Source organism: Neolamprologus multifasciatus, chromosome 13 (genome assembly GCF_963576455.1).
Source record: "Neolamprologus multifasciatus chromosome 13, fNeoMul1.2, whole genome shotgun sequence".
Classification (NCBI taxonomy): Eukaryota; Metazoa; Chordata; class Actinopteri; order Cichliformes; family Cichlidae; genus Neolamprologus; species Neolamprologus multifasciatus.
Window position 1 is genome coordinate 3,916,918 of NC_140451.1, and position 144,179 is coordinate 4,061,096.

Sequence of the window (144,179 nt, forward strand, 5' to 3'; positions counted from 1 at the left end):
ACTTTAGAATGGAAAATGTGCATCATTTAAGCAAAGTGTTGAAAGTTGGAGAACATCTCAGAAGCAAATGCCTTTTTAAAAAAGTGCAATGCAGAAAAAAAAATAATATCGGTGTCAGTGAGAATGGATAGAGCTGAATTTGTCAAATTAATAGGGATGACATAACATATGTGTTGGATCTCACTTCTGCTTTGTGTGTCACATTTTGCTTGATAGGCTGAGATACTGGCTGGGTGGATCTGGGTGTGCTTTGGAGTGCTTTGCATCACATCTATCTGAATGGTCATTTTCTGTTACCGTTTCTAAGCACAAATCCTCTTCCACTTCTGTTACCCATGATGTGCTACAAGATTCTGTTTTAGGGGCCTTATTATTTCTGTTATATGTGGCATTTGTTATTGCTGCTATGCATATGACTTTCATTAATATATCTCTTTTAAGCCCCCCGATGTTTCTAAGTTGCTGATCCTTAATTGGTGCTTAAACTATTAAAAATTGGACGGTGGACAACTTGTTCAATGTAATTTAGAAAAAACTCAAATTCTCGTTTTTGCTCCTTTCAGATTTTTCAGAGGCAATGGAAACTCTTGGTCCCCTGGCTAGATGTGCAAAATCATGTATTAAATCTCTAGTTCACTCTTGTTTTTGTTTTTTTTTATCCATTAAGAAATATTGCCCCATTATAAGTCCTATTGTTTAAGGCTGTGAAATTATAAATTGTTATTCATGTATTCATTTAATCTCATTTAGACTACTGTAATTCAATATTTGCTTGTCCAATAAAAACTACTTGGAACGCCTGCAGTTTTTTCAAAACACTGCTGCTAGTATTCTGACAAAGTCTTCCAAATACTCTGATATTACACTGTTGCTGACCCAGCTGCACTGGATCCCCACTGAATTCAGAATCAATTTTAAGATTCTGGTTTTGACCTTTAGAACTCTGCATGGACAAGCAACATCTTACATCAGTAAACTTTTACATCCATACGTCTCCAGCATGTCCCTGAAGTCATGTGATCAGAGCCTATTGGCTGTGCATCACATGAGGCTAAAAACTGAAGGAGACAGAGCTCTTGCAGCAGTTGAACTTTGGAAATCTCTCCCTCTGAGCTTGAGATCTGCAGACTTGATGGCCTCTTTTAAAAAAACATATAAAAACAAGTCCTCTTTTTTTTTCCACTTTTTAGACAGTTTTTTATGCCCTGATGAAGCACTTTGTGATGTTTATCTTGACAAGTGTGATTACTATATTTTCATTGCTATGCTATATTTTCATTTTAATACTGTATCTAAAAACTTTATAGATATAATATTTCATCATAGATGATGTTTTTTGAACTGTGCAGTGATTTTAAGCACCCTCTCCTGCTTAGCTTTAAGCACATTTATCCGTGATTTAAAATTTAAAAAAAAACAAAAAACGTTAAAATGCTGATTCACTGGACTACACGGTGCCCTCTTACATATAGACATATCTCTTGATTAAAATAGCCATGGTGTCATAGAGAGCTCTCTCATTTGACTCCCGAATGACTTAATACCCAAACAGAAAATATTTCTTATGGTGTTATATGGTGGAGTGACTGTTTTCTTGAATATACTCCTATGGCTGTCCAAGATGAGATGGAGAGGGTATGAAGAATTGTCTGATACTGTCCAAACATTGGACAGAATCCTCCATTTTAAAAATTCAGTGTCAACTTCTCACACCAAACCCACAGCATTATAAGATGAGATAAGATAAGACTTTATTCATCCCACAGCGGGGGAATTTGTGTGTTACCATAGCTCAGGTACAGATAGCAGAAAAATATAAGAGTATACCAAGAATATAAAGTCAATTGGACTTGCAGATCAGTTTACTGAATCTATATTATTGGTAGACAAACTGGAGGGGGTCTGTCACTGTGGCCTGGAGCTTGTCCAGAATGAGTTTATCCAGGGTCTTCATGATGTTTGACGTAAGTCCCTTGGATGCATAGTCCTTAGGGCCACTAGGATGTGATTTCTTCAAAACGGGCATGACCTCTTCCAAACCATGCAAATTCAGGCTCATCCTAAAGATGTGATCAAATGCTTCACTTGTTAAATGAGTAACAGTAGGGTGGACATTAGGTAAGGCTGCACTTTTTGCAGAGATCTCGTATAGAAAACTATTCTGTGCGTATATAAAACAGGTCCGCGGCTCCGAACTGTAGTAAAGGGACCTCTGGCTAATACATCAGGTTCCGTGTTGATCTCGTAGCCAAAAACTAGCTTTACTTTGTTGTCTGGGTCAACTTTGCTAGCAAGAGACAGCACGGGGCATTGAAAGGCTGCTCCAATGGAACTTATTGTTTCAGAGGAAAACACGAACAAAGCAAACAGTCGAGTCTTAATAGCTTACTTACAACTGGACTACACTGCCCATGAGGCTACATTCTTTAAGGCTATGCCTGTAACACTCTGCCTATTGCCTTCATATTTACTAAGTATTTGAATAGTAATTTCAAAAAAATATTTCGTCACGTCATTATGCAAGTAGAGGTGACGTGGGCCGCCAGATTGAGACACAGGCATGAGAGCCTCTTAATGCATGTTTTGTTCGGGTTTGTGGAATTACAACAACAGACAGGGCATAACCTATCATATGAAACAGGAAAAGACCGCAGTGTAATCCCTTTATTTCAACAAAGTAACTGTATTCTAAATACCACCTTTTTAAATGGTAACTGTAACGGAATACAGTTACTCATATTTTGTATTTTAAATACTTAACACCGGTACATGTATTCCGTTACTCCCCAACACTGCTGATCGAGATTGTTTGGTTGTAAAGGGCTATGTAACAGCCTAAGAGTATATATCCAATATAATTTGGACATATTCCATTCTTACTGAGAGCAGCAAGAAGTAAATCTTGTTTAGGATCCAACAGTTGCTGTTTTTTTGTTTGTTTTTTTGGCTATATCACGATATGTCTTGAGCCCCAGTGCCCCCGGTACTGGGGGCAAAGGGGGTGAGCTGCAGTTTAAGACACAGTGAAGTCAAGTTTTTTTTTTTAATGTAAATATGTGTGGTATCCACAGAAACTTCAAGATCTCAGCTAAAAGCTGATATAAACAAGTTCTACAACCACCAAACACCGCGAAAACGACAAACAATTACAATGGCAGTTACAAAATTTTGCAAAATGATCTAAGATTTGATGCGATCTTCAGACTCTGCACTTCAAACTTTACACTCTGTTCTGATACACAGCTACACTAAACAAACAGAATGTACTTGACTTGTAGGTGTGAGGTAGCTCTCAGTTTGGTGTAGGCTGGTTTATTAACCGTTAAAACTCCATGATAAGCATGTGTAATTATCTGTATCTTCCTGCCTCTTTCTCCATCTGCGTGTGTTTGTCTTGTTTCAAAATTCTTGCATGCCAGTACACTCGCCTCTCTGGCTATATGTGTACACACACACACCATCTGCTCAAAGCATACAAACACTGCAACACACCCATACTCAAACACACCTGCAGAGTGCATCCTCTGACTCTCACATGAATGATTAGCCACCAAGTGATTAATCAATTCTTGATCTTAAACGACATGTTTAAAATGTAGGACTGAGACTGTAATTAAAATGCGTATGTTAATCATAATATAACTGCATTTAAATGTTAATGTTTAACAATTAGAATCAATAATTAACATCTGCATGTCGAATCGGGATGTTATCGCATGCAAAAATGATATTTAAATAACTGACTGAGAAACTGAATATAAAATATGTGATTTTGTACCAGAGATGGAAATTAAAAAAAAAAAAAAAAAAACATACAGTAGCATAGCACTTAATATTATTTTGTATCTAAATTCTTGCAGTCTGGGAAAAATGATTAGTGCTGTAAATTTACCACATATAATTAGAAGTGACAGCGTGAGATTGGTGCATATTGATCTATCAAGTGTTTTAAGCACATTTTAAGTTGTTTTTGAAGATGAAAAGATTTAAATGCACAATACATGCAACTGGTAGCATCTTCATAAAAAAGACATAATTCTACCACATGATGTGAAATTAGCCAGTAAAATTGTGTACAAACAATTCTCTAATTAACACTTCAACTTAACATTTTTATGTTTATTTCAGATAATCAAACATGTCCTCTGAGTAGCGCCATCTATGAGATGAATACAAATATGCAACTTTTAAAAACATGCTGCGTGCACATTAAAGAGAAACCTCATTCACATGCCATCTTGACACCCAAATACTAGCTTTTTCTAGCTGGTTACTAGACTGATTTTGTTCTACCACAAATTCCATTTTCAATGCATAGATAAAACATCAAGATTGTTATGGTATTTTCTGAAAGAAAACAAACTGTGGCCTATTATACGTGAAAATGGGCCCTGCAGATCACTCGTAGAAAAATAATAAATCAGGAAACTACCAGACGTTTTGTCTGTTGTGCTTTAAGGACACACCTAACTTGGGCCAAACATTCTACTGTGCATAAATTGCTAAAAGCTCATTTTCAGCATTTCAAATTTCTTCTTTGGAAAGTTGAAGAAGCATTTTTGATACTGTGATTGCAACAGAAATCTAATCAAAGTGTAATTTGTCAGAAAATGACAAGATAAAATTGATGGATAAATGTCACAGATGTGCTTTATTTTATTCTTTTCATTTTTTTTTAAGAAGCTTGTACTTTTCACGAATACTCTGACTTATGATTTTGGTGTGATTGGCAGCATCAGAACTCGTGGCAAATCTAATTCTAGGGGAAAAAAAACATCATACAGAGTGAATTCTGATCAGTCCTGTGGTTAGACGCTAACATGCAGCATGGTTGTGTTTTGACAAAGGTAACCTGCAAGGATTTCTCTCCCGATTATCAGGAACAATTTACCTTACAGAGGTTAAAATGGTTTTAATTACATTTTAAAATCAGCAAGCAAACACCGACCGAGTCAATTGCACTGCTCCACATACAAATGCATCGGACCAGGTTTAATTTGACTTAAGGGCCTGAGGGAATAATTTAGAGTCAGGTTATTCAGCACACATTGCCTTTCATGTGTTCAGAATAATGAAGCTGATAATCTAAAACGTTTTTCTGTCTGCCCGGCGGTAATGAAAGGCTGTGTATGGAAGAGTAGGTTTATACATGTATGTCAACAGGATTTGAATTTGAGCAGGAAAAACTAGCTAATCTTTTCTTTCCTAGATGCAAATTTATTTACTGCATAGCATCTACTCGCATGTTGAGACAGAAGCATGTCAATGAGACTCGTGTCTGTGAGTATCATGTAAACATCTTACCATGTCCTGAGGGCAAAATAGCTTGGAGAGGGGCTCTGTGTACCTGACAACAATGTCAAAGCACACTCATCCAAGCAAAGTGAATTACCATCATGTGGCTATCTGGTATTCCATGTTATCCATAGGGAGACTTTTATTCCCATTACAACATATTTTGCTTTCATAGGCATAATTTGCAATACGCTGCTGCTACTTACACTGCAGAAAGAAAAGACGCTCATGTAATTCACCTGCTCATTGCTATGCTGATATTATGCAGAGTGAAGGAGAGTGATTGCTCCGCCAAACATATAATTTACTGGATGCTTTTAGCCAACGTAACTATAATGGTCCTAATGTATGGTTTTTGATGCGTGCACTGCAAGATGGTTCTTTGCACTGTAAATGAATTCTTTGTGGTGCTATGAAAATATTTTAGCAGAAAGAGCATTTATGATGGCAGAAGGTACTACACTAAAAGCATTTTTCTTCTTCTCTTTTTAGCCGGTCCCTTTAGGAGTCACCATAGCAGATCTGCATCCATCTCACCCTATCCCTAGCACCCTCTTCTGTCACACCAACCCTCTGCATGTCCTCCTTAACTGCATCTATGAATCTTCTCTATGGTCTTTTCCTCCAGCTTGGAAGCTCCATATTCAACACCCTTTTCCCAATACATCCACTGCACATATCCAGACCATGACAGCCCTGCCTCTCTAACTTTGTCACCACACTGCCCAACCTGAGCTGTCCCTCTGATGTATTCATTTCTACATCTGTCCATTTTGCATCTTACCACTGTTGCGGTCCTCATAGACAGACATGAGGAGCACACTGCCTTGTGTCCCCTTTGCTAGGTTGTTGTTGTTTTCCTAAAATTAAAAAAATGAAAAAGCATTTGCCTTGAGATCTATTCAAGTTAGTCTTTTGCGCAACTGACTGGTATTTGGGTTTTTTTTTGTAAACTCACTGTTTGTGCATGTTTCTATTGCTGACATTGTTTGGCACCACTTTGTTCCACCGAACAACTTTTAGATGAATTGGAATTTGTTTTTGCTAACCTTCATTGTCTTCAACTGAATGAATTCTACTGACTTATGTTCCACCCAGGAGTTTTTTTCACAGTATGCCTTATTCTTAAAGTTTAGAGCTAAATGATTTGAACTAAGTGTATAAACCATAATTTAAGTAAAAACATTACATGAATGGGGAAAAAAAACAGTAAATTGCACTTGTGTGTGTGAATGGGTGGATAACTCGGTGTGTAAAGCGCTTTGGGGTCCCTAGGGGGGACTAGTAAAAGCGCTATACAAATACAGGCCATTTACCATTTACCACTTTGAAAATTTGTAGCAAGTGCTTTTTGTAAATGTTGCATTTCCAGCTGATTTCCACTAACGTTTTTGCACCCAGTCTTGTATGTGCTTTGTCTTGAGGGGACACCTTGGTAATACAAGATTAAGCTGAACAAAGTGTGTATGTGGCTCAGTCATTAGGTCACACTGTTTATAGCATTTAGCTCACAGCACCACACTGCATGCTTGTGTCATTCATTACCTTGTTTCCAAACAGCAGGGAAGCCAAAAAACCTCACATCTTGTGTGCCAAAAGAGTTTTCTTTAGGCACTAGGAAGGAACAGGTGCCATGTATTTCCCTGTGTCACTAGCTGGCATTTCCTCATTCTCTTTCCATCCAGGTACTCCCCCACATTTCCTCTGCACTTCTATTTCTCATTTAAAAAATTTTCCTCATCCTTTGTTTATGTTTTTCTTAACTCAATTTTTTCATCCACTGGAAGTTGTAAATGAAGCCTGGGTAGTTATACAAGCATGAATAACCTACTCAAGTAGTGTTTTTTTTCCTGTGCAAAAGCACCCACAGCTTCTAATTTCCATTCACAAAACAAACACACACACACACACACACACACACACACAATGCCTGTTACGGCCCTAGCAGGGCCTCCCCCTGAAGGTGCCTGTGTGGGCGTGTCCTTCAATCTCTTCTGCCTGAGGTGCCACCCTTTCTCTTTTACACAGCTGACTCAATTCAGTAATTAAAAGTATTTAAGCCCAGGGAAAGGTGAGCTCTGGGCCAGAGTGCCATGTGAATGGTTACAGCTGGTGAGCTGTGTGTTTGTAGCTACTGAATGGTGTGTTTGATGATTGCTGCTAGTGAGCTGTGGGTGTTCTGTTGTAGCCAGCAAGCTGTGCGTTTGCAGCTAGTGAGCTGCTCTCTCTTTTTGACTTACGTTTTACTTTATTGACCAACGCTTGAGTTTTGTTTGTTTCCTTAAATGGTGATAGCGGCTTGTCCGTCTCTTTTAGTTGAATATTAATAGAAACTTTAATAAAACTCTTTAATTGAACCATTTTGCCTCTGTCTCCTTTTTCTGAACTGGACACATTTTGTTACTTCCCCCTCACCGCCTATACCCCTCAGGGGAACGTAACAATGCCACATAAGCCATCTGGTGCTAATACACAATTATATGAATAACAATGGAAACAACATCTTGATCAGATTTATGAGCGCTACACACATTTTCTTCTGTTCATCACTCTTTCCTTTTCTATTCTTGGCCAGAATACAAGAGGTCTCCTGGCCTAGATTGGCTTTCTGTTGCAAAATCGTGTCTGTGAGTCTATGAGTGAAGTCTATAACGATGTAAGCCAATGCCAGTTGTCGTAGTTGTAGTTGGCGCATATTTCTGCTTCTGTTTTGAATCATTATATCATATCATGTCACTGTTCAAAATTAGTCCCAGAAGAGCCCCTTACTTCTAAAATGAATGTATTTTTATTAATTTTCCTTACCAGCTCCTTCCTGCTCACTGTCTCTACGGAAGAAAGCTCATGCTGCAGTGAGAAAGCTGTGACATTCTCTTGACAGGGTCACAGACATATTTATAAGCTGCTGAAAACAGTTTAGATTTATTTGTGCAAACATACAAATCAGTAGATGATGAATAATGCAATTAATTGAGCTCTCATCACCTGGGTTAAATTACACTGCAATCATACATTTCTTGCAAAACTAATCTAGCTTGTGAAAAATAAAGTATTTTCATCAATGCCGCACAGACAGACCATTAGCATAGCAATCACCAACTACACACTCAAAAGTATAGATCAGGGGTCGGCAACCCGCGGCTCTTTAGTCTTCATTTTGCGGCTCCGGGTGGTTTGGGAAAATAAATTAGAAGTATTTAGCTGAAGTGTATTTTATTTGTGTTTAGTTCTTCTTTTTTTAACTTGTAGTTCTAAATTGGAAGATTATTGTGATTTTGTAATATAAAAATAAAATTATATTTTATTATTTTTTCATCGCTCAAAATAAGCGTCACACAAGCCGGTGTACCCGCCGAAACGCCATGCATTTATCGAGACTTTCAACCCCAGGTAGGCCGATTATGGATCTTCGGATCCACATTATGTCAGCAGCTATTCTCCACCATGAACTATGTTAGAAACAAACACCGCTCACGCCTCACAGATAACAGCTTACAGTCCTGCGTAAAGATGAAAGCCCCGATCTGCAGATGCTGTGCGCAGAGGTTCGGGACCATAAGTCCCATTGTAAACATATCACGGCAGACCCGACGATGTTTGAATGAACATGCTTTTCAGCATCTCTTTATTGATCGCTTTTCACACACGGTTGCTGTACTCATACAGCCGGCTGTAGCTTTTCAGCTGTCTTCAGAGGGAGCGCAGACTTTAAGGCAGCAAGGCGTGATTGCGGGTCCCGCTCAGGTGTGTCCGCCTCCCCTGCAGCGGCGCTGCAGACCACGCCCCGCCACACACATTAACCAGGTAAAATACATATTTAGGCAGAATTTTGCAAATATCAATTTTTTTTAGCAGCATAGTGCTTTTTTTCCAATTACTTTTTAAAAGTCAGGTCAAGGCTCCAAAAGCCCAAAGACAATATAAGGGTGGCGGCTCACAACAGTTTTTGTTTGCTACATGGATCATTTTAGTTCAGCTGGGTGTCTTTCCTTTTGTTATATTTTTTTAAGAGTTCAAAATGTGTTAATTACATAAATAAAATGTAATTTTCTCTGTAGCACTTCATGGATTTCATAAGCAACACACCTTAGTTGCTCTGTGGATTCTTTTAAAAAGCAGTTAAAAACCTTTCTGTTCAAACAAGCCTTTTGTTGATCTACGTATTTTATATTCTTTACATTATTTACATTTGATCTTTTACATTGTATATAATGTCTATTGATTGTATTGTTTATTTTAATTTGTGTACAGCGCTTTGCGACTGCCTGTCTGTGAAAAGCGCTTAATAAATAAACTTTACTTACTTACTTTAGTTGTTCACACAAAGCATAAAGGTAAAAAAAACAATATATACAGTGTTATCTTCATTTTAGATTTCAAAATTATTTGCGGCTCCCAATGTTTTCTTTTGCGTGGAAACCGGGTCCAAGTGGCTCTTTGGGTGTTAAAGGTTGCTGACCCCTGGTATAGATGAAGAGTACCTGTGGCTTTTGCTTTTTCTGTATGTACGGCATAGCAGTATGCAGCAACGTTTAATCAAGCATGAAGTAAATGGACATAGACACAAGTACCAAACTGTCGACGCACAGATTTGTATTCAGAACATTGGGTCAACTCGTGAGATATTGCTGTTCTTGCATTATTGATTTTTCAGTCAATATTATCGATCATTTAAAATTGAATCTCATGTGGTCCGACTTTTTCTTTATATTCTCCTAAGCACCAAAACTTGCTTTAGATGTTTTTAAAAATCTGCGGCACATTCTTTAGTTTTAACGACCTTCTTTTTTCCTGCTTTTTTTGTTTGTTTCACAATCAGATATTTCAAGTCAGATACGACAATATTCTATAATTAATTGTATAAATGTAACGAAAAGTAAAGAAAATCTACCAAAAAATTTGTGCTGTCAGCGTTAATCTCATTAATATGACGTTAACGCTAATAAGGGCTGCATGGCGTTAACACATTAACGAGCTAACAGCGCTAACGTGTTGACGCTGTGCAGCGTTAAATCAGTCATGGCGTTAACGTTGTATTAAAGAGATTAACGCTGACAGCACTAGAAAAAAATCTAACTAAAATCTAAATCTAACTGTGATTACAGAAATCTAAAAGTAGTTTTGTTTCTTTGGCCGTATTTGCATGTCAGTAGGAGCACATGTACAGTACAGTGTCCGAGGCATAGATATCTACTGGGTGCTGAATGTCTGATCAATGGTATGACAGAAAAAAATGACAGCATGGCTGCATCAAGGGATCACTTGTCTTTGTGTGTCACATGACTGACAACTGTCACTGAAGCGGTGCTCTCTTTGCAGTTGAAAGGCTTTGCTGTCATGATTGGTGACCATCATCGATGAAGAGCTAGTCATCATCAGTCAGTTATTTACAAGTCTTTTATATAGTCTGCTGTTCAGTATCCACATTCTGAGAACTGCTGGTGAAAGAGTTCAAGTCCAGCAGCATGCATGAATATTTTGCTATAACACAGTTATTTAATAAAGTGCCAAGAACTTCAAGTATTACTTTACCTCTATTGAGGCAGGTAGGCCACATAAAAATTACAGTGGAAATAAAACAATACGCTTCATCATCCAGAAAAGATTAAACTGTAGTCTGCCTGCATCACCAAGGCTTGACAAAGTCGATGCACAGCCAGGAAATGTTTCCGCATGCAAACAACTGTAACTCTAGTACATGAATGGCAACCCTTGAAGCTCCTTAGTGGTCCGTAAAGGCCATAAAGCATGTATGTAATACTAAATGTATTACTACTAGAGTTTAGTCTTGAGATGTTGGCTCAGAGTCGGTTGAATCCTGACAAAAAGTCCTTTCAGCTTTTGTCATGCCATGCTTTTTTCTTTCTTTTTTTTCTTTTTTGTTTTTGCACATTTTACCTGAAGTAGAATTTTATGTTCGTTATTAGAGACCAAACGACCATTACAGGGGCACTACTATGCATGCTTACTCAAAGCAGACTGGGAAACTGGTATAATTAGAACAACCTTTCGTCCACGGTGTTCACAGCTGTCCACATGGGTCTTTACAAGGGACAGAAAAACCCAGCTTTAATGCACAGGGTTTGGCTTAAGTTGCTAATGACCTTTATTAGAATGCTCTTGTGTCACTTGCAGGCCAGTGATGCAATGTAAAGATGTCAAGCATCATTGTGGATGGTAATCTGACATCTCTTTCAGTATGACACCATTATTATTGGCTTAAAGAAAGTAGGAAGTGCAACAAACCTTCAGAGAGAATTGAAGCAGGCACAGGTCTATGGAGTTTTTCCAAAACCTTTATTGATTTTTTTGAAATTGCATGAATATTATGTTCTATATGTATGTTTTGTTCAGATCTATGGCCTGTGAGATCTCTGCCTTTTTATCAGTGTTGTGCTAGTGATTAGGTCATCTTTAAACATAGTTCTTTATCTGCCATCAAATTGACCAGATCGCTATCTGCACATTGAAGTCCTGAGCAATGTTTGCCTGTGGATTGCCTGGTATTAATACTCAAAAAATACACTAACCCAAACTATATTCCAAAAATATATGTTTGAAAGTTAAACTTTTATTTGTGTTAGAAATAAAGTCTTGTGGATTTGTTTTATCATTTTCATGATTCCTGTTTACTTATAAAGAATACAGAGGCATTTGGACTTGCACCTTCTACAGCACCCACTGGCAGAGGGCATAGATCTGTAATTCGGTGTGTAGATGCATCAAGTCATCAAAATGCCTTAGGCAAGAGATTCAATGATGTGCTGGCAATGAGGATAAATGGTTCTTATTACTTCTGTGAGTTGCATCTCCAAGTTAAGGATTCGTCCCTAAAGTCAAGTCTGTGAGCAGGAGTCCATCCCCCTCCTGTGAAAAGTCAGGCAGGGGCTTTAAACCATATGAGTGCGTAAATATGCCTCCTAAGGAGATATTGTGTTTTATAACGATTCACATAGAGACTATGATGTGGAGATTTGAGTGAAAATTAGTTCAGGGTTAGATGAAAACTAGTTCAGGGTTAGATCACTAGATGCCCTGCCTGGAGCAGATCATTCATGCATGCTCTAATTGTTTTTATTTTATTTTTAATAAATAAATAAATATATAAAAGATTAAAAGAAAAAAATCCTAGATTGGGTCACTTGTGAGTAGGTAGGCCTACACCCTTGACCACTCATCTGTGTGCAAACGGATTGCAGTCAGTATGACCTGCTGCCATCTGCAAAAGCCATAACAGCTAATCAATAGCTTGAGCCATAGTGACAGAAGGCTAAAGCTTCGGCAGCTTATGTTGATACTTACAGTGCTTTTGTGCTCCCATCACCAGGTTTTGCTCCAGTGGATCGAGGATGACACAAACAGTACTTGTCCTGGGGATTTTTGTAGCTTCAGTTACAGCCAGTTCTGTGAAAATAATGTGTGACACAGTCACATTCTGGTAAATGAAGAGAATTTAAGAGATTATCTCAAAAGAGTCTACGCTGACAGCTACAACAGGTTGGACTGTTCTAAAAGGCTATATCTGTAAAGTAAATGTTCTGAGGTAATACAGAATAATAATACATATATCACTGAACTACAGCTGCTTCACACAGCCTCACACCACATCAGACCTTATCTTCAATTGGTTACTGGATGTCTACCTCTGTGATCACTGATCCAAGTCTCAGTGAGCGGATTTTTATCTAGCCATCCAATTATTTCCGTCTTACCACTGTTTCCAACATGGTCCCCGGATGATCATACAATCAATGCACTGATCGGCACCACTGGAAGTCTCTGCTTTTCTGGAGTGTCAAGAGGATCGGTCAGTGACTTTCCTTATTATATATGAAACTGCAGGTAGGACTGATTTTAGTTTCAAATAAAAATGACAGAAGATTAAAAAAAAGAAAAGAAGTACTGTCTATAGTTTGTCAGGACATTTGTCAAAATTTGTCCTACTTTATCCAAATTCACTCATAAACCATGTCCCATGGTAATTAATGAAAATAATAACATCCCCACCATCTAGAGGGGCAGCCAAAGGATTACTAAAGTCACAATGATGTGTTTGTAAGGACCATAAATGTGTATATTTTATCCTTGTACAAAACTAAATGGGAATTTTATCTGAAGGTGTTAGCATTCATTTGATTATACTCAAAGTTAACCTAACCACAACAAAGTGACACTTCGGGATCTATGCCATCACTGCATAGATTATCATGATGGTTTTTATAAAATGCCGTAGTAGATGAGTCTGATTAGGTTTCAAATGGTTAATCGATTGTTGATTTCACACATTTGTGGGCTCTTGGCTAACAAATGGATTGTGATTTCAGCAGGGAGCAATCCCATCAGCCAGCTGACAATGTCTCACTGATTTCAACATCTGTTAAGAGCTAATCAATAAACTGATTGGCAGCAGCCGTAGCCTGAAGGTTAGACTTTATCCATTTGTTGTCTGTGGCACTGAGGTCACACATGTAACGGTAAACATTCAGCTCTATTAAGCTGACATTCTGGAGGGATGTAAAGTAGTTAGTGTAGCTGACATCAGCAGTTCTTAAGTGCTATTTGAGTCATAACAGGAAAATGACCTTATTTAATCCCTCAGATATGACTTCCGTCCAACAGGACATTGCAATTCAGCATTTTTTAATAGACTACAGCAGTGTTCAGTCATAACAGCTTTACAACTCTTTAACAAGTAAATCACATAGAAAAAGATACTTTTGCACAACATTTGGGGTTATCGCTCATTCACCACGCAAATTTAGCATGGCCAATAGAGACTAAATAGACAAATTATTATGGAACATGCCAGGTTAAATGAAAACTCATTAGCCTTCAAGGCACCTAACCCAGCAACCCTGTTGATGATTTGGAAAGACTAGCCCATTGATTAATTAAACATTAATGATTACAAAATGAGAGACTCCATTAGTCAGTAATGACATCTTGACTGTATGGCAAAGCTACACAGAAAACTGAAAGTGCTCACTGATTTTTATTTATTTATTTATTATTTCCTTTCTGCTCCAGCAATCCTAACCATAGACCACCCAGTCTCTGATTCCATGGACCACCAGCATTTCTTATCAGTGTCCTGCAGAAAAGCCATATCTTAAATTTTGGCTTTTGTGGAATGGAGAGCTGATAAGACCCCATACATCTGAGGGGATCCCCCGTGAACCACTGAATCTGATATCCCTGCAACCTAGCCTTAACAGCTTTAATATATTTAAGGTATGTGACGCTTTGCAGTCCCGGATCATGTTCTCAGACTACATATCCACTTGTCTCAGAACATCATGTCGACTGTGAAGTGGGTACATAAAAATCAGAGAAGATCCACTTCAAACTGTATAAATTCTCTAATCTCTGTCAGCAGCTTCACCTCTCCCTTCCATGTCCTTATTTTCTCAGTGTTCTGCCTATCAACCCAGAGAGGGGTCACTTGATTACTCACTTCTTTCTTTTCTTTAAGCCACAACCATCTGTCACATAGAGACATAAGAACAAGGAGAAAGTGAGTTGAATGATAACATGACAGGTGATGCATATTTGATGTTTAGCGTACTGTGGACTTCCAAATGAGCCAGAACAAATTGACGACCACCGTCAAGACTAACTGGCACGGGAGAGAGAGGCTTGGCAAGAAAACTAATTTTGATAAAGAGGAAAAAAATATATGTTCGTGCGCTCCACACATGGAATAAAAATGTTTCAAATAAGAACTTCCACGCACCCGTTCTGAGCATTGTAAAATACCACAGGGTTATCGGTGGGTATTCCAGAAGTATAGTCATTTTATTTCAGAATAAAAGCGCAACAATTTCATACAGAACGTATTCTGGTACTCTGGTCAACAGCGTTAACGTTGTTGAATATTATGGTTAGACACTAACCATCACACCTACCAGGCTGTCTTTTGCTCTCTCTTAAATTGATAGCATTTTGTTTAAATACAAGTTAAAGTTAATTTACCATATTAAACAGGTTATTTTAGTTTAATTGACTTAATGCGTTTGTTAATTGGCCCACATTGGCTAAAGGTAACCCTCAGTTCTCTGCATTGCATAGTCTGCAGTCCCCTTAATGCAGGGTGGGCAATTAATTTTCCCCAAGGGTAACATTTGAAAATGGGACAGAACTCAGTTCTGTTCAGTATCTATTTATGTCTTTATAAGCTTGTTGGCGCAGTCCTCCACAACAGCCTGGTTTATTGTGTAAACCAGGGGTTTCCAAACAACTTACTTGCGGGCCAACTCCAGCCCGCGGTTCATTTTTAATTGGCCCGCCAGTAATTTTATAAATAGAATAGAATATGGCCCGCACTTCAACTTTTGCTTGAGTGTATTGCACTTATTAGTTTTAACACCAGGGGGAGCTGCTGTTAATCAAGGCAGTTGCTCCACCAAAAAGGACAATCACAGAAGAAATGTACCCCCAAGTTACTAAACATGGCAGAACCAAAGAAGCGAAAGGTAGAAAGTGAGTGCAGAAAATTTCAGACACGGTGGGAGGGAGAGTGAATATTTCAAAGAATTCAAGGGGAAGTGTATCTGTTTTATCTGCACTGAAACTGTGGCAATTATGAAAGACTATAATGTACGACCTCATTATGAAACCAAACATCAGGCCTATGCATCTTACACTGGTGCTGAGTGAGAGCAGAAATTAAAGCAAAGGGTAGCTCTCCTGCAGGGTCAGCAACAGTATCTTTTCGTGCTCAAATTGTCCAGGAAAAGGCTCCAATAGCCAGCTATGAGGTCGCCCAACTCACCGCAACACATGGCAAGCCTTTTTCAGATGGAGACCTCATAAAACACGGCCTCGTTAAAGTCACCGAAATAATGTGCCCGGAAAAAGTGCAGGACTTCAACAACGTCAGCATGTCCAGAGATAAAGTTGTGCGACGCATTGAAGACTTGTCAGCCAACATTAAACTGCAACTGTCTGATAAAGCTGTGCTTTTGATTTTGATGAGAGCACCGATGCCACAGACACCGCACAGCTGCTAATTTTTTTGCGGGGAGTGGACGAGAGCACGAGCGCTTTAGGTGAGTAAAAAATATATTCCACAGTGCCCGTGTGTTAATAAGCATCCATGTGCAGGTACACATGCTTCAAATACCAATAATGCGCATCAATTCTGTCACTACCCTGCTTTTGCGCACCACTTTCTTATATGCGTTTTTCTTGTTAACACACAGAATACACACCGCTGTGCACAGCGCACGCACACGCAGTCAGCTGATCTCATCTGATGCAGATCTGCTCCTTGATCAAGTGACATTTGTCCTGATTTTTGGCACGAGTGGCGATCAGCACCGCAGCTGGATGGCCCGATTTACAAACCCAGCGCAGCTGATAGTCACCAGAATAATTTACTAAAATTATGCACTCCTGTTATTAAGTCCAGTTCAGTCTGTTATGTTGATAACGGTTTCAAACGAACGTTAATAGGTGTGTTGCTAAGCCTAATAATTTAAATAACAAACTTGAAATGTACCCGTCCCATTTTCCCCTCTATTGTTTTTTCTCTGTGCTGTAAATCTTCTCTCTAAGAAGAAATCTGAGGCTGCTGTTCTGAGAATGAGCGACCAAAGCTTTTTCTGAATAAATCAATAAAGATCCATTTATGGAAAGTTGTGATGAAGGCAGTTTTGTCTTTAATTATATTCAACAATATAACATATTTGACCATTTTTAAGTGATTTTTCTAACTTTAATACAGTAAATTTAAGGTTATATACCTAATTTCTAGTAAGTGGCCCCTCCTATATTTTTATGTATGTGGCCCTCAGTGAAAAAAGTTTGGACATCCCTGGTGTAAACCCTTGGGAAAATTCTTTAAGTGATTGGTAGCAGAATTCATGTTTACATAGGAACATCGTGGAAGCAAAGGGATCTTCTATGGGCAGACAATGACAATCAGACACTTAAGGGCAGCCTCAGACATTTTTATATGACTACTTTATCAAGAGCGGATGTAAATTAAACTTCACATTCATGGTATGGAGGGTGCCTGGGGTGGGGGGTTCTATTACCATTCAAAAGTGAAGACTTTTAGGAATTTGGGAAAGTTTGGAATGCATTTTGAATGACATGCATACGGATAGATTCCTCAAATGGTATTCCAGCCATCTGCCACTGTAACACCAGTAGTGCAATTTTATAAATGTTCCTATATCCAGTCACACTGTCAGATTATGTCCTTATCCTAAAAACCAGTCCCATGTGGTTAAAAAAAAAGTACTTGAAAAGCGCCACTCTCTGCTTTTATTTTGAAATCTGTATGAGGAAGCGATGTTTTCCTCTCAGATGAAACATGGCACTTGTCGGACCTGACACGCTCCGGGGATTAACGGTAACAGAGCAGCGACCTGCGAAGAGGATCGCGAAGCAGGTTAAGCTTTCAGTGAGCGAGTAACCGGGAGGCAGCTTGGCCGGGACGTTACTGCTCTATTTATTCTGCTTCATTTTCTGCCCTTTTATACATTTTCCTCTTCTCTTTAACTCCTGACTGCAGCGGAGACCCACAGAGTTGAGAGAGGGTGAGCGACGGGAAGAGAGACTCAGAGACAGAAAACATTTTTAAAAATGTTTTTGTATATTGAAATAAATGTTACACCATAACAACCTACATGGTTTTAATTTGAATTTAATCTAGCTTCCATTTTAGTCCAAATCATCCACCTTTGTCACTCCAGTCTTCTCTATCCTCTATCATTACATTTGTAAACCTCCTCTGAGGTTTTTTTCTCCTGCCTGGGAGCTCCATTTTCACCGCCCTTTGTTCAGGATATCCAAACTGCTCATCATGAGCCGTCCCTGTGATATACTCCTTTCTAACTCTCCATCTCCATCTGTTTCCTTTGTGTTATTGCCACTTTCTGCAAACCATAAATCATAGCAGGTTGCCTAAGTGGGGGGAGTGGATGGAGGGCGCTCTCTTCTTTGCGTTGCTTATGCATAGTTGATTGCGTTGTATTGTTGACCCCAGGTATTTGAACTCATTCTTCTTCTCTCCAAATCATATCTCCACCTCTTCAAGTCTCATCACTGTCTCACTATCCTCATACATGTCCTACACAACCCTCACCAATTTATCTGCCACTCATGACAGTGCAACAGTTCGTCTTTTGGGACCCTATCATGTGATTTCTCTACATTTACAAAGACACAGTGCAGCTCATTCTGACCTTCTCTACACTTCTCCGACAACACTCTCAAAGCAAACATCACATTTGTAGTGCTCTTTCTCGACATGAAGCCATGCTGCTGCTCACTGTTGTCACCTCTCTTCTTAACCTACCATCAACAACTTTCTGTAGCGCCGCATCATGGCTCATCTGCTTTATCCCTCTGTAGTTACTACAGCTCTGCACATCACCCTTGTTCTTGAATCCTCAAACATCCACTCTCCCTCCAATATTGTTGACACTTTTTTGTCTATATTTCCTTTGTGCCATTTTGTAGGTTAAAATATCCTTAATTTTTTTAACGTGTGCTTGAATGTAACAGAAAGTCATAGTTGTAGGCAGCAGATGCTTCCCTTCTCTTGGTTTGCCAATCTTCCAAAAGTTGGTAATGGCTCTCATTTTAACTATATTGGGTGGGACTTGTCACAGTAAAGGGACATACATAAGAGAGTTTAGATATGTTAGGTGTGTCCTTCTAATTTCTTCTCATATATACATGTACGAGTATATGAAAATGAGGTGCATCTGTAAAGGTGGTATAGATTAATAGAATGAAAGAAACATACATACCTGTGCTTCAAGTATGGGATGCGTGTGGTATGTGATATAAAAATTTAGATGACAGTGAGATAAATGGTACTCTTCAGTACCATTTATCTTTAATTTTTATGGAGTTTAATGGAAACTCTTCAGTGATGTTGTCACACGATATTACATATTGAATGCTTAAATCTTGAAGATTTGTAGGTCTTTATACATTCCACTGAACTTCAATGAGGAGTCTCAGTTTTCGGTGTTTCGAAACGCCGTTTACGTATGGACGAAACAGCTGCGTGTTCAAAAATACCCGTGTAGGTGTGGACGTAGCATAAAAGAGTTAGTACTTTATTTTATTACTACCTGTAATTTATTGCAGATTACTTGTATTGGCCCTGACCCTAACCTTAAATTAAAAAATGACACAGAAAACAATTTGGCATTGAAAACGCTTTATTGAAAAAAGGCCAAAGTAACGGACACAAAAGAAGACAACAAAATGCAAAAAAAGAAATACCTTTCGAAATTTAAACCAAAATTCATACTTACCTGAAACTAACGGACACGGGGAAAAGAAAAACCTGTAAAAGAAATGCTTAACTTTCAAAATAAAATTAGGGCTGAAATTGTCCACATCAACACCACTGTGGTCCTAAACCTAGTGGATTGTGGCCATTATGAATGCATGCCATATGATGACTGCTCCAATCTGAAAAAAACTTCCAGACTACATAATAACCCTCCCAAAGGTCACTTATTGTGCTTAACCTCTGACACTTTCAGGTTCCTGGAGCAAAGCCCCTTTAGAGCTCATTCACAGATCCTTGACAGTGAGGTGAAGTATGGGCCGGAAGAGGAAATTTCTTTGGACCCTGGACCTAACCTGTCAAAAATCCCACCACCTGGTGAAAGTCAAAATGGAGGCACTGAAAAAGGACCAAGCTTGGAGACCAGCCCTCCTCAGCGGCTTGCCTTTGCTCCTTTTGAAATTGACAAATCATATTCTGGCTTTGCTGCTGCAAAGATGGTGATCTTTTCTAAAAACGATAGGACAGGTGTGGAGGAGAGTGAAGCAAGAGAATGGGTTCCTAAGGTGGGCAAGAAAAATCCAGCTAAGTTTCTTCTCCTGTAGTTAACGATGTAAATATGTTGTTTTCACACATCCATGGAAAATGAGCAAAATATATATTTTTCTGCTCTAAAAGCAGTCTGTGAGCTCATCTGAAGATGATGGGACAGATGACTGGAAACCCACACAGGATGAATCTGAAGGCTATTCAGAAGAGGAGGAAGAACAAGAACGTAAAAGGATTCCTAAGGTAGCCATGAAAAACAAAACTGGGTGTCCTGTGCCACAAAGAGAGGTGAAATTCATTCTCCGTTTCAGTGCTTCCACAATCTATATATCAAAAATTAGCCAAACATATTGTTGTCTTCTCTTAAAACAGATGGTGGCAGCATCTGAAGAGGATGGGACACATGATAGCAGACCCACACAGGATGAATCTAAAGATGATTCAAAAGATGAAGCAGAACATTTGGGACAAATGATTCACAAAGTGGCCATGGAAAAGGTAAAAATTGTTCTCAGTTTCAATGCGTTCAACAAAATATGTCTTTTTGTTGAATGCATTGAAACTGAGAAACTGAGCTGACCATCTTTTACGTCAGATGGTCAGCTCATATGTTTGGAACACCAAGACTGCCATAATGAATTGATTAAATACACCATTAAATAATTAATTAACCCTGATGCACCCGCCAGGGGGAGAGCGTCGGGGTCGGGGGGGGGGGGGATGCGGGTACCCCCACGGAGGGACGGAGGGATGGAATGAGGAGGTCGGGGGGATGCGGGTCCCCCCGCGGAGAGACGGAGGGGTGTAATGAGGAGGTCGGGGGGATGCGGGTACCCCACGGAGGGACGGAGGGGTGTAATGAGGAGGTCGGGGTCGCGAGATCCCCCGCGGAGGGGTGTAATGAGGAGGTCGGGGTCGCGAGATCCCCCGCGGAGGGACGGAGGGGTGTAATGAGGAGGTCGGGGTCGCGAGATCCCCCGCGGAGGGACGGAGGGGTGTAATGAGGAGGTCGGGGTCGCGAGATCCCCCGCGGAGGGACGGAGGGGTGTAATGAGGAGGTCGGGGTCGCGAGATCCCCCCCCCCCCCCCCCCCCCGAGTGGATATGAGACAGAGAGAGAGAGAGAGAGAGAGATCGGTGGTCGAGAAACACCCCGGCGAAAGCACAGCGTGTCGCGTGGCGAGACGATAAGAGCGTGGATGGCGGGTACTAAGTGTGTCGGGGTTTGGTTACGGAGGCGGCATCCAGGCGCGGGCTGTACTACAACAACAGCTCTGGCAACAAGGTGCCAACGTGAAAGAAGAAGAAGAAGAAGAAGAAGAAGAAGAAGAAGAAGAAGACAATGTCACGCACCAGACCGTGGGAGCCAAAGAGCACAAAGGTCGGTACAGTTGGACCGCTTTCACCGGCGGTGTCATCATCGTCCTCCTCCTCCTCCCGCTCACCATCACCGTCGCCATCGCCAGCGCGTTTGGCGTACGCGGGGTGGGCTGCGGTCGCTCCGTTGTTGCGACCGGCCACGTTTCGTTATCGAGGGCTAGGGGTCGAGGAAGACCAAGAGCAGCAGCAGCAGCAGCAGCAGCAGCAGCAGCAGCAGCAACAAGAGGAGGAGAACTCGGAGGAGGAGGAGGAAGAGGAGGAGAACTCGGAGGAGGAGGAAGAAGAGGAGCAAGAGGCCGAGGGGGACGACAACGACACGACGGCCCGAACGCTCGCAGACGAGGAGCGCTACCGGGAGGATCGGGAGTCGGACGAAAACGATGAGGCGGCGGACCACCAAGGGTACGCGGACACAGAGGATCAGGGTTGTGAAATGCCGTTGCAACTTTGCCAGGACGGCGGCTCGCAAGGCGAGCCGAAAGGCCGAGACGAAGACGAAGAAGCAGGCGCCGAACCAGGGTGGGGAGCTTCGGAGCTGTGGCAAGAGGACGCCGGCCGTGCTGCAGGTGGCGTTCATGATCTTGGGCGCGATCGCCGCCATGGCGCTGTCGGCGAAACTCGCGATGCAGATGTAGCCGATGATTATGACGAAGAAGAAGAAGAAGAAGAAGTAGAAGAAGAAGAAGAAGAAGAAGACGACGAAGACTATGAAGACAAAGACTGTGGAGGAGGAGGAGGAGAAGAAGAAGAAGAAGAAGAAGAAGAAGACCCGCGAGGACGAGGAGGCCCCACCGAAGAGGCCGTGGCGGCGGCGCGAGACGAGGCCTCCTCGTTCATGGCCTACTTCCCGCCGGAGATCGAGGACTCGGTGATCGCCATGACCAACCTGGAAGCGGACAGGCGCAGGCCCGCCATCGACGGATGGAAACCCATGGGTCGCGTCGAGTTCCGAGCGTACGTGGGGCTGCTCGTGCTCGCCGGCGTGTACAGGTCCCGGGGAGAGGCCTGCGACAGCCTGTGGGACGCCGAGAGCGGCAGGTCCGTGTTCAGAGCCACGATGCCGCTCAAGACCTTTCGAGCCTACTCGAGCGCGCTGCGCTTCGACGACAGAGAGACCAGACCGGCCAGGCGAGACGATAGCAGCTACAACAAACTGGCCCCCATCAGAGCCGTGTGGGACGAGTGGTGCGCGAGGTTGCCCGCCATGTACCGCCCGGGACCGGAGGTCACCGTCGACGAGAGGCTGGTGCCGTTCAGAGGTACGTGTGTGTGTGTGTGTGTGTGTGTGTGTGTGTGTGTGTGTGGGGTTACTCACGTCCCCCTTCTCTCTCTCTCTCTCTCTCTCTCTCTCTCTCTCTCTCTCTCTCTCTCTCTCCCCATCTCTCTCTCTCTCTCTCTCTCTCTCTCTCTCTCTCTCTCTCTCCATCTCTCTCCATCTCTCTCTCTCTCTCTCTCCCCATCTCTCTCTCTCTCTCTCTCTCTCTCTCTCTCTCTCTCTCTCTCTCTCTCTCTCCATCTCTCCATCAGGAAGGTGTCCGTTCAGACAGTACATGCCCAGCAAACCAGCCAGGTACGGGATCAAGATATGGGTGGCGTGCGACGCCCGTTCCAGCTACGCGTGGAAGATGCAAGTCTACACCGGCAAGCCCGACAAGCGCGGCCCTCACGAAAAGCACCTGGCCACTCGTGTGGTCGTGGACCTCACCGAGGGATTGACGCCGGGACGCAACGTCACCTGCGACAACTTTTTCACCTCGCGCGAGCTCGCCGACAGGCTCTATCGCGAAAGAGGCCACACCGTGCTGGGCACTCTGCGATCGAACAGGCCCGAGATCCCCAGAGAGCTGCGCTGCGTCAAGGGCAGGGCCGTGGGCTCCGTCGAATCAGTAGTACTCGGCGGCTGTTCCGCGGGACGAGGAGGAGGAGGACGAGGGCCCGACACGATTATCCTCTCCTACGTGGCAAAGAAGAACAAGAACGTGCTGCTCCTCACCACCGCTCCTCGCTACCATCGTTCCGGTCCCGAGCCCCGGCTTTGCCGCCGCATCGGCGTCAGCAGCAGCAGCAGCAGCAACAGAAGCAGCGACGGCAGAAGCGGCGGCGCAAAACCGCCCTTGGTGCTGCATTACAACCGCACCAAGGGAGGCGTCGACAACCTGGACAAGGTCGTGGGCACGTACAGCTGCAGGAGAAAGACCTGCAGGTGGCCCGTGGCCCTTTTCCACAACATGGTCGACGTGGCGGCCTACAACTCGTTTGTGCTCTGGAGGGAAATTCACCCCGACTGGATGGCGGGCAAGCTCAACAAGCGAAGGCTCTTCCTCGAGCGACTGGGCAAAGCGCTCGCGCGCCCCATGCTCGAAGCCAGGGCGTTAGCGCGAGGAGGAGGAGGAGGAAGAGGAGGAGGAAGAGCCGCAGCCCGAGGTGCTGCCGCCGAGGCCGACGCGGATGCTCGTACTACACGCGCCGCCTCTAATGATAATAACGCTACGGTACCACGTGACTCCTCTCCGGTCAAGAGGCGAAGGTGCCGCGTGTGTCCCAGGAGCAAAGACGTCAAGACCAAGAACCTGTGCCACGAGTGCCGAGTGCACGTGTGCGTCAACTGCGCCGTCACGTACTGTCCCGACTGCGCCGCTTCTTCTTCTTCTTCCCGCGCCGCCGCTCCCCAGACGCCACCGACGTTGTAGTAACACGAGCGCCCCACGGGGGGCCCTGGCGACCCCAACCCTATCATGATGATAACACATATGCCCCGAGGGGGTCCTAGCGACCCCCACCCTAATCATCATCATAATAACACACATATGCCCCGAGGGGGGTCTTGGTGACCCCCCCATCATCATCATCATCATCATCATCAATACCATCCTAATAACAACACACACGCCCCGAGGGGGGGTCACCAAGACCCCCCCATCATCATCAACATCATCATCATCAATACCATCCTAATAACAACACACACGCCTCGAGGGGGGGTCACCACGACCCCCCCCATCATCATCATCATCCTCATCATCAATACCATCCTAATAACAACACACACGCCCCTCGGGGGGTCACCACGACCCACGCCCCGAGAACAGGCGGGCGCACAAGGGTTAAGGGAAACAACCGACTCGACGCCAACGCTTTCTTCACGCTGTAATAAAATATACAGCCAGAGGGGGGCGTTTTAAAAACGCACCCCCCTGTCCCGCGCGGCCCTAATGGCATACCCCCCGCGAGCCCCGCCTTTCCGTCCGCGGTCGTGTTGATATGGTGCACGGCCAGCAAAGGCCGCCTTTTCCATCCCAGGGTATGTTGAATGTACACACTAACACAACGTACACAGAAGAAGGGACTAATGCAAGTGTGTATCAGTGATGCCGCGGAATGACAAATATAACATCCTACCATGTTTCCTATGTACTACGATTGCCGCTTTGCACATTGTGCCACAATAAACATGAATCACAAGAAGCATGTAACGTCTGTGTCATATGTTTGCCATTGCTTCGCAGATAACACTTCTCTCAGTGACAGAGGAGCAGTCCTGTATATATGCACAGGTATGTGTTTTGAGACACCACATTAACTATAAAGCAGCGAAAGGAACTGGGTTGAGAGAGAGAGAGAGAGAGAGAGAGAGAGAGAGAGAGAGAGAGAGAGAGCATTAACCATAAAGCAGCGAAAGGAACTGGGTTGAGAGAGAGAGAGAGAGAGAGAGAGAGAGAGAGAGAGAGAGAGAGAGAGAGTTTCATTAGGCGTCACATCAACATGGATGCCCTCTTCCAGTTTACCCACATATCTGATTCCACCCAGGCGCACTTGAAAAACGTGTACTCAAGCTTGGCAATGTGCATGTGTCTGGTCGCTGTCGGCTCCTACGTCTACATCTATCTGGTCGCACGCCTGGTTACAGTGAGTGCGGTGCCCCCCCCCCCCTCGCAGTCCTGTGGTTCTTGATCTGTCTTGCGGTGGCTACCCTCACCTCACTGGGGTTGTTTATCTGGTTTGCCGTGACCCCCCATAATCATGAGACAGAAAGGAAGAGACTAGCAATCCTTCAAGGATTTGCCTTTCTCACAGGTTTTAGCCTCGGACCCATACTGGACAGTGTCATCGCCGTCGATTCGAATGTCATCGCGACCGCCTTCTTGGGAGCCTCTGTGATTTTCATCTGCTTCACTCTCAGCGCCTTGTACGACACACACAGGAGCCACCTGTTCCTCCGAGGCACACTCATGTCCGGTTTTTCTATCCTGTTGCTGATGTCTCTGGCGAACGTGTTCTTTGGATCTACGCTTCTGTTTGAGGCGAACACGTACCTGGGACAGCTCGTCATGTGCGGCTTTGTCCTGTTTGACACTCAGCTCATTATCGAGAAAGCAGAGAACGGGGACAAGGACTACATCTGGCACTGTGTGACCTTGTTTATGGATTTCATTAGCATTTTTAGGAGACTGCTGATCATTCTTTCCACGAAGGAGAAGAACAGGAAGACGTTCTCCGAACGTATTTTGTGCAACATGATAACGACCGATGTGTGAAATGAGTGCATGTATGCTGTGTTATTACATTGCTTGAAAGAACACAAACGCTGCATGCTTCTGTTCATGATTGTTTTATTGTTGACAATAAACAACGACTACAACATTTTATGTGGGTTGTTTGTACGCTTGGTGAACAAGGTTATGCTAGAGAGGAGGTTAATGCAGAACGCCACATCTCGCTTTAGCCGGCATTCTGAGGACTTTGCGAGTCTGGGCTGGCTGGGTCAGCCATTTTTGTGCTGGCTGAAATGCACAAAAATAAATTATTTTTCAAGAATAATTAAATAGATTCAACATCTTTCTTCAACAGAATTGCAGACTGCACAGATGGTACCTTCCCAAAGGAAAAAGTACTATAGCTTACTAGGGTATATTAGACTTAACAGTTACTATATACAGTAATGGACTTCTATATATTTTACATCAGATTAAAACTTTGGGTGTAAGAGTCAGACAATTATTTTTTAAAAGCTAGACATTTTAAATGAGAATAAGAAAGAAAAGTATGTCTTTGTGCCCCCTTTTCCCTGTTCATACCCTATCGGCCCCCCTGGCTAAACTTTGCTAGATCCGCCCCTGCACAGTTACCAGCCGTCAGCTGCGTAGAAAAAGATCCTGGTGTAGAAGGTAATATTAAATTAATTCTAACAACAGCTTATCAAGCTTAATAGTGCTGCTGTTGTTCAGCCGCTGGTTTCCTCTTTCTGGTGAGAAGTGGGCCAAAAACTAAGAAGAGAGACGGACTCGCGACAGAAAAGCCGATCAGCTGATCATTAAGCAGTTTCACGATTGAAGTAGCAATATGGTTGTTAAGCTTAACGTGGGAACGCTTTACAGACATTCAGAGATGAACTTACACACTTGCTTTAATTCTCTCTGGGAAAACTTCCTCGGAGATGAAATGCTGGTTTGCTAGCTAGGCTACAAATACACACAGCCGCTCTACCACGTGATCCACACTGCTGCAACTGCTACGGTTACGAGCCGAGTTACGCCGTGTAGCAAGTTTTGTGAGGTGCTTTTTTGATATTTAATGGATCGGATTACATTTTTTTTATTTCTCGCCGATATCCGATCCAGTAATTTGGGTCAGTATCGGACCGATACCGATACGTAATATCGGATCGGTCCACTATTTAGATTGAGAAAAGTTTATATAATTATTTAGCCTTGTTGTGCAAACAAGCCTGCATAACTTAATAAATATAGAATTGGAAAAATAACAAACCTAAAAAGAAACACTAGGTACGACCCATATGGAAAAGATATATATAAATCTTATAAAGTTTGTATCTGTTTTGTGTGAAACTTGTATGAAAAGCATACAAGAGTGAAAACAGATATAAGATCCCTTGAAGAATTATATAATGAAACTTGTATGTTTTGGATTCTTACTAAAACAATATATGAAAGTAATGAGAAAGTGGCCACTTTCATGAGTAAATCATATAAGTTTTTACTATTTCTTTTCCATATGGGGAGATACATGAGTACCTATGATACGGTGATGCTTTTGGTAAACAACCATTTGACTAACATGTGTGTCTCACCTGCTCTTGTTCCATCTCTGTTCTGTCCTCATTCTCCTCTCTGTTCCTCTCTCTCCCTCTCTCTTCCTCTCTCTCCCTCTCTCTTCCTCTCTCTCCCTCTTTGTGCTGACAATCATCAAATATACAGTTGAAACAAGATATTTACAAACTCTTCAGATAAAAACACTTTTTTAATTGTAATATCAAATCAGACTAAATGTTAATTTTTGTAGATTGATAAATATAACAAAACATATTTGTTAACTTTAAGAGTAAAGAGAAAAATTGTCTGTATTTCTTAATTGCAAATGGCACCAAATTGTATTCATAACTGAGCCACACTTATGGAGCTCCACAATTCTTTTCCTGGTGTTTTGGTTGACATCTCTTGATTTTCCCATTTTAAAGAAACAGGATCTGTGTTTTGCCTTATATGCATCCACAGCTGTGCCACCAATTTACTCACATGGACTCTGCTAACCAATCATAAGCTTCTTCAGCTCAGAATGGAATCATCTGCAGTTTTCTTATCAATTAACAATAAACTTAGTGTACATGTACTCCTAAATTTGATGAAAGTGATAAAATAGACAGCTGTCTCTCTTTATTCTGACATTTAACTAATTCAAAAGATATTTCAATATTTATTTATCCAAAACAAAACAAGTTTACTCTAAATTGATGTTGTACAGTAAAAAAAAATGTTCTTGTGTTTTCCATAAAGTGTATGTAAATATCTGGTTTAAACTGTGAATATACTGCTGTGTATTGAAGTTCCTCTTGTTTTGCATAGAAATATACTGAACAACATACAAAGCACAATATATAAAATACTACCAGAGTTTTTTTCTTTGAAAGAAGCCCCTTATGTCCATTCCTGTATATCAGTGCATTACTGAAACCGATTTATTTAGCCGTGGAGGGAAACAACTGAAAATATGAAATAAACACACGTAAGCTAAGACTCTCTAAAGAAACAGCATTGTTGTTGTTCGGCTTTTCATGTCGCCCAGGCACGTGCAGAGGGGGGGGGGGGGGGGGGGGGGGGGCTCCAGCGATCCGGAGCTGTAGGAGAAACACAAGTTAATTCAGAGACACAGACTGATGCGACAAAACCAGTAAGTAGGTGTACAGCGTACACTGTAGTGTATAGCACACAGGAGTATTGGCTTATTACGTACACGTTGGTAAGTTGTCTTGTTGCAACTGACAAACGGAAACAAACGAGCGTGCTGTGTGTGCAACAGCGCGACAAACATTACCTGTCCTTTTATTAACTGCACAGGTAGTGCTGGTCATAGCTGCTGGCTACCTGTGTAAGGCTGTCATGCGTCTGTAGCTCTGTCACCGTTTTAGGGAACATATTTAGTTTTAAAGAAGTTTCCGGGCTTTTCCTGCCTTTCTGGAAGGATTATATTTCACTAAAAAACGGTCTAATATGCATGTCCACATAATTATGCATTATTATAATTATAATATATTAAAAAAAACACACGCTGTATTTTAAAGAACATACATTAAGAAGCAGATTATATTAGATTTATATTTTAAATAAGACAAAATTTGGATTTTACAGCAGTAAAATGATTGTATCTCTACAGTTTAAAAAAGCTTTGCTCCTGCACAGAGTGGATAGTGAAACAAATGGAATCATAAATACATTATTTCATATTTATTACTTCCCCCCTCCTCATTGCTTTATTATTGTAGCTCTAGTAATAAATAATAATGTAAGGATTCTGGATCAGCACCGTGATGCCCATAGTATATACAGTATTCTGAAGGAGGTCTAAAATGTCACTGTGTGTGCGTGCATGTGTGTGTTTTATTTAGATGGATTAAAAATATATATATTACTCATGATATAACATTGTCCAGACATGCCTGGTAAGGACATGAGGAGGGAACAGTAGGAGCTGTGTGAGGCTACTAAAGGCAGTGCTATAACATTTTTCTGTCATCATTTTATTATAGATTAAGTGCAAGAGTTGTTAGGTGTGGATAATTAGATTATAGTTTATTGCAATAGCAAGTTGTGCCTTGTTCTCAGATAGACAGCAAGTGGAGAGTGATATATGAAATGATGGAAGGAAGAAGAGAAGCAAAGAGTGATTCACAGGCAGAGCCTAAATTATTTCTCACAGTTTTTTTTGTTGCCTTATGGTTCCAAGCACTGTCACCAATCTTTGCATTTTGTTATTATCTCATGATACTTGTTTAATCAGCTACCATCTCTCCTATGGACTTTTTACTGTCTACAGTCTCAGATCAACACAGCCCTGCCCTTCCCATATTAGATTCTTGATGAATGTGTGTTGTTGTTATTCAGCCTGGTTCAATGTGCCCCTTTTTAACTTTGAGCACCCGCCCCTTTAAACCTCTCTGCACAGCCCTGATGTCGCCATTTGTTGATTCACTTGAAGAGCAAGTAACGTAATATGGGTCAAGTGATCAGTTTGTTATAAATCTTTCGTGATACACCGTCATATTTACATTATTTGTACAGTAGGAATGATTTGTTTTGGTACCTGGTCGAACTTCAGTTCTCCTGTCTGCCTGGCTCCGTTTCTCCAACAGGCTGCAGCTGTCCCCGCCCCGCTTAGTGCCTGAGTTTGGATCATACCAATATTAGGGGGGGGTTATGCACAGTCGTAAATTCCCACAGTGTGCACTATGTGTTTCGTGTATTGTGTGTAGTTTTTGTTTTATACAGTTGTCAGCAAGGCATCTAACTATGAAAAAAATTACACTCCAAAAGACCCCGGGCTTTTGAAAAAACATCCCGGGCTTAAGCTCAGTAAGCCACCCCCCCCCTGCATAAGTTCCGGGTCAATAACGCTTCATGTTCTTGTCATCTGGCAGCTGTTAGATATTGACAAATTATACAGTACAGACTACTTGACAGTAGTGATGGTGAGATGAAGCCTCATGATGAACTGAAGCTTTCCACCCAATTGGTCGACTCATGGTTCGAAGCATTGTGATGATTCATTTGCTCTACTGCGCCATCAAGTGGACAATTCAAGTGAAGGCTCTGTGATTATAATGATGTGTAAACCTCTAAACTGAATAAATAAATTGTTTTCTTGGTTATTTATCCTGAATATTGTCTCAGTATGTGTGAAACAAAAGAGAAAGTGGAAACTATCAGGACAGAGTTTTGGTATGTTTGTGTAACTGTTAGCCTCAGACAGTCAGTCAATAGTATAATTCAGATCATAGATCAGTACATTTGCATATTTTTATAACTATAAAAAGAAAGCTGACACTTTCGAGACTTTATCTAATGTGTAAGCATCACAGCAGATGTCTTAGATTAGAATCAGTGAGCTGTCGGCTTTCAGCCCCGACCGTGTCCGTGCTGTCTGGTGAGAAAGGCGACATTTCACTGATTCTGACGCGTCAGCGCTTTGTGTTTTTGCACGTCTTTGTGCAGAATTGGTGTACCTGCTCTCATTTACTGTTTTAGCTGTTTGGTGGTGGTTGAAATGTATTAATATTTATATTAAAAATCGATTCAGAATTTTAATGAATCGATATCACGTTATCCAAGCTAGAATCGATTTTAATCGATAATCAAAAACCGCTAGTACCTGTGTAATCATGCTTATGTACATCTGGATAATGACACAAACTAGTATTTGGCGCTTCACTTTTTAATAAACTCAAAGACAGAAATCAGATTATAGGATCTTTAGTGTTGTTTATTTATATTATGGTGCTTATCATTTGTGATATTTATTACTGTGTGCATATCTTTATTAGGAGAGATAAAATAAAATAAAAAATCTCTTCCTTCCTGGTTCCATCGATTAAGGAAATGCTCAAGTAACTATGTAACACGTACGTAATCCAATTCCATAACACAGTGTGATGGGAAATCAGCTGTGTTTTTCTGTCCATTTTATTTCGAATCTGGCGCGAACCGGTGAACCAGTCCCTGAATCAGTCACGTGGTACGGACTGCCCGCGAGGCCTCGAACGTCACTGCTACGTAATCAAAGCAAGCCTCGATACGCGCTTCACAGACACGCCCCCAAGATTACCCGACACACGATTCGACGCTTCGACACACAGGACACATCACTACTTGACAGCGTGCAATAACCCGGCCGATTCATTCATCTTTATATCGCCTCACAATCGAATAAACGGTGAGTTGTTCGTTTGTTTTGTTTTTGTCACAATTAATGAAAATGCAGAGGCGCGGTTGCGCATTCTAAAAAGCCTGTAAGCTAATGCTACGCTAGCAACATTACATGCAATTTCTAGTTGCATTTATAGAATATTGTTAATTTTACGTTTTATCCCACTATGGCCGAATGTTGAGTTAATGTATTTATAGTTGAAAGAGTTATCTTGTCTTTTTAAAAACAACACAACACACAGTCAAGGAGTCTGTTTGGGCCAAACTGTTGCGTCATGACGAAGCGGAAAGCGGTGACGCTAAAGCTACCAACACTACATGCGATTATATTGAATATTGTTGATTTCACGTTTATCCCACTATGGCCGAATGTTGAGTTAAGGTATGTAGAGTTGAAAGAGTCATTTGATTTTTTGTAGTTTTGTCCGTTTTGGATGGTTTTTGTTACTTTTCTGAAGAAATGCCAAAACGGCCTATGAGATTACACAGCCTGTAAATGTCAACAACAAAAGGAGTGTGTAAAACATGTATATTGTATTGATGGCAGTCCTGCTTGTTCACATTTTATTCTGTAAAAACTAAATTTTCACTGCTTTTATGACCTTTTCAGTGGGGAGAACTGAGGCTCTTTCTGAGGCTGAGGCCTTGTGAAGCGTTTAAGCAAACAGTGTCACCTGCTGGACTTTATCCCTTAAGGACCCACAGTGACACTGGTGTCACTGCCCCTTTACACTTAGAGAAAAACTATTTATAATGGTTTAACTTTGACTTTTAACTAATAAAGTCCCTAAGTATATATGATTCATTTGATATAAGACCCCCGTAATTTTCATGATAGTATGTGATATGTGATATGTTTTTTTATTGATTAGCATTAAAATATCTCAGTGAAGACAGAACAAAGATTTACCACAAAGCAAGAAAGCATGAGACAAGGCTAATCAAAAGGTATTGGCTGAAGCATTTGCTTATTAAGCCAACCCTTTTAACAAAAGATCTTTTAGCATGCAGCTCCTGTACACAGGGCTTGAAGCAAATAATAAAATTCAATTCAATTCAATTTCATTTATATAGCGCCAAATCACAACAAATGTCGCCTCAAGGCGCTTCATAGATACAGAGAAAAGCCCAACAATCATATGACCCCCTATGAGCAAGCACTTTGGCGACAGTGGGAATCGAAGTGGACCTTTTCACTCTAAAGCCATATTGGTTATCACTTAGGAGATTATGCTTCTCAATATATTTATCAAGTCTATTAACAAATAACTTTTCTAAAATTTTTGAGAACTGTGGGAGCAGTGATATTGGCCTATAATTGGTAAACTGACTTCTCTCTCCGTTTTTTTATGGATTGGAATAACTTTTGCTATTTTCATTTGTGAGGGAAATACACCAGTTTGAAAGGACAGATTACAAATGTATGCGAAAGGTTGCACTATATATTCTATAATACTTTTAACTAATATCATGTCAATACCAAAACAGTCAGTGGACTTTTTATTTTTAAATGTCTTCACAATGTTAATTATTTCTCTATGAGTTACAGCACCAATAAACATGGAGGACACATTCTGAGTAATATGTTTATTTAGGTCGTTATTATTTCTTGACTCTGGAATTTCTTTTGCTAAATTAAAGCCAACATTTACAAAGAAATCATTAAATTCATTTTGCAATGTCTTTAGTTTTATCAAGCACAATATCTTTATCTTTTTTAAAATAATCTGGATAATTCTTATTTTTTGAGCCCTTTTTGATTATACTATTTAATATCCTCCATGTTTCTTGTGTGTTACTTCTACTTTGCTCCAATAATTTGTGGTAATATTCTTTCTTACTTGTTCTTATAATATTTACTAATCTATTTTTATATAACTTGTACTTTATTTCAGCATCTTTTGTCCTCTGTTTTATGAATGTCTTATATAGATTATTTTTCTTTTTACATGCATCTTCTATCCCCTTTGTGATCCATGGCTTATTTGATCTGTGATGCTTTCTAGTGATTTTCATTAAAGGACAATGTTTTTCATATAGTGAAATTACAGTTGATAAGAATGCATCATATGCACTATTTGAATCTTCATTTACAAAAACCTCATTCCAATTGTGTTCCTTTAAGTCCACCTGGAGGGCAGCAATGGCTCCTGTTGTTCTAAGTCGTATCATATCAAATATTTGATTCTTTTGTTTAGTTTTAATCCCAAAATAATTTTGAAAAATGGCAAAAACAGGAAGATGATCGCTTATATCAGTTATAAGAAGTCCACCTACTATTTCATGGTCAATTTTATTTGTGAATATATTATCTATCAATGTAGCTTATTTTGTTTTCTCAGGCTGCGTGCCTGTCTTGCAATTTCAGCAGTCTTTTTCGTTAAATGTTCATTTAAATACACACCAGTCCCTTTAAGCTTCTTACCCTGTTTCAGTAACTCAATCTTTGTTTTGCGACTCACAAACTGAAGAATAATTGATGGCTTTGTTTTACTGTCTTTCCTGGGGAGCGTGTGGCATGCTGCAATATGATGGCTCTGAATACTTACATTCTTCGTTTGAAGGAATTTTATCACTTGCTGTTCAAGCGTTTGCAGCTCCTCTACCGGGGCATCTTCACCATCTTTACCTCCCCCAGCTGTTACTCCGGCGTAGGTTCGGTGTTGCGTCTCCAGTCCACTTATGACTAAATCATCCATTCTTGTGTATTGTTCAAGGTCCTCGATTCGCCGTTCCAAGTCGTCTATGTTCTTGTCCTTGTCCTTTATGAGGTTTTTTAGTTGTTTTATTTCATCCATTAGGTCATGTAGCATACCTTGTTGTTTAGCCACTTTGCTCAGTTCATCAGACATGAAATTAAGCGATTTCTTAATCTCCTCCAACTCCTCTTCAACTCCTGGGTTTGCTCTTTTAGGCGGCATTGAGAGAGAGAGAGAGAGAGAGAGAGAGAGAGAGAGAGAGAGAGAGAGAGAGATGTTTTTGTGTGATAATACAGGTGGATGTTTTTGTGTGATAATACAGGTGGATGTTTTTGTGTGATAATACAGGTGGATGTTTTTGTGTGATTAATACAGGTGGATTTCTCTCAACCTGGAAACCTGAGTACAGCGACAATCTCACAGACAAGCTCTAACTCCTGGTTGAAGACATGGAATGCTGTTATTTAAGGTGGGAAATCAAAATTTGGGAAACAAATTTAAAAACACACACAACCAGAGAAATGTATGAGTAAGACTGAATGAAATAAAATTCCGTTTTTTTTTAGGCTTTTAAACATGATCTTAAGAATTTCAATATGTACCTGTGTTGTTCTGTCAACTTGGTGGATTATGAGTTGATTATATGGTGAAACAAAACAAAAGGGGGAGAGAAGGCTGACACAGGCCCTGGCCCTGTTTCTCTCCCTCTCTAAATAACACAGCCGAACACAACATCATTTTCCTGTTTGTCTGTTTTTTTTGTTTTTTTTTCTCTTTATTCTTGATTACAGGCTGCTTTGACAGTCCAGAAAGCCAAGGGTGACCTGGACTCCTGCTCCCTCCTCTACCATCTCTGACGTGACCCTGACCACAGCCCCCCCCCCCCACACACACACACACACACACACACACAGACAGGCGCCTTGAACATACATGGTGATAACAAAGTGTTGTATGTCAAAGGTATCGCACAGACCCTTTACACTTAGAGAAAAACCATTTATAATGGTTTAACTTTGACTTTTAACTAATAAAGTCCCTAAGTGGCGTCTACTGCTCCACCCACTGCTATTACAAAAAAACTTCAGAGATTGGTTATATATGATTCATTTGATATAAGACCCCCGTAATTTTCATGAAAGTAGAAATAGGTCTGGGCTCTTAAGGGTTAAATATCATTGCAGGCACTGATTCAATGACCTAGTCATTTGATTCAGAGTTTATTGTAAATTTCTATTCAGAAAAATAGGTTTATCCAATGTTACCAGATGGGACGCCAGATTTCAAGTGGCCCTGTGTTTTTTCTTTTCAGGTGGCACTGTGTTTTTTCTTTTGGTAAATGGTAAATGGACTTGTTCTTATATAGCGCTTTTCTACTCTGTCTGAGCACTCAAAGCGCTTTATACAACTAATTCATTCACCCAATCACACCCATTCACACAAGCACTTTTTCTAACCTAAGTGCTGAGTAGTCTAACATTCATACACATTCACACTCGATTGATGCATCGGAGAGCAACGCGGGGTTAGTATCTTACCCAAGGATATTTGGCATGCAGACTGGAGCAGCCTGGGATCGAACCACCGACCTTCTGGTTAGTGGCTGACCTGCTCTGCCACCTGAGCTACAGCCAGGTAGGTGGCCCTGTGTTTTTTCTTTTCAGGTGGCCCTGGAGAGAGAGAGAGAGAGAGAGAGAGAGAGAGAGAGAGAGAGAGAGAGAGAGAGAGAGAGAGAGAGAGAGAGAGAACTAAATGTGTACTACAGTGCACAAAAATGAATTGCTGGGTCTCAGGAGGATATACAGAGTCTGTGAACGTTTTGGTATTACACAGCACATGTAGTCGTACATAGCTGATGACACAGAATTCAAGCTGATACGAGAGAGAGAGAGAGAGAGAGATGTTTTTGTGTGATTAATACAGGTGGATGTTTTTGTGTGATAATACAGGTGGATGTTTTTGTGTGATTAATACAGGTGGATTTCTCTCAACCTGGAAACCTGAGTACAGCGACAATCTCACAGACAAGCTCTAACTCCTGGTTGAAGACATGGAATGCTGTTATTTAAGGTGGGAAATCAAAATTTGGGAAACAAATTTAAAAACACACACAACCAGAGAAATGTATGAGTAAGACTGAATGAAATAAAATTCCGGTTTTTTTTAGGCTTTTAAACATGATCTTAAGAATTTCAATATGTACCTGTGTTGTTCTGTCAACTTGGTGGATTATGAGTTGATTATATGGTGAAACAAAACAAAAGGGGGAGAGAAGGCTGACACAGGCCCTGGCCCTGTTTCTCTCCCTCTCTAAATAACACAGCCGAACACAACATCATTTTCCTGTTTGTCTGTTTTTTTTGTTTTTTTTTTCTCTTTATTCTTGATTACAGGCTACTTTGACAGTCCAGAAAGCCAAGGGTGACCTGGACTTCTGCTCCCTCCTCTACCATCTCTGACGTGACCCTGACCACAGCCCCCCCCACACACACACACACACACACACACACACACACACAGACAGGCGCCTTGAACATACATGGTGATAACAAAGTGTTGTATGTCAAAGGTATCGCACAGACCCTTTACACTTAGAGAAAAACCATTTATAATGGTTTAACTTTGACTTTTAACTAATAAAGTCCCTAAGTGGCGTCTACTGCTCCACCCACTGCTATTACAAAAAAACTTCAGAGATTGGTTATATATGATTCATTTGATATAAGACCCCCGTAATTTTCATGAAAGTAGAAATAGGTCTGGGCTCTTAAGGGTTAAATATCATTGCAGGCACTGATTCAATGACCTAGTCATTTGATTCAGAGTTTATTGTAAATTTCTATTCAGAAAAATAGGTTTATCCAATGTTACCAGATGGGACGCCAGATTTCAAGTGGCCCTGTGTTTTTTCTTTTCAGGTGGCACTGTGTTTTTTCTTTTGGTAAATGGTAAATGGACTTGTTCTTATATAGCGCTTTTCTACTCTGTCTGAGCACTCAAAGCGCTTTATACAACTAATTCATTCACCCAATCACACCCATTCACACAAGCACTTTTTTCTAACCTAAGTGCTGAGTAGTCTAACATTCATACACATTCACACTCCGATTGATGCATCGGAGAGCAACGCGGGGTTAGTATCTTACCCAAGGATATTTGGCATGCAGACTGGAGCAGCCTGGGATCGAACCACCGACCTTCTGGTTAGTGGCTGACCTGCTCTGCCACCTGAGCTACAGCCAGGTAGGTGGCCCTGTGTTTTTTCTTTTCAGGTGGCCCTGGAGGGAGAGGGAGGGAGGGGGGGAGAGAGAGAGAGAGAGAGAGAGAGAGAGAGAGAGACAAGTATAGCATGAGAGGTACAAGCAAAAACTAAATGTGTACTACAGTGCACAAAAATGAATTGCTGGGTCTCAGGAGGATATACAGAGTCTGTGAACGTTTTGGTATTACACAGCACACGTAGTCGTACATAGCTGATGACACAGAATTCAAGCTGATACGTGGTAACCCCTTTGTGTTTTTGTTTTGTTTTATTTGACAAATGGTGATTACAGTTTCAACACATACATGTACAAACATCACAATGCGAGCAAACGCATGCCCATTCTCTCGCTAAAACGTAGTAGAGTACAGCTGCGCAAGAACTATGTCTATGCGTGACATATGTTACACTGGAAGATACAACCTGACCGTTTGTCCGCGTGCACATTCTGAACAAACGGGATTAGGACATTCGCAGCTGGCGTGACCGCAAGGCTTGATGTACATCTTAGCCTTGGCACAATCCGAACAGATTTCATCCTGTGAAACGCTACTGATACGAACAAACCGGTACCACGTCCATCGGCTTTTACAGTAGAAACACCTTCGCCTCCTTGACACTGTCACGCTTTTCAGGATGCAATTCTCACATGCAACGTGTCCACAGTTAAACACACACATGTGTGTCCATTCGTAACAACAGGGACACGTGTATAGGTCCGTAGGTCTTCCGATTGACACAGGAGGCGTAGAGGACGTTGACGGTTGTGGTTCATTGAAAGATGCGTCGATTGTCGCCTGCAACACGGATGGTTCGTGCACCTCCAGTACCTCCTGCACGTCCACGTCGTCCGTCCAGCTCCATTGTTCGTCCACGTCGATTACCTCCTGCGACACGGATGGTTCGTGCACCTCCAGTACCTCCTGCACGTCCACGTCATCCGTCCAGCTCCATTGTTCGTCCACGTCGATTACCTCCTGCGACACGGACGGCCCGTCCGCCCTGTAGCTCCCAGGCCCAGGTCTTTGTACCGCGGCGGGCACTGTAGCAGAAGACACACGGCGGGGAGGTAGCCCCATTTCACGTCGGGTGTAATCGTCCATGAGAGGTGTACGCGTGGTCTCCCACGAGTTAGGACGTCCAGTGGGCACGGTTCCATTGTAGCTTTGGATCTGTAAGCCGAATGTGGGCTCGGTGGAAGACCTTTCGGCGTAATCCCTATCACTTGGATCGGGGCCGGTGAAGTCTACGGCGTTGATAAAGAAAACAGCCCCACGATCGAGTTCGCAGTCCAGAACGTCTTGAAGCGATAACTTTGAACACAAGTTCTTGTTGTACGGTGGTAACCAGGAGAGGAAGGTTCTTCGTACCCTTTCGCAGTAGGCAAATAGCTTCCGTTCGGGCACCAATGCGTGCACCACCGCCAGCGTCTTGGTTCGCTGATCCTGTACGCACTTCCATTTGCTTACATGGAAACGCGTCATGTATGCAGCCCGGGGTAATGCTCGCTTGGCGTCCGGGGTTGTGGGGCGTACAATACCGGCTATGATGTGCTTATCTGCCAAGGACATGACTGTAGACACAGCACAACTCTGCTACCCTGTGCTGTTCTGTTAAATAAGCTGAGAGAGAGAGAGAGAGAGAGAGAGAGAGAGAGAGATGTTTTTGTGTGATTAATACAGGTGGATGTTTTTGTGTGATTAATACAGGTGGATGTTTTTGTGTGATTAATACAGGTGGATGTTTTTGTGTGATTAATACAGGTGGATGTTTTTGTGTGATTAATACAGGTGGATTTCTCTCAACCTGGAAACCTGAGTATAGCGACAATCTCACAGACAAGCTCTAACTCCTGGTTGAAGACATGGAATGCTGTGCACACACAACCAGAGAAATGTATGAGTAAGACTGAATGAAATAAAATTCCGTTTTTTTTTGGGCTTTTAAACATGATCTTAAGAATTTCAATATGTACCTGTGTTGTTCTGTCAACTTGGTGGGTTATGAGTTGATTATATGGTGAAACAAAACAAAAGGGGGAGAGAAGGCTGACACAGGCCCTGGCCCTGTTTCTCTCCCTCTCTAAATAACACAGCCAAACACAACATCATTTTCCTGTTTGTCTGTTTTTTTTTTGTTTTTTTTTTCTCTTTATTCTTGATTACAGGCTGCTTTGACAGTCCGGAAAAGCCAAGGTTGACCTGGACTCCTGCTCTGTCCTCTACCATCTTTGATGTGACCACAGCCCCCCCCCCCCCACACACACACACACGCACACAGACAGACAGGCGCCTTGAACATACATGGTGATAACAAAGTGTTGCATATATGTCAAAGGTATCGCACAGTACCTATGGAACGTGAATCTGCGTTTCAGTTGGCTGAGCCTGCAGTGAACAAGAGAGACTACAGAGCTGCATGTTTAACCTTATTAGCTGTTTCCCTCCATCTGATGTGTTCTTACCCATTTACAGGTTGTTATCCTTGCTATCATCAACTTGAATACATTACAGTTAAGTTCTAACTCAATTTAGCCTTTTGTCACCTGAGCTGCTATCCTGTCACTGTCTTCTTTGTTTGTTTGTTAATGCTTTTACTCTTTCTCCCCTCTCTAAATAACACAGCCAAACACAACATCATTTTCCTGTTTGTCTGTTTTTTTTTGTTTTTTTTTCCTCTTTATTCTTGATTACAGGCTGCTTTGACAGTCCGGAAAGCCAAGGTTGACCTGGACTCCTGCTCTGTCCTCTACCATCTTTGATGTGACCACAGCCCCCCCCCCCACACACACACACACACGCACACAGACAGACAGGCGCCTTGAACATACATGGTGATAACAAAGTGTTGCATATATGTCAAAGGTATCGCACAGTACCTATGGAACGTGAATCTGCGTTTCAGTTGGCTGAGCCTGCAGTGAACAAGAGAGACTACAGAGCTGCATGTTTAACCTTATTAGCTGTTTCCCTCCATCTGATGTGTTCTTACCCATTTACAGGTTGTTATCCTTGCTATCATCAACTTGAATACATTACAGTTAAGTTCTAACTCAATTTAGCCTTTTGTCACCTGAGCTGCTATCCTGTCACTGTCTTCTTTGTTTGTTTGTTAATGCTTTTACTCTTTCTCCCCTCTCTAAATAACACAGCCAAACACAACATCATTTTCCTGTTTGTCTGTTTTTTTTTGTTTTTTTTTCCTCTTTATTCTTGATTACAGGCTGCTTTGACAGTCCGGAAAAGCCAAGGTTGACCTGGACTCCTGCTCTGTCCTCTACCATCTTTGATGTGACCCTGACCACAGCCCCCCCCCCCCCCCACACACACACACACACACACACACACAGACAGGCGCCTTGAACATACATGGTGATAACAAAGTGTTGTATGTCAAAGGTATCGCACAGACCCTTTACACTTAGAGAAAAACCATTTATAATGGTTTAACTTTGACTTTTAACTAATAAAGTCCCTAAGTGGCGTCTACTGCTCCACCCACTGCTATTACAAAAAAAACTTCAGAGATTGGTTATATATGATTCATTTGATATAAGACCCCCGTAATTTTCATGAAAGTAGAAATAGGTCTGGGCTCTTAAGGGTTAAATATCATTGCAGGCACTGATTCAATGACCTAGTCATTTGATTCAGAGTTTATTGTAAATTTCTATTCAGAAAAATAGGTTTATCCAATGTTACCAGATGGGACGCCAGATTTCAAGTGGCCCTGTGTTTTTTCTTTTCAGGTGGCACTGTGTTTTTTCTTTTGGTAAATGGTAAATGGACTTGTTCTTATATAGCGCTTTTCTACTCTGTCTGAGCACTCAAAGCGCTTTATACAACTAATTCATTCACCCAATCACACCCATTCACACAAGCACTTTTTTCTAACCTAAGTGCTGAGTAGTCTAACATTCATACACATTCACACTCCGATTGATGCATCGGAGAGCAACGCGGGGTTAGTATCTTACCCAAGGATATTTGGCATGCAGACTGGAGCAGCCTGGGATCGAACCACCGACCTTCTGGTTAGTGGCTGACCTGCTCTGCCACCTGAGCTACAGCCAGGTAGGTGGCCCTGTGTTTTTTCTTTTCAGGTGGCCCTGGAGAGAGAGAGAGAGAGAGAGAGAGAGAGAGAGAGAGAGAGAGAGAGAGAGAGAGAACTAAATGTGTACTACAGTGCACAAAAATGAATTGCTGGGTCTCAGGAGGATATACAGAGTCTGTGAACGTTTTGGTATTACACAGCACATGTAGTCGTACATAGCTGATGACACAGAATTCAAGCTGATACGAGAGAGAGAGAGAGAGAGAGATGTTTTTGTGTGATTAATACAGGTGGATGTTTTTGTGTGATAATACAGGTGGATGTTTTTGTGTGATTAATACAGGTGGATTTCTCTCAACCTGGAAACCTGAGTACAGCGACAATCTCACAGACAAGCTCTAACTCCTGGTTGAAGACATGGAATGCTGTTATTTAAGGTGGGAAATCAAAATTTGGGAAACAAATTTAAAAACACACACAACCAGAGAAATGTATGAGTAAGACTGAATGAAATAAAATTCCGGTTTTTTTTAGGCTTTTAAACATGATCTTAAGAATTTCAATATGTACCTGTGTTGTTCTGTCAACTTGGTGGATTATGAGTTGATTATATGGTGAAACAAAACAAAAGGGGGAGAGAAGGCTGACACAGGCCCTGGCCCTGTTTCTCTCCCTCTCTAAATAACACAGCCGAACACAACATCATTTTCCTGTTTGTCTGTTTTTTTTGTTTTTTTTTTCTCTTTATTCTTGATTACAGGCTACTTTGACAGTCCAGAAAGCCAAGGGTGACCTGGACTTCTGCTCCCTCCTCTACCATCTCTGACGTGACCCTGACCACAGCCCCCCCCCACACACACACACACACACACACACACACACACACAGACAGGCGCCTTGAACATACATGGTGATAACAAAGTGTTGTATGTCAAAGGTATCGCACAGACCCTTTACACTTAGAGAAAAACCATTTATAATGGTTTAACTTTGACTTTTAACTAATAAAGTCCCTAAGTGGCGTCTACTGCTCCACCCACTGCTATTACAAAAAAACTTCAGAGATTGGTTATATATGATTCATTTGATATAAGACCCCCGTAATTTTCATGAAAGTAGAAATAGGTCTGGGCTCTTAAGGGTTAAATATCATTGCAGGCACTGATTCAATGACCTAGTCATTTGATTCAGAGTTTATTGTAAATTTCTATTCAGAAAAATAGGTTTATCCAATGTTACCAGATGGGACGCCAGATTTCAAGTGGCCCTGTGTTTTTTCTTTTGGTAAATGGTAAATGGACTTGTTCTTATATAGCGCTTTTCTACTCTGTCTGAGCACTCAAAGCGCTTTATACAACTAATTCATTCACCCAATCACACCCATTCACACAAGCACTTTTTTCTAACCTAAGTGCTGAGTAGTCTAACATTCATACACATTCACACTCCGATTGATGCATCGGAGAGCAACGCGGGGTTAGTATCTTACCCAAGGATATTTGGCATGCAGACTGGAGCAGCCTGGGATCGAACCACCGACCTTCTGGTTAGTGGCTGACCTGCTCTGCCACCTGAGCTACAGCCAGGTAGGTGGCCCTGTGTTTTTTCTTTTCAGGTGGCCCTGGAGGGAGAGGGAGGGAGGGGGGGAGAGAGAGAGAGAGAGAGAGAGAGAGAGAGAGACAAGTATAGCATGAGAGGTACAAGCAAAAACTAAATGTGTACTACAGTGCACAAAAATGAATTGCTGGGTCTCAGGAGGATATACAGAGTCTGTGAACGTTTTGGTATTACACAGCACACGTAGTCGTACATAGCTGATGACACAGAATTCAAGCTGATACGTGGTAACCCCTTTGTGTTTTTGTTTTGTTTTATTTGACAAATGGTGATTACAGTTTCAACACATACATGTACAAACATCACAATGCGAGCAAACGCATGCCATTCTCTCGCTAAAACGTAGTAGAGTACAGCTGCGCAAGAACTATGTCTATGCGTGACATATGTTACACTGGAAGATACAACCTGACCGTTTGTCCGCGTGCACATTCTGAACAAACGGGATTAGGACATTCGCAGCTGGCGTGACCGCAAGGCTTGATGTACATCTTAGCCTTGGCACAATCCGAACAGATTTCATCCTGTGAAACGCTACTGATACGAACAAACCGGTACCACGTCCATCGGCTTTTACAGTAGAAACACCTTCGCCTCCTTGACACTGTCACGCTTTTCAGGATGCAATTCTCACATGCAACGTGTCCACAGTTAAACACACACATGTGTGTCCATTCGTAACAACAGGGACACGTGTATAGGTCCGTAGGTCTTCCGATTGACACAGGAGGCGTAGAGGACGTTGACGGTTGTGGTTCATTGAAAGATGCGTCGATTGTCGCCTGCAACACGGATGGTTCGTGCACCTCCAGTACCTCCTGCACGTCCACGTCGTCCGTCCAGCTCCATTGTTCGTCCACGTCGATTACCTCCTGCGACACGGATGGTTCGTGCACCTCCAGTACCTCCTGCACGTCCACGTCATCCGTCCAGCTCCATTGTTCGTCCACGTCGATTACCTCCTGCGACACGGACGGCCCGTCCGCCCTGTAGCTCCCAGGCCCAGGTCTTTGTACCGCGGCGGGCACTGTAGCAGAAGACACACGGCGGGGAGGTAGCCCCATTTCACGTCGGGTGTAATCGTCCATGAGAGGTGTACGCGTGGTCTCCCACGAGTTAGGACGTCCAGTGGGCACGGTTCCATTGTAGCTTTGGATCTGTAAGCCGAATGTGGGCTCGGTGGAAGACCTTTCGGCGTAATCCCTATCACTTGGATCGGGGCCGGTGAAGTCTACGGCGTTGATAAAGAAAACAGCCCCACGATCGAGTTCGCAGTCCAGAACGTCTTGAAGCGATAACTTTGAACACAAGTTCTTGTTGTACGGTGGTAACCAGGAGAGGAAGGTTCTTCGTACCCTTTCGCAGTAGGCAAATAGCTTCCGTTCGGGCACCAATGCGTGCACCACCGCCAGCGTCTTGGTTCGCTGATCCTGTACGCACTTCCATTTGCTTACATGGAAACGCGTCATGTATGCAGCCCGGGGTAATGCTCGCTTGGCGTCCGGGGTTGTGGGGCGTACAATACCGGCTATGATGTGCTTATCTGCCAAGGACATGACTGTAGACACAGCACAACTCTGCTACCCTGTGCTGTTCTGTTAAATAAGCTGAGAGAGAGAGAGAGAGAGAGAGAGAGAGAGAGAGAGATGTTTTTGTGTGATTAATACAGGTGGATGTTTTTGTGTGATTAATACAGGTGGATGTTTTTGTGTGATTAATACAGGTGGATGTTTTTGTGTGATTAATACAGGTGGATGTTTTTGTGTGATTAATACAGGTGGATTTCTCTCAACCTGGAAACCTGAGTATAGCGACAATCTCACAGACAAGCTCTAACTCCTGGTTGAAGACATGGAATGCTGTGCACACACAACCAGAGAAATGTATGAGTAAGACTGAATGAAATAAAATTCCGTTTTTTTTGGGCTTTTAAACATGATCTTAAGAATTTCAATATGTACCTGTGTTGTTCTGTCAACTTGGTGGGTTATGAGTTGATTATATGGTGAAACAAAACAAAAGGGGGAGAGAAGGCTGACACAGGCCCTGGCCCTGTTTCTCTCCCTCTCTAAATAACACAGCCAAACACAACATCATTTTCCTGTTTGTCTGTTTTTTTTTTGTTTTTTTTTCTCTTTATTCTTGATTACAGGCTGCTTTGACAGTCCGGAAAAGCCAAGGTTGACCTGGACTCCTGCTCTGTCCTCTACCATCTTTGATGTGACCACAGCCCCCCCCCCCCCACACACACACACACGCACACAGACAGACAGGCGCCTTGAACATACATGGTGATAACAAAGTGTTGCATATATGTCAAAGGTATCGCACAGTACCTATGGAACGTGAATCTGCGTTTCAGTTGGCTGAGCCTGCAGTGAACAAGAGAGACTACAGAGCTGCATGTTTAACCTTATTAGCTGTTTCCCTCCATCTGATGTGTTCTTACCCATTTACAGGTTGTTATCCTTGCTATCATCAACTTGAATACATTACAGTTAAGTTCTAACTCAATTTAGCCTTTTGTCACCTGAGCTGCTATCCTGTCACTGTCTTCTTTGTTTGTTTGTTAATGCTTTTACTCTTTCTCCCCTCTCTAAATAACACAGCCAAACACAACATCATTTTCCTGTTTGTCTGTTTTTTTTTGTTTTTTTTTCCTCTTTATTCTTGATTACAGGCTGCTTTGACAGTCCGGAAAAGCCAAGGTTGACCTGGACTCCTGCTCTGTCCTCTACCATCTTTGATGTGACCACAGCCCCCCCCCCCCACACACACACACACACGCACACAGACAGACAGGCGCCTTGAACATACATGGTGATAACAAAGTGTTGCATATATGTCAAAGGTATCGCACAGTACCTATGGAACGTGAATCTGCGTTTCAGTTGGCTGAGCCTGCAGTGAACAAGAGAGACTACAGAGCTGCATGTTTAACCTTATTAGCTGTTTCCCTCCATCTGATGTGTTCTTACCCATTTACAGGTTGTTATCCTTGCTATCATCAACTTGAATACATTACAGTTAAGTTCTAACTCAATTTAGCCTTTTGTCACCTGAGCTGCTATCCTGTCACTGTCTTCTTTGTTTGTTTGTTAATGCTTTTACTCTTTCTCCCCTCTCTAAATAACACAGCCAAACACAACATCATTTTCCTGTTTGTCTGTTTTTTTTTGTTTTTTTTTTCTCTTTATTCTTGATTACAGGCTGCTTTGACAGTCCGGAAAAGCCAAGGTTGACCTGGACTCCTGCTCTGTCCTCTACCATCTTTGATGTGACCACAGCCCCCCCCCCCCACACACACACACACACGCACACAGACAGACAGGCGCCTTGAACATACATGGTGATAACAAAGTGTTGCATATATGTCAAAGGTATCGCACAGTACCTATGGAACGTGAATCTGCGTTTCAGTTGGCTGAGCCTGCAGTGAACAAGAGAGACTACAGAGCTGCATGTTTAACCTTATTAGCTGTTTCCCTCCATCTGATGTGTTCTTACCCTTTTACAGGTTGTTATCCTTGCTATCATCAACTTGAATACATTACAGTTAAGTTCTAACTCAATTTAGCCTTTTGTCACCTGAGCTGCTATCCTGTCACTGTCTTCTTTGTTTGTTTGTTAATGCTTTTACTCTTTTTTTTTGCCTGTCTTCCTCTCCCCTTATTTTGGATTGTTCCTGCTCCGGCTTGTTGTTTTTCTAAACATTCTTCATCAGGTGTTAATTTTGTTTGTTTATTCCCCATTTTCGTAGATGTTGCTGGGCCTTCAAAGTGCATTTATTGTACAACACACAGAATACGTTCATAAGCAGTGTGATTCGTTCAACATATACAATACTTCGTCATGACCATGTACGTTCAACCTTCCTATCTCTGTGTGGGAGTGGGAGTGTTTACCCATTGAGGTACTTTCTCATGTGGGTGTGCAGTGTTTTTCAAACACATACAAATATAAATGCAGCATCTGTAAGGCAGACATTGACTGTGTGAAGTGGTAGCTTTTGGTATAGAGTCCAGCGACCTGAGACTGTAACCGAGGATCACACATGGGAGACCGCTTTATCCAGTTCCAAGGCCAGGATTCTGTTGAGCTTCATTTCTTTCAATACGGAGGTGAGAGTGTTACTTATCCCCACGTTGTCAATCTGTAATGCAGCCAGCATGTCTCTCCAGTTGTAGTAGAATTTATTCCGAGATTTATGGGGTTTTTTTGTCTCGTCAATCGGATGGGGTTTCCAGCTTTGTGTTCTGGCTGTTTGCTTTTGTTTTGTGCGTGTTTATTATATCTGAAAATGGAAAAAAAAATGTAAAATGTCAAAAATCTGCTTCCATAATATAAATATCATTAAATAACTTTAGAACAACTTCCACTTGACTCTTTACATGTAATGTTGTAAAATATATATTTTATTGTTTAATTAATCTGAAAATATTAGTCTGCCAAATGTGCAGCAATTTAATTTATTTATTGTCTTTAGCTGATAGTTTGTGGGGCCCAGGTAGAATTGTATAACTGCATCTCTATTAGTTTCTCCACTCGTTTCTTGCACTCTAGCCTCTGTGCCGTGTGAAGAGCTTTTTCCTTAAGGCAGGAGAAATTATCTCCACAAAAAGGAACAGGTTCAATTCTACCCCTAGATCAAAAAATATGTCTGGGAAAATGTCCCTAATATAATATTATTTATAAATATACCCATCTAGCGGTTGATTGCATAGGTGCATGGAGGCAGGACCTCACAGCAGAAGCATACTCCATAATGTGTTGTACATTATCATATGTGTATTATATGTGATGTGGTATTTTTCAATTATTGTATTTACCACCATCAAGAAGTCACAAGCAAAGAAAGGCCACACAATGATGCAGGTTTAAACAAGAAGAGTTTACTGGTCAGAATTATTTATTAAGCAAATAAAACTTTTTTTTAAAACCACCGAAAAATACACAATGTTTCTGGGGGACACAATAACCGGACGGACCAGTTGCACGAACCAAACCATGCCAACAAGTGGAGCCGAGCGGCCGAAGAGTAAACTTTCAAAAGTAAGTACTGAATATTATGTCCCTTATTTATGTGCAAATGTTTAATAATGAAGAACGTTAAAAACATTACTGTTGTTTATATGCTTTATATATTCTGAGGTAAGCTGATCTATAGTGTTACATCATATTCTATAAGGATGTTATGTGTTTGTAGACTTTCTGCCCAGTTTGGCTCTGACATCTATTCTGTATGACAAACTGCAGGTGTCCGGAGTTGGGACAGACTGAGGGACCCAATGCTGCACATCATATGTGAGACTTTGCACCCCTGATGACCCACCAGGACAAAAACTGAGCAGTGTGTGAGGAAGAGGATGAGCCAGCAGCAGCTGACAGATGGAGAGAATAGACAGACTGTTCGCTGTTTGTGAAGGACCGCTAAGAAAGTTTAAAATAAGTAACTGTCTGTCCTGAATCGGTCTTATTATGTAATGTTCAAATAATTTGATCATCCCAGTGTTTTCAGTGTGGGAGAAAGTACTCGGGGCCTTCAAGTTACACACTATAAAAGGCAGCAACAAGTTTAATGTTCAGAAACCTAAAGTATGTATCAGCAGCAGAATGGAGCTAAAGATAAATGTTTGTTTCAGTTCTATGAAACTTTGAGTATTTTGGATTTGTAGTACTGCTGTGTTTGTTGCATCATATTGCTGTACTTGTTCATGTAACAGCAGCCAAAAAGACAAATATACAAACAAACAGGACACAGGACAGAAACATACACAATTTTTCTTACATATTTAATGACAATGGTTACTATGAACAGAGTACTGTACAGTTATTAAATTAAATAAAAATAATTACAGGTAAGAGGCAAACCAGATTGTAGTAGTGCTACAACCTGTTGTATGTAATGCTTTATATATTCTGATGTAGGTTGATCTATAGTGTTACATCATATTCCATAAGGATATTATGTGTGTGTATGCTTTCTGCATACACACACATAATATTTTCTTGACCCATTTAGCAGAAATCAGCCTGTTTAGGGCTCTGATATCTATTCTGCATGACTTAAAGCAGTTATGACATGGTCTGATTTTCTCACCCGATAAAGGAATATTTCATATATCAGTCTATTCTTCATTTAATCAGAAAAAGTTATCACAGCTCGTACATTTTGTTTTTACACATATATGTAAGCATTGAGCCAAATTTAGTAATGCCAACATATTAAACAGCAATATTTATCTCTTTTATATATAATACATCTATAGATACACTCTCAAAGATATTTGTCTTTAAGTGAAGATTTAAGGTGAGGAAATACAAATAAATGCAAGTTGAATCTTTACTGAAACTCAGTGTTTGGTACAGAGTTCATGTTCGCTGCTGTAATAACTAATAATGATTAATATAATATTGGATTGGCCATATTATATTTACATTACCAAAGTGAGATGACTTTAGTCTCATGAACAATATTAGCTAATTGTTAGGGTAGCTGAGGCCTTGTGAAGCGTTTCAGCACATGAGTGTTGCTGTTTTGCTCCATACTGACACCTGCTGGACATTAAATATCATTGCTGGTGTAACCACGGTAACTTCTGACCCCACTTCCGCTACTCCCTTTATTGTGGCGGGAATGAACCCTGCATAAGTTCCGGGTCAATAAGCTGCATTCTGCATTCTAAAAAGCCGGTAAGCTAATGCTAGGCTAGCGACAGTACATGCAATTGCTAGTTGCATTTATTGAATATTATTGTGTTTTTTGTTTATCCCACTATGGCCGAATGTTGATTTAACGTATCTAGCGTTGAAAGAGTGATTTGATTTTTGTAATTTTGTCCGTTTTGGATGTTTTTTTTGTTACTTTTCTGATGAAATGCCAAAACGGCCTATGAGATTTTGCATTGAGTTAAATTCCATTCGATTATTGAATCTGTTGGGAACACCTGGGATTAAAATGAGTTTTGTAAATATATTTGATTAACATTGGATAATGTTTATTAGCTTTATTGCTGATATACTTTGATGGGACCCATGAGAATGTTTTTCTATAATAGTGTTTTGAATGATAGTTATTATAAGAGATAATGTTATGATTTGTTTGTTTATTGATTGTTGTATGAAACATGGCATTAATTACTTGACTTATTTATTTTGTCACAGCAGTACAATGATGTTTCATTTTTCTTCTGTGAATGATAATTTATGTTTTTGACCTTGTTTAGGTCAGGGTTTTTTCTCCCGCGATCAGCCCTGATCAGCGTGGGATGGCGAGCCACCACCGCTACGTAAACCTATGTACTGAATTAAACTGTTGACACATGACCTATCACAGGTCCATGGAACTAAACTACATCTCATACTGGACTAAACCTCATCCCATCTCCTTTTGGAACCTAAGAAGCTGTTTTGTATTGTTAACATTATTTGTGTTTGTGATATATATATATATATATATATATATATATATATATATATATATATATATATCACACACACACACACACAGTGGGGCAAAAAAGTATTTAGTCAGCCACCTATTGTGCAAGTTTCCCCACTTAAAATGATGACAGAGGCCAGTAATTTGCACCAGAGGTACACTTCAACTGTGAGAGACAGAATGTGAAAAAAAAATCCATGAATTCACATGGTAGGATTTGTAAAGAATTTATTCATAAATCAGGGTGGAAAATAAGTATGTGGTCACCTCAAACAAGGAAACATCATCATCTGTATAAAAGACACCTGTCCACAGCCTCAACCAGTCAGACTCCAAACTCCGCCATGGCCAAGACCAAAGAGCTTTCGAAGGACACCAGGAAAAGAATTGTAGACCTATATATATATATATATATATATATATATATATATATCCATAGTCGAAACTACTTCTGATGGCTTATTATCTTTGAAGCTGCAGTTAGGCGCCCTGGTCCTTTAACTAGTGATGGGCAGATGAAGCTTCATGAAGCACTGAAGCTTTTCATCCAATTGGTGCACTCCAGCGCAAAGCTTCTTGAAGCTTCATTTGCTCTAGTAGGACACCTACTGGACTTAAAATATTAGTTGGCATGAATTTGAAGAGTGTGGCCTTTTGCACACAGCCTGTAAATGTCAACAACAAAAGGAGTGTGTAAAACATGTATATTTTATTGATGGCAGTATACTGTGTATATTTATACTGGCAGTATGGAAAATGATCATTTGGAAATGCTTAAAATGGAAATGATCATTTACTGTGAGGTGAGGTGTGGTTGGAGTGTGGACAGTGGTTGTGCTTTTTGTAACATTGAGGTATGGACAGCTAGACACTGAGGCCTCAGTCCTGCTTGTTCACATTTTATTATGTAAAAACTAAATTTTCACTGCTTTTATGACCTTTTTAGTGGGGAGAACATAGCTAGGATTTAATGATTTAACAAATCTTTTAAATCCTTTGTCCTCCACAATGCTAAATGGCTGGGAGTCCTCGATCACCATGCTAACCAGGTCTTCATCTATTTGAGATTCTCCTGAGGAAAGACAATAAAGACAAAGCACAAATATAAATATCACACACGTAACTTATTACAGTTGTATAATATTGTTATATCATTTAGTAACATTACTGCATGCTATATTATCATGGCATTTGATGGCTCACCTGGTGTTGCTCCACAATCGTCTCCACAGGTTGGCAGTCCTTTATAATAAAATTCAGGACTGCCTGGTCCAGAATAGTCTTCCTAGATGCTTGATTTGAAAATAATAAAACACGTATTAATAAAAACAAATGATAATAAAGCTGTTCAGTGTCTATATAGGCCGACCTGTGTTCATTCTCGGTGTGTTTGTCTTATTTTCATGTTTCGCTCTGTAATGCCTAAACACTGAGGAGGTGCTTTTGTTTGTGTAAGAAATGCAGAACAGATGCAACATCTAACCTGCATAAAATGAAATAAATAATTTACACTGCAAGCCACATTGCTGTTTTCCTGTTCTGATAGATTACACTGAAATACAGAAAGACAAACTATTACCTTATTTGCAGTTAACAAATCAAGAATACTCCCACACAGCAGAACCATTTCTTTTTCTTTCGGGCTCCATTTTGATATGGAGAGATGTGTATTTTTTTTATTCATTTTAACTTTGCGAGAGTAATTTCGTGTTTCTTTTGGTGGCGACTCATTCCGTTTGCAGATGCGGATGCGGTACCTTTTAAACACAGTTTGGCGCGTTGGCAATGAGCGATACAGCAGCTGTATCGATCACGTGACTTTTTCTTAAAGCCACGCACGCCGATACAGGCATCGCTAGGTGAGCTTGATACAAGCGTTGGTGTGTCAGTGTTGCAGGACTCATCACTACTAGCTAATCTTATATGACTGTTCAGTACAGAAATGAAGCCCAAAAATCATGTTTTACAGTCCTGTGGTCTCAGCCTCAGATACTTATCAAATCACACAAGACTCATGTAGAAACAAATGAACTAAATATATTGTCCTTCATTTCTGTCAAACAAAGCTATATGAAACGTTTCCAGCTGACGGCTAGACCGTCCCATTTCACAAGCCTACAAGCCTCGCACTTCCGGCCTCAGCCGTCTTTGAGTACGCGGCCCTTGAGGACCGTTAAGGCTGCGTACTTTAAGGCTGCAGACCCTGGATTGGGATACAGCCATGTATACATGTTTTAGTTCGTGCAACTGGTCCGTCCGGTTATTGTCTCCCCAGACACATTTCTGTTGTGTTGTGTGCGCTTTTGAAGTGTTTTTCTTTTTTGCGAGCATTTTTCTTTTCTGCAAGTGTTTTCTGACATTGCAGTCCGTTTGGCCTCTCAGGGCCACCGTAAATGTGTATATTGGAATATATTCCCGTCTCACTGGTACAACATGAGCATGTAATTCAGTCACTGTTAATTTTGGCCAGGAAAAAGCATTATGTTGAGATGGGTGGGGGCTGAGCCTCCCTCCCGTTTCTCTATGGAAGTCACTCATCATTGAAGTTATGACTCTGATGAGGCTGTGACACTAGCCTGCGCAAACATTTATGTTTCCAGATTGTTTGTATCGTGCACTTTCTATACCATGCTCTGTCCACTTTTTTGCAATGACAATGCAGATTTTCCACTTGTGGGACGATTAAATAAATCCAGATTTGCTGTGTGTGTGCGTGTGCAACATTGGCATTTGTTTACTCAGATCCAAGGCAGGCCAAAACTCTCTGTTACAACAAAAGACACACATTCACAATATATGGGTACACAAGTCTGTTTTTATTTCAAAGTGTTTCAGACTTTACAGCGTTTTGCAGACCCAGTATCCATCATCCCTGCATTTGGCACAGGTGAATTTCTGACATGTTGCATAGGTAAACCTGCTGTGATTCCTGTTGCAGCTCTCTTGCACCTGCATGGCACAATGGAAGATCTGTGCTGAGAGTCAAGGAAAGTGTGAATGTGTGGGATATTTTGTATAGCTACGGCAGGCATTTCTGAAAGTTGTAACACAGAGGTTTAGCCTGCCTTAGCCAGAATGTGGATTTTAAGCAGACCGTGTAATTAATTGTGATATTCTGGAATAGGAGACACATAGGAGACCGCTTCCTCCAGTGCACGCCCAGGATTCTGACGAGCTTCATTTCATTCAATACAGAGAGGTGAGAGTGTTACGTTTCCCACGTTGTCAATCTGTAATGCAGCCAGAATGTGGATTTTAAGCAGACCGTGTAATTAATTGTGATATTCTGGAATAGGAGACCGCTTCCTCCAATGCACGCCCAGGATTCTGACGAGCTTCATTTCATTCAATACATAGAGGTGAGAGTGTTACGTTTCCCACGTTGTCAATCTGTAATGCAGCCAGAATGTGGATTTTAAGCAGACCGTGTAATTAATTGTGATATTCTGGAATAGGAGACCGCTTCCTCCAATGCACGCCCAGGATTCTGACGAGCTTCATTTCATTCAATACATAGAGGTGAGAGTGTTACGTTTCCCACGTTGTCAATCTGTAATGCAGCCAGAATGTGGATTTTAAGCAGACCGTGTAATTAATTGTGATATTCTGGAATAGGAGACATGTAGGAGACCGCTTCCTCCAGTGCACGGCCAGGATTCTGACGAGCTTCATTTCTTTCAATACATAGAGGTGAGAGTGTTACGTTTCCCACGTTGTCAATCTGTAATGCAGCCAACACGTCTCTCCAGTTGTAATAGAATGTAGGTTTAAAGCAGCCCACCGTGCCTTTAAAGCACACTGTGTAATTGTGATAATCTCCAATATCGACTTGTGGTATTCCAAGGTCAGGTGACAACTTTATGTTGAAATAGTACACGGGTCCAGCTGGTGGTGGCTCTAGGTACAGTGATTCTGAGCTCAGCATGCGTGACACGGAGCTCGACTGGTTGAACAGCAAACACAATATGCAAGCCGTAGGACTTGCTCTGTATGTGTTCACGGTGTCGTTGTCGCACCTCGCGATGTCGGCGTACGCTTGAGGTGATATCAACGCTCTCAGCGGCCGGCGTTTACCGTCGGCCGCGCTGACCAGCATGCCTTTGCAGTTATGTGCGTTTGAACAAAATGGCAACCGTTGATCATTTAGCATTTGGAGTAACAGGTCTCTATTGTACGTGTGTCGAACGAGGGCTCTACCCGGTATAGCTCTCTCTGCGAGAGACGCCATCAGGGGCTTGGGGTTCTTAGCCAGCAGTTCCATTATGGTCAGCACCGGAGTGCAGCTTGTGCACAGAGCCGATCCCTGAGTAGAATCGCACGCACACGGCTCGGACGCGGCGTGCGTGTCAGGAAACAATACTTTGATGTCGGACGGAGAAATGTGTCTGCTTTGCGACACTTTGCGCAGTACACGATGTCTGATCTCCTGTCTATAACGGTCCACTTTGCTCACGTCGCAAACGCGCTGTGTGTCATCCACCGGGCAGTCCGCCGTAGATCTGGTCTTTGGCCACAACGTGCACACTTCACGACGCTTGCCGCGTGTAGTCTCCCGTGAACATTTGACACAAGGCTCGCCCGTGCTACGTTCGGCCGAGCATCCGGCACAGAGCCAAAGACAGCACACTTTTTCCACAGCATCCTGAAAAGTCGCGCATATCCCGCACACAAAGCGCGAAATGACCTCACACGACGTGAAGTGCGGCTGACTTAAGTACCATCTAGGATTGTCTCCTAAACACATGCTGCAAACTCTCACGTTGCAGGGACACCGAAGCTTGACGCCTGCTCTGTGTCTGTCTTTGCTGCTTTTCACCAAGGTCACCCGACACACTAGGCACTTGGAGTCATTGCTGTTGTGTCTTTTGTGTCCGGGCTTACCCGGTTGGCCGCTCCGCGTGTCTTTGTAGCTCGTCGTAGATACGCGCCTGTACAAGTTCGTAGCTTTGCGCACAGACCTGACCAGTGCGTCTTTGCGTTTCTTCTCGCAATCTCTCAGCAAGTCTTCTGGAACCCGAGTCGCGGACAACGAAGCGTTTTCGATGGCGAACCGAGGGCTTTGCTGTGCTCTATTCAAAGCACTGTCGCTGGAGCCCATGCCTGTGATAGACGACATGGTCTACGTCCCCGGGGCGGAAGGCTTCCGTCTGACTGAAGTGATGTCGGTGGCCCCGTGCGCAGATCACAGGTTCAACTTTGCTCACAGCGTACACGTGCTGTTGCAGCGGACCTCCGGTTCGGCAAAGGCACGCTGTCCTTGTGATCAGCGTTCAGACGCCAAAGCCGGTGATATAGTGCGACGAGTCGATCACGTGAGACATGACCGGGTCTCCGCGAGAGCAGCGGGATATCGAGCGCGATCCGGCGGCAGTCCGCTATGGGCCTTCGAGATGAGCCAAGTCGTCACAGCGTACAGATGGATATTGAAGCATCGCAGCACGGACTACACCAAGTGTTGCGACGCTGTGGTTGTGTATCAGATAGAGAGATCCAAGTGGCTGCCTCCGGGGCTTTACGTGTACAGAAGAAGGCCTGCGCACTTTGGCTGTACAGTGGACAGACCCGTAGCTGTGATTGAACAATTCAACCTTAACCGACCAGCCATCGACCCCGAGCTGCCGAACGCCATAACGATCGACATGTTCCCGGGCTGCGATAACTACAGCGCCATGTACATTGTGACGCGCAAACAGAGCAGGCTCACACCCGAGTACGGCAATAGGATATTCGGAGAGGCCGCAGCGTTGGGTATCATGGAGTTGGTGCATCCACCCGGATGCATGTCAGCGTCCGAGCGTTACGAAGTGGCCATCAGGACAGAGAGGATGTATGTGTTAGACCTACGGTGGAGGGCGTTCGACACCAGGACGAGATGCGTCCACGCCATACCCAGGATCAAAGGCATGAAAGCCGTCTTATGGTCTAACCACAACGGCGATGTACAGAATACAGAGTGCAAAGTGTTGAGTTGGCTCTTTGGCCACTCCAACGAATTGCCCTCGGACGTGCAGATGGTAGACTACACGGCCGAAGCTCTCGGAGTCCGTTACGTACTAGTGGACATGGACACATTCACCGGCGTTTTACCGCAGCCTCCTCGCGCCGGCATGTCGTTTTTCACACACACACATTTCACCGGCGATTTAGCCTCAGCTACGGCCGCAATCGGCCGTGTTACGGGCCCTAAAAGCAGGATGGGCTCGCCTTGTCAGGGTAAACCGCTCGACGTCTGGTACACATTACCCTCAATGGGTTCGTGCCATCCGACGCCTTACACTTGTGGTGATAGATACGCAGACGTGAACATAACAGATGAGATGAAGGCAGACTTGATCGAATGGACACTCAAAACAGACGCCGCTGACTGTCAAGGCCTTGCCGTTCAGCACACGCTGTATTACCACTGGGAGCACGCTCAGTACAAGATGATGTTGTGTCACACTGTACCAGACGCAGACACTTCGCTTAACATGTTCAGGCTTTGATCGTCGTATTGTGCGATACTCTACGTTGTCTCCTTCGTTTTTGGAAATTTGTGTGTGTGTGTGTGTGTGTGTGTGTGTGAATAAATTGCCACTGCTGGGGCTACCATCAGACAAAGACTGAGGTAGTACTATACACTATTTATAAAGCATACTATCATCTAGTCGATACTGTTTCACGTTTTGTATTTCAGGACAGTATCATGGCTCAACGGGATTATGGTGTTGCAGAGTGGAAGTGCATTGCCAAAGCGCTGCATTCTGGAGCCTTGCAGGACGACGTGACTTTCGAAACAACCCAATCCGCTCTCAACCATCTGTACTGTTACCAGCAGTTATACATCGCCGCGGTCAGCAGCCATGACCGTGGACAGTATCGTGATTTCTGCTACATTCATAAAGACAAACCGTGTTCCACTCATCAATGTCAACTTAAATTGAGTGTTTTTTTTTCTGGGGCAGCCACTGACAATCGATGCGTGTTGTGCAACGGTGTGACAATGGCTCCGAGCGCCGACGGAACCGTCTCCTACCGGGTCGGGAACGGAGGACCATGGTGTGAGATGTCAGATTTGGAACAGTTGTCTCTGAAACACTTGGAACACTTAGCTGTGTACCACACGCCATATTTTGTGATGTTGTTTCTGGAGTCAGTGAAGAACAAACGACACGTGTTACACAGCGATCAGGCGAGCAGGCAGGAACTGGTGCGTGTCATCTACAGCAAGTACAGGCACGGGGAGACGCCATTGACCTTTCACAATAGACAGGATAGGGATATCAATTTCCTAAAGCTGTGGTGGAGATACACGAACCGACAAAGCTCTAAGCTACTGAATCTCAAGATCCCTTATTATCTTGAAATACCCAACACCACAACCCACGGCACGTGGAACCCTGTGCACGACAAATTTGCAGATAGAACACCGGAGCCCGTCTACTCGTTTATCAAGAGTGCGTGCATATGCCGCGACGTGTGGTGCGAGGACGACGCGTACAACGCTCCGCGATGTACGTCTCCAACATTAACAAGGGCTGTACGTGAAAGTGACGACGCTGTCGTGTATTCGCTACAGACGCCCGTGTCTAAGCTTCACATCGATACAGTCTTGGACGCCACTGTGACAACGTACAAGACCAGAGATGGGGAGTCCTTAAGTATGTCGCTGCCGTGTTGCAAACCGCTCGCCCCCAGGCTGGACTCGCTGGTGTTGGAGGAGTCTGTGGACTGCACCGTGCTGTTGCTGCGTGCAATTGTATCATTGCACAAGATCTGGACTCCTCTCGAGTCGTGGCTGACGGAGGAACGCTGTGACGGCAATCCCATTCTACGCATGACCAGGCACAGGGTTGCCGCGGGCGTGTTGGGCTGCTTCAGGGATATGTACGAGAGAAACACAGTGCCTCCCAGGCAACTGTATGCTACCCACCGAGACTTGATCAAAACGTTGCTAGTGAACACATGCACGTGGGATGTCATGTCTTTATTACCCTACGTCTGTATGAATAAGATGTACAGGGCAGTAAACAGTGCGGTGGACGAGACGAGCCTGAGGAAGGCCTGTTGCGGGATAATGGTGCAGATATTGCTACCCCTCACCGGTGATGTTGAGAGTGAGGTGAACGGTTGGTGGAGTAGTGAGGCGTCGGACAGGGCCCATACTACCGAGACGCAGTTCTTACTCTTGTGCAAAGAAGGCTTCCGTGATCTGAACACTTGGGACACGTTGCAACCCGAATCGCTAGGCGTCCGATGCGTCACGCTAGTGGACAGAGGTTATGTCTGGCTGGGTGACAGCGTGACGAACGACAACGTTATGAGACATAAGCTGTCGGAGATCGGCCTGATCGAACCTGTCCGCGTCACCGTCATCGAGATACCACCGAAGCAAACCGTGGCATCTGAAGGAACTCTCGCCGCGCCGATCCACAGGCCTGTCACAAGAGTGCCAGAATGTTTCAGAGGACTGACAAGTGCACTCACAGTGAATGCTATGTGTGTGTCTATGCCCGACGACATGATAATGCGCCGACATGAATTCCGTCGTAGCGAAGCTAGTAATAATGCCTACCACGGACCCGGTAAGAGGCCCTTGGCTCCTGACAGCGGCAGCGATCCGCAGGACGACGGTAGCGCTCGACCTAAAATGTCTTATGTTGAAATGCACACCGAAGATCCCATCATCGTAGAGCTAATGAGCCTTACCTCTAACGACGACACCCACAACATCACACTACCAAGTATATTTGTCCCGAGTGGGCCATGCCATTCCACCAGCTTTTCGTTCAACAGCCGCTTGTTCGACACTAGGACCTCGCTGGCGGCCGTCGAGGATTTAAACACTGAAAATCCGCTGATGGCAACCATCAGCGAGGACCTCGATACTATAGACGCTTGCGCGCTGATGCACAACGCCACAAATTATTCCTGCGACATCGTGGCTCCAAGTCTGAACATAGAGGTAGACGCCGAGGAGGTAGACCCCTCGGAGGCAGACTTCTCCGAGGTTGACCCCGACCAGGTAACCTCTTTCGATGTCGACACCACGATCTCGGGCTTGTTTCCCAACGTAGCGGCCGACAAAATACATGTCAGTAATGGCGAAGACTGTGACATATTGGCTTTGAGTAACACAAACAAACGCAAGAGGCAAACGGTGACGCCACAGTGCGAGCAGATGGGTGGTTGCGATGACACACCGGCGGGTCCGAGTCATGGAGACCAGCCAACCCAGGCAGTGCATGACGTCCGACTCGACAGCCCTGTGAGCGGTGACGGCGCACGACAGCCGGGTAGGCTAACATGTCGACGCGCCCGAAGAAATCCACCGCCGACAGACGACGACGCATCGGCGGCAGTCGAACTACCTGACAGTGTCCTGTACCCAAGCGAATACACATCGGACGAGCCAGAAGTACTGCGTGCTACAACCAAAGCCGATCTGAGGTTCTTAGATAGAGTGCCAAAATGGAGGTCTAACGGAGTGCAGTACAGTCACCTGAACGATGCACGCTATGGGACGACGCACTCACCCTACTTCACAATGGCTTACGTGACAGCCTTCGAGATCCAGAAATACAAAGGCTATGCCACTAAGCTAATGCTAAGGCAAGTCCCCGACACGCCTCAAACCGACCCCACCGTGGGCTTAGAGCCAGTCGTTTGCACGCACGGTTGTGATGCCAACGCTCAGCAGGCGTCCGACGTTTGCAGAACAGCTGTCGCCGAAATCGACTCGAACTACATTATGGGCATATACGTATGTTCTAGACTGACGAGAAAATTTACCCGTCCGGAGGGATTCACCTACACGCCGCGATTGGATATACCATCGGTGACAATAAACTGCAAGACCGGCGATAGGGTATACTACGCAGTAGATCTATCGAAGCCACCCGAGCGGGGGTTTCGCTACGTGTGTCTGCACGTCAACGAATTCCCGATCGGCACGAGAATAGATACCATTCTCGACATCAAGAGCACAGAAGCCTTGTACTTGGGCCACGTACTGACCGCACAGAACATCACCGGGCTTTTGGTCCACAGGATTTTCTCTGAAGACGCAGAGTTATTAGAGACTGTACTGGACATGCACACGCGATTGCAGATACACCCGTTTGTGGCAAGGACATTCGCCGTGCACCTCATGAAGATGCCCTTCACGGACACAGGCGTCACCGCGGCCTTTGTCGGGGAGCATGTGGGCGAGTGGAATTTAGGGGGTCCGGCCGGATTGGCAAATATGACCGACAGCCAAAAGTGTACGCTGGCGTACCACGTCACCACTTGTCTTATCAAAGCACAAATTCTGACAATGCGTATACTCGGGTTTCCCTTGTTGAGACTACACCCTGGTAGGATATGGAGAGATGGCGCGCAGTTCAAAGTGGATTTGCTGGCATGTCTGCTCGATCACATCACGTCCAAACTGAATTCGCAGGTCCACGCGCGCAAGAGCGCGAAAGAGGGCTTTGACAGACGCATTGCACCGGTGCCGGGTGGTGTGCGTGCCATCACCGACACGCTCAGAACGTTAGACCTCGACCGATTTGTACCTGAGTGGGAAAACCTGCCCGACTACCACGACGATTACGAAGACGACGTTACCGATGGCGGCATAGAGGTTTTCTATAGTATGTACGAGCAGTTAACACAGCAAGACGTGCGGGACGTGGACATATTGTCTCTCCTGGGTGAACGCGAAACATATCAACCTTTCACTGTACCGACGGCAAACTGCCACTCTGCACCGTTTGCGCCGTTCCATGTGCAAATACACAATCAGTACGTCAAGTGGAACAAGGTCATAATAGTCGAACCGGTGCAGGCAGCGGACGCGCTGCCACTGCCTACGTTGATCCCACGACGTCCATCGAAAAATAAACGGCGTCCTCCTTCGACCGCACGGCGTCCTTCTTCGACCACAACGAGGATTCCTGCACGTGAGCCCAACGAAACCGCTCCTGCTCAAAGACAGCTTCCTGCGCCAAGACCATCCAAAAGAACGGCCCCCCGCGGGTCAAGTTCTATACAAACCCCGGCCGTGTCACAAGCACGAGCATCCCGCCAGAGAGCAGATACCGTGTCGCTACCACAAACACCACCTTCCCTCGAAACAGAGCAACCTCCCCGACCCGCATCGCCCGTCCCTGACACTGAGAGCAATCGGAGCTACGCGTATGCGTTGAACCGCGGTGTTGACTACATGAACACATGTAACAGTGTTTATTACGACGGCTGATTTGTCTCCCTGTTCACTTTGACCGGTACATGTATATATTAATGCCGATTTATGTGTGCGCGCACGCGCCTGTGTGTGTTTGCTTTAATGCTTTAATGAGTGACACAACTAGTCCCTGCTGCACTGTGTTTCATTTACTATATATCCACAAGTGAATTTTATTATTGTCAATGTGAAACTAAACACACTGTACAGAGGGCAAGGGTTCTTTTATTATACACACATGAGATTACATTTGCTGTATGTCTACGAGTGCTTTTTTGTTTGGTTTTTTTATATTGTACATTCAAGGACCGCCGCTCAGGGCATTGTTGCCCTAATAATAGGCTGGAAATGATTATTGTCAATGTGGAAATAAACATGTTCATCGCTGTACAGAGGGTACGAGTTCTTTGTTATACACAGAGAGGTTTTCCCGTGGGCTAATAAGATGAAATGTACTTCTTCCACCGAAAGCCATCTCTTCGGTGTCATAAGCAGAGTGTACAAAGCTTTTTCACAGTCGACTTTATTGTCGTTAAGGTACACTGTAAATTCTCGGTTCGCTCTGTCCGCAAAGATATGAGCCGCCGTTTTTCGTACCAATACATCTCGTGCCTTGACCAAACATTCTTGCTCCAGGTCCAATAACACCGAAGCGGTGTGAAATCCGCAGTACCCGTCGCCTTTCACCGGTTTCACTGCAATGTCATTCAAGCGAAGATATTCCTTCAAGGTGTCACCCACGGGTATCGAGCCCCGTGGTGTAGGTTGGTCGCTGATGACACACCAACCGCACTGGGTCAAATGCAACGCACCGTGGGGCCGGTTTACATAGTGCGGATTGAACACGTTGTATTCGCTTCCGTGCGCGATCACCTGGATGTTCAGCCCGAACATACCTCCGACTATAGCCGTTATCGGGAGAAACTCACCCTCTTTGTCGCAGATTTCACGCAGTTGCACAATATTGTTGCACACCGAAAGCGTGCTGGGTTGACTTGGGAGTCTTTTCACTATCAAATGTATCATAACTGCGAGCGTTTCTGGTGTCCTGGGCTCGCTAGCGGCATGAGACCGTTTAGTCGTGAGCACCCATAACGCTTGTATCAACCATGGATAAATGTTGTCAGCATTCACGTCGTGGTGGTCCTTGGACCCCTGTACGCTGTATGACGTCTGACCTATGTTTGTCATACAGGGATTGTTTATCACGGGATCGTCGTTTACTGTGTACGGCGGCTCTTTGTTCACATGGGCCAGCTTCGCCAAGAACGCGTCCTCCTCGTCAAACCCCAGATTCTCGACGCTGTCGACCACAAGTCCCTTGCATACACAGTGTTGGCTCGGTACGACGCCCTGGGACACACTAAGGTTACCTACAGCCAGTGTCAACATGTCCACCTCGACGTCGGCATCGGGTCGATGTGTATTCTCCTCACCGGTGGTTTTATTTGAATTTGTCGTCTCGTCGATCGGCTTGTCCGGTGTCGACACGGGACCCTCGTCGAGTGATCTTGCAACATCCGTGAAAGCAGTGACACCGTCCTCCAGTGTGTCACGGAGCGATTCTTCTGTGTCACCGTGGTCCGTACCGTACACGAATAGCGAATCGCACCACAAATCAAAGTCTCGGACGGCGCCGTCCACCAGCGACGTCGCCACGGGTCTCATTGTGTCTGCGCTCAGTTTGCCCTTAATGCTACTGTGAAGACCGTAGGCTATGTTACCCAGGTACTCGAACTTAGGCCCCGTATTAGCATCGGCCTCATGTCGACTGGCTCGACCGTGATGTTCGGCGAACCAACGGTCTCTGCTTTCTATAGCCGTCTTCACGTTTCCCGGTAGCAGGGCCGTGCGACGTACGTAAGGCAGCTGTGTCAGCATCTCGGGCACGTAAAGCTGCACCAGTCTGAGGCGGGTGTGTTCGGCGAGCATGTCCCGAAACACCAAGCGCGTGGCCTTTGAGATTTCCCCACTTCTGTACTCCACCACTGAGTCGTCCGCGTCGGAAATGTCAAACGTGCGACACAGGCACTTGTCGGCGTCGGACCCCGACTGTAACAACTTGCTCCGTAACGTCGGGTGAGCGTATATAGCCGATAGATACACCATGAGATACCAAGCCGCGAAGTATAACAGTCCTCCCGAAGTAACGCAGACCAAGTCGCACGTAAGAGTCGAGGCGACGACGCGGCGAGACCGAGACAGCGCCGTGACCCCGCACGCGGCAAAGCTCAGCGCTAAAGTCGAGCTCAAGAGGCGATCGCACGAGCTATCGCCTTGACCTGCAAAGCAGGGCACGAGTCCGCGGCGTAGCGCTTCGACGATCGCACCTCTGTCGCCCTCCGTCATCACACCCAATGACACGAGATTCCCCAGTGGACCTAAGAAGTAATCATCGTAGTGTTTGCGATCCACGTGCCAATACGGGCCTGCTGTCATGGGCAGGAACCGTTGCAGCGTGCGTTCGGGTAGACCTCTCCAGCCCCTGGCCAACAGTTCAAGTAAGTACGCTGGGCTCGGGGCAACCGGAATGGCCAGCGCTCTAAATAACTGGTAACAAGCCCTGGTGGAATTCACAAACACGGGCCACAGCTCCGTCGTGTAGCATTTTCTCCCAGGCGGCTCGAACGTCAGTTGATCTATCGCGTTTTCTGCGACTCTGGGGAAACACAACAGAATAGCTAAAGTCACGTCCTTCGGGTCTTGCGCTCTGGCTTCCATGGCAATCGGAGCCACGTCCATCACATCCACTGCAGTGGATATGCCGGCGTATAACTCTTGCGTTACTTTGTCTGTGCGACGCGAGAGCTTCTTGCCAGTGGAGTATCTAGCGTTTGCGTGGATTTTACTCTCGAGCTCGTGGTCGGGTTTGTATGTTTGACTGGACTGCGGCGACGGCGATCCGTCGGACTTCTCGCGTGTTGGTGTAGATACGTGGTCATTTGCGAACATAACCACCAGGGCCTCTGCGTCCTGTTGCTCTCGAGGCTTGTACGCGTGGTATTTCACGGAATGCGCCACCGTAGCCAGGGCCCAGTTCACTAAGTTTTCATCATCGGACCCGGGGCGAGTTCCTAAGTGTATGCCGTACAGAATCCAACATAATTCTATCACGGCTTCGTTTCTCACAAGCCAATCGCCTTCCCTAGACGCTTCTACGGCGGCACACTCTATTAGAAACGCACAGGAGGCCAGAAGACGCGGTTTGCACTGTCGACACTTTGTGTTCTCTAGAGCAGACTCGACTACGCGGACAGCATGCACAGCGGACCAAGGCGTGTAACCCGACAGTCTCATTAAGCGGAGCACAAGGCGTGTGATCGCCGCGTGCTCGTTGCCGCATGCGTCTCCGGCTCCACAATCACGCAGATGCGTGAAGATCGGGCATCCTCTGGCGTCTTTGGCGACGCATTTGTAGTCGTAGAATTCTTGAGCCCAACCTAACTTGAGATCGTTGTTAGTGTCCAGTGTATCCTTGCGTTCCTTCACCCAGCTCGATCGCAAGATCACATGCAGCACGGGAGCCAGCATGGCATCGCATGCGAATGCACCGAACAAATCCACGGCCCAGGATAAATTGTCAGTGTCCGCTAAGCATTCGCGAGTCAAGCTTAGTAAACCGTCGTCGTTCTTCTGCTCTATCACCATTCTGTTGAGCTCGGGCAGATTGATGCAGACCAGATATGCGCACCGTAGCCGTAGAATTGAACCCACACATTCCTTGGGCGATGACAACCAGGTTCCGTTGGGTGGTACGTCTTGTAGATGTATGTCCCCTTTCAACGCAACCACGGTGCTGTCCGCCACGTACCACACGGCCGTGGATGACTTCGCCGCGGACTCACCGTAAGCGTGTTCGCTGATCCCCGCATCTACGTAGGGTACCATGGCTCCGGCTGTGGCTTGGTCCAACGATACACATATCGGCTTACCTTTCCATTCGTACAACCCTTGTCGTATCGGTCCTTTGCATAGTTCACAATTCACGTCATCATCATCCTCATTCTCATCCTCCTTTGGCCCTTTAGGTATATCCAACACCAAGTAGTCACACTGACTGTCCATTGCCTTATACAATCACATATACAACAGGGAGGTTATTAGTACATGACGGTAACGCGATCTCCAATACCACTTGCACTTCCACTGACAGGGTGCGTTTCCACTGCGGCATTTCGGTCAGTGGAACTGAACGCAACCCTGAGTTTTCACCAATTTGCGTATCTGACACACAAGCAAATGCCTCTCGTGTAACAGCGTCTTGGCAGAGAGCGATCCCACACCAACTAACGTGTCTAGTACCGCGAGGTCGCTCCGAACGTCCAAGTACAGGTCAGACATGTGAGAATCCGAGGCGCATCGTTTCGCATCCAGGTCCAATCTCTGTCGCATGTGTTCCAGCAGTACTTCGAGATCCTCTTTGTGAACACCCTGGTCCCGGGGAACGCGAGCCAATTTGAGGTTCAGAGCGTTCAGTTTCTCAGCGCAGTAATCGGCCACAGAGCGCGGCGCCAGGCGCTTCGACCTGTCGATTATGCGGCGTATGTACGCTCTGGCTTCACACCAGGGTTCTCCGTGTTCAACACCGGGTCTTCCCTCGGTGTAATTCAACAGTTCCATCACCGTGATGTCTTTGGACACCTTGGCGCACATTTCGCGCCACACTTGTATGTATCGCACATACAGATCAGCGTATCTGTCTAATATCAACCTGAGCGCGTCTGCGTCGTTGTAGCAGATGTTCAGGGCGTCGTGCACCGCGGCGATGTCACCCGTCGTAGACTCGCCGTGGGACGTTGGCGCGCAGGCTGCTCTCATCGCGGATAAGCGTACCATTTCTCGAACTAGGTTATTGCGACCTAAGGCCGCTTGCACCATGTAGTACAGACGCTCATCGCTGCAGTCTACTTTGAGCTCGGGGTATCGCTCCAACACTTTCTTGAAACCCGCCATCAGTTCTGATACGGTTTTCGTGTAGTTGTCTAACGTCCTCTTGTACTTTTCGGCCGACGACTTGCAGTGAGCATCGTAGGCCTTACACCGCTGACACGGTACTTCGTCGTTTGACTTGCGCTCTCTGCGGTAGCTAGAGGTGTTATGTAAATCGGATGGTGGCCACTTAGCAGGCTGCCACACGATCTCAACGTCCCGATCCACACTTTTGTCCGGCTGATGATGCAGTTCGGATGGCGAAATGCTCATGGTCGCGTCGCTGTCGCTGTCATCAAAATTGAGAAACGGTCGTCCACTTACGTTTGGCTGCCCGTTTGATTCAGCTGAACTCATATCATCATCGTCATCATAATCATAATCATCATCAACATCAACATCATGAACAGACCCTTGATTGCTAACTGCCATAGACTCTTCGCGTTCCAGCGATTGTCCGTCTGTTATTGACATTGCAGTTTCCTCAACCGCCAATTTGTATTTATGAAACACAGCATCAATTGCATTAGACAGCAAGGGTCGCAGCGACCCGGAGTAGTCGAAATCAGCATGTCGCTTCCAAAGAGAAGCGGAGACGCCGGGTTCGGTCATGACGGTAGCGATAACCTGCCGGACGACAGGAAACACAACCCTGTGATTGTTCACAACGGCAGACCCCACAAACGGCCGCCTCGTATGCATGATAAATACATAACATATGTGTACACGTGCCTAAAGCGAGGCAAGCTTCAGCTTGTCGACAAAGAGTTGTCACATTTGTTTGGACCAAATAACACCGTGTTCCCTAAGCTAGATCCCATCTGGATGGCGAGGTTTCTAACTAGATGCAGAATGTTATACGATGACTATGTGAGCAAACACATGCGCTCGTCTAGCTCCGTGCTCTCTAGCGACGGATTGCTGCTGTACGAAGCGAGAACGTCCCGCAGCACCCGCACCGTGGCGGATGACCGCGGGCGCATTGTGCGACTTCACAACTTTGCGGATCCTTACGAAACCAGAGAATTATCGTGTGAAGAATGCGCTCGTTTTGAGGAGAGCACAGTCCTGTTTGACAACGCGGCGTTTGTGAAGCGTGCCGATCGAGCGGTTCTGTCTCTGGTCCTATGTGACGGCTCGCATCGGTCCCTTCACGAGCCGTCTGTCGGTATCTCGTGGGACGCGTATTTCACAGTGAAGGAAAAAGACATACGTGGATTGGAAATGGATTCTGAGTTCGTATACACCGCAGACGGCGTGTGCCTGTATATGATGGTGGCTTCGTGGAACACGTCGGTGTGTTTGGTGTTTGACACCTCTTGTCGAACCGATACGATTCGGACATTGTGCGCTTTGGCCCTAGGCGATCCGGAGCTCGGGATCGCTTTCACGCTGCGGTGCAACATACCAGAAGGAGTACGAGATTTGGACCTGAGAAGCATACAACCGTTGCGGGCTGCCGACAAGACCCTAGTTAAGCCAAACATAGGGCACGTCGATCAATGTCAGCGTGGGGATGCGTCGAGTGTACAGAGAGGCCTTATGTGTTTAGAGGAAATGGTCAGGGTGCCGGCGGGATTCTCGATCGTAGCCGAAAACGAGCTAGTTGTAGTGTTGAGACACATACTAAGAGACGTTGTCATCGTCGTGCCCAAGGACACTTGTTTGGAAACGAACCGGACCGCAGACTGCCCTGATTCCGTCGTACCCGAGGGTTGTGTAACGGAATGGTTTTCGTGCAATTACTCTTCGTTTGTGATACGCAGAGGAGTCACGGGCGTGCCTCCGCTTGCTATATCCACCGCGCAGATGAGCGGTGACGCTCCCACGTGTACCAACGGCGCATCGGCTAAAGTGGCAACGTTGCGCGTGTTCCCAGCTACACCTTCCAATCGTGTAGCACCAACAACACGCCGTGGGTTTTGCGGTTATGCGTTTGACCACGCGGTGTGCCTGTTGCCCGGCTCTATGTCAATTGTAACCCAGAAACGATTGGAGATTCCCAGTTGCATTGCTATCATGTATTCCATTCTTGCGTTCAGAGGCCTGACTCTGAACGACAACACAGAGTCGTCAAACACTCCGACCGGTCTTCTCTTTGCCTGGAATGTAGAGTTAGACGAAGCTAAAGTTATCATGGCGACTTATCTGTCGTTATCCAACTCGTTTGTCCTGCCTACCGACAGTACATTTGAACTAAGGGTGGAATCGCACGGGAGCTTGATGAAACTACGCAAGATGCTATCCGCTAACCCCAGGCCTTTGGTTTCGACCGTGAGACTGCATGTGCCGGGTACCGAAAGACCAATGGCACCTGACATAGAGCAAGGTTTACTCGACGCACAAGAAGCACTGTACTTTGAAGGCAAAGAAAACGGAGACGCTGCTGCTACTACTACTACTACTACTACTACTACTACTGCTGCTGCTGCCATAACGGCCGAACACGCTCAGGGGGCAACGGATCGCGATGAGGACAGAGCGTCCGATCGCATTCTCCCTTCGACAACAACAAAGCTGAGATTTGGATCGCACATGATTCCGACGGGACACTGTGTGTTATTTGGTCACGGTGTGGATGACAGCAAGTGCTTTGCACGTGTGACTGTTGGTGTGCGCACATTGGGTCTTTTGAACGTAAAGATATTGAGAGCGTGTGGGGTTTTTCACAAGAAGCATGGCAGCGGGAGAGCTGTGCTCCACATACCTCGGACAAAGGGGGTCGTTCCAAGACCCAAATGGCTGGGTGAAGACACAGTGTTGAGCGACGACCTGTGTGTGATCGAACTCAACGCAAGTCGCACCGACGGCCTACCGGCTCCGTTGATGGAGCAGACGGGTTTCTTCTTTCAACTAAATTATTCCCCATCATACCCTTACGAGCGAGCGCAACGGACCGCATCGGATGACCCGGAGGTGACGATGTCCAGGATAGAACAAGCTATATGCAGCGACACCGCCAGAGGCTACGAGGAACAAAGGCTCGTACGCCTATTCAAGTCTGCGCGCGCGAAATACGAACAATGTCTATTCGACGTAGTGACAGAAGAATGCAACGGTCCGTCGGCGTGTCAACGAGAGACGCTGTCATGGATCGTGGCGGCAAAGAGACAAAAACCCCCGGGGGTGCGCGAGGAGAAAGCTGTCATAGGAGACGGCGTGTTCTTCCCTTTGATCGACATCGCCGTGGACTCGGACGGCGACAGGATCGAGGAAGAGGAGCTGTTATCGTCTCCTCTAGCCGAATACAAACTCCACCTTTCCCGTAAGTCCCAACCGGGACGGCGCGCGATGGCCCGAGCCGACAGATCCGCGGGCGAGTGCGGTTGCGCGTACGAGGCCTGTTTGGACGAGGCCGTGTTACTCGGACACTGCGTCAGGGTGACCGAAACGGCGGGCGCCAAAAGGAACTTCGACGTGAGTGCGTGTTTGACGTGTTTCTACAGATCGGTGCATCCCTGCGTGCCCGATATGAAAGTAGGGGACGTCGTGCTCGATTACGAATTCGTGGTGCACGGTAGAGGCCGGCTCCATCCGGTGTATGCGCTTCTTAGTCATTTGGCTCAGAGTTGCAGGGTCAACTGCTTTCCCTCGTATAGACTGATAATCCTGAGTAGACACAGGGGGGCGTCGGTATGGACTAGGGGCACGGACGAGACAAACTCTCGCATGTTGCGAGCCAACACGGTGGGTGCTTTCCTGTGCGCCCAAGATCACAGATTGGCCACGCTGCTCGCGAGATGTTGCAACCCGACGCCTTTGCTGTGCTCGGAATTCTACAACGGCTGCGGCCTATTGCCTCGCGGGGACGAAGAAGAGCTGCTTCGGGCAGCGTATTCCAGGACCCTAGGACCGGTGTTTGAATTTGAACGGGTCGACGCTTTCCCAGGGAAAGTCACCACTAGCTTGGGCGCGTGGCGTTTTCTGCGACTGACGACGACGTCCTCAGATGTCAAGCGGTTCCCGGGTATAACTGTTGTGGACGGCCACACCATAGCGTTCGCCTCGGAGTCGCCCTTGTTCTACCTCAGAGGCGAGGGTCCTTTGGTGCAACACTTGGAATCGGTCGCGGTGATAGTGGACAGTAGCTCGCAGTACAGGACGGACGTACTGAGAAACGAGACACCCGACTGGCCAGATCCTACTGTCATACGAGACCCCATAAGACGTAGGCCTAAACACGCCGTCCTCGACGAGATGTTCATGCGGAACGGTTACAGGGACCCGTTGGACGTATCTAGTGTGGAGCGAAGAGCGTGGTCTTCGCTCCTACGCGCGCAATGGACTTTTGTCAAGCGCCGCGGTCACGGCGGCGTTGAGCGCGACTGGGAAACCGAGTATCCTGTATCCGAGAGCCTAGTCAGCGTAGGGCCTGAGGACCCGGGTGTCGCTGCTATCAGATGGCTGTGCGGGGCGCCGCCCGAGCGTTTTTCCGATGGAGTGGCGGCGGCGTTGCAATCCGGGGACAGCACGCTGGGTCGCTTCGAGTTGCATTCCGAGATGGCTCGGCTCAAAGACCCGCTCGTGTGGCGAGGCTTCGACATCTTGTGTTCGCGTGTGATGGCCTGTCCTGCCGAAAAGCTGTGGTCTACGGGTCTCTGTAAAGTATCGAACCACGCGCTGGATGCATTCGGCGACAGATCCGCGGTTCCAGCGGCGCACCTCGTAACAATAGTACACTCGAACGAATGGTACGCGCGTCCTTTGGGCACCGGCGACACGGCCGTCGAGTCTAGCCTTCTGTCGTTTTCCGACGCGCAGGTTTGCTCGGCGGCGGAATTTGTTTACGCCTTGGCTCGTGTGATGCTATCCGGGAACGTACACGAAGAACTGGAGATTAGGTGCTTTCGCGAGGGAGTTTACGCGTACATTCAACGGTCTGTGGCTTGGTTCGCCAGAGCCACGGGGCCGTTTAGGTCCCGTAACGTGACCGTGTTTACACCAGAAGCCGAGCGTGACACCAAGCCGTGGACGCACACCCTCCCCGCGGGGGTGGATGTTTTGAAGTCCAGCAGAAGCAGTTACATCGTATCTTGTACGTCCCAGTGCGCCGAGAGATCGGACGTGAAAGCGACGCTAGCTAACGCCGCGGCGACCGAGACGGTGAACAGCTTCGGTAACCTAGTGTTGCACGCGGATCGCAAAAGCGTACAGCTCTCACGGCAACAGAGGGAAGCCGGACTGCATGTCGCTGTTGAGACCCTCTACTGTCACGACGCATCGCAAGGCGCCGAAACGGCGAAAGGCGACGACTTGGACCGAGTCTACATTTACTGCGATCGTTCACTGAAGCATTTTTGTGAATTCCACAATGTGCCTAAGGGGATACGGGGACCTGAACTGTGGGCCAGACCAATACCCTGGTCCAAGACCAACCCGTCGGCTTTTTGTTTCAAAGTATCTCAGTTGAAATACAGATGGGAGTCTGGGGTCGACGAGCCCACGCGGGTTCCCGTTCGCGCCACCGCCGCCGTCCATTCTCAGTACGAGACGCAAATTCACAGGTGGCAACGGTGCGCCTCGGACGGAATGCTCGTCCCCAAAAAAGCTAGGTTTTGGTATTCGGTAGATCACAAAAGATCGTTCGCGAGAACGATCGAGCGCTCTTTGGGCAGCGAAGAAGAATCGCGTGAAAGCGGTCGCCCTCGGGCAGACCCGAGGCCCGAGGACTCGGATTCGGTGACATTGGGCTGCGAGTGGTACGACGAGGCTGCGGCTGGTGTGCTGGTACTCAATTCTCACATTGCCATCGAGTTTGCATATGCTACCCCGGCCACCGAGGGACACGTGTTCTTCGACCCCGTCCGCAACAAGGATTACGCCGGAGTAGTGCAGTTGCAGGAGGACGACGGGAAGTTGATCAAGTTCTACAAGCCGTACAACTACAGATCTCTGTCTCGCGACTTGTACACCGTTCTGATGTACGGATGCGGGCTAACGCCGGTGTTTGCGAAGGAGAGTGGGATCGCGCGCTCGGATGCCGCGGCCGACAATGTGCTGAATCTAGCCCTGTGCGCCGTGGCGGTATCACATCACATAACACCAATGGCCCGCACCCCGTGCAGAAGTGTCGCAGTTGTTACGCCGGGAGGTCGCGAGCAAGCCCTAGCAATCGCCAGAGGCATTAACCGTGTCGTGGTGGTGACAACGCCTCGTATTAAGCGAAGGGGAATTGCGGCGTACTCTTTCAAGCGGCTGCCCGAAACGCTAGAGACTGAATTCAGAAACGTGGCTCTCCCTAGGGGTATAACGTCAAGGTTCAGCAACTGTCCGTGCCCCACGGATTTCCTATGCCACGTCGGCGTGTCTCTGTACAGCAAACTGATGCAACATTGGCCGCATCTCGCCAAACGCGGTGACGTGAAACACCCTACGAGTTCGCGGGACCCGAGATGGATGGGCCTGACTTTGTGTCTCGCCGAATGGGAGAGGAAACGGTCGATAGCGGACAAGTTGACTCCGGGGGCGATAGAGTGTGCGCTTCGAACGCTCCGTCGACCACGCTAGAGCTTTACGACGTGGCCTGTCGAGGCAGAATAACGGGAACGATCGACCCCAGGCTGATGGATTTCACCTCGTCCTACAGCGAACCCAAGTCCTCCGCGCGTACTCCGGAGCAACCGACGGATAAACAAGTCGGCGAGTACACGCTGTGGCTGACGATCAAAGCGCTGGAGAGATCTCACTTCATGCTATCGGATCAAGCTCAACCGATCACGTTGTCGGCGGCCGTGGACGTCTACAGAGCGTTACTGCGGGACTTTGTGACTTGCTCCATAGAGGAGACCGTGGCAACGCTGGACCTGTTACAGGGCTTTTTCATCATAATGCTAAGGTATCCGTTCATGCCAGAACTGTCGGTGGATACCAAAGAGTGCCCCGAGTGCTATTTTGAAACCGAGATCACGATGGACTCGTGGGAGCAAGTCAGGAGGCAGATTTCCTGTTGTCACTTCACGCTCAGACACGAACACATACCTTACGCGCGGGACCAGGCGCGACAAGCGAACGTGAATTTTCACATCGACGGAAACGGCGAAATGTGCCGCCTGGGACCTTGCAGAACCATGTTCGTAAATCAGGGAGCCGACGAGGCGGATGCGGACGAGCGCGTCGCGAACCCGGTCAGGTTCGTCGAGCAGATAGCGATGCTTAAGAGACGAGACGAAATGATTAAACAGAAGACGATGGGCAAAGAAATATTCCATCAACTTTGCTTGCACACTCGAACTCTCCGGGAACTCGAGACGCCTCGGTATCTGAGCGCCTATCCCATCGCGTCGCTGTACAGGTTTTACGGCTCGCTGAACAGAAGCAGACAGAGAGCGCAGCTGCTCTCGGACCACTACGCGCTGATGACACCCGTGGAAAGGACCGCGGTGTCCTTGAAAATGGAGGACCTCCACATGAATCTAAAGTCCGTCTCGACGACCGGCAACAACGACAAGCTACTGTCGTACGTGTGCATGGCGATGATAGGACCCCTGCGTAGATACAACCCCAGGTACGGATGCGTGGCCGACAGAGTCGTGCTATTCAAACACCTTACAGCGTCCGGCTTTCCCGTGGAAAGCGCCTCGATGCTGGTGAAGAACGTGCTATCGGTGAAACGCGCGCTCATGGTCGAGTCGACCCTGGACGCGGCCCTGGAATTGCAATTGCGAAAGACGCTAAATCCTACAAACTATAACAGAAAGGTATCGGCTCTGATCTGGCTATTCTCGCACATCGCGGCGTATTGCACGCTTCGTCAGCTGGACCATGGACACGTGCGCATGGGGGACTCGCCCGACGAGATGGACGCCGACGGAATCTACGTGTTCGACCAAGACCACGTCGGGATTAGAGTGTCCGGCGGAATGCCGGCCGCAGCAGGCGATCGACGCTCAGTGCCCTGGGCCTCGGCCTACATGCCCTTCTCACGCATTCTGGAACTGCTTGCATTGCGGGATCGCGCTAAAGAAAGACTTTGTTGACAAGATATCGATGTCAGAACCCGAACATTGTTACGATACACTCATTCAATGCGGCTACATGCCTCTGACCGTTTTGGTGAACATGAGATGGAAACGAGACGTGTTGGAGAAACACAACGCGGCACTGGCGGAAGACCACGCCGTTCACATCGAAGCCCTTAGGCGCGAGTACGAAGAATCGAGACAGTCGAGACGGAGGCTCAAACCTTCGACGACCGAGCGAATGAAAAACACAGTGAAGTGGAAAAGGCCAGCGTCGGCTGCCAAAACGCCTAGACGGCCAAAGAAGAGGACGGGCCGATCCGACCCGTGAGCCCTACGGATTTGCCGTTCTGCATACCACCCCATTTGTACATACTGTGTGCATGTCTAAGGGTGGAATTGTTGTTCTGTTGTACTGTATAACATGTATTTGAATCTAATGGTGATGACAATAAAGACAACAAAGAAAGTGAAGACACTAGTCTGTGTTCATGACACGATGCTTTATTTTTTTTTTGCTCACTCGCTCACACATCGGGTAAACATCATAGCATAACATAACATGACATTACATAACATACGGCGTGAACTCTAACACGGCGTGTGTGGGTTGAGCATCCCACGCGTAACTGTCACTTTCTGTCCAACTCGATCTGTGTTGTCCTCGTAGTATCCTCCGTAACACGGGCCTTTTCGTTTTCTCGACGAGAGCCTTTTGGTTTGCCGCTCGGTAGCACGGAGGTTGGAGATGGATCCTTTCTCCGCGGGCTTGGGGTCGTTGCATTGTCTGCCGTCGGCGAGGTCGCTGTCGTCCATCTCTTGCCGTACTACTGCGTTTGAAATGTACGTATCCAAGATCGCACTGACCACTGTAGGTAGCCTCTTTTGCTTGTCCGGGTTTGTCAGATGCACTCTCTTGGCGAACGCCGCGTCGTTGGCGTGACGATGCACGTGCGTGGATAAAGTGGACCACTGATTGTGCTTAGTTATAGCTTTGTCAAAGAACATGATCACCAGAGTTCTGTTGTCGAACATAGTACTCAATACGCGATGCTTTAAATATGGGAAAAGGCAGAGGGAGACCATGGCCACCATCGTGTAGAACCCGGTGCGACTTGCGTGCTTCTCATTGTATTTGCCGGCCAGCTTTCTCATGAACCGGTGGATTTTACCCTCTTTGCAATCAAAGAGAGTCGACACGGCCACGGCGTTGCCGAACGCCGCGTCGCGAATAACACTCAGATGTTCCCTCGAGCACCCCAGTGGAAAGGCAGACCTAAACGCTACCTCTTTGGCAAGGGACAGGGTAATGTCCATCCAGGGCGAGCACAACGCTCCGATAGAGGCGCTGGTCGACCCGCTATCGTAATGTACACGGCGGTACTCGTCGGAAAAGTCCCGGGTCAATAGCGTGGCGAATAGCGCCACGGTCACCGGCAACGAAGCCGTCAAAATCATCTGGTTCAGGTCTGTGTTACGAGGCGGTGCTGTGTTCTGTCCGGACATGTACTCCAGGCCTCCGTATCCCAATTCCAAGCTGGGGTCCCTGAATGGCATGTGGTACGAGGCTCTGAATTCCACTTGCGGTTTGCGGAACACCAGCAGTTGTTCGACGGGGCACTCTGGCGGAGGCAACCTCTTACGTTTCGTCCAGTCCACCATGTCGCGCACCAAGGTACACCCCGGGCCGGAGCACACGTGTCTACTGCAGTGATCGCGACACACGTGTCCTAGGGCCCCGCTGCTGCTGAACGCGCATGCGTTTTCGACGCAATAGCTCACCCACTGGGGATCGTCTATTAACCCCACAGGTAGGAGGTTCGCACCCGGGTCCCCCGATCCCATCGCCGTCTTTTGCATGTGTGCGCCCTTCTTTTGCTGTCCTTTCTTTTTTTTCTATCTTGTGTCACGATTCCTCTGTGACCGTTGCATGCACGTTTGCCGCGATTGCGATGACGCGCAGTTTGGTTCTGATCGCACTTTGTCCGTGTTTTTTGTTTGCTTTTGTTACAGGCGAGTAGGGGCCAGAGCGCCGATCTGATCTTGGTAGACGAGGTGGGATTTGTCAGCTCCAAAGTGCTACTAGCCGTTCTCCCCAACATAGCGTTCAGGGGACGTAAACAAGTTCACATCACCAGTCACGTCAATAACACCCCTTGGTTGAATAAAGTAGCAGACATCCGTGGGGACGACGGAGAACCCGCCTATCACGTTGTATCGCAGAGCTTCAAGTGTAAACACCACGCCAGGGACCCGGATTCCACCTGCGTTTGCATGGGAATCTACTGTCCCCAGCACATTGCCGTAGACAACCATCTGAAGCAACTGATGAACATAATTGTGCCTAGGGGCTTCGAGAGCGAGGTGACGGGTAGCAGCAGCACGTCCTCTTCGGACACCAAGTGCGACACGACCACTCCGTTCGAGGCTTGCATCATAAACAAGTTCCTATCCAGCAACTGCGTGGAGTTGGAACGCATGGTCCAGAGTAGCGTGGCCAGGGCCTACATATGCATGGACCCGACGTTCGGCGGAGGCTCCAAGTCCTGCGCCGGAGTGTGCTGCGCCGTGGAGCTAAGCGGTGGACAAATGGCGGTGAGTGCGGTCGTCTGCCGACAAGCCCCACACGAGCAGTTCGTCGAACGCGTAGTCGTAATCCACCTTAGCCCGTTGTTGTCGTCGCGAGTCTCCCCGTGTGTCACCCTGAGGCAAGTCGTCCGCGTGGAGGTCTAGCAGTGTACAAATGTAAGCGGTCACCCTGGACTCCGATTGTAACGTCAACGAGGTTTCGGTGTCCGCAGTAGAGCACGACACCATGTCCATCACCTGAGCCCACGTTCCGCACGTACACTCCAAACCTGCCAATCTCATCATCCACCCCGTGATGGCGGTGGAAATTATTACGTGCAGATCACGTCGCCCCCGCTCTCCCTGACTTTGTAACACAGCCATGTATCTCAGAGCACCGCCGCGGATGCCTTCCACGGACGCGAAAGACGCCAACGTCATATTGTCGTAACTGAGAAAATTACATTGGGCTATACAAACGTGCACGAACCGCTTAGGCACTCTGTTGCCCAACGCCAGGGTTATAACGTCCGACAGTGTACAAGGCACGGTGGGCCCGACGAGCTCCGCGGCGTAACGGTGCTGCGCCTTGTACGTAGACGCCAATTTGTCGATCACTAGGATCCTGGCGGGGGAGTACGAGACCAGTTGAGCATACATGGTCTTAAGTTGTCCCAAGTCCATGTTAGAGTAGAACGTCATGTTGCGGCGGTATGCGGTGAACACGATCATGAATTCGTAGTGCGATATCACATAGTCCCACGGAGCAGCGAGCAACTGGCGGATGTCTCTTCTGCACGTCTCACACGTATCGCAAAACATTGTGCCCGCAATCTACTCGGACCGACGATGATGTGTGTGTCGGTGTCCTTTTTTTTTGTCCTTACAGGTGGTGGGCTTAGAGGAGTTGGAAATAGCGGACCTGGATCAAGTGACTCGCGTGTACTCGGCTCTGCTGTGCGCTCACGTCAGGCTATTGAAGGTGCTCATGCCCAGAGTCATGTGGAAGGAAGTGCCCGTGGTTATAGTATTCGAACAAAACACGTACGTCAACGCACTCGTGGACGTGAAGAACCTGATGGAACAATCGCTGTTGGGTTCGGGGTCTTTGATTAAATTCTACAGCAAATGGTCTCACGTCAACAACAAATACATGCTCGGGAAACACGTCAGCGCCAAGACCAAACTCGACATGGTGCTCAGCGCGGTCTCCGGCATATGCAAGGGTGCGCTTTGTTACTGCGACACCGTGATGTCTCTAGGCTGGGCCGTGCTTTCCGAGGCCACGAAGAAGACCAACGCTGTAGAAATGACTATGGGCTACACCAAGGGTGCTGGTTCCAGCAACCGAATGGGTTCGACTATGAACGTGAGCATGTACAAGCGATCTCGCAGGGGTGGCAATCTCCCCACAGCTATCACCTCGAGCGTGCTGGAGTCACACGATGTGATATCGTTACCGGATCACAGGTTGACGGACAAAATGCACGCGGAGCAGGGCAAGTTGCTACTGGGTAAACTGAGAGAGGAAATGTCCATGGTCACCATAACAAAATCACAGAAGGGCTTGGATGTCGTGAGCACGGGCGGCAAAAGGTCCGTGGCCGGTCAGTACACCAGAGACGACATGATTTCAGCTTTCCTTTTGTTGTGTCACACCAGAGAAGAGTTACAACAAGGGGGGGAAATGGTCCGGGTGCAGGGCGAAGTGTATTACAGGTGAAACGATAGACTGTGTGAACCTTTTTGTTGTCGTGGAGTATAGGAACTACACTGCCTACTAATTCATATGTTACATCCAAATAAACGCTCGTTGAGCGCATCGGGTTGGTCTTGTCGCGTTGTGGTTTGTTGTTTGTGTGTCTGACTGCAGGTCGGGGATCCGGGGAAGTGTTTTATTAAGACTCTTATAGTCCGAATGGCACAGACAGTAATAGGACAATAGACAAGTATCACACGTTAATAACGACCACAAGTGTGCTCGGTGAATTGACAGCGAACGATATGACAACATTACGGCTTTCGTGCTTTTGGATGTCGCTGTGTGCCTTGTCCCTAGCTACGGCTCTCAACACAACAGGTATGTAGTCACTCGCAATGTTTAAGTGCAATGGCCTGTATTGCACACCTTTGCTTTGCTCGAACACTGTCCATTGCACGGCCAAAGTAAGGTTGTCACCTTTCGATCGTACCCCCGCTGTGTGACTACTCAAATGTGTTCTCTCGTCATCAGATCCCAAACACGTAAGCGCGACGAGCGGACAAGATGTCGGTCTTCACTGTGAGAGTCTGAGGCGTACCAACGACAACCTGATCGCATTGTGGACAAAGGAAGGACACACCGATGACGGTTACGTGTTTCTCGTTTTGAATAAGCGTTCTGAGGAGACCAAGCAACACGTAGACTTCCACGGCAGAGTGCAGCTGATCGACCCATCCATGAACAACGGAAACGTTTCTGTGATTGTAAGGAACGTCAGTGTGGCTGACACAGGGTTGTACTCGTGTATGGTTCGGACAGGTGACAGCAGAGACCGCGCAGAGCTTGAATGCCTTGTCGCCCTCACAGTCACAGAACACAGCGAGTCCACTATGCACGAAGAAATCACAGTCTCAACAGAGATCCCGGATCATTTCGGCCCCACAACCGCAGCACACGGCGAGTCCACTATGCACGGAGAAATCACAGTCTCAACAGAGCTCCCGGATCATTCCGACCCCACAACCGCAGCACACGGCGAGTCCACCATGCACGGAGAAATCACAGTCTCAACAGAGCTCCCGGATCATTCCGACCCCACAACCGCAGCACACGGCGAGTCCACCATGCACGGAGAAATCACAGTCTCAACAGAGCTCCCGGATCATTCCGACCCCACAACCGCAGCACACGGCGAGTCCACTATGCACGGAGAACACACAGCGATCGAGTGCCCTAAGAACCTTACGGTCGCAGGACACACCGATTCCGCAAAGCGCAGAGAATCCACAGAGGTCCCGCGTCATGTCAACCACACAGTCTCAACAGAGATCCCGCGTCATTCCGACCCCACAACCGCAGGACACGGCGAGTCCGCAAAGCGCGGAGAACGCACAGAGATCCCGCGTCATGTCATCCCCACAACCGCAGGACACGGCGAGTCCGCAAACCGCGGAGATGGTGCGTATTCGCGTTCTACACTATCCACACGAGGCTCCGGTGTGATAGTCTTCCTGAGCGTGTTGGCGTTCATCCTGGCGGTCTAATGTTTTTGCAAATGTAACATAATATAGGCTTGCTACAGGAGCAGCTTGTTTGAAAGTATGGCAATTGTGTTATCACCGTTCATTCTGTATCATGTGTTTAACGCATACTATTTGGAAATAAACAGTATTATGTTTTTTTTTGTGCTCCCACGATCACTGTGTTCTGTGTCAGTCGGTCAACGTATTCTCACAATCACACTGGGGGGGGGGGGGGGGGGGGGGCCTCCGTATCTACATTACCCAGCTGACCCGGCTACATTACTCGGCCGACCCGGCTGCATTACCCGGCCGACCTGGCTGCATTACCCAGCCGACCTGGCTACATTACCCGGCCGACCTGGCTGCATTACCCAGCCGACCTGGCTGCATTACCCAGCCGACCTGGCTGCATTACCCAGCCAAGTACAAGACAACCCACCCAAGAAACAAAGTCTCATCCAACACAGCTTCTTGAGTTACACCTCGTACGCAAGCTATGGCTGTGCACCATTACCTGACCATCTGGAACCTTGGACATTTGTGCGATCGGTTTAAAGACACGTCTTTCACAACCTTCTTGGGCATGACGCGTCACCACGCTCTGCATCAATACGGTGAAGAATTCGCCGATCGCCATCAAAGATTGTGTAACCAACTTAGAAGCGTGTTGTATTCAAAACGACTTATGGATACAACGCACGAGAACTCTTTGCAAGCGTGGAACAAAGTCCAGGGCCTGACGACTGAGGCTGCCTGTATAGAGACTATGTCTGCACTTGCTCAAGGGACAGGGGGTTATCCCACAGAAGGGGTCGTTTCAGCTATGGCGCAGCTTGCCGTGTCGCCAGTGCCACCCAGAGCTCCGGTTAAGAGTCGTCTCGGGCTGAGACGACGAGACCGGTCCGCTTTGAACCGTGCGGGTGGCGAGGACCGTATTCGCAGAAACCTGTCGTATGAGTTTGAAGCCGTGAATATGTGCTGTACGCCACGCAGGAGGAATAAGCAGTACACCTCGAAGGGGACTCGGGTTCCCGTCAAAGCCAGACTGGGAGCCCCAGTGAAACTTTGTGAACCAGCGTGCCGTATGTCTCACCGATGCGTGATAGGAAGACTGGACATTACTTGAAAATTGTACAACACAAGACGACTAATGTATGAAGATATTGTAACAAGTGCATATGACAGTTATTTGACTGACAACAAATGTACGACAATATTGTACCAACTGTGGCATGTAATAAAAAAGTTTATTGTCAACATTTAAACAGCAGTGATTCTGTTTGTTAGTGTTTGAATAAACATTGGGTTAAATGATTACAGCTCACACACACACACACAAAGGAAAGAGCACAGAAGTATTATGAATCACGGTATCTCCAAATAGGACGCTTGCAATCACTTGCAGGCCGTGTAACACTGTCCACAGTCACTTCTCTGCGCTGGCTGTGTCGATCCGCTAGTAAAACAGTGGTCTGTTGGGTGATACTGCACTGTGCTTGTAGAAACAGTCCGGCCCAAATACACAGTTGCCTTTGAGAAAATATTTACATGTTATTTTGGACAGAAGACTCGTTTTGTAGAGACTGATGATCTCGTTCTTTTCGTCCTGATCTGTCACCCAGCAGTTAGACGGTATGAAATAAAAGGACACAGTCCGACATTCAGGACATCCCTTCGCCGCGTTGTATGACACAACATCTGTCTTTCTTCTCCAGGTTCGTATACAGTGCAGGCAGAAGCAATGTTGGCAGTTCGGTAAGATGGCAAAGACGCGCTCCGAGGGATACTTTTTGGTGAGTATGACGTCCATACACACACCACATGTTCTGGCCAGACTTTCGTGTACGTGGTGCTCAGATTTGACATACATTCCTTCCCTGAAATGACCAACCTCAGCCTTGTGTCCTTGCAAAGCCATAGTTGTTTGACATAAGAGCTGTTTCTGTATATTCCACTGGTGTCCAACGCGTCACCTTTCCTCCTTTCCTCTACCTAGTCCTGTATGTGTGTTTGTGTTTATACTATATTCTCTCTCTCTCTCTCTCTCTCTCTCTCTCTCTCTCTCTCTCTCTCTCTCTCTCTCTCTCTCTGTGTGTGTGTGTGTGTGTGTGTGTGTGTGTGTGTGTGTGTGTGTGTGTGTGTCGGCCAGCTCCAACCTGGCACATTGTCTCACCAACCTGTCTGTCTGTGTGTGTGTCTGCGTGCGGGTGTGTGCGCGTGAGATAGAGAGAGCTCTAATCATCATCCTCGCTCTCCACAGCAGACTGATACGCTCCTCCGAGGCGACGCTGCACGTGGGGCCGTTTCCCGACACTAGCACGGGGCTTCTTTGGTGGGATCTCTGGGTTGACCTTGTGCGTCGAGGTGAGTTGTCTGTTACGTTCGGCTGCTGTTTGTTCGTGTGCTAGAGTATGCCGAAGTGGGACGTCGCCGAGGTTATAGAGTTGCTGGTGTTGATGATGTTGTTGCGGTTGAATATCACGGAGCGTCAAGTGTTCCTGATCATGTGTAGCGTTATACCTGTGTTCGTGTTGATGGGTACTATTCATCTGTGTCATTCCACTAGGTTGAGGCTGTTGATGCTGTTGAGGCTGCTGGCGCACACCGGGAACGCTCTGGTGTGTGTTCATCATCGGAGGAGCGGAGGGAAAATTCGTGGATGCCACAGATTGCATCCAAGACGTTGGGATGTCCGTTAGATGCAGCGTGTGCTCTTTGTGAACTCTGCCAGCCGAACCGTGCTCCGCTGCGCTGACACAGTAACGGAAAAGGAGATATATGTAATATCTAGCCAGTTTCCTTGTGTCTACTGCAATACGCTGAGGGATATCCGGAGTGTGGGATCCAGCGCTCTTATATTCCATCGCATGCAGGGATTCTAAGTCGGATTTCGGGATGTACAACCCATCTACCTTTGTCCACATGTCCCTTAGAAGCTGTAGGCCCATCTGAAGTGTCCTCACATCCCTGAACGAGGCGGCGTGCAGGTAGCCCGTGGCAGGCGAGCCGCTCATCACCAAACACTCAAACAGGTTGGCTGTTGCTGTCCCCGAAAACGTGATCTCTCTGCGAGAGTTCATATTCTATTTACCTGTCGAGAGAGAAAGGACGGGGAAGATTGCTCTGGTTTCGCTGTATTTCAACAACCGACCCCGCAGCTCTGCCAATGGCTGCCGCTGCGCGCCCCGGCAGGATCAAACGACACTGCGACTTGCTTTTCGATCTGGTCGAAAAATACAGTCCGTTTCACGTGAGGACGTTTCGCTATAATGATCTACAAGGGATACTGTCTGTCGTCTCGGAGACCGGCCGAAGCAGATTCGTGCCAGTTCCCAGTTGCGACACGGTGGCCGAACTGGAAAGATATATACGAGAGGAAGATCGGAGCGATGTGCAGCTGTTAGCCGTACAGGAGATAGCCGTACAGGAAGAGGCTAAAATCAGCAAGCAAACAAAATACCTCCTGGTGTACATAATAAATGCGACATCCAGTAAGTACAACTCTGTGGTGGTGTTTCTCATGACTAACCCTAAGATTACCGCCCCGTACTCTAAGAATGTCAGCGACCTACTGGACAATACAAACCGGCTGATTAAAACAAACACCACACGCACTTCGTTCCTACCCACGTTCGCCGCGCAACCACCCGAATACATACATCCGAGGCCCCAGGGCGATCACCCGATACTCCATGTGCATCGTCCACGAACCTACAGTTCACCCGCGATAGAAAGAAAGTTCTCCCGCTCCATAGACAGTTTCCATAGAGAGTACGTCGACGTAGCTGACTGTGAAGCTACGGTAAACCCTTGGTCCGTGTACAGCGGACTACCCAGTAACCTGCAGTGTTCCATTGACGTTCAGCAGTCAATGCAAGATCCCAGTATGCTGTTGGGCCGAGGCGGGTTCGGCATCATCGTGGAAACCTCCACCGTGCAAGTTGCAAAAGTTAACATGTTCCCAGAAATGGCAGACTGGAGCCTGCCGTTCATAGAGGATCAGTTTAGCCGATACGCGCACATCGCCACTCAAGTGGAAGAAATCGCCATAGGCGTTTCGATGAAGCACCCAAACATACTACGTACCTTCGGAGGATATTGGTGCGACATACCGCAGTATCCGTTAGGCGGCAGGGCCGTGATCGTGATGGAGAGAGCCCTGTTCTCCTTACAAGAATTCATGGCTAAGATGAACAAACTGCAGACGCCTAAATCGAGCACCTCCACCGACAGCGCCGCGTACCTGACGCTGATACCCATTGTGGAATTGGATACATTGAGAGGACTGGAGTACCTACACGCGAGACACGTTCAACACCGAGACCTGACGTACAGAAATATCCTCGTGTGCCATCAACCCGGTAGAAAACCGGTGGAGCTGTCGTTTAAGATCAGCGATTTCGGCACAGCCTGCAACTACTCGACTCCAGACCAGCAACGGGGCAATCGCGTGCACACGCCCCCCGAGGTGCTTTGGTGCCTAAATTCCACCACGGCCAGCGACGTGTTCAGCTGGTATTGTGTCATGTGGGAACTGTACACAGGATCCCCGTTGATAGAATACAGGCCTGCTCAGACGCCGTCCGAATTCTGTAAGAAGACCTACGGGGATAGCCTCTCTAGACTCGTCGGCGTGTACACGCCTTCGGACCCCACGACTGCATTTCAAAGCAACTACATGAAAGCGTACGACGCCGAGACGCTGTACGGCAAGTACGGACACTCTAGGCCCACCACCGCAGCCATTGGGCGTACGCTGGGTGAAATGGGCCGCAACGTTCGAGACAAAGCTTTTGTTAACATGGGCGTGCTTTGCATCACCTTGTTTCCCCAAGAACGTAGCACGCCCGGCGAGTTGTTGAAATTGAACCGTTACACGTATTTGAACGACGACGTATCACACACCACTTTGCCGGTTCATGTAATCCCCAGTAATATGCGGGTGGGCCAGTACAGAGCGACGGATGCCATCGTAGCAAACGACTGTGTTCCCGACCACTTCCGCGTACTAGTACAACAAAAGAAGCTTGGGGTGCATACACACGCGAGCAAAAGGTACTACGGCATAGACTTGTTACGCTTATCGCCGGATTTGCAACCCGCCGCGTGGTATAGAGAAAAAGAAACAGCGCTGTCCGATCGCGTCAGAAAGGCATGCTCCGAAAAGCGTAGAGCTGGCGAATCGCTGGAATGTACTCTGGAGACGCTCTGCGCTGCAGATGCCGACCGCGTAGGGGCGTTTGTTCCGTGTGCAAAACGAACACAGGCCGCCGCGCAGCCGGGCGCGGTGCCCGGCATGCACAGTGTCACGGCGGACGCTGCCCTTAGAGGCCACCGGCCGAGCGATAAAACGGGGGGGCGACCGCTTACGGGTGTTGTTACCGCGGAGGACGCGCTTACCCGCGCACCCTCGGTCCCACAGGTGCCAGCTGCGTACAATGTAGCCGCTGCGGGAAACCATCAGTCGAGAACGCAGCAAGGTCAGACGACTAGCCCGTCTCTCGGTCAACCCAGTCGCGTCAAATGCCTTGTTCGTACTAAGCAGACCAAAGGCGAGTCCAACGTCACCATGGTCATTGTCACGAACCCCACGGAGGACGACGTTGCGTGTTTCGAACGCGACGTCGTGGAAAGAGCATGTCGACTGACAAAAGAACATCCCTCATTGTTTGCTGGACCTAGGGAATCCGTGTACAAGCAAGCTAAGGCTCATGGGCTATACGTGTTTCAATACGGTCAGTTCTTCAGATCCACCAAGATGATCAACTGGGTGTTGCAACAGGGAGAGTCCTTTTATCCGTGTTTGATGCAGGTTCTCTTGACATTGAAAGCTGCCGCCGAGAACAACGTGCTACCTACGAACATGGCAGCTGAGCATCTACTACTCGGCCGAGGGGCCGTGATGATCGACATAGTGGGTTATCTGAGCGCTCACTTTCCCCAGCCGGACCATCAACAGTTGCTAGGTGCCCACAGCCCGAGAATTGCATCTGTGTGTTTGGAACTGCTTAGTAAGCACGAGCCGGGATCTTCCGCTGTGCCATTTCTAGAGAAATGGCAGTCTTCCTTTTCAAATAGCCAAGACATAGAGCGTTTGGTCACAGAGTTGAGCCGGCGGAATGTTGGCAGCGCTATCACAAGAGTTCAGCCCGTTGTGTCATCGCTAGCGCACACACACTTTACGTTCAGAGAATATTTGTCCGACGTACCAAATTGGGTAGGCTCGAGGGTCGGCGAGGCCAACTTGAATAAATGTACAGCTAAGGTTCTGGTGTGCGGAAACCCGACCCGTCTTCCGTTCGCGCAGTTTTCCAAGACCGCGTGCCGCCCGGACTCGGCCCCCCGGCGCGGCCGATGTGACACTCGACCACAGCGGACTCGTCAAAGACCTTGTGCGAAACATTGTCTTGCGAGTAAAGGCTAAGGCGCTACGGGATACCGCGTTCGCAGTTACCACTCTGGACTGCACTCAGGGTTTTACTAAGATCACACTAAGAGCTAGTGCACTTTCAGGAATCCCAAGCGTGGACGAGCTAAAGCAGCATATGTTTGAGTCCCTCGATCTACTACGCCTGTACACTCACGACGTGGCAGCGCTGTTGGATTGGGCTCCTGTTTTAAAAATCACAAAACATGTCACGTTGACTCCCCTGTCAAACTTCAGCTCGTATCACTACAAGATAATTATACTACTAGTGTGTATCGATACAAAGGGGACCAACAAAGGAGCAATCAAGACACTGGACGAACTGTTTAGGGGTGTGCCACTTTACTGCACAACGGACTATTGAGCATTGTCTGCCGCGCGCACGCAGAATAATCAACATGAGAGGGCTGATCAACGTTGGGACTCACTGCGCCGTAAACAGCGTATTGCAGTGTCTGTATGTCACAGACGACTTTAGGATCACGCTGACCGGAGGCCTCTGTGGCTTTGATGATGATGACGACGATGACGCCGTCTGCGATAGAGCCAGCTACAACACCGTGGCGAGCGAACTGACGAGTGTCTTACGGGACATGGACCGTAACACTCCGGGAATGCCGCCGTGCGATCCGAATCCACTCGTGGACGCGCTAATTCGATACAGTGGCATGACATACGAGGTTCAACAAGATGCCGATACTGTGTTTAAGTGCGTGCTAAACGCACTGGCGGACGACGGCGATCCTAGATGCAAACAAGCATCTGACCTGTGGACTATACGGAAACGACAATCGGCAAAGTGTTCAACGTGTAACGCGGAATGTGTCTCGCACCATGCGGCGAACAGCGTGATTGTATATATTGGGGAAAACGAGCCGAATAAGCTACAGGACTACATGGACGACTACTCTGAGTCCTTTAGAGTGTCCGACTACCGCTGTGGCACCTGTCAAGAGGAGACGGAACTGAACGTCAATACGGATATCACAGAGCTACCCGCAGTCCTATGTTTCACCCTTGCCAGAGGGCAGCGGTGTGTGCAACGCGGAGAGCTTATGGTCAACACCAGTGCCATCGACGTACCAGAAGAACTAGACTGTAGCAGGATGTCTGCAACTTCACAGCCTACAAAGTACAAACTGTACGGTATGATAACTCACACAGGCCCCTACGAGTTCGGTCATTACGCAGCCTTTGTGAAAAAGATGTCCAAGTGGTATTTTGTTGACGGCGATGTTGTGAAACAGTGCCCCGTATTGCCCCTATCGTACTACAACGTGCCTGCTCATTTGTACATGTTAATGTATAGAAGAATCTAAGCGCACCCCGGCGAGCTGTTGGGTTTGCGATTGTACAGTCTGTACGTGTTCACTTTGACGAGATGATGTCTGTCATGTATATTGAGAATGTGTTATACGGATGCAAAAATAAACATGCAATAAAACAAGACAGCGTTTGTAATGTTTATTTGCAATTAGACACAATGTCAACATTTCATGGATGCGATCGGTAACAATAGAACTGAGCTGAACAGTCAACGGGCAAAATCCAAATGTATTTATTTTTGTATCCACCACAGTTAGAGGTCAGTCACATGAAAACTCTTACTGTCGGCCCAGTGTTACACGTTGGACAAACCCTGGTAGAACAGCCGCAGGTTGCATGGCCGCATATCATTATGTACACCTTAGGCTCATTGCACTCTACGCAGACAATGTCCGGCTTGACACTGCTCGCGTCCACCACACGACAAAAAGTCCATTTCGCTTTGCACACAAAACACGAGCGCTTCTTCATCACCCTGACGGCCCTGCTCGATGCATGCCGAGCAGCACATGTGTCCGCAGCTCAACATGCACATCGGCTTCCTTTCGTAACAGCAACAACACGCCAGCAGTTCAGCCCCGTGAGACCCTGCATCCGCAGCCGAGTCCGAGCGTTCTCCAGCGTCTGCGCCAATTACAGCCGGCGGACCACCAGGCCCGTTCGCTTGAAAGCGACCTGGATCCTGGGTAACAAATGCCAACCCCCATGCACGTGCGAGGTCTGGCGAGGTGATGCCCTCCCATGGTGATCGATGTGGCTCCCGGACTACAGGTTGCATTCGGCCCACACCCACGCCAGGAGCTCCCCTGTATCGAGCCATCTCTTCTGCTGTTAAGGCGTCAGTGTACTTGGGTTTTGTTTTCATAGAGTTCCACATATACGGTACATGTGCCTCCTCGTACCTTACAATACGTGCACCGAATGTAATCGCGGGGTCCCTCAAGAGTTCTCGACGGCTGACAAAATAAGGCCACCTATTGTCAGATACGTCCTGGGCGAAGGCGCTTGCAAGTGATGTCGTTGCGATCGGCTCGTTCGGGGCGTGAGATTTTATCCAGCCTTCAAACCGTGCCTTTAGGCGTAACGAGTATTGCTCGAATTTATCTGCAGGGATCACCGCATGTATTAGAGTTAAAGTCGTTTCAATGATCCTATGATTCAGGATAAGCATACGCCATTTGCTCACGCGATAACGTCGCACGTACGAACTCACAGGAGGCGCTTGTCTCATATCAGGCCTCCCTGTGCGGATAACGCCGGCGATTATGTGGATCTCTGCAGACGACATAGTTGTATCTGGGATGTCAGCTTCAGCAATACCTTTTACCAGCAATGTCAAACACCCAAAGCAAGCGTGCCGCCTCTCAGGTTGTGTCGTATAAACCACGGGACAGTTGTAGGTTTGCGGCCGGTGCTGTGGGTCGGCCGGTGCTGTGGGTCGGCCGGTGCTGTGGGTCGGCCGGCGCTGTGGGTCGGCGGCCACCTTGTTATTTTGGAGTAGGAGTGGGGGTTTTAGGTGTAACCTTTTACCAGCAATGTCAAACACCCAAAGCAAGCGTGTCGCCTCTCAGGTTGTGTCGTATAAACCGCGGGACAGTTGTAGGTTTGCGGCCGGTGCTGTGGGTCGGCCGGCGCTGTGGGTCGGCGGCCACCTTGTTATTTTGGAGTAGGAGTGGGGGTTTTAGGTGTAACATAATAACTAAAATATCACACTGAGCAAAGTGATCGTGTTTTGGCATCTGTTTATTTTTGTCATTGTTTCAAATACACACAAAGAGCAAAGAGCATTGTGACATGGGAACAAACATACACAGTTTCACAGCGTACAATGATCCACGTGTGTTGAATACACCAACATTGCCTACAAACCGAATGTCATTTCTTGTCAAAATATTTCCACAATGTACCGTCACTATTGCTCACACGGGTACGTTTCACGGCGGGCTCGCCATAATCAGAATGTGTTGCGAGGGGTGCTCTGTCAGAGGCAAGGTTGCAGTGTTTTGGCTGACATCGATTGTTTTTGCCAGCGACTCTAAATATTTGATCATGACACTACTTTGAGGACCAGGGCACGGTTTTTCTTTCCTGTGCACGGCTGACATAGTGGCCACGGCGGTGTCACAGGGGCAATCGGCGTTTGTAGTTACACCCTCGACCTGGCTCACATAGCAACGATGTGTCCACAAAAGTCCTCGCTGTCCTCTAGATCACCGTCGTCGGACTCTACAGGTGCCACCGGGTCTTCCACAGGGCGATGCAAATCCACAGCGTGGTCGATGGACTCGTCTTCTTCTGTAGAGGCGCTCGTTCTTCGGCGTTTAATCTCTGGAGACTTACACGCACTGGACCCGTCGTCGTCCGTGCTTGAGCTCAGTCTTGGGCGTTTAGTCTTTGGAGACTTGCACTCGCTCTTGGGATTACTGGCGTCCGAATCCAAATGATGAAAAGAAGGTGACTTTCTCCGACGTCTTCTCTTATTAGACGTTTGTTTGGTCGTCTTATTTACATCAAAATCAGATGAACATGAGGGCGCTGGCGGTGCTTTCGCTCGATCGCCCTTGTGCTGCTTCTTCCTGCTGGTTGTTGTCTTACGGTTTAAGCGATCACTCTTCGTTTCCTTTGCCTTTCTAGTGACTTTGTAGGAGACTTTGCGGGCGACTTGCTAGTCAACTTTGTACTTGTCGTCGGGTCTATCGTCACCATCAGTGTCATCTTTCATCGTCGTGCTGTTTCATAACAACAACAATGTGCGTCGTTTTGCTATTCTCGCCGGGGCGGGTTTCCTCCTCCCTCCTCGGAGTCAGAGGAAAATAACACGCCTTTATGTACACCAGAGTGTTCGGGGATGTCGTGGTCCGACTCAGTGTCATAGTCGTCGACGCGACGGCGGCGGTCAATTCGACCGAAGGCCATCTGTTTTACAGGGCCGCAAGCGTCAGAGTCACTCTCTACGATGCTGTATCGTCCTCGCTCTCCTATCGTCAATGAAGTCGTCCTCCAAGTCGTATTGATCTATACGCTTGTCATCATCGTATCTGCCCGACAATTCATCCTTGTCATACTCCTCCGTGGCCAGCAACTCTTCGCCTTGGGCCGCTGTGTAATCGTACTCCCCTTCTTCGTCCTGGCCGTCGGATTCCTCATCGGTGTCCTCCTCGCAGCTCATAGCTTCCTGGCAAAGCAATTCTCTGGCCGCGTTGGAGCGGGACGTTTTTCTTGGCTCTACTTTTCTTGCACGTATCACGGTCCACCAGCGTGGTCTTTGTTGCGAGTGTATGCGCGAAAGCTTGTTTGATTTTTCTTATCCAGTTTTTGGTCGATATGGCGTCCAAGCGGTCGATCAGAGCCAAACTCAGTTTATCTCGTAATCCATGGGCGTTCAGCTGTTCTACCACGATGGGATTGCTAGACACCCATTGTTCCAACACCGAACTGTATTTCTCGTGGAGCAGCGTTTTCTCCAAGCCGAGGACGCTGCACACAGCTTCTCGTCTTTTGTTATCTGCGTACAACCAAGGTGCGCTTTGTAATAGAGTCCCCATGTTTTTGACCCACGTGCCTAAAGGGGGGTTGTCAGGCACGATCATAGAAAAGCACCAGGGTTTTTGGGATGGTGATACTGGTCCAGTTGCGACGTCGACATCGCGTCTCGACGCTTTTTCAGACCTGGGCGAGGCGGATCCGACTGAGACGTTCGACGCTTTGCGGTTGGAGTTACCATCGTCCGGCGGCGTGTCGTCGTCGTTGTCGTCGTCTATATCGTCGGCGGTCTTTGTGCTCTTCTTCAGCTTGTTCATTTTGTTGTGGTACACCCTCAGGTTGTGGAAGAGCACTTTCATGTTGCTATATTCTCTGGCTCTCGCAGTGTCTTTCGGAGCCGGGGTGTCTTTTATCAGCTGTTGCCACTTCTTAAAGGTGTCGTTTATGTTGTGGGTGCCCAAGTTCCTGAACAGGTCTCTCGTTGCATGCCTTTGCGCTTTGTTGATGACACCGCTGTTGGACACTCTAATCCGCCTGTCGATGCTGGCCAGAAGGCTCCAGTCGTCCTTGAACTGTTGCTGCAGTAAAGCGATGTTGTTCCTATGAATCTGCGCGCGATACGCGCCGTCTTCGTTGTAGCACTCGTAGGCTCGAACGTACTGATTGGCCTTTTGCGTATTACACAGTAACAGCTCTGCAACCGCAAACGCATTGGGCACCCTGTCGTCCATTAGCTTGATGCCCAGATCCACTATCTCGCACATTATCGGATCTTTGATCGCGCAGGCCACGTGTTTTGGGGTGTAGTTACACCAGTTGCTGGCGGGAGGGCTCACCCGTTTTAGGAACGCGGTAAGCGCAGGGTTGGTTATCTCCTGATGCAACTCGGGTCCGGCCAGGAACGTCTCTCTGCCACTGAGCTCGTTTAGCAGTGTGTAGCAACACCGCAGCAGCTCTCCGCTACCTTTTACGCAGGAGTATTTCAAGGCCCTGCAAAAGCGTGCGGTGGTAGATATGTATAACGTTCGCTTGTCCTTTTGCTGGTCCCGCAACGAAACCACCGCTGTCATGTTACCTCGCTTACGGTCCCACACGCGTGCCGTGCGTCTGAAGTACACCGTTTTGGCCACGCCGGCGTCACACGTGAATCTCGACAGATCGCATATCACGTCCTCGTCCGAGAAACAGTCCACGCTTCCCGGTCGTTTACTGACTTGCAGGTCAGCTGACCCTGTGTCCAGTACACAACACATGGGTTCCACATCAGCAACGGTGTCTCCGCTTGCCCCACACGTCTGCGTAGCGGACGTTCGGTCATTGTCCTCTCCGCTGCGTAACAACTGCATCGGTTGTATCTGCTTGAACGATGGAGTGAGAGCATCCGGATGAGTGGGGACTTCTAGAGACATGTCCCAGAACTCATATCTGTCGCCCGTTATGTCCTTCAACAGGTCTAAGCTTTGGACACCCGGCACGATTAGGACCTGCTGCATGAAATAAGCAGCGCTCCCGCTCATCAAATTCACCGTGTACGTGCCCAACATCGATCTGGGCTTGTCGCAGAACCGTAGCTCTAACTCCTTGTCCGTATGGGACCACATTGTCACGACCGGTATGACAACGCGGTCCTCTGCGACGGACTTCAACGCTGTAGTGGGTATGTAAAAGAGGGTGTAGTTTTTCAAAGCCAACATTAGCTGTTTCATACCGGCCCTGTCTTCGGTTGACATACATTCCAAGCCATCGGCTCGCAAGTCCATAATATCCATCAAAGCAGTCAAAAGCGACTTGGAAGGGTTTTGCTTGAAACGGCCGATGTCTTCGATCACCATGTCTCTGACAATTTTCCGTGTCGTCTTGTGTTGAAACGCTTTGCACTTCTCGGATAACATGGACTCTTTCACTGTCATGGCTTCGGCTACCTGGTCGAATAAACCAACGGTGTTGGCGCATGTGAACGCCCGACTGTCCTTTTGTGCATCTGAGTACCAGGCAGGCTTGTCGGTCACCACGAACTGCATATTCGTCTTGTGTGTGAGTGCTCGCCGGCTACGAGACTTGTGTTGGGTTCACAGGAGTTTGCTGCGCGCTCTGATGTACAAGGGAAAAAACAATGCCCCTGCTTTACGCTCTCGCTCCAACCGAGATGTTTCCAATTGCTGTTTTGGGATAAGCTCCCCCCTTATCTTCAACTCTTGTGAAATGTCCTTGAGTCACAACAAAACACTCCACACAGTGAGGTGAAACGCCTGTCCAACCCACAGCACTTTCTCCGCCGACCCACAGCACCTTCGCCGCCGACCCAGCACACTTCCTCTCCGACTCACAGCGTTTCTTGTCCGACTCACAGCACCTTCTCCGCCGACCCACAGCACCTTCTCCACCGACCCAGCACACATCCTGTCCGACTCACAGCGTTTCTTGTCCGACTCACAGCACCTTCTCCGCCGACCCACAGCACCTTCTCCACCGACCCACAGCACCTTCGCCGCCGACCCAGCACACTTCCTCTCCGACTCACAGCGTTTCTTGTCCGACTCACAGCACCTTCTCCACCGACCCACAGCACCTTCGCCGCCGACCCAGCACACTTCCTCTCCGACTCACAGCGTTTCTTGTCCGACTCACAGCACCTTCTCCGCCGACCCACAGCACCTTCGCCGCCGACCCAGCACACTTCCTCTCCGACTCACAGCGTTTCTTGTCCGACTCACAGCACTTTCTCCGCCGACACACAGCACTTTCTCCGCCGACCCACAGCACCTTCTCCGCCGACCCACAGCACCTTCTCCGCCGACCCACAGCACTTCTTGTTTTTGCTCACAGCAGCTTTGTTGCTGGGCGCAGAGTAAAAGTCACCAAGTTAGTGTGTCACTCGCAGACCGCAACCCGCTCAACTAGGCCTCGTGCTCCTTGTAGCATTTGCAATTTCTCAGCGCTACACATTTAACTACGGCCTTTGTGCATCATGGACGTCGACTGGATTTCCACATTACAAATGCGCGCAGCTCGCATGCGTCTTAAACTTGTGTATAGGGAAAGAGTGACCGGTGTGAAACATAGACTGGTCCACGTCGTCGACGTGCACGTGGAGAACGTTGCAGATCTCAAGGCCACGGGCCGTGGTTCGAGAAAGAAAGTGGCCAAACGCACAGCAGCTAAAGCGCTCTATGCGTTACTACAGGACAGGATCGACCAGCAAACGGCTTCCGAGGCCACCGGATCCAAACCTTTTCAAGAGCAAATCGACGACAACACACGCAAGTGTAGCAACCCCTTCCATGAGTACACGGTACTCGATAATAAACCAAAACAGACTGACCGAGAAGCATCCGAGTGTGAAGAAAGTCAACCTGACCCCGACGACTGCACAGAGACACCTAGGTCACAGGAGCACTACCCTCAACAGTCTGAGAATCACATTGGACAACTGCAGGTGTGTCAGGCTGCTTGTGTATTTACACACACACACCGTTACAATTGCAAATATGCTTGCTGTACATATAACACATCGTATTGCCTCTTTCAACAGGAAATCTGCCAGCAGAACAATTGGCCATTGCCCAAATATAACTTTGGCCTTTCGGAGGGTCCTCGTCGGTACGCATGTCAATGTCAACTTACTATACCCTTGGACGTCCACGCAAGTGACGCTGACTGTGCAGTAGATGCCACGTCTGATCGCGTTTGTACACGACTACACGGTGGGCAACACGGTGGGCAGGCGTGGGGTTGCATGTTATATCCATAACGTAAATCGCGGTAACAAGTGTAGTAATTATTTGTGAAACTTTGTGTTTCCTCACCACAGGCACGGCAGACTCTAAAGGAGCGGCTAAACAAGCGTCGGCTGGGAACACTCTCCTTTGGCTTTTCAGACACAAGCTCATCTAGCAATCCAGCCGCATACACCATGCTGAATAACAGTACGACGTGTACTCATCACCGGGATATGTGGTGTACGTGGTCTATGATACTTGTAATGATGGTGTCCGTCCTACTTCTTGTGTATGGTGCGTACTGCATGTGTACGCTTTGCGTCGAAAGAAATAGACACAGGCAAATCATCAGGTTTCATAGCACTCGTATATAATGTTTGTGTGAGACATGAAATAAAGACAAACATTGTCACATTACATTGTTGTCTTCTTTTTTGCACATACTCATAATAAACAACACACAAAAGTACAAAGAAGGCTTGTTCCGCGACCCGGGGCTCCTCGGACCTCCTGTGTCACCACAAATGCTGCTTCTAACCACAAAAAAAAGCTTGGCGACAGACACACGGTCCAGCAGTGTCAGTCTTGGACCGTCTTGCGATGATTATGTTTCAGCAGTGATTCCTCTTGCTCGGTTACCACGGTCATCATAACCGATGGACTCTGTGGCCCAACGACGACCGTGTGCCCACCGTCACAGCACTCGTCGTCCATTGCACAGGTGGTGGGTTTGTACACGGCACTGTATACTGCGGTGCCATCCCCCGGTTTGTAAATGTACGAAGGGGTTCGTCTTTCGTACAGTTTGTAGCTGATCAATGCCAACCCCAAGACAATGAAGACCGGAGCCGCTATAACTGTGACCTTAAGCCAGTCCTCGTTCTCCGTCCACCACCAATATGGGCTATAATCATTGTGAACGCTCATGGTTGCTCGTGTAATGTGTGGTGGTATTAGACAAAAATCACAGTCTTGCACAAGGAACGTCAATGTGTATAAGAGCTTCTTTTTTATTAAAAAGCATCGTTAGTAATGAGATGTATGCACAGAGCGGTACAACATACAATCAGTGGTGCCTTTTCACTAGGCCAACACTGTTTCAGACGAGATCCCCAGATAGACCAGCAGATCCCTACGGTCTAAAAGATTCAGGATTGCAAACATGACACACTTGTAAAATGTTTTACAGTAGTTTACAATCTTGGGGGCCAGTTCGTAGATGCTCTTGTTTTCCATCCAACCACATGGAATACTCAGACAATCGCGACTGTCCAAAATGTTCCAAGCAAGAAGCATTTTAACCCTACGGATTTCACTGTCGCTGAGTTCACACATCAACTGGCAAAGCATGCGCTGGGCGTGCATGTGGTCGACGTCCTCCAGAACCAGTTGGGTTGGACATGTTGCATTGTAATGCTTGTCATTTGTCAGCGCGTCAGGGTTCACAGCTCGAAACGAAGCCTCGATTGTTTCTCTTGTCACATCGCAGGATAAATGCTGACAAAGGAGTACGATCAGACACTCCGGGTGCCCGCCGGTCTTGTTGTATTTCTTCAAGACGCGTTTGATCTCTTGATGTCGGGTTTTGTAGATGAACTCAGTGTCTTCACTGAGCGTTTTCACCAACCACCGAAAAGCGGACGGTTCTTTGCTCAGGTAATAAGATATACGGAAATGCCATGATAGTTCCATCTCAGAACACGAGAAAGAGTGACTGCTGTCAGGCTACGCTGAATTCAGATGCAACATGAAGCCTGCTTTAAGCTGTCCGACCTGCAGCACGGAGCCCGCCGACCTGCAGCACGGAGCCCGCCGACCTGCAGCACGGAGCTGTCGGGGCTACACAGCAGTTGCTTGTTGTACAGACGATAGGAGAGATGATGTTTTTGTTGAAGCGCAGAGTAACTTTTTATTGATATTATCGTCATTTAATTTGTCTTACCATAGGCAAACTCACCCGTTTGTAGATTACACTTGGATTATTTTCACAGGTGCACTTACTTCAGCAAACCATGAGTATAAAAACAAAGCGATTACAATATGAGACACAATACCAGTAGCATGCGCGTTTGCACATAACGCTTTAGGCACCAAGCGAGGCACATTCGCTTGAGACACATTATTCCCTTCAGTGTAGTATTTGCCTTCATCAATTATACCAGATACACATTGGTAAGAAAGACTTCATGGTGACAGGCACCAAGCGAGGCACATTCGCTTGAGACACATTATTCCCTTCAGTGTAGTATTTGCCTTCATCAATTATACCAGATACACATTGGTAAGAAAGACTTCATGGTTACAGGCACCAAGCGAGGCACATTCGCTTGAGACACATTATTCCCTTCAGTGTAGTATTTGCCTTCATCAATTATACCAGATACACATTGGTAAGAAAGACTTCATGGTTACAGGCACCAAGCGAGACACATTCGCTTGAGACACATTCCCTTCAGTGTAACATTTGCCTTCATCTACCAAGATACACATTAGTAAGAAAAGACTTCATGGTTACGACACGTGTGCATGTATATCAAAAACCATATAAAAACACGAATATATATAAAAAAAAGTACGGTAAGAAAGAATTAGCTTCATGGTTTTACAACATTTTCTGTTACACGGAAGTGTCAAGTATATGCCCTGTGGTCGTTAGCAGTAAAGTAGAGCTTCGGTTGCATTTCAAATCCCACGCCGTGGTGACATCCAAACTCTTGTCTGATGTCAATTTTGACACCCCCGTCTAAATCATTTGGAGGTTGACTGAATAGTTGCTCTGGGTATCTGTGGTCGATGGTGTAATGCAAGTCTGTCTGCGCTCTGCGTTGTGTAATCGCAGGCGAGAACACGGACAAGGCTAAACTTTTAGCTGCCAGCGTAGAGATGAAATGCGCAAAGGTTGAGCTCTCGGAAGGCATACAGTCAAACACAACCTCAACGACATCCGCATCACCTTTACCGTAGTGTACACGGATCCATCTGTGTAGATAATATAGCATAGAGTTGAACCCATTAGACGACGTCAACTGGCGTACTCTCTGGTCCGTTCTGTCTGTGATAGGCAGAACTTCTGCCAAACCAGTGTTGGTTTGCCCTGAGCACCACATGGCCAGTATAGTCTGGTCAACAAACACAAAACAGCACCAGTGGAAATGCAGACCGCCCATGTTCACGTCGAACAGTCGTGGCGTGTACACGTCGGGCGACAACATGAGTTGTGTGTTAGGCGTGTGGCAACCCATGGCGATGTGATCCCAAAAGCCCGGAGTGTGTGGCATGCAGACAAATCTGTAGGCCATCGCCTCCGGCATGGGCGAGTTCAGCCAGTACTTGAAAGCCATCTCGTCTCGGTCGTTGATTAATCTCTCGAAAGCTGGAAGACAAAATGTTCCAGTTAGCATAGTGTGTCATTGTGTGAAACCATGCAGTGTGTGTGCGCGCGTGTGCGAAGAACCAACCATTTCTCAGTTCGTCCACAGTCGGAGCACTGCAATGCAGATGCATGATCGTACGCACACCTTCGTCCCCTTCGGTCCTGAAAGCAGCCGTTTGGTCTAGCTCTAGATTCCACTGCACGTGTGCCACGCTAGCCAGCTGGTTGACAGTGACATTGACAATTGCGCGCCTCGACTGCACTTTGTGTATAGCACACCCTTTGTGTTTCGTGTAGCACACAGAGCATATGACACACCCGCAGGCACACTGCAGCGGTCTGTTTAGCTTAATCGCGTAGTCGACACAGAGCACAGTGGCGTTAAATGGACATTGACACACTGTACATTTCACGGCTTTGGAAACTATCTCAAGTATAGACTTCAGTGCGTCGCGGTACTCTCCGTCATCTGGGTTTACGTGGAGTGTCGGCGGCTGCGGTGGGGCTACAGCTGGCGTACTAACAGGCGACACGCGTTCGCAGGATAAGGTATCTGCTGCGCGTGCTAGCGTCGTGTGTTCTTTGGTATAGCTCAGCTCGACCGTGGCTGGCTTGGCTCCCACAGCGTGTATTGCGACGGTGTCGTCTTTGCGATCTGAAACAGTAGAGTCGCTGAATATCATCGGGGTGTTGCCGTCGTTGCTGTAGTACCCATGGCCCGTGACAGCTTCTGCGTTATGTGATGATGTCGATGACAACACAACATAATTGGGGTTTGGTACGTTTTGCTCATTGCTGCTTCTGTTGCCATTGTCCTCCGTCCACGCTCTTGCCTGGACAAACCCGAGGTCGTCGTCACCATTGAATGCATTCACGTAATCTGCAGACTCTTGGGCTGTCGCCATGTCCCCGAACCTATTTTGTACACACAAACACAGTGTACGAATTAGATGTCAGTGTTAGAAAGGCGATTGGTGATGTACACACAGACTGTGGGGACCCTCGCCATGTAGAAAATACACTTACATTGTCGCAGGAACCCCGCTTGTCTCCCCGCTTCTCGCGCTGCCTTTGAAACTTGGGCTGGTGCTGTGTTGTTCCATTGTTGCCCCCTGATATAAAACGACATGGTCTGCTGTCGCTAGGGCCGGTACATCTCTGTGCAGAAGAAAGTCATCTAAATCGTTGACGGTTTCGTGAGGCAACTCGCTGTGGTTTTGGTATTTTGGCACCTCGTCTTGCGGCTGTTCTGCGGGCTCCTTTATAGCGCTACACATGTCTCTCATACACTGTAGGGTCACGGCCACAGTAGAATCGGTGTCAGCAAAGGGCAACTGTGAGCTTGTTTCGGTCGGGTATAGGGGCTCCGCTTCTCTAGGCTGGGCAATGGATATCAGATGCCGGCACGCGTTGTTTGTTTCGATTGCGTCTAGGGGCTCCGCTTCCCTAGGTTTGGCGGTGGAGTGCAGATTCGAACACGCTTTGCTGATTTCCATTAGGGCTGTCTCAGCGGCCTTTTGGCTGGATTCTTCTACTTGTACTGAGGCAACCCACCGACATTTAATATCTTGCTCTTGGTTGTTGGATAAAACACTAAGAAGGTCTGGCGTTGTTTGTTGTGTATTAAGCTTGGGTTTTTCACCATGGGGTACTTCCTGACCATTCACGACACCAGGCTTGCGTTTTCGCTGAGGAGTTGTTGTTCTCGCTGCCTGCCCGCGAGCCCTATGCTTGTGGTGCGGCGTTTGCATCGCCGTTCGAGGGCCAGGAGGGGTGGAACGGCTGTGCGTCTTCTCACCTGATTTCGCTGGAGATGTGACCTTAGTTGGGGTCGTGATGGCTGGCCGTACGCTCTGTTGTTCTGAAGCGAGTGCGCTTTTGCCGCTTTGAGGCTTGCGGTGGGTGTTGCGTTGATTAGACATTTGTTTGCGCGGCAAGACATCACCGACTTGCTCCCGCGTACTTGTCCCAGATGATCCTTTTCCAATACCATGAACCTGTCTTGATGTCGTTGCCACGTTTGGAGATGACCCTTTGATGGCTGTAACAGTGGCAGTAGGACTGGTCTGTTTCGCCGAGGCTGCGCGCGGACTGTTTGATTTATGTTCTTCAGGTAATGCCACCTCGCCTTCCGAGTCCGATGAGTCCGATGCCGACGAAGCAGATGACGACGCCGCGCTCGATCCAGATGAACTCGAGTCGGATGACCCGGAGTGACTGGAATCGGATGATGAGGCATCATCGGCATTCCCCTCCTGGTCTGCTTGGCCGTTCGTCAAAGAGTGGTGTCTTTGGATCTCTGTGTTCTCTTCCTCCTGAGGCGCAGCAGGTCCATTATACTCCGTGCTGCGTGTCAACCTAGCATTGTTGTCTTCGTCAGAGTCGTAGTCGTCGGAGTCAGGGGTGTGCCTGAGTTTAGCATTCCTCCACGGTCTTTTAACACAGCTCTTTTTCACTCGCAGTGGCGTTTGCTTCGGACTCGGTTGTCTCGATTGAGGTGGTTGGGTTGACACAGTGTGTGAACTGCAATGCTGCTCTTGGCCGATAGCGCGGTGTCTGATGTCTTGTGCATCGAGCCCAGGAGAAGTGACAGGCGCTCGTTTTAAGGTGATGGGCTTTCGTTTGACCCGGAGAGGCTTTGGTTTTTCATGCTGCGGTTGAGCGGGCTTAGCTGCTGGGTACGAGGTGTCCTTCTGCTTATTGCTCCGATTTCCCTCTTGTCCAGCGGGCTTATCGTTGAAACGACTTGGTGTGCCATCCAGACGCTCGTGTTTATACCCAGTCCTAGAGTTAGACCTGGGTGTGATATTGGTATCCCGGGACGTAAGGCGCTGACGGCAATCGTCAGCGTCTCTGTCCAAACGAAGGCGCTTTTCTTGTGGGTGTTGCCCTTGGTATCTAGACGAAACGGTTTGGTTGCTGGCCACGTTGGATCGTCTCTGTTTAGCTGGGGTGTAGAATGGGTATTCCTGCCGCGAATGGGTGGGATTCACAGTTGTCGATTCTCTTAAATCTGGGCTCGTGGGACCGCATGGTCGGCTTGCTTTGTTGTATATGCGACGTGTCTTATTATTCTCGTATTCTCGTCGCCGCTGCACGTTCCGAAAAACAGAAGGTATTCCTGGTGGTCGTACGGATCCACACCGTTCGCTGTCGTATTCTTGACGCCAGTGATATTGTCCATAGTACTCTGTCATGTTCCCTAGTGAAAACGAGCTGTGATCCTCTTGAGCGCGGTGTAAACACATAAACGTGGGTCGGCGCTTACCGACCTGCGGGTCGGTGCTTACCGACCTGCGGGTTTCGAGCTGCCGACTTGCAGGTTTCGAGCTGCCGACCTGCGGGTTTCGAGCTGCCGACCTGTGGGTTTCGAGCTGCCGACTTGCGGGTTTCGAGCTGCCGACCTGCGGGTTTCGAGCTGCCGACTTGCAGGTTTCGAGCTGCCGACCTGCGGGTTTCGAGCTGCCGACCTGTGGGTCGGTGCTTACCGACCTGCGGGTTTCGAGCTGCCGACTTGCAGGTTTCGAGCTGCCGACCTGCGGGTTTCGAGCTGCCGACCTGTGGGTCGGTGCTTACCGACCTGCGGGTTTCGAGCTGCCGACTTGCAGGTTTCGAGCTGCCGACCTGTGGGTCGGTGCTTACCGACCTGCGGGTTTCGAGCTGCCGACTTGCAGGTTTCGAGCTGCCGACCTGCGGGTTTCGAGCTGCCGACCTGTGGGTCGGTGCTTACCGACCTGCGGGTTTCGAGCTGCCGACTTGCAGGTTTCGAGCTGCCGACCTGCGGGTTTCGAGCTGCCGACCTGTGGGTCGGTGCTTACCGACCTGCGGGTTTCGAGCTGCCGACTTGCAGGTTTCGAGCTGCCGACCTGCGGGTTTCGAGCTGCCGACCTGTGGGTCGGTGCTTACCGACCTGCGGGTTTCGAGCTGCCGACTTGCAGGTTTCGAGCTGCCGACCTGCGGGTTTCGAGCTGCCGACTTGCGGGTTTCGAGCTGCCGACCTGCGGGTTTCGAGCTGCCGACTTGCAGGTTTCGAGCTGCCGACCTGCGGGTTTCGAGCTGCCGACCTGTGGGTCGGTGCTTACCGACCTGCGGGTTTCGAGCTGCCGACTTGCAGGTTTCGAGCTGCCGACCTGCGGGTTTCGAGCTGCCGACCTGTGGGTCGGTGCTTACCGACCTGCGGGTTTCGAGCTGCCGACTTGCAGGTTTCGACCTGCCGACCTGCGGGTTTCGAGCTGCCGACCTGTGGGTCGGTGCTTACCGACCTGCGGGTTTCGAGCTGCCGACTTGCAGGTTTCGAGCTGCCGACCTGCGGGTTTCGAGCTGCCGACTTGCGGGTTTCGAGCTGCCGACCTGCGGGTTTCGAGCTGCCGACCTGTGGGTCGGTGCTTACCGACCTGCGGGTTTCGAGCTGCCGACTTGCAGGTTTCGAGCTGCCGACCTGCGGGTTTCGAGCTGCCGACCTGCAGGTTTCGAGCTGCCGACCTGCGGGTTTCGAGCTGCCGACTTGCAGGTTTCGAGCTGCCGACCTGCGGGTTTCGAGCTGCCGACCTGTGGGTCGGTGCTTACCGACCTGCGGGTTTCGAGCTGCCGACTTGCAGGTTTCGAGCTGCCGACTTGCAGGTTTCGAGCTGCCGACCTGCGGGTTTCGAGCTGCCGACTTGCAGGTTTCGAGCTGCCGACCTGCGGGTTTCGAGCTGCCGACCTGTGGGTCGGTGCTTACCGACCTGCGGGTTTCGAGCTGCCGACCTGCAGGTTTCGAGCTGCCGACCTGCGGGTTTCGAGCTGCCGACTTGCAGGTTTCGAGCTGCCGACCTGCGGGTTTCGAGCTGCCGACCTGTGGGTCGGTGCTTACCGACCTGCGGGTTTCGAGCTGCCGACCTGTGGGTCGGTGCTTACCGACCTGCGGGTTTCGAGCTGCCGACCTGCGGGTTTCGAGCTGCCGACTTGCAGGTTTCGAGCTGCCGACTTGCGGGTTTCGAGCTGCCGACCTGCGGGTTTCGAGCTGCCGACTTGCAGGTTTCGAGCTGCCGACCTGCGGGTTTCGAGCTGCCGACCTGTGGGTCGGTGCTTACCGACCTGCGGGTTTCGAGCTGCCGACCTGTGGGTCGGTGCTTACCGACCTGCGGGTTTCGAGCTGCCGACTTGCAGGTTTCGAGCTGCCGACCTGCGGGTTTCGAGCTGCCGACTTGCAGGTTTCGAGCTGCCGACCTGCGGGTTTCAAGCTGCCGACCTGCGGGTTTCGAGCTGCCGACCTGTGGGTCGGTGCTTACCGACCTGCGGGTTTCGAGCTGCCGACCTGTGGGTCGGTGCTTACCGACCTGCGGGTTTCGAGCTGCCGACCTGTGGGTCGGTGCTTACCGACCTGCGGGTTTCGAGCTGCCGACCTGCGGGTTTCGAGCTGCCGACCTGTGGGTCGGTGCTTACCGACCTGCGGGTTTCGAGCTGCCGACTTGCGGGTTTCGACCTGCCGACCTGCGGGTTTCGAGCTGCCGACCTGCGGGTTTCGAGCTGCCGACCTGCGGGTTTCGAGCTGCCCACCTGCGGGTTTCGAGCTGCCGACTTGCGGGTTTCGAGCTGCCGACCTGTGGGTCGGTGCTTGCCGACTTGCGGGTTTCGAGCTGCCGACCTGTGGGTCGGTGCTTACCGACCTGCGGGTTTCGAGCTGCCGACCTGTGGGTCGGTGCTTACCGACCTGCGGGTTTCGAGCTGCCGACTTGCAGGTTTCGAGCTGCCGACCTGCGGGTTTCGAGCTGCCGACTTGCAGGTTTCGTGCTGCCGACCTGTGGGTTTCTACAGCACAGAGCCAGCCTACTTGCAGCGCAAAGCCGGCCGACCTGCAGCACACCCTTCCCAACCTGTAGCACTACCTTCCCAACCCGTTGATATTTACAAGATGGCAACGGTCCATACTGTGTAGTAGTAGTAGTAGTAGTAGTAGTAGTAGTAGTAGTAGTAGTAGTAGTAGAAGTAGTAGTAGAAGTAGTAGTAGTAGTAGTAGTAGCTAATTAGTTTTATCGGTACATTCCGACATGACGGTCGACAGGCCCAAGGTCGTGCTTAGTACTGGACAATGTTACCTGCCTGATATTGACAGGGACACCGCTGTGATTGACAATGTCACTGTGCCCCGGAAAAGGAAAGCTTTATTTCTATCGGTTTCCAATGATGTCGTACACGACAGTCCGTCGGACGAACTGTCCTTCTCTGCGTTGTCCCCCGCCAATAGAGCTACGTTCCAACTGCTTCTATATCTCACGTATTGTTGCAAAGGTACAGTGCTTCAAGTCACACTAGAGGACCCGGACTTCGTGTCCATGTCGCCTCCTATCCGAGAGGATAACGCTCACGGAAGATTGTTTTGTTTTATTCTAAATATGGACAATGACAACGACGTATCAAGTGGAGACGACAGTACGCCAGTGCAACCCGACTCCTCGCAGGTGGGATACACACCTAGGAATTATCTACGAGATCTGCTTGACATGGACGCTGGTATAGACGTGTTTGACCAGGACGACGTGGCCGATGTACAATTAGATGATGACGACAACGACGACGACGAGCTGCACAAACAAGCCTTCAACGCCTTCATGAGACTGCAGCTGGTCAGGAAGAAACTCTCCTCGCTAAACAATGCAATGGTAGCAATGAAGGATGAGAAAGCTGAATTGTCAGCTATATTCCATTGGGTGGACATAGTCTCGGACGCACTGAACTCTAACAAGTTGGACAAGAAAACAGTTAAAGACTTACAGGGATCTTTGTATACACCGGTGTGTCAGTCTGGGAAAACGGCAGTGGTGTTGCCGCAGAGCATAACTCGTTTGAAGCTTAAGACCCTCGAGACATCGATATCTACGATGACGGACATTCACCTGCGAGGTGAAGGCCAGACGTTGTTCAGAGCACTGATGGGTATTTTAGGACCAACGCGGTGGCTCGAACAAAGCGTCATGTCAACGTATAATCCAGATGTGCCTGACGATGTGACACACGTGGATAAACTCAAGGCCTTCACCCGCGATCTTGCTCGGGGATCGCAATCGCGAGTCGACTCGCGAGGACTGATTGTGTTTAGATACACCCTGGACAGCCTCATAGATTCTGACACCCCAGACTTGTTCGCTCGAAGCATGCTTCACAAACACGTACCGGTGAACAGGAGTGTCATGGATGTCGGGTTGCGCAAAATACGCACCCAGCGCAGAACTCTAGATCTCGCGCGCATGTTAGACAGCGGACGGTGTGACTGTAGCCGAAGGAGCGGCGACGACATGCCATGCCGAGGACAATGTTACGCAGCGTATGCCTGCTACTACAATCACGCAGACACGCACCCATTCGTCACAAGCAAAAACGATCACAGTTACTATTTCGCACACTTGTTCCCACAGTTGGGTAAAGTCGAACGTATGAGCAGAGAAATGAAACAGGAGTACGGTGGTAGGGATCAGTTTGAGCTCATAGCGGATATGGTCTTTACAATTTTGACAAGACGCCACTTTGGCGAACGAGATGCGATATATATGGGTTTACACGAAGTCGTAGATGGGAGTCGAGGCAATGCTTCACTGTCTCTCGGACACCACCTGCCGGACATACATTCACAGCTATGCGGGACAGTCTGCGACGACGGCCAACGGGAGTACGCCAGCGTAAAGGTGTACGACGCGGCAGTAGTTAAACACCTGTTCTGTGACACCTTGGCAATAACTAGACTGTTTCAAGCGTCGACCACCTTTAATTACATCATAACAAACACCGCACCCAGATACACCATCGAACGTATCATGCTGTTGAACATCACCGGTCCCGGGGAAGGTAAAAGCTACGCTAACAACGTGCTGGAGTATCAATTTCGCGCGGTGAGGGATTGCATCGAGAGGCTAACTTCGTTCACGATGCAGGCCTTCAAGTACAAGCAGAACAGGAATGCTTGTGTGGTGATGATAGACGATGCGCACATAACACACGAGAAAAACACCAAATCGATCGACAGAGAATCAAACGTCATCCCCAACACGTTCAAAAATCTGTTGGACACCAGCACCCTAGAAAGCGACGTCGTGACCAAAGACCCCATGACCGGCAAAATCGCCACGGTGAAATTCCAAGCTGTTCACAACTGCGGGTTTGTGTGGAACACAAACACCATGGGGTTCATGAGCGACGCCTGGGCGGACAGGTGTCTGATAATGGAATCTGAACATCCTAAAGAGGTCAGTCGCACTCGAAGCACTGTACAAATTAGGGATGTGGTGGAGAAGCGGAAGATGGATCGCATCGCAGCGCTTTGTCTATACAGACAAAATCTAATACAGTCTGCTACGATGATCGCGGACTCCGAGGTCGTGCAATTCGGAGTTCGGTTTGACAGCGCTAGAGACGCGTGCATCGCCGCGTTTTACGAGACGCACATCGAGTGCGCAGGGATGGTGGGCCGGAGGGTTGCTTTCTGCATAAACCAGCTTGTGTTCGCTGAGGCGATGAAGCTGGCCTGTCATTTTGTGTTTGACATTTGGATCCCTCCCTGGACTCGTATTCCCGATAAGGCCGACTACCCGGATTGCGAATCGTTCGCAAGGACACTGAACGACAACCGACTGAGAGCGCTGAACAAGCTGTCGTTTGGACAAATATGCTTAGAGACCAACGCCGTGTACAAACTGTGCACTGCGGCCTGTCTACCGGATATATGTCCTCGCGCCCTCGACTCGCAGGGAAGGTTTGCGTGTAAGGTGTTGGGGTACGTTTTAACACAGGTGTACAAACAGAAACTCAAGACGGCTATCAAAAACGGCACCCTGTCTGTTTCGGGGATAGAGGACATGTTTTTCTCGGCGGAGCACAACAAGGACGACAGTGGCACTGCGCACGAGATGCTCATGTTGTGTTCGACGTGCAAAGTGCCGGCGAGGTCTGCTGTCAACAGCGAGGTGAAGACGCATAAATTGTGCACGTACAGATTGTCCCATAGCCAGCTTCCCTCTCACGTGAAGAGAGGTCGGGCGAAGGTGAACAAAAAAGTGAGCGCTGTCACGTTGTCACTTGAAATGCTGTATGACATGTTAGCGACTTACTCCCCCGATTCGCATGCTGGATTCTGGTCTCAAGTCACCTCGGGTATGGTGGAGTCTTACGAGCAGAGCGCCGACGAGGAGGAATGGGAGAATGCTATGGCTCAGTGTTACGAGGACGCGAACGAGCGACCGCCGCAGTGTCCTAGGTTGTCATTCACACTAGACTTCACAAAGGACCCGCTTCGCTCACTGGTGTTGGAAGCTACAGCCGGTGTGAAGGCATTGGACGAGCTAACCTTCCACAGATGTGTGCTGGGAGGCGAGACGTTTCAGTGCTCGGCGCCTTTGTATTACGGAGCTGTTTTACTCGAAGCGCTGGGCGAAGAGGCTCCTGATCTGGCTTACAACGAAAGCCACCTCAAAGAAGCCAACGTGGGCCCGCGGCACACATTCCACGGACCGAGGTTGACGGTGTATTCTGGAGACTACGCAGGTGTACCGGTTAAGAACATGAGTTCGTTTTGCAAAACTAGGACTACGTATCATCAGGATCAAGTGCTTCTGACGAACGATACAGTGGACAGGGACTACCTCTTTGAACTGGAAGAAGATTGGGAGTGGAAGGATGCGTGTGATGTGTTCAATCGCGTTTTCAAAGATGACATTTTTACGGTCGACATGTTGAAACGAGATTACGCTGTGACCATGATCACAATGATCAGCGATTACCGACGCTCGGGGCCTTGTCGTGGGGAACCAGATGAGGGTAGAACAGCGCTTGCATTGCGGAGACACACACCTCTTACACACCGTGGACGGAGAGATGATTGTAGTGACCTAACCCAATGCTCGCATGCTGCACCACAGGGGAAACGTTCACAAAAAAGAAAACAGACGCTATCACGCCACTCTTCGCAACGGGAGAGATCGCACGGATCGAAACGGAGATCGTCCAAGAAACACCGGGGTTCATCTTGTGATTAAATGTGTCTGTGTACACTACATATTGTTGTTGATGTTGTTGTTGTTGTTGTATATAGTTTTCACAAAATAAAGTGTTGCTGCTTCCTTACTACACGCATCTAGTTTGCTTCTTTGTTGTATGAAATGTACACTTCACATACAGCCAGTGTACGGCGCAGGACAAAGAAGGAGGACAGGAATGTGTAGAAGACCAACACACCTCAACAGCAAGCAGATTCTATACAAAAGTCAGAGTAAAGCTTTGGGTAAATTTATTTACACAAAGAACATATACACATTTACACCATATACACACACACACATTTACACCGCTTTCCTGGTAGACAATATAAATGACTGACACCCGTGCAAATATTCAACACTGTCGCTACGCTGCAATGTCTATGTGAACGAAAGTACAGCACACTGACACATCGATGTTAGCAGGCCTCTTCCTCCTTCCCTTTCTCGAATGAAGTAACAGCAACATGTACGAGTTCGCAAACAAGCCCAGTAACGTCAGCAACCCATGGATAAGAGGCACGTGCACAGTACTGCTGTTGTATGCTGCGTTTCGGGTCACAGCTATGTGGTGCTACTCTGTAGGACATTCATGGTGCGTCGGCTGGCTCGGAGCTGTAGGTCGGCTGGCTCGGAGCTGTAGGTCGGCTGGCTCGGAGCTGTAGGTCGGCTGGCTCGGAGCTGTAGGTCGGCTGGCTAGCATCCTAAGTGGAGCCGACGGAGAATGAGGAGCTGACTGAGCTAACATCCTTTTGTGCAGCATCCATCTCGAGCTATCCGAGGCTAAGCTCGGATCGCGAACATGAGCCTAGAGAAACTCGAAGCGTACAGGCACGACATAGCCGAGTGCCACGAATCGTTATACTACATAGTTCAGGACGCCTCGGAAGCGTTCCAAAACTACGACTTGGTGTCCACCCCGAACCTGGTCAGGCACACCCGTGCGGTCATCGATCACTGTCTGGAGAGCGAAGAGCGGGCCACGGAGTTTCTCCGTATAGTACAGACTAACAACAAGGACTTGTACGAGAGCATGGAAAAGCACGGAGCGAAAGGTCCCCCGGGTACTATAACTCGTAAGATGACACGTTAAACGCTGACTTTCCGTCGATGCTAAGTTGCCCTGTCTGTTGCTTTCCACTAGAGCGAACCAAAGCCACTCACACCTTAACGGACGACGTGCAGTCAGCGCTGGGAAGCGGGCTCGACCGAGTATCGAAAGCCATCGCCGACTACAGCTTCTTACCCGAAGTCACCGAGATCCTGCCAGCTGTGGACCACATGTTCGCAGAACGCGTGATACTGACCGAAGAATACGAAGACTTTCACGTTGTGTTCCGCAAGGGCAATTCACGGCTGGCGGATATACAATTTACATGTTATGAGTCGCAGACAGCTTATGTACACGATAGAGAATACATAATTGTTTCGTGTGTAAATGCAATGCTGGACATGATTCGCAAGCTGCTCCATAATCCAGATATACCAGCGGTTACTAAACACAGCATTAGCCTTATACTGCTCTCACACAACATGCACATATACGGCCTGGATGACTGGGAGGCACGCGCGGTTTGCATGCGGATCGACTGACTGCTGAATGAGTACGGAAAAACGTGAGCGTGAAAGTGTGTGATGTTTGCTGTTATTAGCTGCCTTTGTAAAGTGTGTGATGTTTGCTGTTATTAGCTGCCTTTGTAAAGCATTTCGAGTGTTGTACGTTGGAATTGATGGTTGTGAAATAAACAGAAATTACAACACACACACAAGTCGATAGTCTCAGTTTATTCCTAATTTTATTGGCACACAGATACATACCCCCCCCCATGTACATAAACACACGAGTTAAAAAACTTAGACCGCACGTATGACAAGGAAACACAAAGAAACAGTATAGAGTTGAATCTGTGGGTTTTTTTTGTTTTATTTTTAGATACAGGAAAAACAGCGTAAACATTGAAGCGGTGATGAGTATTCCTAATACACAGGCTCTTATTGTTGCCGACACCGGTATCGCATTTCAATATCTCCTATGTTCAAGGACGCGGACGCTTCTTGATGGGACAATGTCTCTTGCTGTGGGGACACTTGATCATTGCGTTTCGGCACGTACCGTACTGTGGTTCCACGGACAAAACTGTATCCTCGTACGAGGTGTGCCACATATCCTTTGGGTTGGAGAGCAGGGGCCAGTACTGGTCCATACTGGCGAGGGTGTACTGATACTCCAGCGCTTCAATGGGCGTGGGTATTAGCGTCATGTTGCTCGGCACGTTGCATGTGACTAGCAGGCCCAGTTTCTGGTAGTCTGTTTCCAACCACTTGTGAACAACAGCCACCAGGCCCGGTAGGTGTTCAGTGTGACATAAAGGAAACACATACTCCGTCTCATCGCAGTCCCCGGGCATCATGGTTGTTTTCTCTCCCTCCTCGGTTTGAATGTGCCAGCGACCGGTGGCAAGAAAGAGTGGACCTTTAGGTTGTCTGACTATAGTACAACATACGCCCGGAGCACCGGTGTATCTTAAGTGTTCCTTTGACACTTCGGGGATCTTAGGCCAGTTGTTGTCATTCCCCTCTTCATCCTGAGGCATGCGTATGCGTTCGGCGATGTTGCCGTCGTCCTCATCATCGTCCTCGTCCTCAGCAGGACCATCTATTGTCACCGTGTGGTAACAACCTGCATCTGTGCAGTTAGCAGGCATGTCCTTCACAACAACGTCGGGGTCTTGCGTACTGGGAAATGCATCGGTGTACAAGTACAGATATTTGTCTTCATTATGCGTGAGATGCATGTGCAGTAAATCCAGAAAGACCCTGAGCGGGATGACCACTTTATCGGCAAACAGCTGCTCACCAGCGCTGTCAACCGTGAGTAGAACCTTATGGCCAGACTTCACGGTTGGCCATGTACTCATGAACGTCACACAGGGGAGACCTCCTGTGACGTCGTAAGTGATAGTAAAGGCATTTCCAGTGTCCCAATCCCGTCTGCCCAACGTCGCTCCTCGCCATTTTTTCTTCGGTGGCAACAGACTCCCGGTCATGTCGTCCACGGGCTGCGCGTTTACGCGCTTACGGTTTGCGACATTCAAAGACATGGTCGCTTCAGTTGCTCGCTCGATCTACAGGTCCTACTGGTCCACCTACGCACTCCGGATGAACGTATCACAGCTCAATTGCGTTTTTTGTGACTATGTGATGTGCTATCGGGGATTGTATTGAGTGCTGTTTCAATTGCTGTGTCCGAGCAATTAATATAGTGTATGCGTGTATTTAGAAACCACACTACGAAATAAAAGACAGTGAACCCGCGGGTCGTCAGCTCGAAACCCGCGGGTCGGCAAGCGCCGACCCATGGGTCGGCGGCTAGAAACCCGTGGGTCGGCAGCTCGTAACCCACAGGTCGGTAAGCGCCGACCCACAGGTCGGCAGCTAGAAACCCGCGGGTCGGCAGCTCGAAACCCACAGGTCGGTAAGCGCCGACCCACAGGTCGGCAGCTCGAAACCCGCAGGTCGGGAAGCGCCGACTCACAGGTCGGCAGCTAGAAACCCGCGGGTCGGCAGCTCGAAACCCACAGGTCGGTAAGCGCCGACCCACAGGTCGGCAGCTCGAAACCCGCAGGTCGGTAAGCGCCGACCCACAGGTCGACAGTTCGAAACCCGCAGGTCGGTAAGCGCCGACCCACAGGTCGGCAGTTTGAAACCCGCGGGTCGGCAGCTCGAAACCTACAGGTCGGCAGCTAGAAACCCGCAGGTCGGTAAGCGCCGACCCACAGCAGCTCGAAACCCGCGGGTCGGCAGCTGTCTCATCCTGGCGACACGGCGAACACCAAACAGGTCATGTGTACACGAGGTATACTGTGCAAAACAACCATTGGACTTGTACGAGAGCATGGAAAAGCACGGAGCGAAAAGTCCCCCGGGTACTATAACTCGTAAGATGACACGTTAAACGCTGACTTTACGTCGATGCTAAGTTGCCCTGTCTGTTGCTTTCCACTAGAGCGAACCAAAGCCACTCACACCTTAACGGACGACGTGCAGTCAGCGCTGGGAAGCGGGCTCGACCGAGTATCGAAAGCCATCGCCGACTAAAGCTTCTTAACCAAAGTCACCGAGATCCTGCCAGCTGTGGACCACATGTTCGCAGAACGCGTGATACTGACCGAAGAATACGAAGACTTTTACATGTTATGAGTCGCAGACAGCTTATCTACATGATAGAGAATACATAATTGTTGCGTGTGAAAATGCAATGCTGGACATGATTCGCAAGCTGCTCCATAATCCAGATATACCAGCGGTTACTAAACACAGCATTAGCCTTTATACTGCTCTCACACAACATGCACATATATACGGCCTGGATGACTGGGAGGCACGCGCGGTTTGCATGCGGATCGACTGACTGTTAAATGAGTACGGAAAAACGTGAAAGTGTGTGATGTTTGCTGTTATTAGCTGCCTTTGTAAAGCATTTCGAGTGTTGTACGTTGGAATTGATGGTTGTGAAATAAACAGAAATTACAACACACACACACACAAGTCGATAGTCTCAGTTTATTCTTAATTTTATTGGCACACAGATACATATCCCCCAATGTACATAAACACACGAGTTAAAAAACTTAGACCGCACGTATGACAAGGAAACACAAAGAAACAGTATAGAGTTGAATCTGTGTTTTTTTTTTGTTTTATTTTTAGATACAGGAAAAACAGCGTAAACATTGAAGCGGTGATGAGTATTCCTAATACACAGGCTCTTATTGTTGCCGACACCGGTATCGCATTTCAATATCTCCTATGTTCAAGGACGCGGACGCTTCTTGATGGGACAATGTCTCTTGCTGTGGGGACACTTGATCATTGCGTTTCGGCACGTACCGTACTGTGGTTCCACGGACAAAACTGTATCCTCGTACGAGGTGTGCCACATATCCTTTGGGTTGGAGAGCAGGGGCCAGTACTGGTCCATACTGGCGAGGGTGTACTGATACCCCAGCGCTTCAATGGGCGTGGGTATTAGCGTCATGTTGCTCGGCACGTTGCATGTGACTAGCAGGCCCAGTTTCTGGTAGTCTGTTTCCAACCACTTGTGAACAACAGCCACCAGGCCCGGTAGGTGTTCAGTGTGACATAAAGGAAACACATACTCCGTCTCAGCTCGGTCCCCGGGCATCATGGTTGTTTTCTCTCCCTCCTCGGTTTGAGTGTGCCAGCGACCGGTGGCAAGAAAGAGTGGACCTTTAGGTTGTCTGACTATAGTACACCATACGCCCGGAGCACCGGTGTATCTTAAGTGTTCCTTTGACACTTCGGGGATCTTAGGCCAGTTGCCGTCATTCCCCTCTTGATCCTGAGGCATGCGTATGCGTTCGGCGATGTTGCCGTCGTCCTCATCAGGACCATGTATTACCACCGTGTGGTAACAACCTGCATCTGTGCAGTTAGCAGGCATGTCCTTCACAACAACGTCGGGGTCTTGCGTACTAGGAAATGCTTCGGTGTACAAGTACAGATATTTGTCTTCATTATGCGTGAGATGCATGTGCAGTAAATCCAGAAAGACCCTGAGCGGGATGACCACTTTATCGGCAAACAGCTGCTCACCAGCGCTGATAACCGTGAGTAGAACCTTATGGCCAGACTTCACGGTTGGCCATGTACTCATGAACGTCACACAGGGGAGACCTCCTGTGACGTCGTAAGTGATAGTAAAGGCATTTCCAGTGTCCCAATCCCGTCTGCCCAACGTCGCTCCTCGCCATTTTTTCTTCGGTGGCAACAGACTCCCGGTCATGTCGTCCACGGGCTGCGCGTTTACGCGCTTACGGTTTGCGACATTCAAAGACATGGTCGCTTCAGTTGCTCGCTCGATCTACAGGTCCTATCGGTCCACCTACGCACTCCGGATGAACGTATCACAGCTCAATTGCGTTTTTGTGACTATGTGATGTACTATCAGGAATTTTATTTAGTTTCAACTGCTGTGTCCGAGCAATTATTATAGTGTATGCGTGTATTCGGCAGCTCGGAACCTGCAGGTCGGCAGCTCGAAACCCGCAGGTCGGTAAGCGCCGACCTGTGGGTCGGCAGCTCGAAACCCGCAGGTCGGTAAGCGCCGACCTGTGGGTCGGCAGCTCGAAACCCGCGGGTCGGCAGCTCGAAACCCGCAGGTCGGTAAGCGCCGACCCACGGGTCGGCAGCTCGAAACCCGCAGGTCGGCAGCTCGAAACCCGCGGGTCGGTAAGCGCCGACCACAGGTCGGCAGCTCGAAACCCACGGGTCGGCAGCTCGAAACCCGCAGGTCGGTAAGCGCCGACCCACAGGTCGGCAGCTCGAAACCCACGGGTCGGCAGCTCGAAACCCGCGGGTCGGCAGCTCGAAACCCACGGATCGGTAAGCGCCGACCCACAGGTCGGTGCCTGGCCTTCGTGGGGACGATTCTGCTTTCTCAGCGGTTGTTATATTGAGACTTAAGTGTGTTAGCCCCTACATACAAAGAGAGGAGCACAGCGTGAACCTGGACTTTGTAGAATCCCAACTCTGCTCGTTATCGACCAGTGTTGTGTTTGTGTGGAACATGGTGTCTTTCTTAGCCTTTACGGCTATGTTCCTGTGGTCTTCACAGTTTGTCGCCGCTACCGGATATTTGTATCTCGGAATACGTTTGTATCCCTCTCACGATGACTGTCCGTTCCTCACATATTGCCCACCATTGCCCTACGGCTTACGCTGCGTAAATGACTACGACTACAAGATCGATTGTTCTGCAGACGAAGCCCCGGAGAACACCAGCGTCGCGATGGCAAGTCCTGGCAAAGAGTATCGGGCAAGCTGTGTGCTGACTAAGGCCACTGACGGCAGCATGAGTTGCACCATGCAATTTCCACAACGACGCATTTTCAATCACGAGCAGAGATGGACCGTAGACACGATCCGCGACAACGTCGTTCAAGCCATGGTCGACAACTACAACCCAGCGTGTTACACGAGATTAAATCCGCCTCCTACGCCCCGACCGTGCGAACGTACGGTTACCATTGGCACCCTTACGCATCACGCTGTGTCGCACTTCAAAATCGAAGTGGAGTGGTCGACGGAGCTGCCTCATCCTGGCGTCACGGCAAACACCAAACAGGTCATGTGTACACGAGGTACACTGTGCAAAACAACCATTCGGGATATTTATCCACGTAAGGCATACAGGGTGAGAACAAGGATGATACCATGGGACAACCCTTCGACGTTGGTCGACCCTGGCGTTTTCACGCAAAAGTTCTGGAGTAACTGGAGCGATTATGCAACTTGGATTCCCATGACAACCAGATGTTGAAGATGATCCAACTGATCCACTTGTGTTTACCTCTACTGTATAACTCTATAATATATAATGCAGCGGTATACATGTGTTGTGTCTACAATAAAAGTGTAAACCTTGATTGTGTTATTCGTGTCATTTATTCCACGCTCACGAAACCCACACCGATAGCTGGTGGACATCACGGTATTATTTAGCATAGGGGGGGGGTTACAGGTCATGGTGGGGGGGGGATGCCTTTAAATTGAATCGTTTCAGGGTTGGAGGCTACAGCCTTTGTGCTACTACTACTACTACTACTACTACTACTACTACAAAGGTTGCAATCCAGCACAGCTGTCACACATCCCAGACATACAAGGTGTTAGTGTTAACAAGGAGAGCATGGACAAGCCGCTGCCGTTTGTCGACTATTTTCCAGACATATATCCCCAGCGTAGAAGCGTCGACATCGATCGCGAACCGACAGTAGTCGGAGTGTTACTGAAGTCGATATTTTATCACAAAGAATCATTGCTGTGCAGGGGACTGGTGATTCGGTCACAATGCGAAACCGTGCCACTGTACACTACTGTCAATTTGGAGGTGACCGAGATGGCACCCGTGGTGGGTTACGACCTAGAGATGGATGCGGATGACAGCGAAAATTGGAACGCGGTGAAAGCTACATGGTCCAGGCATTTTGCAGCAGAGCCGATTTTCATCAGCGTCTCGCACGAAGACATCAAGCGGACAGTGAACGCCGCTGTCTTTCCTTTGAAATCCGTGGCGCGGGCATCTGCGTACATGAAAATTGTACGAGGCGCGCTGACGTTTGGGGATTTCAGTCCCGACAAGGGCTACTACCTAGCCAGGGATGGCAACACGCCGGCGCTTTGCTCAGATGTAATGTTTGGAAGAATGTATTACATTCCGGTCAGCAAACTTAATCGCACCGTGTCCCCGAGAGATCTCGTCTACGACCACCGAGCGTCGGAGATCGAGGCTAGAGCGTTCGACGCCTCTCACGTGAATCATTTCTACAAAGCGGCGTGTCTGGACATTGAAACCGTGTTCGCCGGGGCTCACCGGGATCCTGCGGTCCGATCGAACTCGTTCGCGTACAGGTTCCCTTACTGCACAGAGGGTACAGTGGACGACATGACTACATGCCGCAATAGAATGGTGTCGAATCTAAAGGAACAGCAAAAACGGTTTCCTCAACACGTTAAACGCGTGTCCATCCCCAGCCTGCCTTCGGACATGCCGGGGCAACAGCACGAGATAACGTGCGTTTCCATTGTGGTCCTAAACTCACACATGCCCAAGGCGTACGGGGGTCACAGGAAAGAGTTACTGGTGGCGTACAACAAAAAGAAAGCCACGCTCTGTCCTCACCCCGAACTCGACCTCGACATGGCCAAAACCGCCGGTATAGACGATGTGCGTCGCGTGGAGTTTCACGCTTGCGGAGGGGAACTCGCGCTGTTGGAGAGAATGATATCCATATTGCGAACCCACAGCATCGAACTGTTGTACGTGTACAACGCCGAGTTCGACATACGCGTGCTGAACCAACGCGTGCACTTCTACGCGGATCCCTGTTACCTGAAAACGCTAGAGCCGACCGCTAGACAGCGATGTGAGAAACTCAAACGAATGTGGACAGGCCTGTTTGTCACGAGAGCTCTCAGCGCAGACGCGGAGCCTGTGTTCCAGTTTGAAAACGTACGGTTTCTGGACATGTACAGGGAGATGTTGAAAAACGTGGGCTCCGTGCTTTCCGGCGGCGGCACGTTGACCGAATACAAACTGAGACAGATAGCGACGCACGTGGAAACGTTCAACAAAGACAAAGCCAAACTGGGCCACTTCAAAATGAACAGCTGTGGCATGAACGTGATCGACCTGTACAGAATGGCCGGCACGAGGGATATCAAGTACGCGTGTACCAGCATGAAGCTCAACGACGTCGCGCCGTACGTCGTCACGAAAGTCAGAGAGATACACAAGAAACCCGCCAAAGACCCGAGAAAACTGTACAAGGTGGCGGACGTGAGCTACGACAAAATGGACGAGATGATAAGCATGGGCGGCAAAAGCCTGTTCGCGGTGCTTGTGTACAACTTGGTCGATTCGCAGTTGTGCTGTAGATTGGCCAAGGTGCTCAAACCGGTGTCCGCTCTGTTCCATCGATGCAGGACTACGCTCAACATCGACGTTGTAGTTCACGGCAGAGGGGACATGTTTAGCGGTTTCGTACAGAGTATCCATTCGGTGCAAATACCACAACTGAAGTTCACGCTCGACACTCTCAGAGTGAAAGCGGGGCCGGTCGGCGGCGAACAGCAAGCGAGACTGAGATGGGACCCTAAATCGCAAGTGTCCGACGGAGACAGCGAGACCTGGAAAGGAGGCGCCGTGTGCGAACCTCTCACCGGTCTACATTACTCGGGTCCGGGTATGGGATTGGAGTTGTCCTTTGACTTTGCGGGCATGTACCCTTCCATCATGTGCGCGCTCAACATATCGCCCGAAACGACCATACCGTGGCCCCCGGTCGATTTCCCTCACGATCTATCGGGTTGGATTTGCTACAGCTGGGAAGCCGAAGGGCACGAGTACGCGTCTCTGATTCTCAAGTACGACGAGAGCACCGGCTCGTACGTCAGGGCGCCTGGGGTGTTCGCCTCGTCGGTGGAGTATTACCTGAACCAACGCTCGGCGTTCAAAACAAAGCTTAAGGACCCCGCAGTCGGCGATGCAGAGCGAATATACTTCAAGTTGCAAGAGGGAGAGTGCAAAGTTATGGCCAATTCCTTTTACGGAACCGCTCCGTACCCCTGTGGGCCTCTGATATCTGGCCACGGAAGGCAACAGAGCGCGGTTGTAAACAACTGCGTGTCGGAGTTCTACCGTCACGAATGCCCCGTGGTGTACGGCGACACGGACAGCGTAATGGTAGCGGTGGGTTACGGACCCGGGGACTCGGTCGAGAGCGACGTGCCGGACACCGTGCGCGACAAAGAAATGAACCCTCAGCAACAAAAGGCCTCGCTTCGACAGTTTGCCTACAAGGCCCAGGAAGCCATACGTTCGAAGCTGAAGCGAGCCGGAGAGCAAGTGCCCGATTTCCTAAAGTATGTACACGTGGCGCTGGTGGAAGACGTTTTGAAGCGAATGTACGCGATCGGCCGCGATAACAAGCACGAAAAGCTCCACCGCGACCCACAGGGTAATCTCACCGACGAAGGTTACCCCGTGTATCTCGCAAGAGTCCCTGGCGCAGACGCTCGCGTTCCTGTCACCGAGGCGTTTGTGAAAGACAGACGGGTGAAACTAGAATACGAAAACAGTTGCTCCATATATTGTCATGTCGCAAAGAAGACGTATCTGGCCTTGACGCACACGGTGGACTGTTTGGGCGAGCAACTCTCCTCTATCTCGGTTAAGGTGAGGGGACTGGCCGCCTTCAAAAGCATGCGATCCCCCTGCGACTCTGCCGTCACGGATACGTTCATATCGTGCGTAATGAAAGGGGATTGCGTCAAATTGGAAACCGATCAAGTGTCGTGTTTTTCAACCGCACCGTGGCATCGGCTTCGAGCCGGAGACGAAATACTGTACATGAAAGAGGAGCCTACGTTTGACGACGAGTCGAGCAGATGGGCCGAACTCAGCCGGGCCTCGTCGTTTCTGACGCCACACAGAGTCGTATCTGTCGATACGCTCCAGTTGACGGGTGGTCAGAGTGCGGTCTTGGTCAAGTTGGAAAACACGCAGCTCGAGGATGCGAGACGCACCGTGTACTGTTTGAGTTTGTACAAGGACGGGGTTTACTGCATGAATCACATGTTTTCCAGAAGGGAAAGTATCCTGAGAGACTTGCTTGCTGCTAGGGCGTCTGAAATGATCGCATCTAAAATGGGCTTAGGGTTGTTCCCCTGGAGCACCCTGATCAAATGCGCTAAAAACAAACACTTTAGCCAACACACGCTGGCTCGCCTGAAAGTCGGCAACTCGAACGTCAAAACGACGTACGTTGAGCTCACCAAGACCTGGCTGCAGCGCATCACCGGCCTCGCTGTGAAACCGGTAGAATGCTACGAGTTCCACAAATGCAACCCGTGCGAAGCCACGTTTTACAGATACCCGGTGGCTTTACAGGCCACGTCGGGCTGTTTGACAGCCATGTTCGGCGGTTCCTTGTTGTGCGAAATCACCGTGGAGTCTACTCTACGAGATGACGACACTCAAACGGGTTCCCCGTCTACACACGTGGACCCCGGGTCTAGAACCGACAATCGCTTGATCGACCATCCCTACCAGCTGGGTAACAAATGTTACGCCAACTCGAAAGTCATGCTGGCCCATTCGGCCGATCGATCTTTGGTGAATCGGGCGGCGAAACTGATTGCGCACTGCATAATAGACTTTTGTCTACCTAGACACATGTACAGCGACAACTCAGAAAAGCAGGTGGTGGAAGACTGCAAGACCCGGTTGCTTCTGTCGATTTGCTGCATCAAGGACCGCCTGAAAAGGGCCAACGCTGCCTTCAACTGTATCATGAACACCTGCCCCGAGCACATGATACCGGCGTGCGGAGAGCACGAGCTGGACAGGATTATGTTAAACCGGCAGCACGTGAGCCGGCTTCGGGGTGAAAAACTGACGGCGTGCGTGAACGTCGTGATCGGCGACATGACACTCCGTCCGGCGGCCGTGTACAGTAACGTGTGCCGTAAGCTGGGAGAGTCGTTGTCCACGCTGATGAGACAAGGTGCGATTTCGACCACACGCACGCAAACCCACACCGGCGAGAAGATATCAATATCGCTACCTGTCGCCATGCTACGCGAAGCGGGGATCGCGTCTGAGACGGGAGAACTGTACGTGTCAAGGAACGAGTTACACGAAAGACCCCTGGTCGACCTAGCGGGTCTTCTCTACCAAACCACGCTCATGCTACAGATACTGAATCCCGGTGCATTCACGCTGTCCACTGACACACTATGCCCATCGAACACTCTCTGTATCATGCCGTACTCCATGGCAGACGAGACGGCCATGGCGATGTGGATCGACGAATTCAAAAAGATGCAGTGGCTCACTGTGAAAACCCTCGACAGGAGCGACAGACGACCGGGTGTGCCGTTTGAGACCAAACAGGTCTCGTACCATTGTACGGGCTGTAAAAATTTCTACAGGGACCTGTTGGCCAACGACGTGCCCGCGCATGCGGTCTTTGCTCATGTGTACGGTCCGGACAAAACGCGTACGATCGGGCGCTGTGTGAACGAAAAGCCTTGGCTTTTGACGCAGAAGCACCACGACGCGTCGTGTGATTGATTGGAGCCACCGTGGTCTCAGTGTACCACGTCAGCATAGCTGATTGTATTATATACACAGTATCACCGCCACGCGCGGTCACATTCGCCTCGGGCCAGCGAGACCTTAAAGACATATCATATAGCGTCATGGCGTTCAGCCACACCGACTACGTTTTCTCCCACACTATGAAGAACCAAACTGATGCCAACCATCCGGCCGTCTTCACCGTCGATCTAGCGGACCTGATTCAGCTCGCCGGTCACAGTGCTCTGTTCACGATCGATTCGATGACCGTTACGTCATACAGTCGAGGGGATTGGAAGAAGGTGCCTGTGAAATTTGCAGTGTTAAACGGAAACAAGACAAGGGTCATCACGTACGATCCCAACAGGCATTCGTCTAAGTGGCTCGTAGACCTCGGTGCACAGGAAGAAGCCTTTGGCGTAAACAAGGACCGCTCCGACGGTCGGCGTTGCGTCAAGATAGCCGGGACCGACAGTGAACCGTTCAGTCGCGCGCTATCTGTCTACGAGGATGAGAATAAACAGGCTGCTCTAAATGTGTTACGATTCATGATGTCGGAGAGTCTTTGGGTCGCGGATAAAGCAAGGGGGGCTTTAGACTTCTTAATGGCCTCGGCTGCTAACGAGTTCAACGTGCATTGTGACTTATGTGGTCGCCGAAGCGTAGTGTACACTCAAAACGACTCGGGATCGTCGTTTTCATTTCCAGAGTGCGAAGACACATACGTTTGCATGCCCTCGGCTCGAAATGTACAAGATCGCACGTATCAAGCTTTGTGCGACATCATGACCCTGATCCGATGCGCTTGCGCCGACAATCTGAGCATTCTGACGGAACTAACTAGATCGGACTGCGGACTACCCGACGGTCCGTTCTCGACTGGCTTTCCACCTAGAGACCGCTACCAAGGAAGAATTGTGATTCCGCATTCGCTCATGAAATACTTGACGGCTCTGTATCAAGCCATGAGCGACTACGCGGACAGTTTCGCGATAGTGGACAGCGTGACGCCTAATGTCAAGGTGCTGCTGGAGAGCCCCTGTCCAAACATCGGTCTGGTGTCAGGATCTATCGGCGTTACGACGATATACGGCTCCACCGTTCGCGAAGTGTACAACGGACTGTTGACACAGCACCAGTCGGCCGACGTGACAGAAGACGAAGCTCAACATTACGGTCTAGTCAACGGTGCCCCACTCATTCCCCAGCTCATTCCCCAGCTCATTCCCCAGGTGTTGTTGAGACGAGCACCCTTGACGTTCGACATGCGTGGCGACATGGACCTACACACGTGGAGGACTTTCTTTTACAGACGACCCTCTGCATCGTATCGTCAGTGAAACCGAGGACTTTGGTGTTGTTTATGTTGAACGAATCACACACAGTTTACACATTATTATGTTCACGTATGTTTATTGTCACATGAGAACGGTTGTGTTGTAGGTATACCAAATAAACCAAATGCACATGTCAATGAACAGTGGTCTGTCTCTCTCTCTCTCTCTCTCTCTCTCTCTCTCTCTCTCTCTCTCTCTCTCACACACACACACACACACACACACACACACACACACACACACACACACACACACACACACACACACACACACACACTATCAGTCTAGAAACAGCTCGGTCTCGCTCACAAACAATACGTGTCGATATCTGTGCACGTAAGACATAAGGGAGTCCATGGCCCGAAAACACATGCTGGGCCCATCGTTGGTTAGTACATAACCCAGGTGTTGACTGAATGTCACAAACCATGTTCTTTCGGCCGTAACTATGTCAAATAGGTAGCCGGGGATATTCCTGCTTAGGTTGTACACAACAACCCCGGCGCGCGGATCGGTTTGCCGTAGGCTGCCTACGATGCAGTCTGGCGTAACGCAATCTGTCTCTTCTCCGTACGCCAGCCGAAACCATATCGGCGAATCCGTTAGGCTCCTCATGTCTTCGATCATCCTTGTCAGGGAGACGGGTTGATACGGAAGGTCCTCCAGCCAACAGTGAGAGGTCTCGCGGCACGGCGCCCCGAACAACCTGACAGGCAACTTACGGTCAGCTCGGCTGTGTGTAGTCGACACCGCCGACAAGGGTCGGGCGTCGTTAAGGCCATTAGGTCGTGCCAGTATAACGGGGCGGGTTACGGTCGAAACAATGCGATGCACGCACGTTATGGGAGATGAAAATGTTTCATTGGGGACTGTGTCACATTGAAATCTGCAGCCGGAGAGAACGACGTTATGGGTGACCATGGAAGGGAATGCTCGCACGGTCACAGAGCACACGATCCCCGGGTCGCTCGACAGCGCGGCCGTGATAGCGATGTCACCGTCCGCACCGAGATCCATGCAGGATGCGACAGTGGACAAATAGACATCGCCCCACCAGCCCTCGTCGGCGTATGCTAGGAAGGCATGCCATGTTTCAGCGAGCAATGTCCACGGTCTCACAGTCCTGTCGCGCTGTGGGTCGAGTCGCTCGTCGCCGTCGACGGGCAAGTATTTGTTGTAGTCCGCCTGCGCCTGTTCGTGGTAGACCGAGCTCTCGCCGAGGGCTTCGTCGTCAAACTCGACGGACGGGCGTGCCTGGTATCGGTCTGTCTGTCCGTGGTAGTCCGGGATATTGCTGGGGGCTTCCTCGACAAACTCGAGGACCGTTTGTTCGCGACCCTCCACGTCCTCCACTTGTTCTCGGTGCGCACAGCGGAGCTCTTTTTCACTGCTGCAGCACATAACGGAGCCAGGTGAACCTGAGTGCTCCGGTAGTTGTGGCACGTCCACGTGAATAGGCGGGCGTACGCCGCGATCACACCTGTTGCAAAAGGCACCGCATGCCGACTTCGTGCATAACACTGGTTCGTAGTGACAGCCCTCGTTATTGAGATAAATATTCCCCTTCCACATTCCCTTGCGGACAGTTCTTAGCCACCGACCACGGTAATAGGTATATATTCTCGTAGATAACATAGCTGCCAATGCTTCTATCTCAACCTCGGTAGCCCACACGCCAACGCGATCCATGCCACTCTCTTGGACATACTCGGCGTTTGTCAGTCGCATCTCTGACACGAGCACCGCTCTAATCGTCTCGTGGTTATCTTCGGTGCCGGAAAGAACTTGACTGATGGCCCGAAAGAAACAATTCCCGTCGCCTTTTATGGCCATACGTTTGCAGGGTTGGCCAAGGGGTAGTACGTCGATGGCCCGTGGTACCGTGGCATGCTTCACGTTAGTGATCCAAAGCCGCTTATTACACATAAACTGCTTAGCAAATGGATGGAGGGGATGGAAAACAAACGGATCTGCAGCTGTAACACTCAAAATTTCACAATCGTCTTCCGTGCTACATGTAGCACCCGCACCTTCGTACTCGTCGTCCGTGCTATATGTAGTAACACCCACAACTTCACAATCATCGTCCATGGTGATCCTATGAACAGCGTGGGGTTCTTCTACTGTTAATGCTGATAGTAAATACACTGGATTACCGGGGTGGCCTCGACCAGGTTTACACAGTAATACAGACGTGTTATATCATTAGCCTGTATGTATAAAAATAAAGAGACGTCCGCGCGACGATTCACCTCCAGTGACTCAGGCGAGGAGGTCGTGACACTGGACATCCTCCTCCAACCGTGCTCACCGAACACGTTCCATAACCACGACGACAACAACAATGACCAGTCGCCCCTCGGAACATTTGTCGAGTGCACAACCCTCCATTAGTATATCTAACTCCTCGACGCAGCGACCAGTTTCCCGTCGAGACAGGTCTCGTGTAACTACGCCGCAAGATCCAGGGTATTCCGTCGCTATGGCTTCGGATCCCGTGTTCAGCTTGTTTCCAGAGCCGTCGGACCAAGGCGTTCTCGAATGTCAGCAAACCAGCGATGTCGATCGCTTCATGCAGAAGCAATATCCGATGTTATATATCAAGTTAAACGCGGACCAGCAGCCCGGTATCGCGGACGTCGAGCTCTGCCCCCCAAAACAGTGTCGTCTATGCAAACTAGACCAAAACACCGCGGATGCGATCAAGGTACTCAAACCTCACGAAGTCAGATCGTTTTTGCTGGCATGCGGACGACAGTTTACAACCGAAGAGGTCAACGTTCATCTGGGTCACACCGTAACGTCGGACGAAAACATGATCGGCGTACTGCAGAACATGTCGATAGACTTGATAGCCCGCTCGTACACATTAGCGAACCGTACTTCGCTACACATCATGAACCGCGTGACTACCCATATGGGTAAGGCGATACTGGTACCGGATCAGGACGTGGCCAAAATTCACAACGACGCAGTGAAACAATTCATCGGACTCACTGCCATGTGCCGAACTCTACTAAAACACCGGCCCGCAGATTCAAACGACAAGGGAGGGTCGCATCCTCTGCTATGACACTGCGCAGCCGATGCTATCAGAGTACCTACTCCGTAGCTTTACCTGTAAGCGGCACATTTGTGACACCATGATCGTCGCATTGTGTGTGGGTTTGTTGTTGCCTTTTGCGGCATGCAGCCCCGTGGTGTACAAGTACAACAATAACAAAAATAACAGAAACGCCAAGCCGTACGGATACGCTCCATACGTCTGGATATCGGTTCAGAGATGTGCTGCGGGGTCCAGCTGGTGTCAAGGTCACAGCAACGGAAGCTTCGCCTTGACGGTTGACATCGAGGGGCGCGAGGATCCGAGTGCCCAAATGTGTACGCATTACTGCTCCGGGAACATTTACGCGAGCTGGAGACCGGACAGGAGTGCTGGTGGTGGTGATCTGAGTAGATACGAACGTCAAGGTGTTATGCTAGGCGCGTACGTGCTGAAGCTGGACAAATACTCGTGCGTAGAAATACCAGGAAAGTTCCCATGCGCAGATCGCGTGGTATATTCAATTCCCATCAACAAGGTATCCATAATGATGCACGCCAATGAGAGAAACAGAGAGTATTTCTTCGGCGACGATCCCACGGCGCAGTGCGACCCCGATCCTCAGTGCGCAACCTATAAATTGTTGAGAAGGACCTTATACGCAACCGAAGGGAATAGAACGTGGCCCGACACCGACGACGTGCTGAGCATCAGAAACTCTCCGTACGCTTGCGTGTTATCATACGTGGGCCTGGGCGACAGCGAGTCGATAGGCCTGTGCTACACTCAACTGGGCGACAACTGTTTTCGCTCAAACGGAAACACGTTCTGCATAGGACAAGCCGACACCAACAGCGTGGGCATAACCAACGCCGACGAAGACGCCTCGGCCCCTATCGCCATGTGCGAAATATCTAGTGCGGCAGAGCTGCTGCGGAGAGATGTACTATCGCGACCCACTACCGGTGAAATCAAAGCTTTCATCGCCTCCTCGTCCTGTGACGCCACCGTAGTATCGGCGGACAACGCGACGTACGCCTCGAATCATCTGTCCCTGGCCGTGGACATCGACAGGTTCCGCGGATTGAGCGAATTCGGGCACGTTATTCTCAGGATACCGCTGGACAAGTGCGTGGTCCCCGTGGCTTCCACGGACGGGAGGTACGCCTCGACGATACGGAACATAGCTAAGACCCTGCACAAAACGGCGATTGCCACGTACGCGAGCGCCATCATGCTGGACGCCAGCGCGTGGGGCGCCTCCACTTGCTCTCAGGTCAACACAGATTCCGACGTAAGCAAAGTGGCGAGCGATGTGGCGCGGGCAATAACTGAGCTACGGGCAACCAAGCTATTCCTTCGTTTACCGAGAGACGCGAGACGTGTGAAGACCATGAACTTTGCGAGCCTCGGAATGTTCGAGGCCTTTGTCACCCCCCGACTGTTCGTCGACATGACCGAACCCAAAGACTGTCAGAACATGTGGACGAAAGGGGGTTCGGTCAAGGGCATCGTGCCGTACGTGCTGGCTGTATTACGTGGTGGCGTTAAGGCTAACAAGCTGATAGCTACGTTGTCGCTAACCGGGGGGCTGACGATTACACCCGTGGAGAACAACGTGGCAGACGTCTCGAAAATCACAACCGAACTCACATTGGCCGACATGGAAAGTAATAACATTTTGAGATGCGAGGAAGACATGTACACGAAATGTTGCTCCGGATCGACGACGACCATGTGGGGCAGAAACGTGTTAGTCAACGTAACGTACACGACTACGTCCCTTGAAACCCTCAAGCAGTACCCCGAATTGATAGCGGTCGCGTTTGGTATCAACCAATTTGTGATCTCCCCCGTGGACTCGGATTTCAAGCGAAAGGTGCGCGCGAACACCCCCGCTATATCGAGCGTGACGTCCGCAGTCCACAGGCTTAGGGACTGGCGCAGACAACAGGCTGTGGCGGGGGTGTCGAGCGACGCCGCGTTCCGTGCCAGCGTGAGGAATAGGCGGTCTGCAAACTCAGTCGTGGGAACGGATTCCGTGGAAGCTATCGCTGTCCCTAGAGAATACAAGGACCCCGCGTCAGGATCCAAAAATTGCCTCGACCCGCAGTATCAAGTCGGTCTCAGCAATAGACTCGTGTGTCCGGGGCTTATAATTTTGAACGGGGCTTTGGGGGTGTTCAAAGAGCCGTACAAGGAGATGTACAAGACAAGCTACGATAACATGTACATCGTGAACGTGCACACGTTGCAATCTTGCACGCCCGGCGAACCGAAACACGAGGCCCCATTGTCCAGCACCCCACCGCAGACCGCGATCAACATACACACGCTAGTACCCACCACGGACAGCAGTCACTATATGGTGGGTATACTGGACACCGCTACCGTGGTGGAGTACAAGCCTCCGGTCAACAAAGTGTGCAACACCTACAACGGCGGAGAGACTATCCACAATATGAACGTGGTGGCCGTGGACGACGGGTACACGGTGGATAAGCCGACGATCGAGGCCGAGTACGGACTAATAGTCAAACCGGCCGAAGCGTTGTATTTCGTATCGAACTTTACCCACGGCATAGATTACATAAATATGGATGTGCGGTGTATCGATTACGACGTGAGCGCGATGCAACCGTGTCTAATAGCGATATGCGGAGGGGACGACAGCTGTCGAAGGAATTACGGCAGGCTGTGCAATTCCGCTCACGAGATAGTAAACGACGCACGTAGAGCCAGTGAATTTGTGCAACAGGGGCTACGAGAGCTGGCCATGCAGGAACGGAAAGCCAGGGCGTACGAACTGCCGGACTCGGCGCCGTTTCCCTGGCTGGACAGGCCACCTAAACCCCACGGCAGAAAGAAACGTTTCGTGGCCACGGGCATGGCAACCGCGGCGTTGGGGTTGGCCTGGCATACGTCGAACAGAGTTGATAAATTGGAAGAGCAGACGGACCTTTTGAAAAACAACTATGTCAAAATCTCTCAGGACATAGTCGAAGTCAGCAGGAAGCTCGCTGATAATATAGCGTTGGTGAACGGACGCCTAGACGAGCAGGAGATGCAAATACAGCGCAATAATGAGAAGGCCAACAAAAACTTTGCCCTGCTCAAAGATACTATGATGAAAAATAGGGAAGCCTTGATGCGCGACATCAACATCAAATTCTCCGTCACCATTAGCTATCAGATGTGGTACGCTCAAATGCAGAGCGTTACGCATCAAATGATGCAGGCGGCCATGCAGGTGAGGTTCATGGCCAGAGGGATCGAGAACTGTCTCAGGCAAATCGCATCGAAGCGATCCGGCAGTTGCCCGAGCGGCATGTCTGTGATACAGGAACACCCCGGATTGTCTGAATTCCCAACGGTCTCCACCGCTCTGTACAAAGACAGGAAACTGTTCATAGTGCATTCTTTGCCCAACACGGTGGAGAAAACCACAATCAGGGGTGTTATACCCATGCCCAAAATGAGCACCGACGGTATCCCCTGTTGGCCCGATTACAAGGTGTGGCTCATAAATGGCAAATATTACGAGCCTTCGGAATGTCACGGGAGGTATTGCCGTGCACCCGAGCCTCATCACACGTACCTAAGATGCCTGGAAAATCCCAAGGACTGTAAGACCGTGTGCACGCCGTGTCACAAAGGCGTATGCTATCAGAAGAACCAAGTCACTTGGATGGAAGGTGTGGCGACCGTGGAAATAGAATCGCCCCCTCTGAAACCCTTTTCCCGGACGCATATATCACAAGGCCCGGTGTCCTTTGCGGATCTGTTGGAGGACAACGTGACAGGAGGGCCCGAACTGGAGCTGCTTAAGAATATAAACACAAGCATAAAACTCATTAGTCTCCACGGTGAACTTGACAACATAAGCAGAAACATAGAAGCGTTCGATAAACGCTACGATGAGATAACCGCTAGCAGGGTCACATTCGGAGGATGGCTTTCAGGTTTTGCCAGCGATGCCGCGCTGTGGACTTGTATTGCTGTACTCATGGCATGGTGTACCGGCCTTTCTGCTGGGATAGCCTATACGATGTTTTGTGGAGGAGGAGGAGGAGGAGGAGGTGGCGGTGGCTGGCAGCCGGTTGGCGTGAAGCCTCGCTTTCACCGAAGACCTAAGCTGCTATGAAAGGGTTGTCTGTTTCAAGACAACGCGAACCCACTGTTTCTACTCAGGGGTATTGTAATTGTAATGCAATTGTCAGTGTTATCCCTGTGTATTGGTTTGTGTGCGTGTGTGTGTGTGTATATATGCATGTAATAAAAGCAAAAGAACTGGACTATGTGGTGTATGTAATCATTTGTCTTGTGAAAGACGAACCCAAAACCTACCCCCCACCCCCACCCCGTTCGTCGCAGAGCTCTATAGCTGTTGTGCTTTCGGTCAATATAAATAAAGACCTGGGCACAGTTTGATCATTCGTACTCGTGGTCTAACCAGAGTGTTGTGGTGGTGATTTCTACAGTGAGCTGGTGAGTTAGAGCCAACGGCTGCGGTACATGTACCACGTGGGCCTCTGCGGGGAGGTGAAAGAAAAGCATCGTTTTAGACTTAAACATTTTGTATCGCTGCACTGCGATGGATACGGAGGTAGAGGACTGGGTTTACACTCTAGGTGCAACCGATGGGGTTTTCGTAAAGTGTGCTGTGACTTTAGTTCACACTGCCACACAACCCAACATAGTACAATGGAAGACTTCCAACTTTGGAGTTCTACGGCCATTGCCTGTTTTCAACATCAACTTTGAGATGATATGCGAAGCTCTGAGGTTTATGTTGACAGCGCCAGCCGCGCCACACCTCTTGGGCTTCACTATTCGGTGTCAACGTGTGTTGTGGGTAAAGACATTTTTTGTCACTCTCGTCTGCGACGAACCAGGCACCATGAGGGAAACTGCAAAGATGCAGCCTTGGTTGATCAGAATTATGGGCCAGACTCTACTGCTTCATTTCTATCACGAGAGAGCGTTAACCCACATACTCGTAACTCATGAGGATCATACGCAAAAGATATCTAGAGAGCATGTAGGATGGGTACCGTGCTTTACGGATCTCAAAGACGCGGCCGACGTGGATGGTGGGAGTTGCGTTTGTTCTACGCTTCGTGGACTGTGGACTGTCAGAGACAGACATGCGTACTTTCAACAACGTGTGATGCCGACTGTTACGCAGAGACTAGCGCGTTGCACTCGCGATGTCGCCGATATCAGTTATCGAGAATTACTACTGAACATCACCCGACACGCGGGTTGGATATTGCAAGGATATCACACCGGATCGCAGGAGGTCGAGACATTTCACATCCTATCGGAGCTGCCGGTGGATATGGGCCGTGATATGAGTCGTGTGTACCCAGTGCAATCTATGTACAGATTAACGGACTGCCAAGGCGAGTCGCGTGCAGAGATGTACACGTGCCAGGCGAACGAAGAGCCTATGGCGTTTGTGTATACTGTAAAACAATGGCTCTCCTGGGTAGATGAAAACTCCTGAGCTACACAGGGTGCAAGGGCACGTCTCCGACTGGGATTCAACGGTCACAGTGCCTGCCCTGCAACAGCCGTGTTGCATCCCTGCCGATGTCCGGGCGAAGAATCTGGTCTGGGTCCACCGTATCATGTGTTATTATCGTCAACATCTAATGTGTTTTGTGACTCTGTGGTGTACCAATGTCTTAGAAATGCTTTATGCGTGACTTGTACCCATGTGTTAGAATGCTGTATGTGACGACACCAATAAAGACATTTGTATCATTCTATCATCGTGTTTATTTTGTACATTGCACACAGATCAACAGAAACAATGTGGGTTCAGTCTACACGACATCCATGACATGACACCCATCCAACGAAAGCAAGGCAATCTACACTATGTGCACAGGATAGTTTGGTTCAGGCGGTCTTCCGTATGCGTTATACGCTTCTTCGACCGTGACTTTGGTCACAGGCTCCCTGGCGTCATCCAAGTCCCTTTGTATGGCCAGAGTGAGCACTTGCTTGTTTATGTATTCCGAAGCGTTGAGTTGCAGTCCCACGTTATCCGACAATGTTTTAACTGCAGGAATCAGCCGCCGAACATCGAGTCTTCCTCTTAGAGCTCTGAGTAAATAGCGCAGACGCTGTCTCTCCAGCTCAGCCGAGTCCAGCTCTTTCTTGAGGTTCTCGTACTCCTCCGTGCGATCCGCGACGAGCGCCGTCGCGGTGCTGTCTTTGAGCAGAGCGATGTTTGCGTCTAAACTCGATATTTCTCGCGACACCGTGTGTATCGCCACGTCGAGGTGCGCCTCCTCTTTCTTTCTCATGAGCACGAGCGTATTTTCTTGTTCCATCGGATGCATGTATAACGAAGTGAAAAAGTTCACTCCACAAGAGAGCAGCGCGTCCGTCAAACAGCACACGGCCTCGGTCAGCCTATCTGACACTCCGGTCCGCCAGCGAGGCATTGCGAGCGCAGCGCGATACCATTGTTTGTTTGGGTTTTTTGTTGTTTTTTTTTAAAAAAACCTCAGATGTGGGCTAGCACTGTAGAATGCGCGAGTATCGCGTACTCTCGAATATGCGGTTGAATATAGGAGTGATGAGCTGGTACGCACTGTGAACCGGGCTGTTAGCAAACAGCCCCGTACCGCTGATTCTAGGAGCCAGTCGATCGACCAGATTGCTCGTCGTTTCGTCGCTGACAAACTTGAGTTTCTTATCCGACGTGAGGCCCACGCCATAAGTACCACAGAAAGCCACTCCTAATTCCTTGTGCATGATGTCCGTAATCCGTTTGTTTCCACTGGCTCTGTCAACCGTGTCCTTGAAGGGGTCGTGCACGGCGTCCAATACGCCTTTGTCCAAGTCTACGACGTGCTGGGTTTTACAGAAAAGTCTCAGGTTGCTCTCCTCGCTACCTCTGCTCCGAGAATGCGATTTGGGTTTTACCGCGTGCACCGAAGTGAAAGGGTGAAGCAAGGTGGGTATGCAACTGTAACCTTCCGTCCGCATCCTCGGGTCGCGCGTCAACGAAGAGGTCAATCTCTCCGAACGACCGGTCGTGAAAATGTAAGGTCTGCGGTCGCCGCAGGAAGTGTCGGATTCGGGGCAGAAGCCGTTAAACGCGTCCGCTACCACCACGTCGTACGGACCTTGCGTGTCGATGTGAACGTCTCCTCCTCGCAAGTCTTTCATGTATATGTTAGAAATGTATAACCCCGGGGAGTCCATCGTATCTGGGATGATCGTCGATTCGCAGTACTGGTTCACGGATAGCAGTTGATGAGTGTTATGGCTGGTGGGTTTGCATATTACCCCTGTGCCCAAGGTGTACAGCATGGACTTCTGCGGCATGAGCGATATCCCGCAACCGGTAAATCGCAGACCTCGGAACATCAGATACGACAACCCCGAATAATACCTGGTGTCGTAGTGGTCTTGTATGACCTGGCGAGTCAACAGAGTGCTATAGTGTACTCCCAAGAGGAATTTGGCAAGGTAGTTGGTGACGCCGGTAAGTTTTTGTATCCTGACAGCCCACATGTACGTGACGAGCGACGTGGGGTGAAAGCTCGCGTCGTTGCTCTCCGAGAACCCTGCGGTGGGAACGAAGACATCTGTCACGTCGTCGTAGCCTGCGCCCGGTGTCGTCTTTGAAAAGAAACACACACCGGTGATCTGGGGGACCGTGGGCATCTCACTGTTGCTCAGATTCAACTCCCTCTCTAGCCTGACAAGGTCTCCGTCCTGCACTATGGGGACATGTCGGACGTCGGGATCGTGATCCCGTGAATCTGTAGTCCTATACACCCTAGCTCCCATAGCAGGCAACACTATCCAGTACATGATGTTGCAGTAGTCGATGTCGTTGGCGGTGAATCTCGTCGGGTAGCCGCGGTTGTCTTCCCGTCCCTCTGCAGAGTTGAACGCGACCATGTAGGGGAGAACCGAGTTGGTTCTTTCGGCAACGATTGCATGAAATAGGAACAGCACGCCGTTTATGAGATCCTCCAATTGTACCAAGATCGTACGCTCCTGCGGTGTCAATGCAGAGCGACTTTCTTTAGCCAAAAGCGCTATGTGTAGCGCGATCGTGCAGATGGGATCGGTTAACAGGGACCAGTATTTTCTAGATGTCGGCCACTCTGCGACGTTCATCACAGCAGTTAGCGCGAAGTCGTTCGCGAACGCCTCGTTTCTGACTGTCAACATGTCCCGGATGCCAGGGCTGTGTAGTAGCGCGTGGTCGATAAACTCCAAGCCCGACATTATGCTTTGCGCTTGCGTGGTTTTGCCAAAACACGCGAGTAACTCGCTTCCGATTTGGGCTATTTCGTTCTCGATGGAGTTCATGCCCGAGGAGTTGAACAGCGCGAACCTAGGTCTCACGAGCCACCGGTCGTCTTGCGGTATCACCATATGTCGCATGTCGAACTCCAAGAGAGACGCCGGGTTGTTGGTCTTCGCGTGCCAGTCTCTAGTCTTCGCCAACGCGATCATCGTTGCTCTGGTGATCCGTGTGCGTTCTCCGCCGGTCATCAGAGAATCCACCTCGGTTTGCAGACATCTCCTTCGCTCGGCGGTGAACAGTTCCTTGGGGTTCCCTCTGGCGTGAAGACTACGAAGCGTGACTTCTACCACCGCCCCGTCGTATCTGTGCAGAAAGGTGGACGACGGCGACCTCTGCGCCACGTGTTTGAAGTTGAGCTCGTCCGTGTCTTTGGTGTCGAGCAAGGTGTACGGATTCAATTGCGCGACGGCGGGAGCGGTGCACCCCACCGTGAAATACTCCCACTTAAAACCCTCTGAATTGGAGAAGGCTTTGTGCTCGGTGGACGTGTTCCTACTCACGCCGTGTTCCATTTGCACGCCGTCCACGCGTACGATGGGTATCTTGTCGGTCGGCCCGCCACCTGCCATTATGTAATTCACCTTGGTGGACTCTTGAGACAGAGACCCTTTCACGAAAGGCAGGCCCGTTCCCAGAGAGCTGTGGTGCGCTACTTCTTTCATTACAAATTGGTGACCGTCGGACGCGTTGACCGTTTCGTTGTCCATGGTGTACACCGCAAACTCCGGCGAGAGGACGGTGTCCTCTGTAACTATGCGAGACCTGAAGGAGCCAGAGTGCTGCTGGGACACTATTCTAAATAAGCTCTCGCCCATAATCACAACCTCTGGGCCTTCGCTCTCTAACACTCTCCTGGCGTTTTCCAAAGCGCAAGCGAACGTGTCGGGCTGTATGTTCACCATGCCACACGTGAGCTCGGCCATGGTCAACACGTAGTCGAGCCGTTCGGCGCGGCCCGCCGTTTTGGTCTGGCGGGCGATTCTGTCGATTAGCGTGGGCTGAGCCGCGCAGTATTGCAAGACTTCGCACGTTCTCGTCAGTTCCCAGGCCGTGCTGGCCATCTCTAGCTCTCTCGTGATGAGGTCGACGGCGACCGACGGCACCGTCACGCTCAGCAGACTGCCGAATTGCATGGTCACAACTTTGGACGTGGGCCTGAATTCCTCGCTGTGCACGGTAGACTGTACTCCGTTGGTTATTGTGTCGTACGTGCCATGCTGAGCTTCTCGTTGATCCGTGATTCTGTACTTTCTGAAGAATCTCGTTCCCGTGGGCACCTTGTCGTCCGGGATTAACATTTTGTAAACGAACCCCGCCAGCAAACGGCTAGTTTCTCGCTGTTGTCGAAACAGAGTCACTCCCATGTGAGCCTGGGACATCAGCAGAGTTACGTCCGTGACCACGCTCGTGTTGGCAGCAGAGGATCTGATCACTTTGTCCACAATGTATTCGGCAAATTCACTATTTGGGTTTCTGAGAAACCCGGGGGCTCCGATCAATCTGGCCACAGCTTCCACCGGTTTCAGCTTGTAGCTGCCCGGGTCCATCACTACGACGTTCATGATTGCTTGTTTTTCCTTTGTAGATCCACTGTGGTACTATACTACACTACACTACGAACGCTCTAGATTTCGCACAGGAAGAGCGACCGATCGCCTTGATCTGTGTCCTGCGCGGTCCAACGGGAAGTCGCTGTAGAGCCCTGGACATTTCATGGGAGCACTCATCGTAGTACATTAGTAAACTCGAATCACCCCCGTGTCGCTTCAGCAGTCTGTCCGCAACGACCGCATCTGTGGTGGCCTCTATCGCGTCTCGCTTGAGTCTAGACAACTTCAACGCTCTCCGCCGAAATTCCTTCTGGTTACTTGAGTCGTCCTCGTCCTCTTCCTCCTTGTCCTCGTCGTCATCTCCGCTGTCCTCGAATTCCTGATAATACTCGCCGCCGCCCATGTAACCGCGCACAGTGTCCCTGTTTTGACACAGGCAGCAAAGCGCTCTGAATAACATCCACACCATCCCGCCGACCCGACAGTAGACGACGGTCACACGCTCGTATTAAAAAGCAGGTGTGATAATAAGTATATTTGAGGATAGAATTGTTAACCGGACTGTACTGTACTGGTAAAGATTAGAGGGTTGGTGGGAGGGGTGATTAAAGCCATTGTCATGGCGTCGGAACGTGCGCTGCTGGAGAAACAGTTAGCAGAGGTGGCGTTGAGAGACAGGCCGTGTTCGCACGACCTTTACAGGTTTAGAAGGAACGAGCAGCAGTGTAAACGAGATGCGTCCCGCCTCGTCGACTATAGAGATTACGGGTTGATACCGATTCATCACGACGTAGAGTCTTGGATTTACGTGGCCGAGGATCCTCAGTTGGCAGTAGCCGTGGAAGAGATTGTCAACACGTTCAATCCAAATCTGTCCATAGAGTTGTTGTTGTACAACGTCTTGGGGAGCAACAACGAGAGTGCCACCTGCTTAGTTCGGTACTTGGTGAACTATTACTCCTCGAATCGCGTGTGCGAGCACATCAAGAATACGTTGCGCAATATGATCCGTTGGACCGTATTGGCGGGGTTCGTGCCGTGCATTTTTGTCCCGTGGCAAAGGATAAGGAAGATAGGCGTGGGACCGTCGAGCAGAGCGAGTCTGAATGCTTTGGTGTCCTCGGATATGAGGACCCTCAACAGACGTCGGCAATCCGACCGGTACTGTTCCTGTGCTCCGCGACTGGACAAGCGGCATTGCAAAAGGTCCCTTTTCACCAGCGTGTACGACACGCTCAGTTCCCGCGAGGCCGTGGCTGAATCCGTCCAAGAGCTCCGTGCGCACGAACGAGCCCTATCTTCCGTTTTACACGTGCCGCTCGACAAACTGACCACCGCCCTCGAGCTGCTAATGAGCAATTGCGTTCCACAGCCCCAAGTGTCGGTGGTGTGTAAAATCGTAGGAGATTGGATAGATTGCGACGCTGGGCTGAGACACAATCCCATAAAGGAAACAGAGCTTAAGATGGCCACCGTCGGGCTGTGGGGTGTGATGAAGACGTTCGAACACGGCAGATGTCCCGTCGTTCCCGAATGCAAGGCCTCGTCGTGCGTGGCTTTCTTCGACGTCGAGACTGGCCTCGTCACAGCTGCGGTGGACGGCATTTTGTATCGGCACATACCGATGTGGGAAAGCTCTTGGACGGCCGGGGCGGACGGTTCCACGCTAGCCAAAAGGGTACACGAGACGGTCAAATGTTGGGCCGCTCTTTTCCGTAACATCATAGCCGGGTTAATGAAGGCGTCGGGCCGACAGGTTTATACCAGCGGGGGAGCGGATCGATCTTCGTTGACACACTTGGCAGATGCCATTCTCTCGGGCAGAGCAGACCAGACGCTGGCGACGGGCGTTTCCGTCAACGGAAACGCATCGGGGAGACCGCTCCTGGACAACTTGTCTCGCTTCATGACCGCCAACAACAGCACGGACATGTTCGGGTTGCCGGCGTCCGAGTTGCCCGACTTCCTACTGCGATCCGGAGTCGGCGGTACGGTCTCGGAACACAAGTCAGCCAGCGTGTCGCATAGCTTGAGTAAGATGATGGCGACCATGATCTCCGAAGGACAAGAGATTCTGGTTGTGAGAAAGTTTTTGGAAGAAGTGACACGGCGTCCTCGCGTGGCAGTGGACGAGTTGAAAAAAGTGTGTAAAAATAGTAAGTTGCTGCAAACGGCCGATCTCATAGCGAGAAAACTCGAGCGTGACGCCGACGGGCAGGAGGAACACGGACCTGTCACGGAGCTAGGATCGGACGTCAAACTGGTGTGCAGCTACCCGTCCGCGGTGAGCGTCGCTCACTTGGAGGAGACGTTGAGTATGTGGACAAATTTCTGGCGGAGCGCACTATCCGGCTTCAATCAGTTCAGCAGAAGACATAACACGATACAGTACAATAACAGAGACACGGTTCGGGAGTTGGAATCCGGGTCTCCCGTTCACACTTTCCACTCGATGCTGGTGACACTTTTGAACACGTCCGGCTTAGTGTTTGCGGACAGCTTGTCCGGGAGAAAACCCGACTCCTCGCTCACGGTGAACGACGTTATGCTCACGCGGGACTCGCTTCATCCCGTAGCGTATGGGCTATTGTTAGCCAACAAACTGGGACTGAGGCCTTCCGATGTGAGATGCGAACATCACGCTAGCCCACCCGAGAACCAGCAGTTGTTTACATCACCAGGCACCTACGCTGCATCCCCTGAGACGGACGCGATGACAGCTGGGTTCGCTCGTCCACGGGATCATCGCGGGGGGCCGGCAACCGAGAGTCTCGCAAAGGCGCACGCGGATCCACGGTCACGGTCGCCAGCGAGACACAAGAGGGATCTCGGGGAACGTCTCCACCGAGATCGATCCGGTGGACGGAAGGGTAACTTCCACGAGACAGCTCGTCCTGTGTGACGAGCACCTCGCGCCGCTCGTCCAGTTGGTTTGCGTCAGGATCGTCCGCCGTGTCAGCCGGCAAGGCCGACGAAGGCGTCTCTGGTCGTGCCACGTCGCTGGAGGCGAGCGAGACCTCAGATGTGTCAATCCTCGTCCTGTTACGTGTTTTGTATCTGTGTACATTTCTGTTTTTCACATTAAACTTTGGCGTAACGCCATGTCGTCGTCTGTGTTGCTTGTTTCCATGTATCGGTGTGTCACCACAGCAAAGGGATTTGGGCTTTTTGCAGACGGCGACGCTCTCCATGTGTTGTGAAGCGAGAGTACGCTTTCGTTTGCGGGTTTCAGTTGGGGACGAGCACGGCGAGCCTTTGGGGGTCTGCTGTCGCTGGGAAGGTTCGTCGTCGCCGCGATGGGTTTGCGCCGTTTGCTCCCGTGCGCACGAGTCGACCAGTAGCGCAGTGTCGGGATCCAGCGTCATGTTCGCCAGCGCTCTGTCATCAATCGCGATGGCGATGCATTGCTGTTTGCCAAATAGCTGGACTACCCCTCTTATCATCCACAGAGGTTCTAGGCTAAGTTCCTTTAGCTCTGATAGAGGAATCCGTAGCCATAAGGTTCGCTGGTTAGATTCCGCGATGGTGCATATAGCGGCTTCCAGCGACACGCCATTATCGCGTAAGCTTTGGATGAACGTGTTTGTCTGACGAACGGGGGCGATTTTAGTCCCCCGGCAAAGTTTGTGTTTCTCGGTGGCCTTGTATTGAACGAAGGCATATGCTCCGTTTATCTGCGTCACTCCTATCAAATAGTCCAACGTGACCACGTCGTCTTCCATCACCTCGAGAAATCTATCCGTTTCTGCATCGTTGCTCGTACGCGACTCGGATGGGGTTATCTGGCTGGTGCCTCGGACTGGTTTGTAGGTGTAGGACAGCATGTTCAGGACGTCAATTCTTTCACCAAGTATTGGAACGTAGCGTCCAACGCGGACGAGAAGTCTCGATCCGATAGAAAGTGCGGAAGGTTTAACTCGCCGAGGCTTTGTCCGATCTCACACATGCCTCTCGCATCTCGGGGTCTGTAAATAGGGTCCCTCCAACCCGAAGCGTGATCCACGACCCATCTGGGTTTATTGTCGCGATCCACCACTTGCCACGCCGTAACGCTATTCCCCCTGGATGCAATTTCAAAAAGCGCGTGTTTCCAAAACACGGTAATGTCAAAAGACACCCGACAGCAAGGGCACAGCAACGCGCACCCGTCGTCGGCTCGCACGTGTGGCTCCCCATCGACAGCCTCCGCCTCGTCCAATACGTCTAGGGGAACGGTGAACGCGGCCGCTCGACGGGAACCGGTGACAGGGTCCGGGGCCTCGTGCGCCGTAACGGTCTCGGGTATCAACTTGAGATAACCGAACACATTCCCCGTCGACAAGTACAGAAAATGCCAGTCCCCCGTAAGCGCATCGCATCGAGACGCGGACGCCAGTGGGTCTTGTGCGTCGCGACCTTCCTGTCTCTGAAGTTCGTGTATGTAGTCCTCTATCGCGGTCAGGCGTTTGACACAGTTGTCGACAACGTCTCGCAATTCGGCTACTTGCGATTTTATCTCCGTCTTCGCTCTAGTCACAGCGTCCGATCTGCCAGCCGAAACCAGTGCCGATTCAAAGTGTCGATTGATCATGCCCCACACTTTTAGCACGGTGTCAGAAGCGACACACTGAGGGGAGTTAGTCGAGTTGCATTGTTCGGCCATGGGAAACGATGTTCAGTGTTGGCGTAGCAGCGCCTACACACACACACACACACAATAAACCTTGCGGGGCTAGTAACCGTAAGATGTCTCTTCACAGGTCCGCTTCGTTGTAGGGTCGCGTCACTTTAGACAGTCTAGCGTTTCTTATCGCCCTGATCAAAGTTTGCGACGTGTAGCCCAATTCACGGAAGTCCACGTCCCGCAGAGACGGGAATCCCTCGGGCGCGCGTCTGCCGGGGTTTCGTTCGATACTGACAGCGACCGTGGCGATCAATTCCACTCTCGCTGTGACTTTGCGTTCGAGGCCGAGGTAGGCTTCGTGCGACGTTAACAGCTTGGCGTGCAGTGGACTAGGGTTGTCGAGTAGCCAGGGTACAATGTGGATGAATTCTGGGTTTTTTAAGTGATAATTGGTCAGCACCTTGTCCTGGAAAGAGGACAGTTTACTCCGATGCCGCTTGACGAAGGCGCCCTTGACCGAGGCCCTGTACCCGCTCCAGTGTCTCGGGTGGCTGCGATCCGTCACGTCGACGAAATGCAATTCCGTGAGGTACACCAAACAGAGTTTCTCTTTAGCGGTCAGCATTCCGCGTCGCTCTTGGGTTAGCTCGCAGCACAGCCTGTTGAGATGCACGTGGATCTCGACCAGTTTGGCCACTGTGTCCAGCGCGTGGGGCAGGTCCTCAGTCACATCTTTGACTTTCTGCGAATTGATAGACATGGAGGAAAACAGCTGATGTCTATTTTTCTCGCCGGCCACATTGACGGAGGAGAAGAAGAAAGGCGTGTGGAAATGCGTCTTTGTGTTTTTCATGCGTATCACCACCGTGAGCGGGTTGGCCGTGCCGTATATGTAGCACGTCAGATTCTCGTTGCTGACCGTGAACGGTTTGGTCGACGTGACGCACGTTCCCAGCATCAGCGAAACGGTGTCGAAAACGCCTCGGAAATAGGACTGCAGCAGATACTTTGCGTTAGACGTGTAGTTGGCGCTTCGGCTCGGATTCGACGAAAACTCTATCCTGGTGTTTTTGTACCCGTGTTGAGAAGATACTCTCTTCTTGTCCGAGACAAAGCGCAACCTGCTGAGCCTCCTGGTCTTCGTGGTGTTAGACTGCAATTGTCCGTATCGTCTGCGCCTCTCGGAGAACACCGTGGCGTTGAACTTTTGATTGCCCACCGTGTTGACGTGTACCACGTGCAGAAGTACCCCGTTTGCCAATTGTACTACGCAGCTCCCCGTTCTTCTCAGAGTAGCGTTGGCACATTCGTTTAGACTGTCGCCAGCAGAGACGTTTTGCCGTTCACAGTGTTCCTCGAGGGTCGCCGCCAGAGCGCGCACTCGAAGTCCAAAAGCCACAGGGCCCCGAGCCAGCAGAGTCGCGATAGTCGGGATTCGTATAAGCTGTTGTTGAGCGTACGTTGTCTGCTGCGCTTACGATGGTGCTCGGTCTGCCGAGGTGACACGGGACACGTCGTCCGCCGCGATACGTGTTCTCTGCGGTATCGGTCATGGCGCTTGGAGATGGGGTCGTGCCGCCCGTGTGCGAATAGAGCGGCGCGCAGTTCCACGGGGCACAGGGCGAAAGAGTTTTGCGGTGTGGCGAAGAATCGTTCGACGTTGTACAGCAAAAGCCGTCTATTCCCCGAGTACACCAAGACCAAATGAGACCAAAGCAATTCCACCGCTACCTTCGTGTCCACCGAAACGTCGGGCGACCTAGCTACGTCTCCCCATTCTCGAGGCGGGGAAGCCGAAAGATTGTCGATCAAATATTCCGCCGCTCTGAGCTCGTACGCCAGCGTGGGGTCCGGTGGGCAACTAGCCACGCGTTGCAGGCGCGATAACAGCGATCGAGCCGTAGAGCCGGCTCGATCGTGACAGTCGGCCACGAAACACAGCTTACAGTAAAGCGGCAGCAACGCGTCAGTGTACTTCACAACACACGGGCCCTTTGGCACTAGGGCGGAAAAGTGCCCGTGTCTAGCTTCTCGGAAAGGAAGGTACGATCGGGCAAGAGGCGACCACACGTATGGACCGTTTGTCAATTCCCTGTGCTTTACCAGACATTCTATTAAGGCTTCGTCACACAGGTGAATTTCGCGCTTGGTCGCACGTTCCAGCTCGTCTACCAAGTATCTCAGAAAGCCGTCGTATTTCAGAATGCTCACGTGTCCCGCGGGCCGACGCCGGCCCGGATCCGACAAAGGTGCGCCCGAACAGTTCTTCGTCGCTACGGCCATTAAAGCTTGCTACGGCAAATTGTCAGATTGCGTGGAGCTCGAACGACCGACCGAACACGAGGCCAAGCGACCTAGGGTCGACACTCTGACCTCGAACGCGCAGGCCACGCGCGACGGGAGCACCGCTCTCGACGCGGAATACAGGCGTGTGTATTATGAGCTAAGGACTAGAGCGCTCGGGGATATGCGAACGTTGGTGAGAGAATACGTAGAACGTATGAGCACACCCTCTGCCTCCTACGACTTCATGAACATATACGGTATATGCGCGTTCAATCCGCCCGTCGCGCTTAAACAGAACCCGTCCGAGACGGCCGTGTGTAAGTTCACGCGGGCTCAAGCGGGCCAGCAGCAGCACGACCGGCTCGTCTCCATCACCGGGATACTCAATCCGCTCGTGGCGTCCAGAGTTCAACACGGGGAGTTGAGCCTGAGTCCTTGTCAGGAGGCCGACTACCACAGAGCCTTGGAGGAATACAGCAGAATAACTCCGCGCGCCAAGATGCGACTACCGAGGGTGTCGCACTCGAATCTGGGCAGTACATTGGGCAGCCTGGAACAACAGTTTATCTTTACGACGCGAGAGGACCTGCACACTTTGGGCTGTGCGTATCGTAGGATTGTACTCATGGTAGAATTGTTGCATCTTAACACACTTCATTTCCTTCACGCTTGAGAGAGCGAGCGATGTGAATAAGCACACTTCATGTCCAAGAAGTATTGAGTTTATTACATTTAGGTGTACCACAGTCCCCTCAGCTACCTATCCATCGTCGCCCATGAGACGGTTGATGTGCATCAAGTCCAGATTGCGCATAATCTGATTGTGTGCGCGGGTGTGTGTATGTGCACACCACCTCTTGGATCTATATAAGCAGTTACGTTGTACACTGTCAGTAAAAACTGTCAGAACCTACACGTGTGATCGACCATGGAAACTTTGCTCTCCACCGATCCACAAACGTTGTACACAGAAGAATGCGCCGCTCTAGCGCTCAATCTACCCGGTACTCTCGCAGACGACCCCTGCGCGAGCACTGCGTGGAATCGAACGAGGACCACGTTGACGTTCGCTGCCTGCTATCCACGTTTGCTAGCTTCTACCAATGAGTTTGACAACGCTGCTCGCGATTTGCTAACAACGGCCGGGGTATGGGGCGACTTCAGAGACGCCTGTAAAGCTGCAATATCGTTGGTACACCCGGACAAATTTCTGGATACCGACGTAAAGGCGTGCCGTACGTATGTGTGCGAATGTTTTCCCGAGCGAGCTGAGCACCAGACGGTAGACTGGCTTACCCGCGAGACGTGTCAGATGAAGGAGATGTACACGTTGTGTCGCACATTCTACTTTGGAACAGAGAATGA

At 48.6% G+C, this 144,179-nt stretch overlaps 3 protein-coding genes, 2 long non-coding RNA genes and 1 pseudogene across 9 annotated transcripts; 5 read left to right on the plus strand and 1 right to left on the minus strand.

The window, feature by feature from the left end:
* Positions 1-7,523: 7,523 nt before the first annotated feature.
* LOC146504862 (uncharacterized) lies at positions 7,524-31,310 on the minus strand. Its single transcript, XR_014877433.1, has 2 exons — positions 30,446-31,310; positions 7,524-7,575 (listed from the first exon to the last, which is right to left on the minus strand). It is a non-coding gene; the product is annotated as an uncharacterized LOC146504862 (long non-coding RNA).
* Positions 19,795-20,626, plus strand: LOC146504863 (uncharacterized). 2 transcript variants are annotated; one of them, XR_014877756.1, is made up of 3 exons: positions 19,795-20,118; positions 20,234-20,344; positions 20,474-20,626. It is a non-coding gene; the product is annotated as an uncharacterized LOC146504863 (long non-coding RNA). The 2 variants fall into 2 exon arrangements; XR_014877755.1 differs by having other exon boundaries at positions 19,797-20,118; positions 20,231-20,344.
* LOC146504864 (putative Bax inhibitor 1 pseudogene) lies at positions 24,742-26,182 on the plus strand (annotated as a pseudogene).
* A 13,885-nt stretch (positions 31,311-45,195) lies between the features above and the next one.
* LOC146504865 (uncharacterized) lies at positions 45,196-87,079 on the plus strand. Of its 4 annotated transcripts, none has more exons than XM_085183114.1 (7): positions 45,196-47,446; positions 53,891-53,965; positions 54,062-54,285; positions 54,382-54,456; positions 82,371-82,448; positions 82,916-83,019; positions 83,222-87,079. In XM_085183114.1, the coding sequence occupies exon 7, from the start codon at positions 83,822-83,824 to the stop codon at positions 87,077-87,079; it is 3,258 nt and encodes a 1,085-aa protein (XP_085039240.1). In that variant the 5' UTR covers positions 45,196-47,446; positions 53,891-53,965; positions 54,062-54,285; positions 54,382-54,456; positions 82,371-82,448; positions 82,916-83,019; positions 83,222-83,821. The 4 variants fall into 4 exon arrangements, with proteins under 4 accessions (XP_085039240.1, XP_085039242.1, XP_085039241.1 ...); XM_085183116.1 differs by having other exon boundaries at positions 45,196-47,238; positions 47,332-47,446; positions 82,916-87,079; XM_085183115.1 differs by having other exon boundaries at positions 82,919-87,079.
* On the plus strand, positions 76,015-80,684 carry LOC146504866 (uncharacterized). Its single transcript, XM_085183229.1, has 2 exons — positions 76,015-77,457; positions 78,320-80,684. The coding sequence occupies exons 1-2, from the start codon at positions 77,137-77,139 to the stop codon at positions 79,151-79,153; spliced, it is 1,155 nt and encodes a 384-aa protein (XP_085039355.1). The 5' UTR covers positions 76,015-77,136; the 3' UTR covers positions 79,154-80,684.
* A 401-nt stretch (positions 87,080-87,480) lies between the features above and the next one.
* On the plus strand, positions 87,481-88,401 carry LOC146504867 (ubl carboxyl-terminal hydrolase 18-like). Its single transcript, XM_085183607.1, has one exon. It carries the CDS (start codon positions 87,481-87,483, stop codon positions 88,399-88,401), a length of 921 nt encoding a protein of 306 aa, XP_085039733.1.
* The last annotated feature ends 55,778 nt before the right edge of the window (positions 88,402-144,179 follow it).

Bases quoted from the DNA above. Each gene is read 5' to 3' on its own strand.
- LOC146504866 (XM_085183229.1), top strand. From the start codon at position 77,137: ATGGGAATCTACTGTCCCCAGCACATTGCCGTAGACAACCATCTGAAG. The intron at 77,458-78,319 runs GTGAGTGCGGTC...TTGTCCTTACAG, and splicing joins TAAGCGGTGGACAAATGGCG to GTGGTGGGCTTAGAGGAGTT.
- LOC146504865 (XM_085183114.1), top strand. From the start codon at position 83,822: ATGGCTGCCGCTGCGCGCCCCGGCAGGATCAAACGACACTGCGACTTG.
- LOC146504867 (XM_085183607.1), top strand. From the start codon at position 87,481: ATGAGAGGGCTGATCAACGTTGGGACTCACTGCGCCGTAAACAGCGTA.